This window comes from Scleropages formosus, chromosome 19, assembly GCF_900964775.1.
Source record: "Scleropages formosus chromosome 19, fSclFor1.1, whole genome shotgun sequence".
NCBI lineage: Eukaryota > Metazoa > Chordata > Actinopteri > Osteoglossiformes > Osteoglossidae > Scleropages > Scleropages formosus.
In genome coordinates, this window is record NC_041824.1 from 5,365,970 (window position 1) to 5,508,446 (window position 142,477).

General features: G+C 45.1%; 5 protein-coding genes and 1 pseudogene across 8 annotated transcripts in view; 4 read left to right on the top strand and 2 right to left on the bottom strand.

Moving 5' to 3' along the window:
• The window catches only part of cebp1 (CCAAT/enhancer binding protein (C/EBP) 1), a 2,294-nt gene extending 708 nt beyond the window's left edge, over positions 1–1,586 (top strand). The window contains exons 2-3 of the mRNA XM_018741115.2: positions 1–240; positions 835–1,586. The exon at positions 1–240 is cut by the window's left edge and continues 81 nt beyond it. Coding sequence (XP_018596631.1) covers positions 1–240; positions 835–1,155 — 561 coding nt within the window. The 3' untranslated portion in view covers positions 1,156–1,586. The remainder of the gene's footprint in view (positions 241–834) is intronic.
• Positions 1,587–7,753: 6,167 nt separating this feature from the next.
• Positions 7,754–23,989, top strand: slc22a17 (solute carrier family 22 member 17). Of its 4 annotated transcripts, none has more exons than XM_029246422.1 (10): positions 7,754–7,844; positions 9,504–10,107; positions 15,439–15,542; positions 15,983–16,137; positions 17,113–17,278; positions 18,202–18,317; positions 18,553–18,658; positions 19,247–19,470; positions 20,404–20,515; positions 22,189–23,989. In XM_029246422.1, exons 2-10 carry the CDS (start codon positions 9,652–9,654, stop codon positions 22,463–22,465), a joined length of 1,716 nt encoding a protein of 571 aa, XP_029102255.1. In that variant the 5' UTR covers positions 7,754–7,844; positions 9,504–9,651; the 3' UTR covers positions 22,466–23,989. The 4 variants fall into 4 exon arrangements, with proteins under 4 accessions (XP_029102255.1, XP_029102256.1, XP_018596543.2 ...); XM_029246423.1 differs by lacking the exon at positions 7,754–7,844 and adding an exon at positions 8,151–8,165; XM_018741027.2 differs by lacking the exon at positions 7,754–7,844 and adding an exon at positions 8,489–9,116.
• Positions 23,990–34,039: 10,050 nt separating this feature from the next.
• On the top strand, positions 34,040–48,821 carry LOC108927716 (myosin-7). The gene is made up of 38 exons (XM_018741172.2): positions 34,040–34,061; positions 35,170–35,378; positions 36,427–36,570; positions 36,660–36,816; positions 37,202–37,229; positions 37,339–37,441; positions 37,587–37,679; positions 37,781–37,844; positions 37,948–38,046; positions 38,137–38,240; positions 38,382–38,520; positions 39,080–39,198; positions 39,311–39,460; positions 39,557–39,727; positions 39,918–40,227; positions 40,379–40,458; positions 40,564–40,769; positions 40,850–40,973; positions 41,591–41,727; positions 41,819–42,074; positions 42,292–42,534; positions 42,620–42,796; positions 43,290–43,435; positions 43,525–43,615; positions 43,701–44,090; positions 44,201–44,327; positions 44,412–44,530; positions 44,618–44,814; positions 45,067–45,250; positions 45,335–45,500; positions 45,578–45,702; positions 45,793–46,101; positions 46,258–46,461; positions 46,553–46,849; positions 46,944–47,048; positions 47,150–47,245; positions 47,335–47,469; positions 48,744–48,821. The coding sequence occupies exons 2-38, from the start codon at positions 35,178–35,180 to the stop codon at positions 48,762–48,764; spliced, it is 5,817 nt and encodes a 1,938-aa protein (XP_018596688.2). The 5' UTR covers positions 34,040–34,061; positions 35,170–35,177; the 3' UTR covers positions 48,765–48,821.
• An 18,582-nt stretch (positions 48,822–67,403) lies between these two features.
• On the top strand, positions 67,404–75,575 carry LOC108927620 (myosin-7-like; annotated as a pseudogene).
• A 5,767-nt stretch (positions 75,576–81,342) lies between these two features.
• tecrl2a (trans-2,3-enoyl-CoA reductase-like 2a) lies at positions 81,343–90,260 on the bottom strand. The gene is made up of 11 exons (XM_018741105.2): positions 89,998–90,260; positions 87,538–87,624; positions 85,927–86,025; positions 85,030–85,145; positions 84,842–84,947; positions 84,552–84,624; positions 84,409–84,452; positions 84,243–84,300; positions 83,998–84,086; positions 82,710–82,755; positions 81,343–82,630 (listed from the first exon to the last, which is right to left on the bottom strand). The coding sequence occupies exons 3-11, from the start codon at positions 86,008–86,010 to the stop codon at positions 82,503–82,505; spliced, it is 744 nt and encodes a 247-aa protein (XP_018596621.1). The 5' UTR covers positions 86,011–86,025; positions 87,538–87,624; positions 89,998–90,260; the 3' UTR covers positions 81,343–82,502.
• A 16,186-nt stretch (positions 90,261–106,446) lies between these two features.
• On the bottom strand, positions 106,447–121,654 carry olfm3a (olfactomedin 3a). Its single transcript, XM_029246311.1, has 6 exons — positions 121,586–121,654; positions 112,394–112,537; positions 110,469–110,624; positions 109,716–109,935; positions 108,129–108,235; positions 106,447–107,639 (listed from the first exon to the last, which is right to left on the bottom strand). The coding sequence occupies exons 1-6, from the start codon at positions 121,652–121,654 to the stop codon at positions 106,962–106,964; spliced, it is 1,374 nt and encodes a 457-aa protein (XP_029102144.1). The 3' UTR covers positions 106,447–106,961.
• Between the last annotated feature and the right edge of the window lie 20,823 nt (positions 121,655–142,477).

A 142,477-nucleotide genomic window follows, 5' to 3' on the forward strand; every position in this document is an offset into this window, starting at 1 on the left:
TTCCCTGGGACCACCTTGGCCTTGACCTGTGACCCTTCAGGGCCGCCCCTGAGCTCCTTAACCAATCACATGGCACAGTCTGACGGCTTGGCGTATGGCCAGTCTCCAGGGCTCCAGGGGGTGGTCAGGATGGGATCGGACAGAATGGCGGGGCAGATCATGGGATATTCATACCTGCCCTACTCACCGTGCATAAGTGGCCCCACCAGTGATAGACAAAGAGGTCACGTGCTCCACCAGGTGTGTATACAGTTGTCTACAACAGCTTACTTTCAACCCTTTGGTTGCGTTCCAGACACCTTTCTGTTTTTGGTGTTCCCGTCCCAATCTGGGGGGCCCATCATACCTGTGTATAAAGCAATGATAACAGATAATCACCTTTTATCCGACTTCATTCCTAGCCACGATCACAAGTTCTACACTTCGTTTTGGAGTTTCCGGTCTGTAGACGTCATTTATCCAAAAGGTGCTCGTGAGTGTGTGAGCGTGTGAACGTCTGAATTCTGAATTTAGCACATTTTGCTCTTTACTGTATTCCCACCCATTCATTTCCTATGATACCCAGATCTGAGCACGCACACCACCGATGCGCAAAATGTGAATGAAAGGGGTCATAATTCAGTGAAACTGGTGGTCATTAATTTTACGTGTTCAGATGCTTGCTGTTGGGGATCTCATGAAGCCTTCTTACAGCTACCAGATGAAAGAAACCATATTTATGAAGCTGTAAATGCTGCAAATGTCCCAGTTTGATGGGAACGCGACCCGGGGGTGAAATGCCTGTCCCCCAGAATATCCAATCTATTTCACGTGCCCTTCCTCCCTCTCCAGCAGGAATTCTCGCCCTTCATACCCCCTCCTCCTCCCTCCCTGCTGCGCCCCTCGTCGTTGCAGAAGAAGAGCATGAGCAAGGACAGCACGGAGTACCGGCTGCGGCGCGAGAGGAACAACATCGCCGTGCGGAAGAGCCGCGACAAGGCCAAGCGGCGAGTGCAGCTCACGCAGCAGAGGGCCGTGCAGCTGCAGGAGGAGAACCACAAGCTGCAGCTCCTCATCGGGCAGCTCACACAGGAACTGGACACTCTGAAGCAAATCCTGTCACAGCGCCACCTTCAGCACAGGGATGGTACCGCCACCGAGGAGGACAACTGCTGATGGTGCTGCTGAAGGGCTCCAATGGGACGCGATCAGGTGTGACCTTGTGAAGGTCGTTGGCTTTTGCGGCTAAGAGTCTAAAGGGAGGAGGATTGACTTCATCTGCTTACCTTCACTGTAGTTCCACTTAAAATATCTGGGGTTTTGTGGCTTCCATCATTATTTTCGCTGTGTACAGTATTTGCTATCCAGCATATTGATGGACTGAGCGTTAATGGATTGATTTTGGGAATATAACAATATCAACAACCCCGTGTCTTTCGATTACATTTTCCTTGCATTTTCAAGCCCTTATGTTGATTATTTTTTTTATACAGCTGATGCTTCTCTTCCATTTTTTTTGTACTTCCCCAAAGCCAGCGTATAATCTGCAAAGCAAAAGTCTGCTGTGAATTTTCAAAAAGAGTAATAAATGTACAGTTTTGGAACAAGTTTCAGGTTTAAATCGTTGTCATTGCAAATTTTCCGCCTCTTTGAATGGATTTCTGGTAGATTCGGGGTGATGAACGGGTTCTTAAACTGGACAGATGAAAGTCTGAGTATGAAATGAGATGCGTCCTGCACATTAATCATGAACATAAGCCACTCACTCACCATCATTAACTGCTGACCTTGGCACAGTCACGGTGGTCCAGAGCCTATCCCAGAAGAGCAGGGTTTAAGTCTAAGTGGGACACACCATGGATAAGAGACCTCACCTCCGAAACCCAGAAGGTTCCTGTCCCTCAGGCTAAATCTGGTGTATTTACCACTACATTGCCATGGAAACCATTGAAACCACCTTTGAATTTTACAGGCTAGACTCCTCTCCTTTAACATACACACTCCATGGAGACATATTCATTTAGCTGACACTTTCTTCTAAAGGAACTTACAATTATTTACCCATTTATACAGCTGGATAATGGTACTAGAGCAATTTTAAGGTAAGAGATAAGATTTGAACCTGCAACTTTTAGAACCAAAGGCAGTAGCATGTAATACCACACTACCAGTTGTCCCCAAGCCAACTAATACATTATGAACACACTCACACTTCTTCCATAACAAAACCAAAGTTGTATTTCTGCACCACACTGACAATCAAAAAAATCACACCCACTGATTAAGGAGAATCTAAATCACAGCTAAAATGGTTATTTCAACATTTTAAGGAATAAACTTGAAAACAATAAACATTAAAATGTGCAGCATGCTGGCACAGTGAGTAGTGCTGTGGTCTCACAGTGTGTGGGTGGTGCAAGAGGATATGGGTTTGATGCCTGCTCAGTAGAATCTGCATGTTCTCCCCATGTCTGTCTGGGTTTCCTGTGGGTGCTCTGGTTTCCTCCCACAGTCCAAAGACATGTTGTTCAGGTTCACCTATAGTATGTGTGTTCCACTGATGTATGGATGAGTGACCCAGTGTAAGGAGTGTATCTAGCAGTGTAAGTCACCTTGGGTGTGTGGGCTGATAACATTACACAGAGTTCATTGGAAGTCACTTTGGATAAAAGCATTTGCTAAATAAGTAAATGAAAACAAGTCACTTATTTAACTTGTGCGCATACAGGAGCATAAATAAAACCTTAATTGCTCGATCAGGTGAGGATCTCACGTGACACTGCAGAGCGCCTCCAACAGCACCGCGTCCGTGTGCTTTGCATAGTGAAAGACACAGGCAGTGACCTCAAGAAATCTATTTCTCTATATCATAAATGTCCCTGAACCAGAGTATCTTCTACAAAAATTGAAAGTAAAATGCAACAGGCACCAGGAAAGACTCTCATACATGGTATTTCAATGAATTTAAGTGACATATTGCCCATGCAGGAACCAATTGTTTTCTCCCATGAGAAAGTATAGTTACAGTATGTGGTTCCCCCAGAAGGGGAGTTGACCAAACAAATTAGTTCACAGTAACTAACAATCTGCATTCCCCTCTAACCTCCATTATTTATTTCAGAAAACAAAAAACAACGGTCAGTATTCATGTATTTACACACACACTTGCCCAAAGCAGGGTCACAGCAAACCGGAGCCTAACCCGGCAACACAGGGTGCAGGGCAGAGGGGGGTAAGGGACACACCAACGACCAGACACCAGTCTGCTGCGAGGCACCCTAAGCAGGACTCGAACCCCAGAGCCACCACACAGAAGGCCCGGAACCAACCCCCTGCTCCCCTGCCCCCTCTGCCCCTCTGGTCTATTTGCTTTAAGCGAAAATCAAACGTTAAATGTTAAACCGGCAGGTCTGAGTCCTGCTTGAGATGCCTTGTGACAGACTGGCGTCCCATCCTGGGTGTGTCCCCTCCCCCTCCAGCCTTGCGCCCTGTGTTGCCGGGTTAGGCTTCGGTTCACCGTGACCCCGCTGGGGACAAGTGGTTGTTGATGATGGATGGATGGATGTAAAACCGGATGATTTTTGATGGTAAGTAATACGAAATTTCACTAATATTTAGGATTTTTGTTTTCCGTATGTATGATCGAAAGCGTTATAAGATGGTTACTAGGGGAGCAGCAGTAGCATCAAAATTCTGACGGTTTTCTGCTGTTCCCAACTGCCCCCCCCTCCCCCCCCAAAGACAGTGCTCTGCCTCCTGGGTCGTTACAAACAGACACAATGACACAGGTGTTTTTTTTTTCAGAAGGGCCTGTTGCTGCGGGATGGGCCGCATTTCGACACTCCATGGGACTGAGGGTGTCAGATAGCATCAGAGTCGGGACTGCAAGAACCTTCCTGTGGGCGCGATTGCAGTCGGAGGAGGACCGAGCCCGAGGAGGAAGGGGTCAGACACACCGCCAGACGCGTCCAGTAACGAGCGTCACGCGTGAATATTCAGTGCGTCGCAAACGTACCGTGGCGGTGGACACGTAAATGTGTGTGATCCTCAAAAACACATCTGTATGGTCAGTGTGCTTATGGCACCGTGAGAGAGAGAGAATGTGTGTGCGTGCGTGTGTGTGTGTGCGTATGTGTGTGTGTGTGTGTGTGTGTGTGTGTGTGTGTGTGTGTGTGTGTGCACGCGCCCTAACGAAGCTCCGTCCCTCTGTGGGGCAATCTTCGGTCCCAGGACTGCAACATCCCCGCAGTATTAGGAAAGAGGCCATTTAACCTCACGGCGAGTTACTCAACAGCGAATGAGCGAGGGAAAACACACACAGCCTGCGAAACCTCATCTGAAGGACCATTAAACAACTAAGGCCAAAATATGGCATTTTGAAACAAGAGAAAGAAAAAAAAAAAAAAAAAACGGAGCACACCAAACCATTTCACACTAAATTTTGTGTTATGCGGTCAACTTAGAAGAGCCGGAAAGAATACGGTTAATATGAATGTAATGAAATATTAATCGCCGCTATTGAACTGCAGCCGTAAGACATAAAAGTGTCTTTTTAAGAAGACGTTTCCCAAGGAGACGTCCGCTTCGTGCTCGTCTTTATGAGGGAAGCGTCGTGTTTTGTTTGAATAAAATTAGCATATGATGAGAAAGGTCAGGCTCACACGCTGAGGACCTGTCATTTCTACAAAGCGTCTTCATGCGAGAAGACAGGAAGGACTAGGAATACAGCGTGTCTGAAAGCGTGGTTAAAGCTCTGGACCCCTGCGGCGTGTGTTGCGCGTTGATAACAGAACCGGCCGTGCCCAGCAGGCCCCTGTAATGTATGTTCATTGGGGTATTTCACCCTCCTTCACCGCGGTCAAACCGCATTAACATAACAAAGACAGCGAGCAGCGATGGGCTGTGTTTAATATGACGCCTTTTTCACATTCTGCATATTTCTGCACTGCGCTCAGCTGAAGGGAAGCCCGGAACAGTTCATTTCACACGGCAAAAAGAAAAGCGTCCGAGGAATGTGGCAGGTTCCGCCGCTGAAGGGTGAAAGGTCGACACGCGGGGGGACGAAACGTGGCGGAAATGCGTGTGTCTGCGATAGGGGTTCATTTCAGAAGCATTTAGTGTCATGCCAGGTGAATATTGTCTTACTCCACATAAAAAATACCGCAGGTCGTCTCCCGAGGAAATCATAAATAGCACTGTAAAATGTGTGTTTTTTATAGGCAGCATATTTCGGATAAATGCTTCTCAATTTAGTGGGGGTGCGGTGGCGCAGTGGGTTGGACCACAGTCCTGCTCTCCGGTGGGTCTGGGGTTCGAGTCCCGCTTGGGGTGCCTTGCGACGGACTGGCGTCCTGTCCTGGGTGTGTCCCCTCCCCCTCCGGCCTTACGCCCTGTGTTACCGGGTTGGCTCCGGTTCCCCGTGACCCCGTATGGGACAAGCGGTTCTGAAAATGTGTGTGTGTGTGTGTATTTCGGATAAATGCTTCTCAATTTAGCGGGGGTGCAGTGGCGCAGTGGGTTGGACCAGGTCCTGCTCTTCAGTGGGTCTGCGGTTCGAGTCCTGCTTGGGGTGCCTTGCGATGGACTGGCGTCCCGTCCTGGGTGTATCCCCTCCCCCTCCGGCCTTACGCCCTGTGTTACCGGGTAGGCTCCGGTTCCCCGTGACCCCGTATGGGACAAGCGGTTCTGAAAATGTGTGTGTGTGTGCTTCTCAATTTTAAGTGTTGCGAAACATGCAGATCGCAGCGTGAATTAGTAACTAGAGGGAGGAGGACAAATAACCGAAGGCAACGGATCCCTGTGAACAGTTCACGCACCTTCGGAGTGGGAATTTACACCTGTGAATAAGGTGGTGGCACCTGAGAGAAAGTAGTTGTGCTCTTAGTGCTTTTTGAACTGTTTAAGGAGTGGAACTGATTTGAACATGAGCATTTTTAGGAGTGATTTCAGTGTGAATTAACAAAGAGAAAAAGAAACAGAAAAGATTAAATTGTACAAAGTCAGTGTTGACATAGAGGGGGGCGCGATGGAGCAGCGGGTTTGGCCGGGTCCTGCTTTCTGGTGGGTCTGGGGTTCGAGTGTTGCTTGGGGTGACTTGTGATGGACTGGCGTCCTGTCCTGGGTGTGTTCTTCTCCAGCCTTGCGCCTTGTGTTGTTGGGTTTGGCTCTGGTTCGCTGTGACCCCGCTCGGGACGAGCGGTTTCAGTCAGTGTGTGTGTGTGTGCATTGTCAAAATTAACATAATTAATGCATTCTGCTCTGTGTGTATCTGTGTGTGTTACATTTGAACCTTCTCATGGAAACCTGTGCAATTAATTGCCTGCAGCTCCTTATCAGTGTCCCTAAGAATGATTGTCCATCATGATCAGCGTCCACTAAAATCAGCATCCATAAGCATGAATGTCCACTAAAATAAGACTCCACCAGAAACCGTGTCCATAAGCATGAATGTCCATCAGAATCTCACACACTTCCTGAACTGCTTGTCCCATTCGGGGTCACAGGGGCCTGAGCCTAACCTGGCAATACAGGGCGTAAGGCTGGAGGGGGAGGGGACACACCCAGGACGGGGAGCCAGTCCATCGCAAGACACTCCAATCAAGACTCGAACCCCAGACCCACCACAGAGCAGGACCTGCTCCAACCCACTGTGCCACCGTGCCCCCACCCATCAGAATCAATGTCTCCCAAAATGAGCGTCCATCAGAATTAGTCTCCAGCATTGAGGCAAGGGAATGCAGCCACTGCGGTGTAGAATACCCTACACCCAAGGGTCACCATGATGTTTGCAGGTGGACACACTAATAATAATGTGAGTATCATGTGACACTTATTCTTGTAGTAACTCTGCTGGGGACAGACTGTGGTAAAAACCGAACACGAACGGCAGTAACTCTTCCAGGTAATGGGGTATCAGGTGTAGCTCTGTAAATGGGTAAACCATTATTATAACTCTCTTAGTATGTAAAATGAAAACGATAAATTACTTTGCGCAAAGTGGTCTAAGCTCATTGTACTGTTGCCCCCTAGTGGTTCCAGGTTGTCAAGACACCCTGTAATCCCGCTCGTAACTCGCGACCTACGAAATCTGTCAGTGAAACTGCACTCAGGTTTATTTCCCCGTTCTGAAGAAAAACTCCAAAACTTAATACATTATATGTTTAAAGCGACTAGAAAACCTCGATCGGCCTGCAGCACCAGGCTGAAGGACAGTTTAAAGCATCGCTTAAAAAAACAGCATCCAGAAATGGTATGAAAATGAACCAGATCATCATCACTCTGCTTAAGGCGACCTCCTGCAGCAACGACATCGCAGAAACAATGTTGCAGCTAACAGAGCAGGAAGAAGCAGGTGGCGTGGTGACACTCAACGGTCCCAGGTTCGAGTTTCGGATCAGCGAAACATTGTTTTTTTATTTGCTTTAATTTTAATCGTGTGACGACGGGCAAGGAGGAACTTCAGGTCTTCAGCTCAGGAGTCAGGACGTGAACTCCGTGCTTTAATCAACGTATCATGATGTCCTCATGGAAGTTTGGAGGCGCGACTTCCATCCAAGTTTGCTATTAGTTACTATTTTCACGAAATCCTCACAACCCGAAGCTAAGAGGCGCACAATGCGATCATTATACTGCAGCTGTACCGAGTGACCGGTGGCGGTGGCGGTGGCGGCACCTCCTCTCTCACCTCCCCTCCCCGACCCCGCGGCCATCCCCTTTAAGGACAAGTACACCGCCGGTTATTTATTTATTAACATTTTCTGTCGGAGGACGCAAAACAAGGTCCGACAGTTACAAAACGTTAGAAAGGAGCGACGGCGTCTGGAGTTGAGCATCATCAGCGCTGCGGTCGGCGGAAGGAGACTGAGGTACTGGCGCGGTATTGTGCTTCTGTAGTGCTTCCGTACTGTGGTACTGAGGGTAAACCGAAGGAGGGAGGCAGTCAGGGGACGGGGACGAGGGACGGGCCGCTCGGCTCGCAGTCGCACAAAGAACGCAGAGGCGCCGCGAGGCTCAGTCACGCCACCGGAACCCGCCGCCGCCGGTCTCGCGCTGCGCGCAGCCTCTTTTTTTATATATATGTATATGCCAATGCTGCCTTCCTGCACGTCAGTTGCTGTAACGCGCGCAGGCAGAGAAAGAGCTTTCGAGAAGGAGCCCAGAGCGGAGAATCATCATGTGTGTGCGCTGTGTGTGTCTCTCCCCTCCTCTCCCTCCGCGTTCTGTTGTTGTCGTAATACTACTGTGTGGCGCTCTTTTGTGTTGCACCTGTTTGACAGTGTTACAGCATCGTCGTCGGTGCTGCAGTGGTGTAGCAGTGTTAATAACGTCGTCAGTGCTGCGGTGAACGGTGTCAGTCAGTGCTGTAGTGTTACCTCGTCTCTGTTAGTGTTGTAGTATTTCCGTGTCAGTACTGCAGTGTAACAGTCTGAGTGTGGCGGTGTTATTACGTCAGTGTTACAAACAATCACAATGTCAGTGCTGCAGCGAGTGTGTTACAGTGTCAGTGTTGTTAGTGCCGTAGACTAACTCATTCATCATTGCTGTTAGTATTACCACCATGTCAGTGTTACCATGTTACAGTGTCAGTACTGCAGTGGTACAGTGTGGCAGTGTTGCGATGTGAGACGGTGTTACGATGAGTGTTACACTGTTAATGCCACAGTGTTACATCGTCGCTGATAATGTTATAGTATTAGTGTCAGTGTAACCATGGTGTAGCGTCAGTACTGCGATGGTACAGTGTTACACTTTCAGTGTACCAACAGTCGGTCACTGTATCACTACATGATCTCATTACCTCTCAGTACCTGTTTGTGCTTCATTCCATCTCGTGTTTGCTCACCAGCCTATTGCACGCGCACACACGCACACACACACACACACACACACACACACACACACACACACAAAGACTACATTCCCTGGCATTGTCCTTCTGTCCGCTGTTACTCTGTACTCGTGTGCCCCACACCCTGTCCTCCCGAGGCTCTGGGACATTTAAAGGCACCGTACAGAGATCTTCAAGGGCATAAACTCTTAAAAAAGTTGTAGGTAACAAAGCAGTGAGCGTGACGGATGGCAGCAGCTGGAAAAATGCCGCCTGTTTAAGGGAAACATTCTCCTCTGACGTCTGGAACGTGAGTGTCGAAATACGCTGGAGGGTGAAAACTTGTAGCGTGTGGACAGTTCCGCTGGGTGTAGGTTCAGGCCTCGTTTAGTCGGCGACCGAGTGTGGATATTCTCCTCGTGTTTCCGTGGGCCTCCTCAAGGTGCTCTGGTTTCCTCCCATGGTCCAAATCATGTTTCCGGGAAATCGGCGATGCGTGTCTACGTGTGTTACGTTACTCTGGGGTAAAGATGGATAAATGGCTGTAGGGAGTTTACTGTAAGTCGCTTTGGACAGAGGTGTCACTTGAGTACTAATTAATAATCATCGTAAGTCACTGGAGAAAAGTGTCCGTTAAATGAATAAACGTAAATTAAAGTAAATTTTGTACGGACGTGCCCTGCTTTGTCATCCGCAGGTTTACTGCTTGAGGACGAGAGAGAGGGAGAGACGCAGACAGGTGTCCATCTGCCAACCGCCCCCGCCCCCGCCCCCACCCCCCAGCTCGTCGCCGCCACGAAGACACCGGCGAACTTCGACTGCTTTGCGTTTTCGCTTCGTAAACCATGACTTCCCCCTCCCCCACCCTCACGTCCCCTTCCCCGTGTCCCCCGCCTCCTCCCTCTCTCCCCTCCTCCCCGACGCCTTCGTCCCCTGCGCCCCCCGTCCAGCCGCCTCCTCCCGCGCTGCCCCCCACCGGTGAGGTCATGATCCTGGCCTTGGGGCGAAAGAAGCAGAGGCTCCTGCTGTGTCTCTCTGTTCTGCCAAACCTCTTCCTGGCCTTCCTGCAGTCGTCAGACCCGCTGCTCACCCTGTCACCGCCCCATCGCTGCCGCCTGCCCGCGCCCTCCCGGGCCCCCCAGGTGCTCAACGCATCCCTGCCTCGGGTGCGGGACAACGCCGGCTGGTCCCAGTGCAAGCAGTACCAGTCTGTGAACGGCTCTCAGGTGGCCTCGGAGGGCTGCGAAGGTGGCTGGGACTACAACGTCACCGAAGGACTGAGGAACAACATCGTCACCGAGGTACTTCACCGGCCCTGCTGCTGCTTCCTGTGCTCCCTTCGCGTCGGCTTTACAGCGACCCTAACGCGCTCCTAGAAAAATATCGAAAAACCGGATAAAGAAATTCATCGTCCCATTATTTTTTCTGGGGAAAAATTCACGTTCGTTCCAACTGCATCCCAAGTTCATGTCTGAATCACCCTAAATGAACCCTGATAGCATAAGTAAAAAGCTGCGTGACGCATTGCAGCAGAATGCATAACAATTAATGATTATTAACATTATATGTGAAATAAATGGGGGGGGGAAGAAAACATCAGTTTTATAAGGTCACATTACTGTGATAGTGTGTCGGGACTGCCTTGAACATGAAGGCTATTTGTCACATTTAAATAAATGAATAATTGTTAGATTAAGGCACAATGGTGCGAAACGGAGGATGCAAACACAAACAAATGAGTGCGTGAGCGCGGCCGTACAGCGCCAGTCTACGGCTGGGAGCGTCGGCACATTTCCCACAATGCAGTGCGTTTTGCGCCCTCTTACGAAGCTGCTTGCTGCAGTAATGTGGTCTCAGTTTATAGTGCCACTCTGAATGTTGCAGATGTTATAAATGAAAATCTGGACTGATTAATGATAACTGGTATTAAGAATTTTGAACCGGTTCAATGAAAAATAAAGGGGAGTAACGGGGATGAGCGTATGGGTTGTTCTTGACTTTCAACGGGATTTCTTTCTGATGATCGCAAACCCCATTATCCTTTATTGTATAAACCGTAAGGATATATGAACAATAACATGCATAAACTCTACGTTGTCTAATGGGCTTTCTTGTGTTTTTTCCTCAATTTCACACTATCCACGTGAAAACTGATATAGAACAATAATAGTATAAATTCAACTGGGGTGCGGTGGCGCAGTGGGTTGGACCGCAGTCCTGCTCTCCGGTGGGTCTGGGGTTCAAGTCCCGCTTGGGGTGCCTTGCGGCGGACTGGCGTCCCGTCCTGGGTGTGTCCCCTTCCCCCTCTGGCCTTACGCCCTGTGTTACCGGGTAGGCTCCGGTTCCCCGTGACCCTGTAAGGGACAAGCGGTTCTGAAAATGTGTGTGTGTGTGTAGTGTAAATTCAGCACAGCATTATTATATTTTCATGCCACGCTGTTATTTTCACTTTCATTTCTAACTCTGTTTTCTTTTCTGCACCACTAGAACACACTGTTTTTCTTCTTTAGCCATTGTAAATAAAACAGTGATTTGAATGGAACCACAAACAAAACATTTAGCAAATAAAGCAACGTATAAAACAATGTCCCTGACAGACACACTGACTGGAAATATGGCTGTTTTGTCGGTGTGGCCAGACAGATTGTTTGCTGACCAAAGGACATAAATAAAGTAATAAAATAAATATAATTCATATAAATAAATAATGTTTTTTTTTTTTTTTTGCTATACATTCAAGATACACAGGAAAAGATGTTGTACCCCGTGCGTATTTTTCAACGGCTGTACGCAGCTACCCAGTCCGACCACCAACCCGAAGCCACAGAGAACAACACCCAGCACAGCCAACAAACATCTTCATGAGCTGAGAACTCGAAGCTTAGCTGACTTCTCCAACCCTAACCCACCAAACCAAAACTGATGCCACCAACAAATAACCAAACCACGCCTAACCCACCGACACAAAAAAAATCATCAAACCACCATTAAATCAAAGTGGTGAACCGCCAGATTTTAGGACTTAAAATTTAAGTCATTAAAATAAAATAATAATTATTTTTAAATAATTAAACAAAAGTGATTAATGACCAAATGTCAGGACTGAAAATTAATTTAAATAAAATAATGAATAAACAATAATAAGTTTAAAAAAATAAAATTAATTTAAAATAAAGACTTTAATGAGCAAATGTCAGGCCTTAAATGAAATCGTGGTATCATAAGAATGATGTGACGGCCGTCACGAGCGTGACGTGTCGTAAGCTGAGGACTCCCCGTTTTTGACTCACACACACACACACATTTTCAGAACCGCTTGTCCCATACAGGGTCACGGGGAACCGGAGCCTACCCGGGAACACAGGGCGTAAGGCCAGAGGGGGAAGGGGACACACCCAGGACGGGACGCCAGTCCGCCGCAAGGCACCCCAAGCGGGACTTGAACCCCAGACCCACCGGAGAGCAGGACTGCGGTCCAACCCACTGCGCCACCGCACCCCGGTCCGTTTTTGACTCACCTGGGGATATTGTCCTTACTGTGGAAATTCTAATTCAACAGTCTTTCAAATGTCTAAATAACGGCATTAAATGCTTCTTATTCTATTTTTTCATTTTGTGATTTTTGCAGGCGTTTTTCAATGTTTGAAACTATTCAAATGTGCTGTGGTGGCACATTTTTTTTTTTTCCTTTTATTTATTAAGGTACTTTTTTCCAGAAGTGATGGGTGGTGGTGGTTACTGTGATTTTTACTCACCCGAAGAGTAATTGCCCACGCTGTTTCTCCTTTGCTGAGTCTGTCATTTCTCCCCCAGGGTGTCGAGCCACAGCTGAATGTGTCCCAGCGAGATGTTTGCGGCCAGGCGCCCGTAGACGGGTTCTCCTCGTTTTCGGACACGTCGTCGCGTGAAATATTAACGACCCCCAGCGTTGCGGTCCTCTATGTTGTGTATAGTAGCGTTCCCTGCCTGCGCTTTTGAGAATAACGATAAAATGAAATAACACATTCTGCTCTGCTTCGGCCTGTCGGTGTCGTGGAGACGAGGGGTCCTTTGAAAATTTACAGATGAATTTTCCCTGAATGGTTTGTCAGTTCGATGTAGATGTACTGGCAGAATCTGAATATTTACGTGAGAGGAGCAATAGTTCACCGCAGTATCTGTGCCCCCCCCGCAGTGGGACTGTCCACAGTGTCCAGCATGTGTCTAGGTTGCTCAGTCTATGTGGCTGTGTCTCTGTCCCCCACCCAGCACTGTCAATGTTTCTGCTGCATTGTGCTGTTCTATGTGGTAAAAATGAGAACTTATGCTGCTTTTATGTTCAAAATAATTAACAATTGCCAGTTAATTAGTAATTAATTACTTTTTGTAGGCTGTGTTGTCACCCAGCGCCCCCCCCCCCCCGCGACAGCATAGGGACCAGAAATTGGCCTAATTCTTTATTCTTTAGTTGTCATTTTGTGTCGTAAAAATGAGAATGTTTGCTGTCAGAGTGATTAACAATTACACACACACACATGTCTGAACCGCTCGTCCCATACGGGGTCGCGGGGAGTCGGAGCCTAGCCCGGCAACACAGGGCGTAAGGCCGGAGGGGGAGGAGACACACCCAGGATGGGACGCCAATCCATCACAAGGCACTTCAAGTGGGACTCGAACCCAAGGCCCACCAGAGAGCAGGACCCGGTCCAGCCCACTGCGCCACCGTGCCCCTTTAATTAACAATTACTAATTAATAATTACTTTTCGCAGGCTGTGATGTCACCAAGCCCCCCCGGCAATAGCGTAGGGACCGGAAATGAGGCTCGTGCTTTAGCCCATTGGTGCTGCTTACAGTATCATTGTACCACTTGTATTTTAATCGTGTGAGAGGTGACATCACTGAGCCCCCAGTGCAGCACTTACCTCGACCGGTGTAAACGCCACTCTATCTGCGGAGCTGTATGGTAAACGTGTTCGCACGTTCACCTCACGCGTGGCCCCTCCCACTTGTGCCTGTAATTCCATTCAGCCTGACTTTTAATGTAATAGTGGTGCGCGTGCGTGTGTGTGTGTGTGTGTGTGTGTGTGTGTGTGTGTGTGTGTGTGTGTGTGTGTGTGTTTTCAGGTGTACTTTTTGGACATGCAGAGCTGAAATCTGTGCGCTAGCAGACCCTGTCCTGTAGTCTGGAACCATGCCGAAAGCGCGCAGTCGCTCGCGCCATCCTCGGCTGGCCGCGAAATTCTGCAGCGCCGCGACGGCTCCGTCGAACAGTCGCCACGCTGCGGTGTTGCGTCTCACCTCGTCACCTCTGTGTGCGTGTGTGAAAAATACGCTCTCGAGTCCGACACATTTGCGTAGCGAGCCCGATCGATGGCTCTGTGGCCCCTCAGCTCCTTGGTCTGGGGTTTGTCTGTGAGCTGTGGGATGAACAAACAGTGTCTCCCTTTTTGGGTTTGGGCTCTTTGCGGGTCGTGTCACGGGGACGGGGAGGTGCGCTGTTCCTTTGACTGTAAAGTGCTGCAGTGTGACACAGGGTGTTCGTGCGCGAGCTCTTCGAACCCACCGGTCTAAGCGACGCCCCCTCTCTCGGGGACAGTTTGTTGCCTGGAATGTGCTGCAGTCCTGCTCCTCCATAGGACACCATGCAAATTAGGCGGCCTGCGATGCACACGCGCACTCAGGACTCATTAACGGCGTGTACCGTCGGCTGCGGGGAGAAGTTTCCTCGTAAATAGCGGCACGGCGGCATAGTGGCACAATGGTGGTGTGAGGACATGGGTTCAATCCCTGCTCAGTCTGTGTGGAGTTTGCATGTTCTGTCTGTGTGGCTTTCCTCCGGATGCTCTGGTTTCCTCCCACAGTCCAAAGACATGCTGTTCAGGATCACCCATAGTGTGTGAGTGACAGAGAGAGAGAGTGTGTTCCACTGATGTATGGATGAGTGAGCCAGTGTAAGTAGTGTATCCAGCAGTGTAAGTCACTGCGATGAATAAGGTGGGTGGGCTGATAACACTACATAGAGTTTGTTGGAAGTCGCTTTGGAGAAAAGCATCTGCTAAATAAATAAATGTGAATGGAAAAAGAGGACTGTAGTTTGTCACCAGGGGTGGGGGGATGTCAGGCAGCCATGAGGAATGTGTTGTTTGGTTGGCCGGGATGGTTAAGGTACCTCTCTAGGTATATGTCCTTCTGTTGGAACTTTAAATTCCAATTTTTTTGTATAAGGTTTGTAGAAATTGGTTACCTGTGTCTCATATATTTGTCTATATAAACATAGTTCTTTTTTTTTTTTTTTTTTTTATTTGCAGCACAAGTAACATCTGCATCACAGCAACACCATGCTATTAAAAATACATTTTGTCAAGTACTGTTGTTCAGTGTTACTTTTTCTAATTGTTTCTGGTATTCAAAATGTCATACTAGGGTTTGCACTGATGTTCATAAACTTTGCTTTTCTCCAGGACGAAGGTGCTGCAGAATAATTGATGACAAACTCATCACTGTAATCAGTAGACGCTGTATGTGGTCTGAACTGCAAGGAAAGCTGCAGAAGAGCTCGTTTCCTGTGTACTCCAGTTAAGCAGACGATTTCTCCCCCCCCATCCCATCCCATCCCGTCCCTTTCCCTCCATGTGTCTGTCACACCTTGCAGTGGGACCTCGTGTGTGAGCGCTACTGGCTGGTGCCCGTGGAGGAGGTGTGCTTCATCCTGGGTATCCTGACAGGCTGCCTGGTCCTCGGATACACTGCTGACCGGTGAGGGGATGTAGAGCGCGGGCGGCTCTGCTGTGGGACGGACGGATGGATGGATGGAGGGATAGAGAGAACGGGAGTTGGGAGGGGATATTAAAAACACGGTACCGTCTCTGCTTTGTGTAAATCCAACCCCTGTGTAAATGCTTGGGTCGTACGCTCACGTTTCCCGTTGTGTCGCTGAAGTTTCTGTTTGTGCCGCCAGAGTTCAGCCGAGGAGGACAGGAGTCGTGGGACTAGTCGGAGAGGGAGGCGCCACCGTGATCTCGGTTAGGGTAAAACACGGTAGAGACGTGAAGCCGAGGTGCGCGGCGTCGCCGGGACGCGTCCGCTCCTTTTCCCATCGCCGTCCTCCTCGGTTCGGCTCCGCTTCGCCGCTCTTCGTTGGCTCCTCGTCCCTCCAGAGTAAAATTCGAGAGCTTCTCCTCTGTCTCCCTGGACAGGCTGGGCAGGCTGAGGACTCTCCTCGGCTCCCTTGTCCTCTCCGTGGTTCTCGGAGTGCTGGTGTGCATCTCTCCTTCGCCCTCGGCCTTCATCGTCACGCGCTTCTGCCTCGCCGCTGCCACCGCCGGTGTCTACCTCACACTCTACATCACGCGTGAGTCGCCACGCAGGGCGAATAATGGCGTTTGTTTCTGCCCCGTATCCGGAGTCACTTGGAGGCTCCTCCAGAAATGGAGCCGTTTCTGAATTCATGGACGTTTCCGCAGCTTGTTCACCGCATATGTGTGTGCACGCGCGCGCTTCGGAAACTGCGAAACGCAAAGAGTTCTGAAAGTTCTGAAAGCTTTACGTTTTCCTCAGCTGTTCAACTGGAATGTCCTCTATAAGGTGGAGCTGTGCCACCATGCATTTTTTTCCCACTCTAGAGGACATCAGTGCATCTCCCAAACCGTGTGTGTGACAACAGCGAGTAGTGCCTGGGTGGTGTGCGAGGACGTAGGTTCGATCCCCACTCAGTCTGTGCGGAGTTTGCACGTTCTCCCCGTGTCTGCGTGGGTTTCCTCCGGGTGCTCTGGTTTCCTCCCACACTCCAAAGACATGCTGTTCAGGTTCACCCATAGTGTGTGTGTTCGCCTGATGTATGGATGAGAGACCCAGTGTAAGTAGCGTATCTAGCAATGTAGTCACCTTGGTGAATAAGATGTGTGGGTTAGTAGCACTACATAATATCTGTTGTAAGTCGCTTTGGACAAAAGCGTCTGCTAAGTGAATAAATATAAGTGTAAATGAATGGCTGCGTCTCAGAAGGATGTACTTACATTTATTTATTTTGACTTACAGCTCGAAGGTAACTGAAGAGCTACAGTGTAGTTAACATGATTTGAATATATTTCATACTTGCGCTAAATTGAAAGATTTGAACCAAAATTTAACAATCTGTCAGTGAGATATTAGGCGGATGCTGATATGAATATCAGTATAACTCCGAAATTCGGTGCTCTCTTACAGGGCGCCACACTGTCTGGTTTCATCTGTGTGTTTTCTGTTCTGACATCTCTACTAGCGTGTGCGTGCGCGTGCTCGGCGCCGTCGCCGTCGCAGGCTCTCCGTGATCCCATGTGTCTGACAGGTTTGGAACTCTGCGACCCATCGCTGCGGCTTCTGGTCACCATGGCGGCAGGCTTGACGACCGTTGCCGGGGAGCTGCTGTTGCTGGGGGTGGCTCTGGGCTGCCAGTCGTGGAGGGGACTGCTGGGGGTCGGGACGGCGCCCCTCGCTCTGTTCCTCAGCTATGGGTGAGTGGTGCGAGAGCAGGGACGCGATACTTTGGACGGAACGAGAGAGAAGGACGCGGAAGTGCCTTACCGCGGTGCGACGTGTAGCGAGGCTCTTCTGCACTTAGTTAGCGCTGAGGTTGCTTTACAGGTGGTGCTCAGCTTACGAGGGGGCTCCGTTCCAACAACCTCGTCATCCCCCATTTTAAATGACAAGTAGTTACTTGAACGGAATGACAAAACATTGTAAAAATAAATGTTTTTTTCAAGAAAATCATTTTCCATTCAGTTTTGTTAGATTAATCATACCGCCATTAGTTTGTACTGTATGTCAGTTTTTGGGGAAAAAAAAATTCCACATTTTTAGAAAAATATTCCAGTTAGCAAATTTTGGCAAATTTTCAGAGGGTTTCAAGCACCGAATATTCCAGTACCTTTTAGGATCTGATGCTTTTCAGAATGTTCTGGTACTTTCTAGAATCTTCCAGCAGCTGTGAAGTATCAAACTAAAACTGAGGATATAGAAGAACTAGTGGTATTTCTGTAATCAGTCAACTTTAACTAATCATAGCACAAAAGCTGACATAAGAACTTTGAAAAAATTGTGAGGAACATGCTTATTCCAGGCTGCCCTCGTCCATTTAATTATGATAACATAGTCATTTTGTAAAGCAGCTCTTTCTTTGACACACAGGACCGCGCTATAGCATACGTTTAGTCATTTAGTTGACACTTTTCTCCACAGTGACTTAGAATGTTAAGGTTATAATTATTTACCTATTTATACAGCTGGGTAATTTTCCTAGAGCAATTTAGGGTAAGTACCTTGCTCAAGGGTACTACGGCCAGAAAGGAGGCTCGAACCTGCGACCTTGGGGTCCAAAGGCAGTAGCTCTAACCACCACGCTACTCTGCGGTACGTTTGACGTGCCGTTCTTACGCAGCGTGCCGGGGGTGTTCACCGAGTCGCCCCGCTGGCTGCTGCTTTCCGACAGAGCCACGGACCTGCACTCGTTGAGCGAGCGGCGGGAGCGAGAGCGCGACGACGACGGCTTCACAGGTACCTGCGCACGTGCTCTCCTCCAAATATGCACCGCGCCCCTTTTTATCAAAAATAGTACGCATAACTTTCATTCATGTGAGCTGCTTAGATGCGTGGTTTTATTATGTCACGGTAACGCTTTTTCTCAACGAGGCAGGTTAGCGTGTGCCGTGTTGTGTGAGCATCTCGCGCTCTGTCTCTGTTTCTGGACATTTTCGCTGCGTTCCTGCACCGGGTACCCGTCCATCTGCAGAGCTGGAGGCGGAGGCGCCGAGCTGCGGTCGCCCCCATCTGTCCTTCCCTGAACTTCTGCATAGCAGGAACATCTGGAAGAACCTGTGTGTACTTGGCTTCACGTCGTAAGTTTGCCTCCTGCGCACGTCCTGCTAATGGCACCAAATTTACCGCGGTTCTACACTAACTACCGTCTCTGTTTTGCTGAGGGTCAGACACGTGTTCCCTGGGATCTTTATCGTTATCGTACTTCTTACATCATACTTTATATAAAAATTTGCCTGGGAAATTCTGGTTAAGGAACTTGTTCAAAGATCTTTATCTGTCTTTGGCCTTAATAGCAGTAATAAATAATTTACTGCTATTATGTAATTTGACACTTTTCTCCAAAGGGCCTTATAACGTCAATCTACTTACCGTTATTTACCCATTTATACAGCTGGGTTTTTTTTTTTTTTTCTTTTTCACTGGAGCAATTCAGGGTAAGTATCTTGCACAGGGGTAATACAGCCAGAGGTACGAGTCGAACCTGCGACCTTTGGCTCCGAAGGCAGCGGCTCTAACCACTACATTACCAGCTGTCTCTGTCTAACAAATAATAAGTAAGAGTATTAATAGTAATAGTAGTTTCGAGAACACTTCTGATCTTTTCTCCAGGTGTGCTGTATGGGAAGGGTTGTAATGCCGAGTCGCCTGCTCTCCGTCTCTTTTAGGTTTATTTCTCATGGGATCAACCACTGCTACAGCTCGTTCCGCGGTGACGTGAGGGGCACGGCCCCCGGCTTCTACTGGACGTATCTGCTGTCTGTGTGCTCCGGCGGCGGAGCCTGGCTGCAGCTCTGGATTACCGTGGACCGGTGCGGCCGTCGCGGCATTCTCCTGCTCTGCATGACCATGACGGGCCTGGCCTCCCTTATTCTCCTGGGCCTCATGGAGTGTAAGTGGGGCTGCGGAGGTGCGAGGGTTCGGCTTACGAGATCGAGAGGCTACAAGCGGCTTCATTTAACGTGCCTGCTTCAGTTTACGAAACATTTCGCTACGTTTATAAAGACCCCATTTGGATTTCGTCCCCCCACGCATCTGGGCTGGTGTTGGTTCGAGACCAGAGTCACCATGAGGTCTTCTCAGTTATAGTTCTCACCCTCCGTCAGCCCTTGTTTACTAGTTTCACCTGTTATAATGTCAGTGATCACGTCCCCCTTTGGACTGTCCAAACCATGTCCACTTGTCCGCTGATTGTCACTTCGTTCACATTGTTCTCCTTGATTTCGTTTCTTTTTACCGTTCAATTAATACATAAACACTGAGTATCATGTGAATGTATGTTTTAAGTGTACAGTGTATTATGGGTACGAAAGAGCTGAACAAATAGTCATTAATGAAGGGAAACTGCACCGTTATAATCAGTATTAACTACTGAAGTAAAAACACACACACACATACGCACACCCGCTGCACCACCGCACCCCACCTACCATTGAAGTAGTTAATTTAATATATTTTAATGGGATCTGGTGATATTTTAAGCATGAACGGCTGTCACTTTTGGGACTCTGGAGCAAATTCCTTTTTTTACAGTGGAAACTAATGATTTCACCTTATGAAGGGTTTTTCAGAAACAGATGACTTTGTAAAGCAGGGAAACGCTGTATCTCCACTAAATCAAGAGCAGTAAGGTTTCCCACAAGTTGTGACGCCACCCTGTGGCTGCATGCTGGTACTGCAGGCGTGTAGGTTTGTGCCTCTGCAGTGTGTTCTCCCAGCTCTGGCATACTAGGCTCTGCCTGAGCACTGCCAGGTGGTGTGTGTGTGTGTGTGTGTGTGTGTGTGTGTCTGGAACTAAAGGAGTCTGTTTCTGTCTCCCCCTCAGACCTGAGCGAGTCGGCCATTACCGTGTTTTCCGTGCTCGGGCTGTTCTCCTCCCAAGCCGCAGCCTCCCTGTCCATCCTCTTTACCGCTGAAGTCATACCTACAGTGATTCGGTAAGAAATCCTCCAGGCCCTGCCTTCCTCTCTCTGCCATCAGCGTGTATTTTTGTCTTTCGCCTTTTGTGCCAGTGTCCATGCTATTCCTTCGCTGTGTGTTTAATTTATTATTAGATTAGTGGTGTGACCCGTCTGAAAATACTCTGTTACCGACTCCCGGTGAAAGCAGCCGTTCGTAGGCTAATCCAGTTGTCGGGGTTACGTTTACATTTCTTCATTTATCTGATGTATCTTTTCTCCAAAGCAACTTACAATGTTAAGCTACTTATTTATACAGCAGGGTTATTTTACTGGAGCTATTTAGGGTAAGTACCTTGATCAAGGGCACTACAGCTGGAGGTGGGGTTCGAACCGATGACCTCTGCGTTCTTATATTTTGGGTTATCTTTGCTTTTCAAGCACAATATCATTGACTCTCTGCTTTTTTTAATTTCTTTGTAATTTCTCTTTAAGTTGTCACCGGTGTGCTTTAAAAAAGTAAAACAGTGTATCTGTCTGCCGTGGAATGAGTTCATGGGCCTTTCAAGGGACACATGTTCCACGGACATTTACATTTAATCTCATCGCAGATGTTTTTTTTAAAGATACACCCAAATTGGAGCGAACAAAAGTGCATTTCATAGGAGCCAAAAAAAGAGCGTAAGATGCTGCCGCGCGAAGCAGGGTAAACGTGTCCAACAGCACTGTTTTTGCTGACACGCGGTGTACCGCGTTACTCTCTGGTGAAGTATTTTTAGAGCATAGTGGGTTACAAGTTTATTGCAGCAACATTCATTTAACTACTAAATATGTTTTAGTGCCTCTTGGTTTATGTTGTCTGCTGGTAGTGTAGTGGTTAGTGCTGCACCCTTTGGACCTAAAGGTTGTAGGTTTGAATGTCACCTTCAGCTGTGATACCCTTGAGCAAGGTACTTACCATAAAGTGCTCTAGTAAAATAACCTAGCTGTGTAAATGGGTAAGTAATTGCAAGCATTTTAACATGGTAAGTTGCTTTGGAGAAAAGTGTCAGATAAATGTGCATTTTACATACGTACTGCTATAGTTACAAAGAACAAGAAAGTAAGGCCATCTGTGGCGCGTTGATAAATCTGTTCTGGGAACAAAATAAGAAAGAAACTTCTTCAGCCAATTAAAAAAATCTTACACTGTAGTGGTTAGAGCTGCTGCCTTTGGATCAGTAGGTTGCAGGTTTGAATCCCCCCTCCAGCTGCAGTGACCCTTGAGCAAAGTATTGACCCTGAATTGCTGTGGTAAAAATGCCCTGCTGTATGAATGCTGTGTAACTTAAGATTGTAAGTCACTTTGGGGGGGGGGGGGAAGAGTCAGATGAATGTAGAAATTCTCATTTGTTTCCCTATTCATTCCAGTTAAAGCACAACCCATTTTTTTTGATGATATGGAATGAAAACTCATTACTCTTAAAGTATATTTCTTTGCTAAAATATTTATTGTTAAGGTTGACACTGGAATGTCCCTCTAAATACAGAAAGTTTACCTTTTTTTGTGGCAAAAATGAACATTTCTTGTTAATGACGGTTCAGATAAATTTTCGATCCTCTTGGCCGGTGCCACACTGTGGCAAAAGAATCAGAAATACCATGTTTGAGGAACAGCGCACTGCGTCCTCTCCTTTCCTCACGCGCACTCCTCCGTGGGTCCTTTTCCGCAGGGGCAGCGGCGTCGGCGTCGTTCTGGCCCTCGGCTGCGTCGGCCGTCTCAGCTCGCCCCTCATGGACCTGCGCAACCACTACGGCTACTTCCTGCACCACGTCGTCTACTCCTCCCTGGCCCTGCTGGCCGTGCTCTCCATCCTGCTGCTGCCCGAGAGCAAGCGGAAGCCTCTGCCCCAGACGCTGGCCGACGGCGAGCAATACCGGCGCCCCCCGCTGAGCCGCAGGAGGAGGGACAACGTGCCCTTGCTGGCCACCCCGAACCCAGAGACCTAGCGCGTGGCACACGCGCTGCCCCGCAGCCCAAGCTCTCCTTCCGCACTTCCCACACACGGATGAGGACCGAGGAGGGAGGGGCTGTGCGGCGACACGGTCTCTCCCCGACACTCCGGAAGAAAAGTCACCTTCCCGTTCCTTTCGTAACGCGGTGCATCTGCGGCGTGTGTCACCTCCGCACTTTTTTGCGGTGGTGTCAGCAGCCTCCTCTCTTTGGGGAGGGGGGGCGGTCACAAACTGCTGTCTGGCCTTCCTACTCGCAGGGCACGAATACAATGGGAAAACCGTGTTTCCAGATGAGAACGCTACCGAACGTCGCCGGCGTCAAACTCCCTTCTGTTACAGACCTCGTTTTTTGCGTATGACACGTTAGGCATTAACTGTTCCTCCAAAACACACAGTAATGAGCAGCTGAGGGGCAAAACATGGTCCAGTCGGGGGTATTAAACATACGGGCGATAAAAGGACGCTACTGAACAGGGGCGGAGTGCTGTAGGAGTGCAGGTGGGTACAAACAGTTACTCACAGTAGCCACGAACAGTGCTCCACCCCCCCGGTAGCTGTAGACTCCCTCAACGAACACATTTGCAGGTATCTCGAACCCTTTTCGGCCCGCTGTACGGTACGAATTTGACGCCCCTGCTTTCTCAAACTAGCAGCATTAGAGCCATGTAACTGCTGGTGTAAATCAGTGCCACAGACACACTCTTCTTCAGCACTCGGGGTACCGACCGCCCATGAACTCTGTGTAGACCACACGGTGCCTGCTGGATTTATGAGACTTAATTAGTTTCCCACCATATTTCCGGAAAAGCGTGGTAAGGAGATCTCCTTGCTGAGACATGGCACGGTGCCATATGGCATCTTACGTGTGGAATGCTGGACGCTGGGGATGGGATCGGGAGAGGTCAGGGGGCAATGGTCACTCTCAGTCCCTCCTGCTGGTGTGTGATGAACGAGTGTGTGTTTCCTCAGCGGGACAGCAGTGTCCGCGAAGCTCCGCGTCCTGCACTTTTTAACCGCGCTGCGGACTGCCATCGCGAGCTGGAGATTGCAGTTCCCGGCACCGATGGTGCCCTTCCTTCCATCGTCGCCTTTCCTCCTCTGCCGTTTCCTACACGTTCGCAGATCATTTTGTTCCCTTGGCAAAAAACTAACCTGCATGGCAAACTGCGAAAGAGCTCAGCGCTTCGACGCTTTTCCCACACCGTCTAAAGGGCTTGAGTCGGGTCACCCGAAGGGCGTAACTTGGACGTGACTTTCAATGAAGGACTGAAAGGATCTCGAGGCGAGAGGGGGATGGGGACCAGAGGCTGATGAGTTACCCCCGAACCCCCCACTCCCAGTCCCAGTGGCCTCCTCTCTGTCATATTTATTTGTTTCACTTTGGTGAACGTTGAAAATATCACTAATAATAGGTTATGATGCTAATAACATGTATGACTACAATAATTGTTTTATTAATTTTAACAATGAACTGATGATGGTAATGTGAGTATGTTCATGAACCTCATTTAATTGCAAATAAAAACATGTAGACAGACTTGTGCCCCTTGGATGTCAGTGGACTATAATAACTCAGAAATGTGTACATGTATCTGATGCTTTTCTCCAAAGCAACTTACAATGTTAATTTAACTACAGTTATTTATACAACTGGGTAGTTTTATTGGCACAATTTAGGGTAAGTACCTTGTTCAAGGGTACTATAGGCAGAGGTGGGATTCAAACCTGTAACCGGTGGGTACAAATGTAGAAGCTGTAACCACTATGCTACCGGCTGTCCTGTTTAGTGATCATTTTGGTTTGATCACCAGCTTCCACTACAGTACAAGAAGTAAAAATACTCTATTACTCCATGTACACGTTACCCTGCTCTGGTTTACGGTGCGTGTGTTGGGGGGTCACGTGTGGCTGGTGGACGAGTGCCAACGTTCTGTTCCGGCTGCTGCTGTCCGTCTCCTGGGGCTCTTCACAAACCGTCGTGCCGCCTTGTTGACCTCTATGTCATCGACCGCTCGGCAGCGGTTTGTCCCGGACGTGGCGTCTGCTCATGTCGCCGCTCATCTGCAACTTGTTTCTGGTCCCAGAGGCGGGGCGTCGCTGCCACCATCTCACCGGCCTTTTGCACTTCGTTTTCACATTTGCTTAATGTCACAACCGAAGAACCAAAAATAAATGTGTGAAATAATTAATGGAGAAAAAAAAAGACAAACCTTGCATGTTACCCTTTTGCTGCCATAACTTTTGAGGTTAAACCCCACCCTGCAGCTGGATTTGCTAAACTGACAGAAGTTATAAAAAACCTTTAGCAATAATGTAAGAAGCAGAGCAGAGTGTTGGGCGCATTTCCAGGGCAGTGGAGGTCATTCGTTCTGCTGGAAACTTCCGGAAAGTCAAACAAGGTCACGTCAAGGTCATCATAGAGGGCAGAAGAGGCCGAACCTGGCAGATGGGGCCAGCAGGTGTTTGGAGCCGCTGCTTCTGGACTCTGAGGTCACAGGTTTGAATCTCCCCCTGCAGTTCCCTTGATACTATATTGACACGGAAAAAGTGACCCACCTCTATAAATGGGTAGATCATTCTAAGTCACCTAACGCCGTAAGCTGGTTTGGAGAAAAATGTCAGATAAACAAATATAGATGGAGAGCAGAAGTAGAAGGATAGAGGAGAACGAGATGCGACCAGTAAACCCTCTGCTTGTAGTGTGAGGGGGAACATGCGGGTCCGAGGGATGGTGGCCAGGAGATGCTCGTGTGTGGCTCTCAGCGGAGATATTCGGCGTTCCTGGACGTCGTCCCACACAGACGCAGTCCTATTGGGGAGCGAGAGGGAGGAAAAGGGACGACGGGGCACCGTCCCCCACCTTTCCAGAGATAAGCCCTGATGGTATAAATCTGACCTGTGCCCCACGGGGTCCACCATGTGAAGGTCAGGATCCTGAAATTCGTATTTGTCTGTTTTGTTATTTGTCATTTATTTTTTGTGCTCCTTGTTTTAACGTGTTTTTTGTATGTGTGTGTGTGTGTGTGTGTGTGTGTGTGTGTGTTGTGCTGTTGTTTGTGTGTGAATTTCCCTCTAGGGGATTAATAAAGTATCACCTGTCCTATACCTTCCTACCCTAGTGTACCCTACCCTTCCCTACCCTACCCTACACTCCCCTATCCTGTCTTACTACTCTATACTACCCTTCCATATCTTTTTCTGTCCTTAACTACCCTACCGTGCATTCTATTATACTACCCTAACCCTATCTTATACTGCCCTTCCCTACCCTATCCTATCTTAAATTACCCTACACTACCCTACCTTTTCTTATATACTAAGCTACTCTACCCTACAGTGCCCTGTCCTATTCTATCCTATCCTATCCTATCCTCATGAAACTTTCACATAATTGCTCTTTGTGTGTGTCTAACACATTCTTTTGTCTTTGTTTACCAGGTCTGTCTGTATGTATATAACTGTGTGTGGAGTCATTGTGTCATTATCTGGCCTTCTGTTACTGATCCATCACGAAAACTCCATCTCCCTTAATTATCATTAAAAACTTGTCATGCTGACAAATATTATGATCGAGCGAATGGACACGGTGATGCTCGTTGCATTTAGTTGGTGTCCAGCTGTCTGCCAACATCATTGTTCTATTAGTGCCCTCAGTGATCGATTACCGCGCTGATAACCAGCCCACCCGTTACACTCCTCTTCGGTGGCCCGGACCCTCTGACTGGACCGCGTGCGCGAAGAGAGAAGCGGGAAGAATGAGGAGTGAAGAAGGAAGGAGAGCCCTTGTGGAGGGAGCGGATCGGCCGCGGCGAGGGAGCGTTCGACGGAGGAGGTCAGCAAAGCTGTCACTTGCCGTCTGAAGATACGTGTGTTTTACCTTATAGGCTGCTGCTAGAACAACTCCTGCGACGGAGTACTTTAAATATCTGCCGAGATATATTCACAACGTATTTAGTATCCAGACACAGCATCTTGCGTTTTGTTGCACTCGTTTACCTCAGTGTTCTTCAGATACGAGGTACAAGGCCCTCCAGTAAAATTACAATTATATATTCGCATTAACAAGAACGGACGGCAAAAAAATCCATCTTTGATCCCTTTCTTTTTGTTTATTCTCTCTGGATGCAGCACTGGGGATGTTTGCGGTTTAAAGACTGCCAAGATCTGTGTTTTCAAACATGACTCTTCTGAAAGCTGTCTAACGATAATATATACACATCCGTTATATATTTATAGAATACTCATAACTTAATCGTTTATATACACAGTATATATACTGTACATATATACAGATATACACACAGTGTATATTTCAATATATTTAGACAGGTAAAGAAAATACAAAGAAATCCCATGCTGAACATTTACACCCTCCACATTTATATATAATATTATATTTAATCGTTTCTATAGGTATAATTAATTAATTAATTAATTTCCCCCTATAAATTTAGAAAGGCTAGAAAAATATAAAGAAATCCCACGCTCAACATTTACACCCTCCTGTGGTCCACATTCGTATGTAATATATTTAGTTGTTTGTGTATATATAGATAAATGTTTATCTGACTTTTCTCCAAAGAAGCTTCGGGATGTTAGTCTACCTACAATTATTTACCCATTTATACAGCTGTGTTATTTTACTGGAGCAATTTAGGGTAAGTACCTTGCTCAAGGGTACTACCACCAGAGGTGGGGATCGAAGCTGTACTCTCTGGGTTCACAGGCAGTAGCACTAACAACTACACTACCAGCTGTCCCTCTAGATTTAGAGTATTTATTTTCCCCAATATATTTAGATAGGTAAGAGAAATACAAAGAAATCCCACGCTGAATATTTACACTCTTCCGTGGTACCCGAGCGCAGACGCTGTGACAGCTGATGGCACTGGGTGCGCTGTAGTTATTTCGGGGAGGACTTGCACTTCACCGGTGCGCCCCCTGCTGATTCGTTTTGGACATTTCACCACGAGTCCTGGTGTCGCCAGCTGTGGTCCTAGGTGCCTGCTATGAAAATTCGATGCTGGAAATTACGGTAGAAAATATTAATCGGTGCCAGAGCTGTGCCCAAATAACCAGGTGAAGTGACATTTTACGGAAGCAGTTCCGCAAATTTTGCACCTGACTGCCGAGGTAAATCACAGCTAGTAAACACTGTGCTCAAGGACCTTGTTTATCCTCCTCTGCTGTTTTCACTTCTGGCTGTTTCTCTGCTCTACTTAAAGGTTGAACTGAAGACTTGTACTCCTTGCAACATTACAGCATTGGTAAAATCTGCGGTAAACATAAGGGCGCTTGGGTTTTTGGCGCCTCTGATCAACAATCAGTGTCCACCCCCGAGACTTCTGTTTTTAAAGCAATAAAGGTACACACACATACACGCATACAACAAGTATATATATATATGTGTGTGTGTGTATGTATGTATGTATGTATGTATGTATAAATACATATAAACCTGTATAGTGACATAGATTCAAGATTATTCAAAGATTATTTGTATTTCAGATATGCATAAAGGTAATGAAAAATGGAAAATAAAAAATTCTAAAAAAAATTTAAATTGTAATCAGTAACGAAAACAAGTATATGAACATTTTATATGTACAAAACAAAATGAATGTTAATCGTTTTTGTTTCGTCCAGTGGGGAACTGTGTCAAATGTAATTATGTGCCTTTTGATTTTGTATTTCTCTTATTTATTTTGCACGTCTCACCGCCTGGGTCCAAAATGTGTCTGTGCTTCAGTTTAACATTTATGTCCAACACTGTAATAAACAAATATAGCTGCAGCTGTGAGTGATGGCCTAGTTATACTTTATATGTGCATAACATGAATTCATACATGTGATGACTGAAAACAGACTGAAGCTATATTTATGTTCAAGATTAAAGCTTGTTATGAGAAAAATAAGATATAGACTGTTTATTGCATAGAAAATTTCTTTTGCATTATATCAGCACTATCCTTTGGGACAATGATGTATTACAGGACAGGGCAATGTACAAGGATGTCAGAGGAAATGAAGAATAAATAAGGATCAGAAACAATAAAATACTAAGGAACGAGACTAAATAAGCAGGTGGTGCTGTGGGTTTGGCCAGAAACTGCTTGTTGGCAAGTATGGGGTTTGAGTCCTGCTTGGGGTGCTCTGCGATGGACTGGGGTCTGGCCCTGGGTGTGTACCCTGTACCCTGTACCCCGTGCCCTGTGCTGCTGGGTTAGGCTCTGGTTTGCTGTGACCCTGCTTGGGACGTGCAGTTTCAGAGTGTGTGTGTGTGTGTGTGTGTGTGTGTAAGCTGCTGGAAAAATAAATAATGCCCATTGGTTCCCCAAATGCCACACAGTGTCAACATAAGACATGAAGACAATGTACTTTACAATGTCCAGTATGTGACACACCCAGATTTTCTACCCGCAATATTGTGCAGCTGTTGCACTTTTTGTTCGGATCTGCACAGCTGTCACCGTGGACTAGACTGCACTTGTTGCTGTATAACAGCAATTCAAGAATTTTTACACCTATCAAGTCCATGTCTTGGGACTCCATTCTGTATTCAACGCCTTGCTACTGATCTCTGACAGCCTCAGGCACCAGAAATGAAAACAATGTGGAAGGCAGCAGAATTGAGGTGGCACGCTGGCACAGCGAGTAGCACTGCTGTCTTACAGCACCTAGGTGGTGTGAGAGAATGTGGGTTTGATCCCCTGCTCAGTCTGTGTGGAGTTTGCATGTTCTCCCAGGGTGCTCTGGTTTCCTCCCACAGTCCAAAGACATAATGTTCAGGTTCCCCTATAGTGTGTGAGTGACAGAGAGAGTGTGTGTGTGTTCCACTGATGTATGGATGAGTGACCCAGTGTAAGTAGTGTATCTAGCAGTGTAAGTCACCGCAGTGAATAAGGTGTGGGCTGATAACACTACGTATAGTTCATTGGGAGTTGCTTTGGAGAAAAGTGTCTGCTAAGGGAATAAATGTAAACTAAGGTGGCCCCATGCTCTTACTCTGAGTGTGTTGTACTGCCAACTACTGGCTGGGTGTGAAAATACAACTTGCTTTTGCGCCACAACAAAAGGAAATTTTGGAAAATTGACTGGGAAAGAAAATACAATCAGAAATAGATGAACTGGAACACATGTCTTTGGGGGAAAAAAATCATATCTGAGCTGTTGCTAATATACCAGGAGTCAGGGTTGTGAACTCAGTAGCTGGTAGTGTAGTGGTTAGAGCTAGGTGCCTTTGGCCCCAAAGGTTGCTAGTTTGAGCCCCACCTCTGACTGTAGTACCCTTGAGCAAGGTATTTACCCTAAATTGTTCCTGTAAAATTACCCATCTGTGTAAATAACAATAAGTTGCTTTGGAGAAAAGCATCAGCTAATAAAATATGAAGTCCAGAGCTTGTTTCCATTATAATGTTTTTAAACATTATTCAAACATCTCATTTCTAATCACCGTTGTTCATTTTCTGTGAAAGCAGAGCAAAATCTGACTGCATATACAGTATTTGCGCATAACGGGCCTGTTGTCCGTCGACAAGCACCGCCTCTCCTTGTGTATTCTGTCGCGTTCCAGGTTCCGCAGCAAATGTTTCCGCCTTATGGTGACAGCTGTGTTTCCCAGGTGTGGACGAGTGAAGATTTACCGTGTTCTCAGTGCACGGTTAGCGAGACGTGTTACTCTGAGTAAACGTACCGTATTTTGCCGGGCCCTTACCTGCACGGCGTCCTCGCGGTAGCCGGGTTCCACGACAGCGGCGGTAGCCGAGCAGAGCGGGAGTCGCGCTAAGGAACGAGAGGTTTTGGACGCCGACAGCCCTGCGAGCAGCTGGAGCCACACCGAGGAGGGACAGAGGGAGGGACAGAAACTAAATTAAGACTCCCAATTAAGACAGAATGAAGGCAGTTCAATTTCAAGACTTTGATTTCTTCCATTTTTAAATTTTTTTCATATCAGCACAAGAGGCCCCCGAACTCGCCTTTCTTCGTTTTCCATCTTCCTTTTCGACAATGTCGAAGTGCGTCACCCAAAAGCCCTAATTTCTAACCAAGTCCTAATGAGCGACATCTGTGCATGTTGGATCTTAAAAATAAAATACCAATTTAATAAATGATGATGTCCATATGAAGATTTTGTGTCTCGAACACTCGCAATAATGGTTTCGCGAAAGATTTATGACTCTAGCACTAATAATGGCCCATAAGTGAAATGCGGAGATCAGATTTGTTGACCGACACTCGTTTTGTCAATCAGTAAAAGGAATGGCACTTTAAAAAAAAAAAATAAAACGGCAGCTAACAGTTGACAAGTCTGCATCGTAGCCTCGGTGTCATAGAGACGGGCTTAGTGTTGAGTACATGAGACGTTTGGACAGCTGACGGGGGTCCTTTGCAGGGTTGTGTCAATGAGGAGTCGGACCTTCAAAGGCCACGGCTAAGTAAAGAATGAACCGAAATGTATAGCGCGGTAAAAATACACACCGTGTTCACTGACACACATTTTAACGCTGTTCGGATGAGTGCGGTTTTATTTAGTGACATTAACGCGCGTCTCCTTACCGGTGAGCTTTTGACACGCTAATTCATTACTGTCTTGTCTTGTCCTCACTCTTGTCACGCACCTCAACAGCATTATGGCTCATCGTTTAATGGAGCGCTTTGACACTTAGGCGTCTGGTGTCGTTCATTCGCCGCCCCGAAAACTGTCTGCCCAGGAACAGGTGCTAGAATGACACACCTCTCACACACCTGCAATGTGTTTTAACCCTTGAATTGTGGTTATTTGGTGTGTGTGTGGTGTAGCACCCTCATTTATAGGTAAATTAATGGTGTGATGAATTGCTAACAATTAAAATTTATTTTTTCACTATGAAAGCATTATTTATTTATCGTTATTTCTCATTTAGTGTCCGTTTGCTGGAAATATCCGTACGGTGTCAGTGTATTCCACACGCGACGTGTTTTTCACCTCTGCACGTTCATTAGTATCACGCTGGAATGAAAGGATGTGGTTCAAAATTTGCCTTTTTAAATGTTTATTTTCATTCCATACACATTCACGGTTTTGATTATGAGAAAATAATTTCCAACTTACCTCGTGAGGTGAGCATTTACACAGTTCCATGAAAATCTTAGACAGTTCTGCGTTGATTGCAGTCCTTTGCAAATCAATAAAGTTTTTACATCAACAGAAAAGGTAACTTGCATTTCGGCACCGATGTACCGTCCTTTACCTGTAAAACACGAGACGTCGCAACTTTAGCCTCTGTTCACATTTTTCCTCGACTCTGTACGGTTTTTTTCAGGAAATCAACACCGTGAAGTGTCAGAGGTGACACTGAAGGGCCTTTAAAAGAAAAGCAGAGGGGATCACATGTCCTCTCACATGTATGCTTTAAACCCATGTGTTTTTAAGTTGTCACCAGCCACGCTGATCACTTACTCTTGGTGTCATGTTGCATATACATTATTTTAAAGGCTGCCTAAGCGTCTGTCACTCACTCTTTATTTATACAGAAGGAGACCTTTGCGCTGGGGTCACCTGCCACATTCGATCCTTCGCAAAAGGCAACGCGTGGACGTGCGGCGCAAGCTGCTCTTCTCAATCAGTGCGCGGCACTCGGCAGGAATTTCACAGGGTTATCTTTGTCCTCAAGGACAACGAGAAGGAAACAATGCGGCGTCAACAAGATGGAGTTCAGGGCGAAGATTTCACCGGCTGACGGGCGACTCTTTGGCTGCCAGGGCCTTATTGTCCCACTGCCATACAGGGAAGGCGCCTCCTGCACCAGTGCGCTCCATAGGAAGGGCTCTGCACACGAGGGGTCTGTTGGATTTCGGGCAGATTTCTCACCATTGTGTTGCGTTCCTTCTTTCTGCTCACGACGTGTGTATGAAAATATCTATTTCTCTACATTTTCACTGTGGCAGAAGCTACGATCTCATTTCTGACTAGCTTTTTTCATTTGTGCTGTACTTCTTGCAGAAATGATTTGGACTATACATCTTGCAGACCATCCAGAAAACAACTGGAAATTGTTTGGAGAACTATGTGCGATGAATTATAGACCACAAACTGGTTAGTGAGCTAAGAGAACAGTTAAGGACACGTGTGCAGTGTCATTTGTGACTGAGGATAATGACTCCTAACGCGCTTGGTAAATACACAGTACTTCGCTCACCTCAGAAGCGGGAAAGGTCCATTGGACATCCCTGATGTGGTCTTGTACCGTAGTCCAAACAACTTAAAACAACAAGGTGTATTTTGGTTCTCGTGGTGCTTCTGTGGCCGACGGCAAGGAGGTGCGGTTCTAGAAAACATGTATATAGTATTATACTGTATACTTAATACAGTACTATATTCGTATAGTATTTATGGTATTGTAGTGTACTACACTTTATAATATCATAGTATAGTAGTATTACAGTGTACTACAATTCACACTATTATAGTATAATGGTGTAGTACACTTTATAGCATTTATTATAGCATTATAATTAACTACAATTCATAGTATTATAGTATAATAATACACTACCCTTTATAGTATTGTAGTATTATAGTTTACTACAATTCATAGTATTATCATATTATAGTGTACTACACTTTATAATGTTATATCATTGTAGTGTACCATAATTTATAGTACTATAGCATCATTGTGTACTACAATTTATAGTATTGTAGTATTACTGTATTGTACCATTATAGTGTGGTACAGTTTATAGTATTATAGCATTATAGTGTAGCACGATTTCTAGCACTATACATTGTGGATGATACTGACAGGACAAGAACAAAGTAATGGAAAGTTTTCAGGATGCAGATGTTGTTTGCAGTTCTGGCCTGCAGCGTGTGGTGGGGGAAAGGGCGACACTCTGAGGATTCCTCGCATACGGCATTTAAGGTTCTCCCGCTGCTCGGTGGGGTCCGGCAGCAGGTGGCCACTGAACAAATGCAAGATGCTCTATTGGATGCTTTCTATTTCTGTTTCAGTGGACAATGGTCAGTCTGACGCCACCTCGGCGTAAGGCACGCCTAATATGGACCACACACGTGGTTTGGCGAGCGCAGGGCGCATCTCCCCGATGTCTGTGGCTGTCTCCTTCTCCCCACCTCCGTGATGGGTCTACTGCAGGGCAGTCGCCCGCTGCCCCCTCCCTGTGGCCTTGCCAGCCAAACTGAGACATGACAATGCTCCCGCTTTTAGAGGGGCCACCATATTTGGGAAGTGGGCTTCCTTTATAATGAGGAGGAAGGGTGCGGATGCCGCCAGCTCTCTGTTCAGTCTGAAGGTAAGGTGCCATGAGGTGGTTCTGCCCACACATTCACAGCCAGCCAGTATGTTCTCCTCACATAGCTGAGCCCCCATCTCCCACATCCAGAAAACTACATGCAGACTCTTTAGCGTCGACCATTTGGACACATTTTTCTCCATGCATGAGTCAAAGAGCAAGATGAGGTTCTTCTGAGGTTCAGAGCCACTTCTGGGAAGTGTTGGGAAGATCTCAGCTTGTTTCTTCTTTGTGTTTCTCCGCAGGTCCAGCTTATTAGTGAACTGTTCTTCACGTGGCTACAGCAAGGTACAGCAAGGTAAGATTACGCAGCTCACTGGGAGCAGGTGATAATGTAGTGGTTAGAGTCTCTGCCTTTAGATCTGAAGGTTATTAGTTTGAATCTCTACTACTGCTGTAGTACCCTGGAGCAAAGTACTTACCCTAAAATTGCTACAGTAAAGGTTACCCAGCTGTATAAATGAGTAAATAATTGTAAGTTGCTCTGGGGAAAAATAAGGAAAACTAAAATAATAATAATAATATCAAATAAATGTGTATATAATTTTAAAACTGTTTTACTGCCATCAGCAGCATAATGAAAAAAAATCTAAAAATCCAAAAGGAAAAGTGTATGTATGTAAAAGGGACATGCAAACAGAACTGTAGTGGCTTAGTACAGGTGGTCCCCGATTTACGATAAGTTTACGTTCCGCAAAACACATCATCAGTTGAAAATATTGTAAGTCAAAAATGTTTTTAATACACCTAATACACACCTCTGCATGACAGACTGGGAGATGTGTATCGCGAGAGAATATTGCACCGCATATCGCTTGCCCTGGAAAAAAATCAAAATTCAAAAGCTGAAGTACAGTTTCTACTGAGTGGGGGGTGCGGTGGCACAGTGGGTTTGACCAGGTCCTGGTCTGCAGTGGGTCTGGGGTTCAAGTCCTGCTTGGGGTGCCTTGTGATAGACTGGTGTCCCCCTGCTTGGGATAAGCGGTTTCAGTGTGTGTGTGTGTGTGTGTGTGTGTGTGTGTGTGTGTGTGTGTGGGTGGGTGGGTTTCTACTGAATGTCTCTCGCCAGCTCACCATCATAAAGTCAAGAAATCATTAATTAAACCATTCTAAGTCGGGGATCACCTGTATACTATAGTACGAGTGATTAATCTTGTAGGATTAAGCAGTCTGACAATATACTGTGGAACAGTGTCTAAAACATCAAATACAATGTGCTAAATTAATAATGTCTGTTGATGTATATTGATAATACATTGATATATATTTGCATGCATATTGACTTAACGGTAATGTGTATCAGAAAGGAGGCTCATTCAGCAGTTTTATTCATTTTCAAGTTTGGGTGCCACTCTCCTAAAAAGAATGAAGGCAAAATTAAAATTTCCTCCTTGGATCCTTTATAGCATAAAGGATGGGAGACAGGGCGATGGAAGAGTTTGGGCCGGCTGCTCCGTACCTGAGGAAGTCGGACAAGGAGCGTTTGGAGGCCCAGACGCGCCCCTTCGATATGAAGAAGGAGTGCTTTGTGCCCGACCCGGACGAGGAGTACGTCAAGGGCTCCGTCATCAGCCGCGAGGGAGACAAAGTCACCTGTCAGACGGAGAAGGGGAAGGTGAGGAGGCGTTTGTGTCCTTCTGTGACAGAGAGACAGCAAGTTAACTGTAAATAGTATCTGGAAATCTTCAATAAATTACATTTGTAAGGAGACACTTATAACTAGGATATGGTGTAAAACATTTTGATACTTATTTTTGAACACACACACACACACACACACACACACACACACACTGTCTGAAACCTCTTGCCCAGAGTGGGGTTGCAGCAAACCGGAGCCTAACCCGGCAACACAGGGCGTAAGGCTGGAGGAGGGGACACATCAAGGATGGGACATCAGTCTGTCACAAGGCACCTCAAGCAGGACTCAAACCCCAGACCCACCAGAGAGTAGGACCTGTCCAAACCCGCTGCACCACCGCACCCCCCATATTTGAATAATTTATGTATAATAATAATTTATGCTTGTCACATGGTTTTGTTTACCCCTGGCTGGTGTGTCAGTGACACTCTTTTCCAGAGCAGCTTATAGTGTTCAGAGACTTACACTGATTTATACATTCATACAGCTGGGTAATTTTTACCCTACCCCTTCAGTAGAAGTAGCTTGATCAAAGGTACTACAGTACGAGATGGGATTTCAACCTGTGATCTCCAAGTCCGGATGCAGCAGCTCTAACCACTACACCACCTGGTGCCCCATTTATCTCCAGTATCACAGTTTCAAGACCCTCACAAAAGAAATGCTACATATGAAATATTTAGTCTTATAATTACTTTATCATACAGTAGTAAATGGCAGATTCTGGACACTGATGTTTGATTTTATTAAGACTAGTGGAGTGTGAACTTCACTCATTTGTGACACAGCTGTTTGACCAGTCTGATCTGTGTCCTGCTCACAGCTTTTTACCCTGTTTAACTGTTTTTAACGGTTTACCTGTTTTATTTATAACTGAATGCTGGGAACAGAAACGGACTTTTCAACAGCAACATAAAAACAGAGATTATGACAGTAAATACTGCAGAGGATGAGAATGTAATATATTATTAATTATATGACATTGTTGGGGGCTGTAAATAACACCTTCTCCTATTTACAGACTATCACAGCGAAGGAAGCGGACATCCACCCCCAGAACCCGCCAAAGTTCGATAAAATCGAGGACATGGCCATGTTCACCTTCTTGCACGAGCCTGCGGTGCTGTTTAACCTCAAAGAGCGTTACGCAGCCTGGATGATCTATGTGAGTGGAAACGGCTCCAGTTCTAAAGTGTTAGAATCACAAATGTGGCCACTGTAGCTGATGCCATTCGTCCCCCCCAACCCCCGCAGACCTACTCTGGGCTCTTCTGCGTCACTGTGAACCCCTACAAGTGGCTGCCTGTGTACAACCAGGAGGTGGTCATTGCCTACAGGGGCAAGAAGAGGAGTGAAGCTCCTCCTCATATCTTCTCCATCTCTGACAACGCCTACCAGTACATGCTCACAGGTGATGAACATGGCAGTCATCACAAGCAAAGTGTCTAAAAGCTCCTTCCATCTACACAATAGCAGTTCGCCTTCATATTTTCATGCGTCTCAAACTCAGCAGATGAATTTTACACACCGAGCAGCATGCGGGTTTTGTAATTTTTAATTCTTATGTTATTCCAAAGGATAAGGATATAAGAAGGATCCAATATTGCTATATTCTTAAATAATGTATTATATACTTCTCATTTTTTAAGTATCCTCTTTGTACCAAAATCTTAAATAAAATACCTCCCATTGAGAAGAGCACAAAAGTATTTCCATATGCGAAAAAACTGTAAATCTGGTGTGCTGTCAATCGTCATGTGATGGATGTTTCATATATCTTCCCTTCCTGGTTGCAGACAGAGAAAATCAGTCTATCCTCATCACGTAAGTAAATCATATGTACGATCAATTTTCTCTTTAAAGTTTATACTAACACGTTTAATGCTAGAGTATCACACAGGAATAAAGTGATAGATGTTTTTTTGTCCCCCAGTGGAGAATCTGGTGCTGGGAAGACTGTGAACACCAAGAGGGTCATCCAGTACTTTGCAAGCATTGCAGCTGGTGGAGGCAAGAAGGAGACCAGCGAGAAGAAGGTGAGACCAACTCTGCTCACTGTTTATGTTCTTATCGTAAAACAGAGGCTACGCTCCAAGCTTTTGAAGACTTTTGAAGGGATGTGAGTGTCCGATGGAATTGTCCTTCTGCACATCTCACATGACCTTCTTGCTTCATTCCCAGGGAACCCTGGAAGATCAAATCATTCAGGCCAACCCTGCTTTGGAGGCCTTTGGTAATGCCAAGACCATCAGAAACGACAACTCCTCAAGATTCGTAAGCATCTTCTCAACTGTATTTGCAAACCAGTTAATTGCAGAAAGCATATTGAAATATTAATTTAAAACTAACACATTTTCTACAACTACCTTTATTAGGGCAAGTTCATCCGAATTCACTTTGCCGCCAGTGGAAAATTGGCTTCTGCTGACATCGAGACATGTAAGGAAAGATATTTCACTTCTCTGTATATTTATTCTTTTGGGTAAATCAGTTCCAGGTTGTAATTTTATGCAACAAATGCTTATTATTTAATATTTTCAAGATCTTCTGGAGAAGTCGCGTGTGACTTTCCAGCTGAAAGCTGAGAGAGACTACCACATCTTCTACCAGATTTTGTCCCAGAGGAAACCAGAGCTGCTGGGTCAGTGTTTCTTACTGTTCGATGCTGACAGTGTCTTTCTCGAACCAGCGACATCGTGGATAATGACCTGCTTTGTTCTCCACTCTATAGAAATGCTGCTCATCACCAACAACCCATACGACTACGCGTTCATCTCCCAAGGAGAGACCACTGTAGCCTCCATCAATGATGCCGAGGAGCTGATGGCCACTGATGTGAGTAAACATTTATGGTTTACACTGAGAAGTTAATGTCAATTACACTGAAACTCAGTTTAATATGTAGTCTTTCCCAGCTGCTCCAATCAATGTTAAAAATTTAATTCAAGAAGAAAATATTTTGTTTCCTGTCTGCAGGAGGCCTTCGATGTGCTGGGCTTCACTCAGGAGGAGAAGAACAGTATCTACAAGCTGACTGGGGCCATCATGCACTACGGCAACATGAGGTTCAAGCAGAAGCAGCGTGAGGAGCAGGCAGAAGCCGATGGCACTGAGGGTGAGTTCAAATGTTTATATTTACTAATTTGGCAAATACTATTCTCCAAAATGGCACAGAAAAATCAACAATTAACAATTTTTTAAATTCTTTACTCCATGTAAAAATATTCCAATAAAGCAGCAGTTCAGAAAAGTCAAAGCAAAAAAATGGGTTTGTTTCCATCTCAGTGTTTGCACAATTTGGGTGTTCTGTGCTACTGGGGGAATCCTCTAGGTGCTCTGGTTTCCTCACATATTCTAAAGACTTGTTTCAGATGAATTAAGGAATCTAAATTGTACATTAGGAATATGGCTGCGCTGAGATGGACTGACCTCCTGTCCAGGGTGTTCCTTACCTCACCCTTTTTGTTTCCAGGATAGGGTCTGGACAATGTGACCCTGCACTGGACCAGGGGCTACTGAAAATGAAAAAATGAGAAAAAAACCTAGTTAAAATAATACAGTTTAATTTTCCATGCATTTTTAAATAGATTAAGCAGCATAATATAAAATGTACGATACTTAAATAATCACCTGATAAACCTTAATTAATCTGATTAAATCTTTTCCTAATTCAGATGCAGACAAGTCTGCCTATCTGATGGGCCTGAACTCTGCTGACCTCATCAAGGGCCTGTGTCATCCAAGAGTCAAAGTAGGAAATGAGTGGGTCACCAAAGGGCAGAATGTCCAACAGGTGAAGGAAAAATCAGCAACTTGAAAAAGAAGAGTGTATATAAACCATTCAAATGCTTTGCAATGATACTTCCAGGGGAATAAATCTGAAACAACTGCCTTGTACTTTCCAGGTGTATTATGCTGTTGGTGCTCTGGCCAAGGCAGTGTATGAGAAGATGTTTCTCTGGATGGTGATGAGGATTAATCAGTCACTGGACACTAAACAGCCCCGCCAGTACTTCATTGGTGTTCTTGACATCGCTGGCTTTGAGATCTTTGACGTGAGTTTTAGATCTCAGCGAGTTCTTGGTATCATCAACATTGTCTATGCTTGTGAATATATGATGAAGAAATTATACTGTTCTTTTCTCTTTCAGTTCAACACCTTTGAGCAGCTCTGCATCAACTTCACCAATGAGAAGCTGCAGCAGTTCTTCAACCACCACATGTTTGTGCTGGAGCAGGAAGAGTACAAGAAGGAGGGCATTGAGTGGGAGTTCATTGACTTTGGCATGGACTTGCAGGCCTGCATTGACCTCATTGAGAAGGTAATATGGGCAAATCATTCTGAAGGCACCATGAGCTGCTTTTAGTAGGAGCGATTTACTGGACAGTTGTGCATTATACTCAAATTTTACATAATTAACGCAGTTTTACCATACTGATTACCTTTTGCAGCAGTATTAAAGAACACCCAGCATGCTCATGCAACCCTTTTCTATGGATTCCTGTTTGCAGCCCATGGGCATCATGTCCATCCTCGAAGAGGAGTGCATGTTCCCCAAGGCCAGTGATGCTACCTTCAAAGCCAAGCTATATGACAACCATCTGGGGAAATCCAGCAACTTCCAGAAACCCAGACTTATCAAGGGGAAACCAGAATCCCATTTTTCCCTCATTCACTATGCTGGTACTGTGGACTACAACATCAACAACTGGCTGGTGAAAAACAAGGACCCGCTGAATGAGACTGTCGTTGCACTGTACCAGAAGTCTACTATGAAGCTGCTGGCCTTTCTTTTTGCCAACTATGCTGGATCTGACTCTGGTAAAATCATAAAATGCTCCAAAATTTACCAAAACTAATTTGCAAAAGATGATGAGATACGGAAGATATTTCTGTGATGTTCTTGTTATTAGAGTACTTCAGTGTGCTTCTATTCAAGAATTTGACCATGATTCATCATGACACTTTGCAGGAATGGAACCGGGCAAAGGCAAAGGAGGCGGTGGAAAGAAGAAAGGCTCATCCTTCCAGACTGTGTCAGCGCTCCACAGGGTGAGGAAACAAGACAGTGACTAGTCCAGAAATAGATTAAATGAAACAAAGAGAAAATACATCCTGAAGAAGATGTGTTTTGTTTAATTTTTTGCCCAACTGCAGGAGAACCTGAACAAACTGATGACCAACCTGAGATCAACTCACCCCCACTTTGTGCGCTGCATCATCCCCAATGAGACCAAGACTCCTGGGGCCATGGAGAACCCTCTGGTCATGCACCAGCTGCGCTGTAATGGTGTGCTGGAGGGCATCAGGATCTGCAGAAAGGGCTTCCCCAACAGGATCCTCTATGGGGACTTCAAACAGAGGTAAAAATGATTAACTCACGTATGTTCATGGCATTACTCTCATGGTTTTCTATCACTTTTCATCGAGTTTGCCTCCACAGATATCGCATCCTGAACCCTGCAGCCATCCCAGAAGGGCAATTTATCGACAGCAGGAAGGGAGCTGAAAAACTGCTGGGCTCGCTGGATATTGACCACAACCAGTACAAATTTGGACATACTAAGGTAGCACACCAAGCAAATGAATAACACGAAAGTCTGAACATTTTCTGCACTACGGTATGAATGAGATACATCAGACTCAGGACACATTGCGTTTCTCAAGGATACTCTTTCCAAATCACATGACCTCTCAACTCCAAACGTGTACTTCACTCATTATCTCCCACACCCCCATCACGGTTAATTATAAGTCTATAATCACAGGCAACAGTGAATATACTGCCAACATTTCCGCTTGTTATAGAGTTGACTGTGTTTTGCATATTGTTTTAACAAAATCAGTCATGTTGTTGGTTTAGAGTGGCCTGGGAAGAATGTGTGTCATATATATATAAATATATGATATATGAAGGGGGTGCGGTGGCGCAGTGGGTTGGACCACAGTCCTGCTCTCCCGTGGGTCTGGGGTTCGAGTCCCGCTTGGGGTGCCTTGCGACGGACTGGCGTCCCGTCCTGGGTGTGTCCCCTCCCCCTCCGGCCTTACGCCCTGTGTTGCCGGGTGGGCTCCGGTTCCCTACGGGACAAGCGGTTCTGAAAATGTGTGTGTGATATATGATAAATATATGTAATGATTTCTTCAATGACCTACTGCCTCTCCATTCTCTTATACCTTTTTACAGGTGTTCTTTAAGGCTGGGTTACTAGGTACGCTGGAGGAGATGAGGGACGATCGTCTGGCTCTCATCATCACTAGAATCCAGGCTAGATCCCGTGGTCTCCTCTCAAGGATTGAGTTCCAGAAGATCGTTGAGCGCAGGTTAACATTTGATTTGAAAATATGATTTAAATTTTCATTAATGTTTCATATGATAATATCTCATCCAAGCTGCTTCTCTGTTGTTTCCCAGAGATGCCTTGCTGGTTATCCAGTGGAATGTCCGTGCCTTCATGGTTGTGAAGAATTGGCCTTGGATGAAATTGTATTTCAAAATCAAACCTCTTCTGAGATCTGCTGAGGCTGAAAAGGAGATGGCCAATATGAAGGAGGAATTTTTGAAACTCAAAGAAGCATATGCCAAATCGGAGGCGCGCAGGAAAGAGCTTGAAGAGAAGATGGTCTGCCTTCTCCAAGAGAAAAATGACCTGCAGTTACAAGTTCAGGCTGTGAGTTCATTAATGAGTTTGTAAATCTAAAAATCTTTGGGTAAAAAAATTGAATTAGCATGTTCTCCCCGTGTTTGGGTGGCACACTGTTTTGGTGTATACATATGTGGCCAATTGTAGGAATTTTACTGTAGTACATCTGTCTGTGTAAGTCGCCTTATCAGCTAAATGCTAGTTAATAATTATTGAATAAATATAAATGAAAACATTTCCATAGGAGCAAGATAATCTATGTGATGCTGAAGAACGTTGTGAAGGGCTTATCAAGAACAAGATTCAACTGGAAGCCAAAATCAAGGAGCTGACAGAGAGGCTGGAGGATGAGGAGGAGATGAATGCAGAACTGACTGCCAAGAAGAGGAAGCTGGAGGATGAGTGCTCTGAGCTGAAGAAGGACATCGATGATCTGGAGCTCACTCTGGCCAAAGTGGAGAAGGAGAAGCACGCTACTGAGAACAAGGTGGGATCCCTTCTGCCTTAGTCTGTCCACCTCACAGGGACTCATTCATTTTACAAGCTGCTGAGACTCTCCTCTATGTCTGCAGGTGAAGAACCTGACTGAGGAAATGGCAGGCCTGGACGAAATTATTGCCAAGCTGACCAAGGAGAAGAAGGCTCTCCAAGAGGCTCACCAGCAAACTCTGGATGATCTCCAGAGTGAAGAGGACAAAGTGAACACTCTTACCAAGGCCAAAGCTAAACTGGAACAGCAAGTTGATGATGTGAGTACAGACTCTTGTCAAATACTTTTACCTACAGTTGGGAATAGGGAAAAAATGTTTGAAAAACTGTTTTATACAGTGGAGTAAGAACCTACATAGGTTATGGGGAACCAGCATAATGTGGAAAGACAAAATCATGTATGATTTGTTCAACATACACTACCTTTAGCTCATTGTACATAAAGGAATAATTATACATATGTACAGTATGTATAATAGCAAACCTTTGTGAAAATAGATTGTAATTAGTCATAAAAATAATTGTATACAAAATATACAAACATTACAAACTTAACATGCATATCATGAGTCAAGTGAGCGACCAGTGATGTGGGCACACTTAGTGCAGCTTGTGTACGGGAAGTTCAGAAGTATTATTGTCATGTGGAAATTTCTTTTTGCATATTTTTCAACAAAACTGAAATTCCTCCCAAGTAAGGCAGAGAAAACATAAATTAACTATGACTCCACAATTATGTCATTCTTCTTCCAGCTGGAGGGGTCCCTGGAACAAGAAAAGAAGGTTCGTATGGACCTGGAAAGAGCCAAGAGGAAGCTAGAGGGAGACCTGAAGTTAACACAGGAGAATGTAATGGACCTGGAGAATGATAAGCAGCAGCTGGAGGAGAGGCTGAAGAAGTAAATAAATACTGTTTGAAATTTTCATTGTTTCAGAAAAAATATGTTTGATATTGCATTGATGAGACTGTCTTGTCATTTTATCTCAGAAAAGACTTTGAGATGAACCAGCTCAACAGCAAAATTGAGGATGAGCAGGCCATGGGTGCTCAACTCCAGAAGAAGCTGAAGGAGCTACAGGTATGTTTGTCTGGGAAGCAAATTACACTGCATTGTTGATATATATAATAGAGTTAATGGAAAACCATAAAACTGTCTGCACCAGGCTCGCATTGAGGAGCTGGAGGAAGAGCTGGAGGCTGAAAGGGCTGCCCGCGCAAAGGTGGAGAAACAGAGAGCAGACTTGTCCAGGGAGCTGGAGGAGATCAGTGAGAGGTTGGAGGAAGCTGGTGGGGCCACCTCAGCCCAGATCGAGATGAACAAGAAGAGGGAGGCCGAGTTCCAGAAGCTGCGCAGAGACCTCGAGGAGGCGACCCTGCAGCACGAGGCCACGGCTGCCACGCTGAGGAAGAAACATGCTGACAGTGTGGCCGATCTGGGCGAGCAGATTGACAACCTGCAGAGAGTAAAGCAAAAGCTGGAGAAGGAGAAGAGTGAGCTCAGGCTTGAGCTGGACGATGTCGTCTCCAACATGGAGCAAATCGTCAAAACCAAGGTGAGAATTTTCTGAATCCAGTACAGGAAACAAATGTAATTGTTTACAACTTGGAAACAAGCTTGATGCTTTGGAGAAAGTGTAATTTCTAAATGGTCATATTTCTACAGACGAACCTCGAAAAAATGTGCAGGACATTAGAAGATCAGATGACTGAATTTCGAACCAAATTTGAGGAAGCCCAGCGCAGCTTGAATGATTTCAGTATGCAAAGAGCAAAGCTGCAGACTGAAAATGGTATGTTTAACAATCATTAGATGTTGCTTTACAGATATCATACTTTGGACAATAATATATTCACTGGAATTTTAAACTCTCTAGGGGAGCTTGCCAGGCAGCTGGAAGAGAAAGACTCTTTGGTTTCTCAACTGACCAGAGGAAAGCAGTCCTACACACAGCAAACTGAGGATCTTAAAAGACAACTTGAAGAGGAAGTTAAGGTAATTAAATCAATTGTTTTTATAGAATATATTTTCAGCGTCAATGGTCATTGCTAACATTATGAGCCATGGTCCTTGTTCTTCCAGGCCAAGAATGCGCTGGCCCATGCGGTGCAGTCTGCTCGTCATGACTCGGACCTGCTTAGAGAGCAGTACGAGGAGGAGCAGGAGGCCAAGGGTGAGCTGCAGCGCAGTCTCTCCAAAGCCAACTCTGAGGTGGCTCAGTGGAGAACCAAGTATGAGACTGATGCCATCCAGAGGACCGAGGAGCTGGAGGATGCAAAGTAAGGGATGAAAAAAGCAGGACTTCTCAGCAATGGTCATTATTGTACATATCGTGTGATTTCTGAAACACACTGTAAGAAGCACACCTCCAATAGATACCACACTTTCTAGTTTCATGTAATCTGTTTTTATATGAAGACAAACAAAAATGTTTTGAATGCACAGCTTTGTTTTCCCCATAAGGGTCAATGGTTTCTCTCAAAATGCATTAGATTAAGTGTACATTAATATCTCCACTACTTTTCTCACAGGAAGAAGTTGGCCCAGCGCCTGCAGGATGCAGAAGAAGCTGTGGAAGCTGTGAATGCCAAGTGCTCCTCTCTGGAGAAGACCAAACACAGGCTGCAGAATGAGATTGAAGATCTCATGGTGGATGTGGAGAGATCCAATGCGGCTGCTGCTGCTCTGGACAAGAAGCAGAGGAACTTTGACAAGGTGGTGAAAACGAGGAGAGCTACTTATCTGTTCTCTTTTTCCTTAGTGAGATTAGAGTTTTAATGGCCAGTGTGATACCACCAGATCTTGGCTGAGTGGAAGCAGAAGTATGAAGAGTCACAGAGTGAGCTGGAGAGTTCCCAGAAGGAGGCCAGGTCTCTGAGCACTGAGCTCTTCAAACTGAAGAACTCTTATGAGGAGTCGCTGGATCATCTGGAGACAATGAAAAGGGAGAACAAGAACCTGCAAGGCAAGTGTAGATTTGCATTATTACTTTATAAGTGTGTCACATATGCATGGTGCTCAACAGTTTTTTTTTATAACCAGAGGAAATTTCGGATCTGACTGAACAACTTGGTGAGGGAGGAAAGAGCATTCATGAGCTTGAGAAAATAAGGAAGCAGCTGGAGCAGGAGAAAAGTGAAATCCAGTCTGCTCTGGAAGAAGCTGAGGTAAGGTGTAATTTTCTGGATTTTGTAGTGGGACTCTGTGTTAAGTACTGCTAACTTTAATATATGACATTTCAATACTTCTTTTGATAGGCTACTCTGGAACACGAAGAGGGCAAAATCTTAAGAGCCCAGCTGGAGTTTAACCAGGTGAAGGCTGACATTGAACGCAAACTTGCCGAAAAGGATGAGGAGATGGAGCAGGCTAAGAGGAACCATCAGAGAGTGGTGGATACCCTGCAGAGTTCTTTGGAGGCAGAGACTCGCAGCAGGAATGAAGCCCTCAGACTGAAGAAGAAAATGGAGGGAGATCTTAATGAGATGGAGATCCAGCTCAGCCAGGCCAACAGACAGGCTTCAGAAGCCCAGAAGCAGCTGAAGGCCCTTCATTCACACCTTAAGGTATAAAAAAACCATGCTTATCTTGTGTCTGTAGTAATCTATATATTTCAAAGTACAAAAATGTTATTTAATTACATATTATATATCTGACATCGGCACAACCAAGAAGAAAAAACATTTTAGGTCAAAATCCTGTTATGAACTGCCATCATTCAGGATGCCCAGATGCAGCTGGACGACTCCCTTCGTGCCAATGACGACCTGAAGGAGAACATTGCCATTGTAGAGAGACGTAACAACCTGCTGCAGGCAGAACTGGATGAGCTGAGGTCAGTGGTGGAGCAGACGGAAAGAGGCCGTAAGCTGGCGGAGCAGGAACTGCTGGATGTCAGCGAGAGGGTGCAACTGCTGCACTCACAAGTACGTTTAGAAATGATCTGTTACTATATGAGATAGAGCTGCTGATACCTTGAGTCTTATCCAACGACAAGATCTCATCTCCTTTGTTCAGAACACCAGTCTACTGAATCAGAAGAAGAAGCTGGAGAGTGATACAGCCCAGCTTCAAACTGAAGTAGAAGAAGCTGTCCAGGAGTGCAGGAATGCTGAAGAGAAAGCCAAGAAGGCCATCACCGATGCTGCCATGATGGCTGAGGAGCTGAAGAAGGAGCAGGACACCAGTGCTCACCTGGAGCGCATGAAGAAGAACATGGAGCAGACTATCAAGGACCTGCAGCACCGTTTGGATGAAGCTGAGCAGATCGCCATGAAAGGGGGCAAGAAGCAGGTCCAGAAACTTGAAGCTCGGGTAAGATTTTTACAGCTGACCTGTTTGAGGAAATAGGAGCATCGGCTTTGATTTTGTTTCTGTGTACAAGATATGCATTTATTCATATTCACAGGTGAGAGAGCTGGAAAATGAGGTAGAAATAGAGCAGAAAAAGAGCAGCGATGCTGTGAAGGGAATCCGTAAATATGAGCGACGCATCAAGGAGCTGACCTACCAGGTACCTCATAATTATCCTTTAACAGTATTTTGTGAAATTACACGAAAAAACTAATTGTTTACCTGCATGTTCTGAGTGTCCATGATTCTGTGTTCCGCCAGACCGAGGAGGACCGCAAGAATCTGGCCCGCCTGCAAGACCTGGTGGACAAGCTGCAGCTGAAGGTCAAGTCCTACAAGAGATCTGCGGAGGAGGCTGTGAGTATTTGCACGGGTCGAAGCTGCTGCAGGAAGCTGTGCCGCCAGACTTCGGCTTCACGCTCTCTTTGTGTCTGTGTTTGGCTCAGGAGGAACAGGCCAATGTGAACCTGGGCAAATTCCGCAAGCTGCAGCACGAGCTGGATGAGGCGCAGGAGAGGGCTGACATCGCCGAGTCTCAGGTCAACAAGCTGCGGGCCAAGAGCCGTGATATTGGTGCAAAGGTGGGTTCTGCGCCGTTGCCTGAGGACTAATTGCAAAGTTCACAATGTTCTTGGAAGCGATTTGAGCATTTACGTTTGAAATCATATGTAATTATACACTGCTATACCACATATTACAGAAGGATACCATATTACACAAAAAGATTGAAGATATTTTAGACCTACAGTTTTTCTGTTTTCAGCTCATACGGTATTAGTAAATTCCTTGTCCTTCCAGAGCATTAACTAACCACCAGTTTCAATTCAAAAGTGGTGTGGTAGCCCTTTGAAGCTGACCCCACAAGAAATGATAAAAAGTAGTTGACCTGAGTGAATTTTTCATCCCACATAGAGTTCCAGATGCAAGATACACTGCTAATATCATGATAGTCAACATTTACCTGAGACTTGTCTCCGAAGCAACTTATGGTGTTAAGGTTACAATTATTTACCCCTTTATACAGCTGGGTAATTTTACTGGAGAAATTTAGAGTAAATATTTTACTCAAGGGGGCTACCATCACAGGTAGAGATTGAACCTGCAACCTTTGGATTTAAAAGCAGTCACACTACCCACTACACTACCACCTGCCCCACACAACTTTTGTGTCTAGTGTTCACTTCGGATATCCATTTCAAATTATTCTTTTGTCTTCGCTCACACGTTTGCATTTATTAATGTATCAAACGGTTTTCTCCAAAGCGACTCGCGAATGAGGCACACATTTACGTAACGTTTAGTTGCCACCTTCACTCGAAAGTGACTTAGAAAAGGAGCTGTTAAAAGCAGGAGTCAAACCCACGCCTCCAGGGGAGACTGCAACCTGAACGCAGCACCCCAGACCACTCAGCCATCCTGCCATTTACTGCTGCTACCGTAGTGGAAAGTCTTCTTTCCATCTTTCAGACAAAAACAACACAAAATGGCTGACAGGAAGTGTGTGTCACATGACCAAATGTCAAAAATGCAGGAACACAAATAAATGCACCAACTGACAAAGTGTCTTGGCACAAATACCTGAAAGCATGTGGTTCAGTTAAAAAAGCTTTGCAGGAAGTGGCAGGGGGTACAAAATACCCCTCAATTAGCCCTCAAGTGTTAAATAAATTAACTGTATTCCAAAAAAAAGTTGTACATTGTAATACCCAAGAGAATAAACCAATAAGTTAAAACTCTGGTTGATTTCCTACTGCTTAAATGCATCATAATGAGAGTAACCCCTCACAGTATAAACAACACATGGAAAATTTGTATTAAATATATTTACATTTGTCTGTGCTCTCTACCATTTCAGAAAGGACACGATGAAGAGTGAACTTCACAAGTGGAGCTTTCTGGAAACATCTTGTCTGCTGTGCTTTAGCCTCCCATCCTCCCCTCCACTAATATTGTAGAATAAAGTTTATTTTGCATTTGAGAAAATAAGTGCTGTCAGTCCTGTTGTGGTCATTTAATTTCACTGCCTCCCTCCGCTCGCACAGAAATGATTGCTTCGGCTTAAATATACTTTCTTCAGTCTTTTACATACATACATTTTATATTCTTCCGTAAATTCAGAACAACTCTTTCCCTTCAGCCTTCCGATTAATTTCTTCATTTCTTCAACTCAGATGACATGACAAAACAATTCCAACTCAGTATGCATCTAATTTGCCTAAAATAACAATGTGTTCAACTTGCTAATTAACATGCGCAAGATACTAAAATAAGAACAAACAGACAGCCCTCCTTGACACTCTTATCACTGTTCCGGCACTTATTTAAAAAGGGCGACATAATTTGATGCACGACACTAAATTAAGTCGTGTCTAAACTTTAGCTAAAAAACAACAGCAAGGAATTAAGGCAGCATTTTTGAGTCGATGTCAGTAACTGTAAATGTTCATGCACTATAACTATAAGATGATGCCGGGATAAACCTTGACACAGCTACTCCTGTAATGTAACGTAAATGTTTATATGCATCTTTAAAAAAAAAAAAATGACTAGGAAGGTGATCAGGAGTCGTGGATATTCAGATAAAGTTTTATGCAGCTACTTGTGTGGCTTAGGTGGTTAAGGTTTCTTTTAATATGGTGAAAAGAAACAAACTAACTGCGTTTAAGAGTCGCAATCTGAAACCACTTGTCCCGAGCGGAGTTGTGGCAAACTGGAGCCTGGCTGGAGGGGGAGGGGACACCCCATTATAATTTTTACAGTATATAATTACAATAAGGGGGGGTGTGGTGGCACAGCGGGTTTGGCCGGGTCCTGCTCTGCGGTGGGTCTGGGGTTCGAGTCCTGCTTGGGGTGCCTTGTGACTGACTGGCGTCCCATCCTAGGTGCCCCCCCCCCCCCCCCCCCAAGCCCTGCGCCCTGTTTTGCCAGGTTAGGCTCCGGTTCACCGCAACCCCACTTGGAACAAGCAGTTGTAGACTTTGACATTGTAATAATAATAATTTTATGGTAGGTACAGTGTATAATAATAATTTTACCAGTGTTCTTCTGGGCTTCACTCTAGGTCACACGTTGAACACCCTGATCTCCAGTCCTCAGTATCCTGAGGACTCCACACTAATAACAGAATATGAAGCCGAAGACAAAACCCTAAGAAAAGAGTCAAAGCTGAGAGTAAAGAAAGGATGATGACTAAATTAGATCCAAACTAAAGACACGACAAACGGCACAACAGCAAAGTTTAAAGCTGCAGGGGAGACATAGAAGTGGTTCAGATACACTTTAGAGATATGCTGAAGAGCTGCATTATTCAGCAGAGCTCTGATGAAAGATCTGGAACTTTAGCACAAACATGACCACGTGTCCTTAAGTGCAAAGATTAGAGTCCTTCAAGCAATAGTGTTTCTTAATGGTGTTGTATAGATATGAAGGTCGGACACTGAAGATGCAGAACGTGAAGAACGTTCTTTGAACTATGGTGCTGCCGAAGACCAAGAACACCATGGACGGGCAGTAAGAGAAACAGATGGATGTTGGATCAAATGAAGCCAGAACTCTCACTCTAGGCGTAACGGATGGGACTGAGCTTGTCAAATTTTGGACACATCATGAGAAGACTGGGTTCTCTTGATAAGTCTGTAATTTTGGGAAAATTGATGGAGAAAAGAGAAAAATGTGATCCACATGTATGGAGGTGGTAGGTTTCCATTCCCCTCTCAGCAAAGGAGAGAACATTCTGAAGGCACTTGATCTATGACATTCACTCAATGATTCTTAACACCAACAATAAGTAGCCCGTTCATCATTTTGCTAGGTAGTAGTGTAGTTTTTAGAGCTACTCCCTTTGGACCTAAAGGCTGTAGGTTTAAATCCCACCTCCAGCTGTAGTACCCTTGAGCAAGGTACTTACGCTGATGTGCTCCAGTAAAATGACCCAGCTGTATAAATGGACAAATAATTATAATTAGCTTCACATTGTAAGTCAAATTTACAGCTTTCTCTAAGATGTTGCCCCTAGGGTGTGAATTCAAAGTTCCACCGGCAAATAAATCCTGTTTTAGAAATAATTTATTCCCATAGCAATCAAAAAAAAGAAAAAAAGAACAAGAAAAAGAAACAGAAAAACTAATTGAAATGTACTTTTATTTTTGCAACAGTCATTATAAAGCTTTGACAACCTATATGTTGCCATGATGTGTCTACTTTACCGGATTTTTATGTTTTGAGTGTTACTACACTGAGGTAGTTTGGTACATTTCCTTTTCTGTTTAAAATGTCTCTCTTTACTATCGTACGTTAATTTTTTTGAGTCAGGCTATTGAGAAGGAGGCTCCACAAAAATAAACTGGATTTAGCTCGAAATTTTCATGAGAAATTGTCACCTGACCAGTTTCCAGCTCAAGGGCAGTGTTGAAATTTGTTGTGAATAATCTGTAATATTTTCAATTTATCATATTGTCAATAAACATTTATACTTGGTTAGAAAAAGCAGTTTCTAGTTATCTGTTAATCACAGTAAATAAAGCAATAAATTAATAGTAAAACAGTAGTAAATAGTAAAACAGTAAATTAATAAAGCATGCACAGCAGGTTCGCACGGAACAGGTACCTCGATTCTCCTCCAGCGATGAGCCAAGGCTAAGTTCTGCCTCTTAGAACTAGTCACCTTCCGGTCTCCAGCTCCTTTGAGTTGCACTGAGAGGGGGAGCGGTGTCACGCTCTAGTTCAGTGCCCTCAGACTTGACGTGGCCGCATGGTGTCTCATGTTACCCTGGTCTTACCAGAGTCTCCTGAGAGATGTACTCGCATTCCATCACCAGCCAGCGTTCGCTCACTGCCCGTTATCTCAGGACCCCTTGTGTGAAGCAAAAAACATACTAAACTACATGGAACAATCACATGCGGCTTGGAAGGTATACACAAATGTGATTTACGTATACACACACACATTTTCTGAACCGCTCGTTCCATACGGGGTTACAGGGAACCGGAGCCTACCCGGTGACACAGGGCGTAAGGCCGGAGGGGGAGGGGACACACCCAGGACGGGATGCCAGTCCGTCGCAAGGCACCCCAAGCGGGACTCGAACCCCAAACCCACCGGAGAGCAGGACCTGGTCCAAGCCACCGCGCCACTGCGCCCCCCATGATTTACATATATTCATTCAAATTATCCCTTTATTCAAAGCAGCTTGTTAAGATACTGAACATGAACTTAAACAGCAGGGTAAGTTTTACTGCTTCAGTTCAGAGTTAGTATCCCGATCAAGGGCATCGCAGCAGGAGGTGGGATTCAGATCCGGGTCGTTCAGGTTCGAAGACGGCAGCTCTAACCGCCGCGCCCCCCTGCTGTCCGACATAATGCAGCATGTTGCTCCAATATCTGTACATTATCAAAAACTGCTTAATAAATAGAGCAACCTGGGAAATATGTAAATTTGTGGTGCTTTAGCCTAGAGAACATGTTGAGAATTTATACTGATTTCCACGGCGCTGGCATATGTGATCACCGTTTAGGAGGTCAAGGTTGCTTGAAGGGACTCCGTATACGAACTGCGAAGCACGGAGGCAAGAAAAGAGCAATCACATGTGCGATTTTCACCTCGAAAGACGCACAAGGACTCTAATAATAGACCCTCGAGGAGAAGAGCGCGAGTTGGGTTTCGGCTGCCATTATACCAGCCGGGTCACACAACTGTGCATCGGGGCCCCTGGAGGAACTGTGATGATTGGGGGCGGAGTCATCGCGAAACAGCTGAGAATGGATGTGTTTAAAATGCACTTGTGGCACCGGGAATGTGCTTCTCAAATGACGCGTCGAACACGTCTCAGCAGCGCACGGGCAAATAAAGGGTCTTCAGGGTCCGCAGCAGCGTTGCTCCATCCAGGTTCCGGCAACTTCAAATCATGCTGAACCGTTACCTTCTTTATGTGATCAATATCAGATCAGCGTTAAAATTGTACTGGCTCATCAAAATTATTCAACTGACTGGAGGCAAGCTCAGCGACAGCACCTGTCGCTGATTAGCACGGCCAGGTATGAAGGCAGTGCCGTCAACGCAACGGGTGCGGAATCTACAACGCCCCCCTACTGGCTTGTAAATTCATCATTCCCCGTTCCTGATTCTCCTGGCTTTTTTGGCCTCGGCTTCTTCGCCCTCTTACCGAGTATTGCTTCGCCCCGAAACAAAGTTCGCACCTCGGAAGACCCTCCTCGCCTGTCCCCGACCTCAGTCTCCGATTGCTCCTGCGCTTCGGCACGGAAATAAAAGCACCCGCACTTGGGTCCAAAGCCTACCTCCTGTCTCCCGTCCTCAACGCTGACAGATAAAAATGTCGGTGTACATTTAAGAAAAATGTCTTGCTTTTATTCTTGGCTTTGTTTAATAACGTTGTGTTTAAAACATTTATATTGTTGTTTATTTTACTGGAAAACTTTAGGGTTTCTGTCTCGTGTCAGCACGAGAGACGGGAGACGGGAGGTAAGGGATTGGACCCGAGTGGGGGTACGTTTATTTCAGTGCGTTCACAGGGTCAGACAAAAGAACGAAGGTCGTGGGCAGGCGTGGGACTTCGGAGGTGCAGACGTCGCTTCCAGGGCGAAGCAAAACTCGGTAATTGGGAGAGCAAGCAAGGGTCAGAAACCAGGAGAGTCAGAAATACGAAACAGTGAATAAGGTACAAGGAGTAGAATGTTGAATTCACGAACCACATAGGGAGGCGTTGTAAGATTCTGCAGCCCTGTGCGGTTACGGTGCTCCCTTTATACCTGGTTGTGCTGATTAGCAGCAGGTGCGGTCCCTTGGCTTGCTGCTGGGGATGTGACATCTTGGACACAGTAATAGCAAAGAGTATAGAATTTCATATTATTTATAAATATACTCTCATCAATTAAAATGTTTGAGTTCAACTTGGCATCTGTATCTAAAAATAGCTTGTCTGACAAACACGTATTGTCTGAAACTGCTTCTCCCGTGCGGGGTCGCGGAGAGCCGGAGCCTAGCCCGGCAACACGGGGCGTGGGGCTGGAGGGGGAGGGGCCACACCCAGGACAGGCCGCCGGTCCTTCGCAAGGCACCCCAAGCGAGACTCGAGCCCCAGACCTACCAGAGAGCAGGCACAGGCCAAACCTGCTGCACCACTGCACCACCGCGCCCCCCCCCCCGAATAATAACTTAATCTCTATTATTGCAGATCATTACAGATACCTTTTCATTGAGTTATTGTTTTAATGATAAAAAATCAATACAGTCAATACAATCACTTCCAAATACAACAAAAAAATATCAAAGCAGGAGAAATCGTGTTACAGCTTTAATGTACCAGGATAAAATAGTGGTGGTTTGAAGTGTCAAAGCAGAGCTTAAGGCCACTGTGAAGCCTACTCACTCAGCAGCCTACAGGCTAGAGTCAACATTCAACTGTCTACAGTCAACATTCAACACACACACTTTCTGAACCGCTTGTCCCATACGGGGTCACGGGGAACCGGAGCCTAACCCGGCAACTCAGGGCATAAGGCCGGAGGGGGAGGGGACACACCCAGGACGGGACGCCAGTCTGTCACAAGGCACCGCAAACAGAACTCAAACCCCAGACCCCCTGGAGAGCAGGACCTGCTCCAACCCACTGCGCCACTGCACCCCCATCAACATTCAACAGTCATCGGTCTATAGTGAACACTCAGTAAACAACAGCCTACAGTCTAGAGTCAACATTTTACAGTCTACAGTCTAGTGTATAGAGTCAACATTCAACAGTCCACATTCTACAGTCTGCAGTTAACATTCAACATTCAACAGCCTACAGTCTATAGTCTGCAGTCAACAATGAACGGTCAATAGTCAACACTCAGTAGTCAAAAGCCTACAGTCCACAGTCGCATGAATAAGATAGCTGACGACAGAGGATCTGTCTCCAAGCCGTAATGACCAGTGTCACAGACTGTGTAACAGACTGTAATCACTGTCAAATGAGATGACTTACTGGAAACTTCAAGAATTCACAATTCTGCACACAATGAAACCTTTCCTTTGGTTATTGACAGTACAGTCACAAGCTCAGGTTTGACTGCTGTTTGAGCAAAAATTGAGCAAGGAGGCTATTAATATAATGACAACTGCACTGTTTCCAGCAATAGCCTATGTAACATAAGTCATACATACTTCTCAAAGAGAAAAAAATAAAAAAAAGAACCTTGAGGTGCTGAAATGCATATCAGGCCCAAAAGCCATAATTTATACGCTTGTGAGCTGTTCATGTGGGTGCAGCTGAACCTATAGAAGAGCGATGAGTGGAGTGGAGTGGAGTGGAGTGGAGCTTGGTGCCCATCACGGGTTGTGCTCCTCAGTCAGATGGAGGCACCCGGGAGGAATTTCACAGGGTTATCTTTATGCTCAAGGACGACGAGAAGGAAACAATGCAGCATCAACAAGATGGAGCTCAGGGTGAGGTTTTCACACACTGCCAAGTGACCTTGGCTTCGTCTTGGCCCACTTGGGGAGACGACCGCCTCCCCTCCGCCGCTGAGCTACAAGTTCATCCGTAAAGGTCTCAGATGGGGACGGCTGCGCGGTGCCGCCATACTATCTGAATGTCACGGACAGGAATAGGACGACGACTGTTCAACAAATAAGGCGGAGGCTCATACGACAGGACGTTTTTTGAGGACCAGAGCTTCCGGGGCTCCTCCAGCAAAGAAGTCACACAGCAGGCGCTGCTGTATGATCTACTGTTTTTCTGGCTAATCTACCTACAGTGAAAATTCCATGAATCACTTTCAGACTGTTTGGCTTGAAAAAATAATAGGGCTAATAATAATAATAATAATAATAATAATAATAATAAATGTATACGTGTTCTTCTCTGTTCAACAAAGGGACACAGTACATATACATAAACAAAGTGAGAAGTAAAAGTTACCCAGGTGTATAAATGGTAAACCAGTGTAAGCAGCTTCTGGAAATCATTTTGGAGAAAAGCATCAGGTACATAAATGCATGCATGCAAATGTAATGTATGATGACATGTGTGGCACAGCAGGTGAAGGGTCAATTCCACCGGTTCAGGCTGAAGGTAGAAAGGATACGTGAAGCAGAATCAGCGATTTCTGATTTTTACCAAAATTATGCCTACATGCATGAGTACATGCCGAAAACACACACACGTATGTGAAAATATATATGATATATAATAATTTCATATAATACACACACACACACATTTTCAGAACCACTAGTCCCAGACGGGGTCGCGGGGAACCGGAGCCTAACCCGGCAACTCAGGGCGTAGGGCCGGAGGGGGAGGGGACACACCCAGGACGGGACGCCAGTCTGTCGCAAGGCACCCCAAACGGGACCCGGTCCAACCCACTGCGCCACCGCACCCCCCCTTCATATAATATATAATATGATAATTTCTATGTTAGAAATAGAATTAACTAGTGTAGACATTCTAACTCTATTATAATATCAATTAAGATATGATTGTTTCTCTATTTTTTGATATTCCCTAGTCTTAGTGAAAGCTGAAGAAGTGCTCCTCAAAAACAGAAAGTAGCACATGTAGCAAGTCCCCAGAACCCGGGTTCAGGAGCTCTGGGCTACTTTTTGACATGCACATTATTCGTGTATGTTGAGCATGTCTGTCCTGGAAGTTAGTGTAATAGATTAGATTGTGTCATTTTTAATGCACTGAAAATTGGCCTGTGTAATATTTGGGTGACTAACCATAATGTCTGAAATATAATACTACATTAATATTTCATAAATCCCCTGTATGTAACATTCATCTCAGTCATTACATTTTGGTGAAATACTAAATAAATGTCAAGCCAGGAGCAGCATACATTATCGGATGTCTCCTTATTTGAGAAATCATGCATAATTTAAAGTATTTTTTGTTATCATTATCCATCCAGCCAATTTCAATAACCCCATAGTCCTGATCCAGAGGCTATTCTAGATGCAGTGGGAGGAGGTACACTCTGGATGGGGCACACACACACACACACACACACACACACACGCGCACACGCACACACCCATTCACACACTAAGGGCAATTTAGCATCACCAGTTCACCTGAACTACATGCTTTTGGACTATGGGAGGAAACCAGAGCACCCAGAGGAAACCCACACAAGTACAGTGAAAATGTGCAAATGTATCTTACTTTTCCAAAGCAATACCCTGACCTCTGAACTGAACTGGTGAGTTATTATTCTGTCAGGGTATTGCTTTGGAGAAGTAAGATACTCATCTATCAATAAGCTGTTGGATGTAAAATGTGTTACACTGCTGATTTATGATAATTTACTAGTAAAATGGTACAATGTAAAAATAAATATTTTTATTTTAGCTTTATATTATTTAACAGGGCAGCGTTTAAAATGATAGAAGGTTGAATAACAATGAATAAATGAAATAACATCAAAGACATGTCGCCTTTGAGGCCGCTTTGGAAAAAATGAGGACGGTAAATAATGGTGAATGAGTAGGAAATCACTCAGCTGTAACTTTTCTACTCACCACTAGATGTCGCTAAAGCTACAGGTCACAAAATGAATTGAGTCACGATCACAATAGATGGAAAGACACTTCACTGATTCCAAACAAAATTACACAAGCACCAAAAATATATTTACAACATATTACCAAAATACGTGAATGTATTATATATAACATATATGCTATATATACAGCATATATGTTATATATAACTGTGCATGCTGTTGCTGATGCTCACTAGTTCATTCACAAGTGGTGTAAGGGAATAATTCAGTTTTAAATTAATTAGGGAACATTATTTTTATAAAGACTAAATTTTGACAGTGTACATATCATCTTTTTTCTGTTCCAGGTGACGCATCCACTCAGGTGCAGATTCCACCCTAAATTCCTGTCTGCTGGTCTTGCCGACATAGTTTTATTTTATTGCTGCATTACAGCTATAACCAGGGGCTCCATCCCCAGTTTGCTGTAACTGCTATTGGAATACAACAGCAGTCCACATTTAGTCAAAATAAAATTCTGGAATGTGGAGTCACACACATTTATTGTAATAAAATTTCAAAACATTACATTTATTCACCCAGCAGATACTTTTCTCCAAAACAACTTCCAATGAACTCTACGTAGTTATCAGCCCACACACCTTATTCACCGCGGTGACTTACACTGCTAGATACACCACTTACAATGGGTCACTCATCCACACATCAGTGGAACACACTCTCTCTCTCCGAGACTCACACACTATGGGGGAACCTGAACAGCATGTCTTTGGAGTGTGGGAGGAAACCAGAGCACCCAGAGGATACCACACAGACATGGGGAGAACATGCAAACTCCACACACACACTGAGTGGAGATCGAACCCACATCCTCTCGCATCACCCACTCACTGTGAGACAGCAGCACTACTTGCAGTGCCACCATACCACCCAGCACACGCAACCATACAACCCATATGTATGGAAGATTTATCGCAACACTGGGAAGGGAACAGATGAAGCCACATCAAAAATATCACGATAACACTGTTCCATATGTGCCGCTCACATGAACAGAGCTCTGCCAGAAAGTTCTGTGCTCGCCTTGTGTCCGTGGTGTTAAAGGGGTGCGTCCATTGTCGCTGCAGCTGAGTCCATCCAACTGGTTGCTGCTCATCCTCTTCTTCTTCTCCCAACGTTTTGAGAGAATGCAACCTTCCCACGATGTGTCCAAAGTACGAGCGCATCGGCATCGCCATTTATGCTTCTAATGAAAGTTCGGCTCTGATTTGATGCAAAATCCATACATTTTCCTGGCTGCCCATGAAGTCCTGACAGCTCTCCTCCAACACCGCAGTCCAAAGGAGTTCACATGTCTCCTGTCCTGTCTTTTCAATGTCCAACTGTCACAACCGGACAGCGCAATGGAAAATACCTCCGACTGAACAAATTTAATCTTAGTTCTAGAGGAAACAGCTCCACATTTGTCGACTTTTTCAGACCTTTCCCTGCTGATCTGCCATATGCTGCTCTTCATTGTGTCTTTTCTATATATATACAAGATATGTATATATTCTATATCTATATATTTATAGCTTTATGTATAATATAGGGGTGCGGTGGCGCAGTAGGTTGGACCGCAGTCCTGCTCTCTGGTGGGTCTGGGGTTCGAGTCCCGCTTGGGGTGTCTTGCGACGGACTGGCGTCCCGTCCTGGGTGTGTCCCCTCCCCCTCCGGCCTTACGCCCTGTGTTGCCGGGTAGGCTCCGGTTCCCCGTGACCCCGTAGGGGACAAACGGTTCTGAAAATGTGTGTGTGTATAATATATCTACATATTCTCTATATCTATTATAATATATACATATCTTTTTCTATATCTTCTGTATGTCATAAAGACACACATTTTCAGAACCGCTTGTCCCATACGGGGTCGCGGAGCCTAACCAGCAACAGAGGGCGTAAGGCCAGAAGGGGAGGGGACACACCCAGGACGGGACGCCAGTCCGTCGCAGGGCACCCCAAGCGGGACTTGAACCCCAGACCCACTGGAGAGCAGGACCCGGTCCAACCCACTGCGCCACTGTGCCACCACACCCTCCTTATGTCATAAATATTATTATATATTTAGTAATTTTGCAATTCTAATATATAAGAACATGCTTTTGGGATTGAGGTCCATTGTCCCACTGCTGTTTGCTTAAAGAAGGATGGGGACACAGATATCGAATTGCAGCTGGGGTTGTATTTCAAGGTCTCTCAGCGGAGACCCAAGAGCAGCGAGAAATGACGCGGAGCTGCTGCTTGTGTCACCTTAATCAAATATGACGTCAAGGTATTCCAGTTGACCCCCCCTCCACCCTGTGTCAAGAAACAGAAGTAGAGTTCTGCTGCTTTTGTTAATGGGGAGAAAGGAGTGGGGATCAGAAGGCAGACAGCTGGGAATGGAGTGCGGACGCCAAGGAGGGCGAGGGAATGTCCATTGGCTCTTTAAAGGGCCCCGAGGACATGGTGGGCGACACACGGTGGACTCTCGAACGATAGGAGCCCTCAGTGTGAAAATTGCTTTATCACCTTGTAAATGGCTTCACTCTCTCCTCCCTCAGCATGACAGCTTTCTTGGCCTATTGCTCAGACGCTCAAAGGTGCCAAGAGCCGAGAACCGAGAGCCTTGGATGGAGAGTCTTCTTCTCCTCCTCAACAGCTACTCGTTTATTCCAGCTTCTTTTGTTGCACGGTGTCAATTTCCCAATAGGTCATCCATCCATCCATCCATCCATCCATCCATTTTCTTAACCATTTGTCCTTTAAGGTCGCGGTGGCAATAGGGAGAGCAGAGCAGCCCAGACATCCCTGTCCCCAACAACTTCCTCCAGCTCAGCCCGGGGGATCCCAGCTGCTCCCAGGCCAACTGGGAGACATAATCACCTCTCCAGCGGCTCCTGGGCCGACCTCAGGGTCTTCTCCCAGTCGGTCGTGCCTGATATTCCTCCAGAGGGAGGTGCCCAGGGGGCATCCTTACCAGAGGCCTGACAACAAAACATTTTTATATTCCTTGCTTTATGCATTTTCATAAACTGTTTATATGAAGAGGTCTGTGGTGATCCAGAATCAATGTTGGGAAGCCCAAGATGCAAAACAATGTACCCAACAGAGGAATCCAACACAAGCACATCCAAAATACAGAAGAGCATGAAAATAATATTTACATTTGCATGTTTTCATTTAGTGGGGTGCGGTGGCGCAGTGGGTTGGACTGCGGTCCTGCTCTCTGGTGGGTGTGGGGTTCGAGTCCCGCTTGGGGTGCCTTGCGACGGAGTGGTGTCCCGTCCTGGGTGTGTCCCCTCCCCCTCCGGCCTTATGCCCTGTGTTGCTGGGTTAGGCTCCGATTCCCTGTGATCCTGTGTGGGACAAGCGGTTCTGAAAGTGTGTGTGTTTAGCAGACACTTTTCTCCAAAGCGATGTACATTTCATAGAAAAAACAATGTGTTTATTACATTAGAGGGAAGAGACACTTAGATGCAGACGTGTGATTCTTAAGTGCAGTTAGTTTGTTTCGTTTCACCATATGAACCAATGTTCATCACACAAGTAGCTGCATAAAACTTGATCAGAATATCAACAATTCCTGATCAGTAATACACACACAGTATCTGAACTGCTTGTCCCATATGGGGTCGCAGGGAACTGGAGCTTAACCCAGCAACACAGGGAATGGGGCTGGAGAGGGAGGGGACACACCCAGGACAGGACACCAGTCTGTCATAAGGCACCCCAAGTGGGATTCGAACCCCAGACCCACTGGAGAGCAGGATCCGGTCCACGCCACCACACCACCCCGCCTCACCCTCCGATCAGTAATGGTAATCTTTATTCATTTATTTAATTTTATTTTATTTTGGGGAGATACATATAAACATTTCCATTACTTTACAGGTGTAGCTGTGTAAGGGTTTATTCAGTTATCATCTTAAAGTTATGGTGCATGAACATTTACACCTTACATGATCTTATGAGATCATGGGCAAAGTGAGTCTGGAAGAGGTGAGTTTTCAGATCCTTTTCATATGTGGACAGAGATTCAGCAGTTCTGAGTGAGAGGGGGAGGTCGTTCCACCACAACGGAGCCAGAACTGAGAACCTCTGTGTTTTAAATAACACCCAAAAGGCACATAAATAACATTTTATGGCAGGCAGGAACCCCAACCTCACCCAAACCTTCTACACCGGGAGCCTTACCTGTGAAGACAAGTACCAGGTGCAGTAGGCAAAACTCAATGAGAGACTTCATTTACAGACGCTAAGGTAGAGAGATTGAGAGTGTTTGGTTGGACTAAGGGTGGCTATGGTGTTCTTGAGGGTCAAAGGACACTATGAAACAAGGCAATATGTAGTGTTATAAGGGGATTATTCACTGAAGGATTACGCACACTGTCTAAAACCACTTGTCCCAAGCAGTGTCTCAGCAAACTGGAGCCTAACCCAGCAACACAGGGCACAAGGCTGGAGGGGGAGGGGACACACCCAGGACAGGATGCCAGTCCATCACAAGGCACCCCAAGCGGGACTCAAACCCCAGACCCACCAGAAAGCAGGATCCAGCCAAACCCACTGCACCACCACACCTCCGGTGAAGGTTTATTGTAACAATAATTAAAGTAAAAGAGCTGCAGATAATACAACATCCGTATGTGCTGAGTAATATTTCAGTGCACTCAAGTGCAGCACTCATGCGTGAAGCAGACCAGCGAAGAGCCTGTTGTAAAGCAGAGCTCTTATCTCAATGTGATACAGCTGGAGCTCCAATATTACCAGCTGTAAAGGAGCTCAAATGAAGCAGTACCATGGTAGCCACTGAGAAAAGCCACTTTGCGCAACAAAGTCTCATATTTGAGTAAATTTGTTTCTCATTTTGTCCACGTAAAAATGGAAATAATTTGCGAAATAATTAAAACGTGTGAAAATATATGAATACACACAGCCGATCAAAATGACATTTAGGAATGTTCAGGGTCTAGGAGGGTCACAGGACAGGACAATGTTATGCCTGATTTTCTGTTGTTCTTTAGTCGTGCCATTCATACATCGTGAGCTTCTGGAATGCTTTGATGCTCTGAACTTGTTGCTATGAACTAGAGCCCTTAAACCGAGGTCCTTTGTACAGTGTGAACACTAAGCTCTAAATCCTACAGAGAGGAAGTTGCAGGGCACACAGATGGATGGACGCACTCAGAGACGAGGGAGGAATGTGTTCCCACGTGCTTGAGTGAGTAGACAGAACTGAAGAAAGAGGAAGTTCCCAGCCCCCTAACCCCCACAAATCTCAGTAGTATCAATCAAACCTTACATTTATTTATTTAACAGACACTTTTCTCCAAAGCGACTTCCAATGAACTCTATGTAGGGTTATCAGCCCACCCACCTCATTCACCACGGTGACTTACACTGCTAGATACACTACTTAGACTGGGTCACCCATCCATACATCAGTGGAACACACACACTCTCTCTGAGACTCACACACTATGGGGGAACCTGAATAGCATGTCTTTGGAGTGTGGGAGGAAACCAGAGCACCCAGAGGAAACCCACACAGACATGGGGAGAACATGCAAACTCCACACACACTGAGTGGAGATCAAACCCACATCCTCCCTCATCACTCACTCGCTGTGAGACAGCAGCGCTACTCGCTGCCCCACCCAGTGCTGAAAAAAGATTTTCCAGTTTCCCCCACTTTTTCAGCTGTTTTAAATTAAATTTGATTAAAAATAGTGGAGGAATAGAGCCTGAGAGAGAAAAAAAATCACACAAAGTATTATTTTATGTCATTTCATTGGTGTGGAAGTTAATGTGCAGTGACAGGTATGAAAAAGTAACTGACCCTTCACAGTCAGTAACTGAGTGCGACACCTTTAGCTGTAATGACTGCAACTAAATGCTTCCTGTAGCTGCTGACAGCAAGGATCCCAGGTCCTTTGTCAGCGAACTGTGGTAACATACTGCGGTAGCATTCTGTTTCACATCACTCTAGCTAACCTCTGTCCTCTGCCACTGAATATTTGACAACATAAGGAATTATAACTGTGCAGGACTGTGTCTGAAATTCAAAGGTGGCAGAGAAAAAAAAAAGAGAATAAAATCCTGCTGATTTTAAAGGTTGGTGTGAAAAAAGGACAGGAAGGACATGGACTCCTGTGGACTGTCCTGCTAGAGGAGATTCGAACAGACAGGAAAACAGCTGGATTTTGATTTTGAGTTTTAGAGCAAAAGTCTCTCTGGAAGCACAAATGATGAGGCTCAGGTTATCACACCTTTTGACACATCATGAGGGGGCTGGATTCTCTCGAAAAGACAGCGATACTTGGGGAAGTTGTAGGAGAAATAAGAAGAGCATCGGAGGCAAACGGATGGAAGGATGTAACCACAAAGACAGTGGACGCAGCCCTTTAACACTAAGGACACAAGTGGAGGTCTCCAGAACTTTCCGGAAACACTTTATTTAAGCGGTTGATGAGAGTCGACATGGATTTGACAGCACTTAACAACAACCGGAGCATCAGCTCATGGTTCGTGAGGCTACATGCCGGCACATTTGTGCACTAATCCATACCTCTGAGTCTGACCTTCAGGACTCCTGCTGTCCTACTGCATTGGGACTGCGCTCGTCCTGGGTGTCTCAGCGGGACGGTCGGAAAGCGCTCGAGAAGAGACACTGGACACTAATTAGACAAAGTCCCCACTTGCGCTGCGAGTCGCCACGCAGCTGATTGGCATCTCATGTTACACAGACCGTCGCTCTTCGACCCGGACTCTAAGAACCCTGATCAGGCCCTGGAACATTCCGCACGCCAGCATTACCTTTGTTCAACGGGAGAGAGATCTCAGCTTTACCACGTTTCTGCCTTGGCAAATTGAAATGGCATAATCTCAATCTTCACTGTTACTTCGAGCCACGATGGACACTAATTATAAAACAAGTAATAAGAGAGTCATAATATCGATCCTGAGAAAAACTCAGAAGCAGAGTTCTTGTTGCAATAATAATAATAATAATAATAATAATAATAATAATAAGAAGAAGAAGAAGAAGAAGAAGAAGAATAATAGTTCACTTACCGTGGTAACAGCTTGTGTGAGTCAGGGTAGTGGAGGTCTAGAGTCTATTCTGGAAGCACAGGTGCAGTGCTTACCCTGGACCTGACACCAGTTTATGTCAGATGACAATAATAATAATAATAATAATAATAATAACTCAATCATTCAGGTTTAAGTCATGGTCGTGCTGGTCTGGAGCTGAACCCAGAAGCACAGAGTAGTCAGCAGGCCCCTTGAAGATGATAATTAGAACTGAGTTATTTTTATACATTAAATCTAAGTCTGTTTTTCAACAGTCTGTATTAAAAAAATATAAAGGCACTGAGCTGCACAAGCTGTCCTCCTCAATCAGAGAGGTGCCCAGCAGGAATTTCACAGGTTTATCTTTGTGCTCAAGGATAAAACTGAGGAAACAATGCAAGAAGGGCAAGATGGAGCCGAGGGGTGAGGTTTCACCGTGCGGCGGGCGATAATGCAGAACGGGCCGCGGAACCTAACCTCCGTGTCGCCTTGCTGCACATGTGAGGCAGCTGCTTGTGTGGATTCCTTCGCCGTGGCAGCCAGTCACCCCTCCCGCGCAGCCCTCCGTCGCTATACATCGTTTGCTTGGCACCTGCCCTTCTACTTGCATCTGCAGTCTTATGTTGGCCTTGCATACTGGCACAGGCTGTCGACTGCAATTAGGATGTTATTATTGTCTGCAAAGTTATACCCTGAAATAAATTTATAAAAGAGTGTATAGCGCGGGGGTGTGGTGGTGCAATGAGTTTGGCCGGGTCCTGCTCTCCGGTGGGTCGGGGGTTCCGGTCCCGCTTGGGGTGCCTTGCGATGGACTGGCGTCCCGTCCTGGGTGTGTCCCCTCCCCCTCCAGCCTTGCTCCCTGTGTTGCTGGGTTAAGCTCTGGCTTATCTCAGGACAAGTGACTTCAGCCAGTGTGCGTGAGTGTGTAGCGTAGAGCAGTTGCTAATAATCAGTGCAGAATGGCCACGGCATATTTTCGAATGTATTCATTATTGCCTTATGTATTAGTTCTCCTCATTTACCAACAATATACCTGTCATCTTGTGTTCTGCACCAATATCTCACATACATTATATTAGATATTAGATCTAATTTTTATTCCGTTATGGTTATGGGGATATCTGGTTGCGTGGTGGTTAGAGCTGCTGTCTTTGGCTCTTAAAGTTGTGGGTTTGATCTCCAGCTGTAGTACCCTGGAGCAAGGTACTTACCCTAAAATTGGCTCAGTAAAAATTATCCCACTTTATAAATGGCTAAGTAGTTGTATCCTTACAACTTTAAGTTGATCTGGGGGAAAGTGTCAGCTAAATAAATAAATAGAACTTTCCCTGCTCTCAAAGCATATAACAATACCCATCAGCTGCAATAATGTTCTGAATAATATTAGTAATGATTTTTTTAGCTGTATGAGGGCTGGCTAAACGAAGCGTCTCCCTTTGTCTTGTCCGATGGCCTTGCGCCGGCGTCGTTGACCGTTACATATGTTCATTTCTCACCTTTGACCTTGAGGCAGCAGAGCGTTTGTTTTCTCTTACAGAGAATGATGACACCGTGTGTCAATGTGTCACTTCTACCGTAAGCGCTGTTCAGATTTGATCTTAGTGGCACAACCTTCATGCAAAAACCTTGTCATCGTTTCCTTTTAGCTCTTCCAGAGAACGAGTGTCCTTTTCTCCTCTCCTTTTCTGATTTTTTTTTTCTCTCTTTGCTTTTCCCCACCTGTTCAATTCTCATGCACTGAAAACAGATGAACAAGGACACACTCCACTACCTTGATGCTTCAGATATGGAGAGCCCACGTCAGTTCCTGACTCCTGATGCCATTTCCAAATCCGGACACTTTGATTCTTTTTAAAGAGAGACAGCGCGCTCTCGAGGGATACACTCCATCGCAGCGCTTCCAGGTAAGATGTAGAGAATGCAACTTCATGAAAAGTAGGGATGTATATAAATGGGTGTCAGAAAACTCAGCCATGTACAGCAGCATTTCCTGAAACACACTTTCTCATTTCTCCTCACAGGGCATCTGCGTTCTCACGGTATCACATATCAGGTAAGAATATCAGCAGTATTTCTTTCATGCTGCTCTCCAGCAAAATGCAATTCTCAGAGTTCTTACAAAGACAGTTAGCCTGGAGGTCTAAAAGCAAGGTCGATAACCTTTGATGCTGAGGTGTGAAACAATCGCCTGTATTCAGTCTATGTACATTTATTTATTATCAGACACTTTTCTCTAGAGCGATTTCCAATGAACTCTTTGTAGTGTTATGAGCCCACACACCTTATTCACCATGGTGATTTACACTGCTAGATACACTACTTACACTGGGTCACTCATCCATACATCAGTGGAACACACACACACTCTCTCTGTCACTCACACACTATGGGGAACCTGAACAGCATGTCTTTGGACTGTGGGAAGAAACCAGAGCACCTGAAGGAAACCCACACAGACACGGGGAGAACATGCAAACTCACACAGACTGACTGGGAATCGAACCCACGTCCTCTCACACTACCAAGATGCTGTGTGACGAGACCTTGGACCTTGAAACGGTACCAAGGCAACTCTTAGTGGGGCCTTTGAGTTTCAGTAACCTAGTAAACACAAGGCTTAATGATCAGGTGGCAATTTACAGAGTAATTTCATAAAAGCAGAAAAAACTTAGATGACACAGTTGATAATTTAACAAACTTATATATTCTGCATCCTACATCATCAGTGTCATCACCGACTAAAAAATTGCTGTGGAATTATGGACAAATGACCCAAATGACTGGAACTGAATAATTTAACTGAAGTACAGGCAGTTTTCACAGACCCAACAAAACGTCACGTTTCTACTGCCACGTATTATAAGCACATTTTTTCCTTTGGTTGACTGAATAAAGGCTGGGGAATGCGATTATGCAAGAGTTTGGGCCGAATGCGCCATACCTGAGGAAGTCGGAGAAGGAACGTCTAGAGGCCCAGACACGACCCTTCGACATTAAGAAGGAGTGCTTTGTGCCCGACCCGGAGGTGTAGTATGTCAAGGGCTCCATCATCAGCCGCAATGGAGACAAAGTGACCGTTGAGACTAAGTTTGGCAAGGTAAAAACTGAACTAACTGGGCACCATCATTCAACGTAGCTCATTCTTTCATGGAATAATTGGTGTATTTTTCTCCATTGTCTCACGCTGAACCGACTGTCACAGTGAAGGAAGCTGACATCCACCCCCAGAACCCGGCAAACTTCGATAAAATCGAGGACATGGCCATGTTCACCTTCCTGCATGAGCCTGCAGTGCTGTTTAACCTCAAAGAGCGTTACGCAGCCTGGATGATCTATGTGAGTGTGGCACATGCTGATCCCGAAGGCTGAGAACACACAGTCCACATGGACTGTGTGTTCTCAGCCTTTGGGATCACCGTTAGTCACCACTAAGTGACTGCTCAGAAATGACTGCACCACGGACTAGACGATGCACAATGAACCCCAAGTCTTTGACTGTTCTCCTTGCAGACCTAGTCTGGGCTCTTCTGCGTCACTGTGAACTCCTACAAGTGGCTGCCCTTGTATGATCAGGCTGTCGTCAAAGCCTACAGGGGGAAGAAGAGGAGCGAAGCTCCTCCTCACATCTTCTCCATTTCTGACAATGCCTACCAGAACATTCTTTCAGGTGAACACAAATCTTAGCAATGTTTATAAGGTCTCAGCTCGAGTCAAAAGCAAAGTCAAAAGCAAAATATCGACCCATATACGTAACCATTAATGACTGCTGAATATGTTTCATTTCACACAGAGAGAGAAAATCATTCAATCCTGATCACGTAAGTCCTTCACACCTTTTTGCTGTCAGATTTACCTTCTTTCACTGCTGCATGTGATATAAGGTTTGAATTATGCATTATATGTGTCTCTAGCGGAGAATCTGGGGCTGGGAAGACTGTGAACACCAAGAGAGTCATCCAGTACATTGCACACATTGCAGCTGTGTCAGGGAAGAAGGACACAGCGCAGGAGAAGAAGGTAACGTGACGAACCTGAAACGCATAAAAAGACTCATAGCACTTCCATGTATACACATTTGTTGCAAATGGAATCGTGCTTCCACACATCTCACGTGGTCTTCTCGTTGGATTCCCAGGGAACCCTGGAAGACCAAATCATCCAGGCCAACCCGGCTTTGGAGGCCTTTGGTAAAGCCAAGACCATCAGAAACAACAACTCCTCACAATTTTTAAGTGCCAGTGGAGTCTGTGGTTGACTTGTTTGAGGATATAGAAGGCTCCTTTGTATCTTACTCTACTTTATTTTCCTTCCCAGGGCAAATTCATTAGAATCCACTTTGGGGTCAGTGGAAAGTTGGCTTCTGCTGATATTGAGACCTGTGAGAACATCTCTGTTTTGTGTTTGTTTAAAAACACCAATAATAGCAAATGCATCTCCCTTCAGATATTTTCAAAATTCCCCATATTTTTCTGTTTTCCAGACCTTCTGGAGAAGTCTCGTGTGACTTATCAGCTAAAAGCTGAGAGAGACTATTACATCTTCTACCAGATTCTCTCTCAGAGGAAACCTGAGCTACTAGGTGAGAAGTACAGTCCGGTCCATACTGAATGGTGGTCAGAGAGGAGAAATGAGAGAAATTTAAACAAATGTGGAAAATGTGTTTTAAGCTCAGCTGATATATTAGTCTTGGTGTTTGCCTTCCCAGCTTGAAGGGTCTCTGGAGCAAGAGAATAAGGTGAGAATGGACCTTGAAAGAGTCAAGTGGAAGCTTGAAGGAGACCTGAAGCTGAATCAGGAGACTGTCATGGACCTGGAGAATGACAAGCAGCAGCTGGAGGAGAAGCTCAAAAAGTATGATGAAAACGCACTGCACCAGAGTTGTGGAGTAAAATACAACATGTGAAATGTCCTCAGTGAAAGCAAAATGCTCACAGTTAGAGAATGCAAAGTGTTTTTGAAAATTTGTTGAAGATAGCGCTACGGACTTATCATCATCACTGACATCTTCGTAACAATAAGGAATTAAAATAAAAAAGTTGAACACAATCTTACACTTTTTATTTCTAGTCACTCTTCTAGGTGATAGTTACATTTCTGTAAAAGAGGATGAGAATAATGATGAAGTTTTAGCATCTCCATCACCATCATGAAATTCAGAAATAAAAATGTTGAAATATGAAATTATCTAATCACTAAACAAGTCACTTACTTTTTGAAGAAGGTATAGTAGAATGTCATGCACATGTTATATTCAACTACAGGAGTCATTTTCTTTTTTGGAAATTAACAAAAAACCTTGAGAAGTCCTCTATAATTAATTTCCATGATAAATTTACATTATTGAGTGTGTCTATTATAAATGCATCTCCTGCTCCTCAGGAAAGACTTTGAGATTACCCAGTTGAACAGAAAGATTGAAGATGAGCAGGCTTTGGGTGCTCAACTCCAGAAGAAACTGAAGGAGTTGCAGATACACTTTGTTTGAAAAAGTAGCACTAATTAGCAATTATGTATTAACATGCAATGGAAAACTGTAATTTCCTTCTCTGTCTCAGGCCTGTATTGAGGAGCTGGAAGAAGAGCTGGAGGCTGAAAGGGCTGCCCACACCAAGGTGGAGAAACAGAGAGCAGACTTGTGCAGGGAGCTGGAGGAGATCAGCGAGAGGTTGGAGGAAGCTGGTGGGGCCACCTCAGCCCAGATCGAGATGAACAAGAAGAGGGAGGCCGAGTTCCAGAAGCTGCGCAGAGACCTCGAGGAGGCGACCCTGCAGCACGAGGCCACGGCTGCCACGCTGAGGAAGAAACATGCTGACAGTGTGGCCGATCTGGGCGAGCAGATTGACAACCTGCAGAGAGTGAAGCAAAAGCTGGAGAAGGAGAAGAGTGAGCTCAGGCTTGAGCTGGACGATGTCGTCTCCAACATGGAGCAGATCGTCAAAACCAAGGTGAGAAACGCTTCTGAGAATCACTTGCCACAATAAGCATCACTGCACTGAGACCTTTGAGAACATTTCACTGCAATTTTAGATTTTGTTAAGCCCACACTGTTTCCCCTGCATGAATTTGTCATATGTGTAACATTTTCCTATCAGACAAATCTGGAGAAGATGTGCAGGGCTCTGGAAGATCAGATGAGCGAATACAGAAGAAGCAAGACTGAAGAAAGCCAGCGCACCATCAATGACTTCACAGAAATCGAAGCTTCAGATTGAAAATGCTATAACCACCTGGTCAAACTTATTCTGGTTAAGGGGCAGGTGTAGGAAGTTGGTAAATGGGTTTATAACTGTAAATAGTGTCAAAAGTAGAAAGATTGTGTAAGATGAGGCTAAAATAAAAAGAATTAAATCCCCAAAGGTTTGGGTGTTTTTAAGAATCTTAGATGTTTTTCGTTATTCTCTTATTTAGAGGATTTTTGATGCTGATTTCAGTGCTGTTATGAATTTTCATAACACTCTAGGAGAACTTGCCAGGCAGCTGGAAGAGAAAGACTCTTTGGTTTCTCAACTGACCAGAGGAAAGCAGTCCTACACACAGCAAACTGAGGATCTTAAAAGACAACTTGAAGAGGAAGTTAAGGTAATTAAATCAATTGTTTTTATACAGGGGGGCGCGGTGGCGCAGTGGGTTGGACCGCAGTCCTACTGTCCGGTGGGTCTGGGGTTCGAGTCCCGCTTGGGGTGCCTTGCGGCGGACTGGCGTCCCGTCCTGGGTGTGTCCCCTCCCCCTCTGGCCTTACGCCCTGTGTTGCCGGGTAGGCTCCGGTCCCCCGTGACCCCCTATGGGACAAGCGGTTCTGGAAATGTGTGTGTGTGTGTGTGTGTGTTTTTATACAATATATTTTCAGCGTCAATGGTCATTGCTAACATTATGAGCCATGGTCCTTGTTCTTCCAGGCCAAGAATGCGCTGGCCCATGCGGTGCAGTCTGCTCGTCACGACTCGGACCTGCTTAGAGAGCAGTACGAGGAGGAGCAGGAGGCCAAGGGTGAGCTGCAGCGCAGTCTCTCCAAAGCCAACTCTGAGGTGGCTCAGTGGAGAACCAAGTATGAGACTGATGCCATCCAGAGGACCGAGGAGCTGGAGGATGCAAAGTAAGGGATGAAAAAAGCAGGACTTCTCAGCAATGGTCATTATTGTACATATCGTGTGATTTCTGAAACACACTGTAAGAAGCACACCTCCAATAGATACCACACTTTCTAGTTTCATGTAATCTGTTTTTATATGAAGACAAACAAAAATGTTTTGAATGCACAGCTTTGTTTTCCCCATAAGGGTCAATGGTTTCTCTCAAAATGCATTAGATTAAGTGTACATTAATATCTCCACTACTTTTCTCACAGGAAGAAGTTGGCCCAGCGCCTGCAGGATGCAGAAGAAGCTGTGGAAGCTGTGAATGCCAAGTGCTCCTCTCTGGAGAAGACCAAACACAGGCTGCAGAATGAGATTGAAGATCTCATGGTGGATGTGGAGAGATCCAATGCGGCTGCTGCTGCTCTGGACAAGAAGCAGAGGAACTTTGACAAGGTGGTGAAAACGAGGAGAGCTACTTATCTGTTCTCTTTTTCCTTAGTGAGATTAGAGTTTTAATGGCCAGTGTGATACCACCAGATCTTGGCTGAGTGGAAGCAGAAGTATGAAGAGTCACAGAGTGAGCTGGAGAGTTCCCAGAAGGAGGCCAGGTCTCTGAGCACTGAGCTCTTCAAACTGAAGAACTCTTATGAGGAGTCACTGGATCATCTGGAAACAATGAAAAGGGAAAACAAGAACCTACAAGGTATGAGGTCAACTGTTTACAAACTTTCTCCTACGTCCAACATTTCCTAACAGGATATTAAAATCCTACTGAATATGCCAACAAATTATTTAGAATTATTGTATATTTTACGGGGGGCGCGGTGGCGCAGTGGGTTGGACCACGGTCCTGCTCTCTGGTGGGTCTGGCGTTCGAGTCCCGCTTGGGGTGCCTTGCGATAGACTGGTGTCCCGTCCTGGGTGTGTCCCCTCCCCCTCCGGCCTTACGCCCTGAGTTGTCGGGTTAGGCTCCGGTTCCCCGCGACCCCGTATGGGACAAGCGGTTCTGAAAATGTGTGTGTATATTTTACATAGCAAATAAGTAATATTTTCTCTAGATGAATCCTAATGACGTGAACCACATGACTACCCTATCTGTTTACATTAATGCAAGTCACATTATTTCATAGTTTTCATATTTCATAATTTTTCATCTTGGTGAGGTGTGATTTAGGGAGACTTCTATTCAGCAATTTTTTCATTGCATACAATGGTTTCAAAAAAGGCAAAAACAAGGAATTAAAAAGGTTCTGCAAAACTTAGAGTTTAGATTTTACATTTCCCTTCTCTAAATTAGATTAGTAATGTCTTTTCTTGTCCACCCAGAGGAAATTTCTGACCTTACTGAACAGCTTGGTGAGGGATCAAAGAGCATTCATGAGCTTGAGAAAATAAGGAAGCAGCTGGAGCAGGAGAAAAGTGAAATCCAGTCTGCTCTGGAAGAAGCTGAGGTAAGGTGTAATTTTCTGGATTTTGTAGTGGGACTCTGTGTTAAGTACTGCTAACTTTAATATATGACATTTCAATACTTCTTTTGATAGGCTACTCTGGAACACGAAGAGGGCAAAATCTTAAGAGCCCAGCTGGAGTTTAACCAGGTGAAGGCTGACATTGAACGCAAACTTGCCGAAAAGGATGAGGAGATGGAGCAGGCTAAGAGGAACCATCAGAGAGTGGTGGATACCCTGCAGAGTTCTTTGGAGGCAGAGACTCGCAGCAGGAATGAAGCCCTCAGACTGAAGAAGAAAATGGAGGGAGATCTTAATGAGATGGAGATCCAGCTCAGCCAGGCCAACAGACAGGTTTCAGAAGCCCAGAAGCAGCTGAAGGCCCTCCATGCGCATGTCAAGGTGTGAAACACTTAAGTTTTTTGTGTATGTCAACGTGTAAAATATACAGTGTAAATTATACAGTGTCGATTATACAAAGACACAATTACCATTAGTTTAAATGAGGCCCAAAACTGACACCCATTTATACTAAAATATCATTAGATCCCATCAAAATGGACACAGTGTTTCCAATACACATTAATTATTATAACATAACAAGGTGGATTCCCTTCATGAATTACTTTGTAATACTGTTTTATTTTTCTAACTGCACTCCATCCATCCATTGTCAAAAACTGCTTGTACCGAGTAGGGTTGCGGCGAGCCGGAGCCTTACCCGGCAACACAGGGCGCAAGGCAGGAGGGGAAAGGGTCACACCCAGGACAGGCCGCCAGTCCATTGGAAGGCACTCCAAGCAAGGCTCGAGCCCCAGACCCACCACACAGTGGGCACCAGCTGAACCCACCGTACCGCTGCGCCACCACACCCCCTCCTAACTGCACTCATTCATCTCTTTTTTTAGTTGTTATCTCCATGAAACAAATACATATGATAATCAACACTTATGTATTATGAGGCTCCGGCTTGGTGCAACCCCGTTTGGGATGAGTGGTTGTTGACAATAGATGGGTGCATGGATGTATCAATTTTACATTTAATGCAAAATATACCAAACAGAACAGGAGAGAAAAAAGAAATCAATGAAAACAATGTGAATGAAGTGACACTCAGTGGACAAGTGGACATGGTTTGGACAGTCAAAATGGGGACATGATCACTGACATTATAACAGGTGAAACTAGTAAACAAGGGCTGATGGAGGGTGAGAACTTAACGCAGCACGAGACAAACTATAACTGAGAAGAAGTGCTCATGGTGATTCGGGTCTCTGCTCAGTTGTGGGAAGGAAATCTAGAAATTTAGTCTTGGTCCTCAAAAATGTGACAAAGTCCTTCAGAAGCTGATGAAGGGACATTAAATGAAACACCTTGCAAAGTCAAATCTTCGTAACCTGAATGAGCCGTATGTTGGGGGATAACTAGAAGCTCGGGTAAGATTTTTACAGCTGACCTGTTTGAGGAAATAGGAGCATCGGCTTTGATTTTGTTTCTGTGTACAAGATATGCATTTATTCATATTCGCAGGTGAGAGAGCTGGAAAATGAGGTAGAAATAGAGCAGAAAAAGAGCAGCGATGCTGTGAAGGGAATCCGTAAATATGAGCGACGCATCAAGGAGCTGACCTACCAGGTACCTCATAATTATCCTTTAACAGTATTTTGTGAAATTACACGAAAAAACTAATTGTTTACCTGCATGTTCTGAGTGTCCATGATTCTGTGTTCCGTCAGACCGAGGAGGACCGCAAGAATCTGGCCCGCCTGCAAGACCTGGTGGACAAGCTGCAGCTGAAGGTCAAGTCCTACAAGAGATCTGCGGAGGAGGCTGTGAGTATTTGCACGGGTCGAAGCTGCTGCAGGAAGCTGTGCCGCCAGACTTCGGCTTCACGCTCTCTTTGTGTCTGTGTTTGGCTCAGGAGGAACAGGCCAATGTGAACCTGGGCAAATTCCGCAAGCTGCAGCACGAGCTGGATGAGGCGCAGGAGAGGGCTGACATCGCCGAGTCTCAGGTCAACAAGCTGCGGGCCAAGAGCGGCGACAATGGCTCCAAGGTGAGAGACAGGATTCTAAATTTGGAGGAGTCACAGGGCATTCTTTCTATTCTCAAGGATGATACTGCGTGAAATAGGCTGCATAAATATATACCACAACGAGGACATTATTCACATTCATTCGTTTTATGTATAATATGATTTTTTTTTTCTCTCAAGGATCTTATTTCCATGCATATAGAAATATTTTAGGGTCATTATATTAAGGGTCATACATTAGTTTGGAATACAATTAAGTATCATGCATTTTCTTAGTGCTTTTGTCTTATGTTTTGTATTTGTTTGACTTCGGTTCACGGCATTAAGACAAATTTCAGTGTAAACTCTATCAGCAATGAAGAGTTCTGCTGTAACTTGCATCTCCAACTGTCATGTTCTCACATTTTTTTCCTCCTTCTCTCTCTCTATGGTTCCATATGATAAATCAAAGAAAGGACACGATGAAGAGTGAAGCTTTCAGATCATCATGTGTGAATATGTCCTCATGTGTGCTGTAGTCTCCCTTCCCTCCATAATGTAATTCAGTAGAATTAAAAGAATGTGCAATTAAAGACTCTTGCATTGTGTTCTCTTTGCTGTCACAATACATTTTGCTATCAAAACGTTTTGGAATACATAAAATTTGAAAATGTGTCTGTTTTTGTGATATACTTCCAAAAATATCAGGACCCACATAGAAAAATAACCAAAGATATTACAATTTATTTACAATATCAAATATGAAAAAGAGTTCTGCTCACTGTTTACAGCAACTGATGTAACCTAACAAAACAAAATCGGTGTTACTAGAAGTGTCTGAAATGATATTGAAGTCAGAACTTTTCCAATTACCTAACTAAAACGCCATCCAAAAATTGTAAAAACGGCTACTTGTCATTCTTCAAATGACAGGTGTCTACAATATCCTGCAAAACAAGGCCTGATCAAAGAGAATGCAATTATTCTTCCAAAGCCTGCAGAACTTCCCCGAAAGCCACTGCAGAGATTATGAATCGTGTCATTAACAGTACAAGTAACACCTTCTGCTGGTAAATCCTCTGTCTGCGGCTATTAAACTGATCAGTAGAGCAGTAACTGGCTTTCTTCTCCTCTGCAAAAAAAACCTTTACAGTAAAAAAAGATAGAGTAAAAATTGCCCAGCTATGTAAACGGGTAAATCACTGTAAGGACCTTGGTATTGTAAGTTGATTTTGAGAAAAGTATCACCCCTAAATGGTACATATATTATCTCTGCCTTCTGAAGGATCATTAAGATGTAAAAACTACTTTACAAAACCTACATCTAGGCTGTGACCAGTAAATAAGGAACAGGCACTGTATATCGGCAGCATGTGGTGTTTAGAGCTGCTGCCTTTGTTGGTTCAAATCCTATCTCTTTCAGTAGAATCCCTGAGCAAGGTACTTGTCCTGATTTAATACAGTAAAAATTTCCCAGCTGTATAAAATAATAAATAGCTGCAGGAGGCTTAATACTGTAAGTCACTTGGGAGAATGTCAGATGAATTAATGTAAATTTAGTGTTTAATGATGTGGTCGAAAACATGTGTGCACATTGCTGCACTGGTGTTTCCATTTGCTTTTTGGGTTTGGATCTCAAGGAAGTGCTGCGTCTGACCCACGGCTCTTAGTGAGATGGCTCATAAAATCCTGGCGATAAGGAGCCCAACTCTTAAGAGACCTTCATTCCTGTCTACAGGGACACATCTGAAGATTTCCTCCTGTGGTTGTCATAGACAGGAAAAAATAGAAGTGATTTATAGTTACACTGAGGGGGGTGCGGTGGCGAAGCGGTTTGGACAGGTCCTGTTCTCTCGTGGGTCTGGGGTTTGAGTCCTGCTTAGGGTGCTCCAGCTTGCCGCGACCCTGCTCTGGACGAGCGGTTTCAGCCAGTGTGCGTACATTTACAGTTATTTATTTAGCAGATGCTGTTCAAAGTGACTTCAGATGAACTCTATATAGTGTTATCAGCCCACACACCTTATTAAATAGGTTTAAATAGATTTAAACTTATATAATTATAAATAATAAATACACACACACACACACATTTTCAGAACCGCTTGTCCCATACGGGGTCACGGGGAACCGGAGCCTACCCGGCAACACAGGGCGTAAGGCTGGAGGGGGAGGGGACACACCCAGGACAGGACGCCAGTCCGTCGCAAGGCACCCCAAGGGGGACTTGAACCCCAGACCCACTGGAGAGCAGGACTGTGGTCCAACCCACTGCGCCACCGCACCCCCTAAATAATAAATAGATAAACAGATTTAAATAGATATAATCTGAAGGGCATCATAAAATGGTCCATCAAGATTTTTTGACATCAAAACAAGAGATAAACTCTTATGTTACGTTATGTTGGTCTCAACTGGTTGATCCAATGATTATAATGGTTCCCTTCCTATGTAACACTCCCATTAACTGCGAGCGACCTGTTACCTGGGGGATCCCCAGCCGTTCCCAGGCCAACTGTGAGATATAATCCCTCCAGCGGGTCCTGGGCCGACCTAGGGGCCTCATCCCAGTTGGCCGTGTCTGATATACCTCCAAAGGGAGGCGCCCAGCGGGCATCCTCATCAGATGCCCGAACCACCTCAACTGGGTCCTCTCAATGTGGAGGAGTAGCGGCTCTACTCCGAGTTCCTCCCGGATGTCCGAACTCCTCACCCTGTCACGGAGAGTGAGTCCCAACACCCTGAGGAGAAAACTCATTTCGGCCGCTTGTATCCGCGATCTTATTCTTGGGTCATTACCCAAAGTTCATGAGCGTTGGTAAGGGTAGGGACGTAGATCGACCGGTAAATGGAGAGCTTTGCCTTATGGCTCAGCTCCCCCTTCACCACTACAGTCCGGTACAGCGACCGCATTACTGCTGCTGCTGCTCCCAGTCTGCGGCCGATCTCACGCTCCCTTCTCTCCCTCAAGACCCTAAGATACCTAAACTCCTCCACTTGGGGCAAATTCTCTCCCCTTACCTGGAGAGGGTATGCCATCCTTTTCTGTGAGAGAAACATGGACTTAGACTTGGAGGTGCTGATCTTCAGCCCAACCGCTTCACACTCGGCTGCAAACTGTTCCAGCGCTTGTTGGAGGCAACCATGTGACAGTGCCAAAAGGACAACATCATCTGCAAAAAGCAGAGACATCACCTTGCGACTCCCACATAGAATGTCCTCCTGACCTCGGCTGCGCCTTGATATCCTGTCCATGAAAACCACAAGCAGGAGTGGAGACAAGCTACAACCCACATCAAATGGGTTTGACTTAATGCCGAGTATGCGGACACAGCTCTCGCTCCATGTGTAGAGACCAAACGGCCCGCAGTAGTGGCCCTGGCACCTCATACTCTCTAAGCACCTCCCACAGAATTTCTCGGGGAACACGGTAATAGGCCTTCTTCAAGTCCACAAAACACATGTAGACTGGATTAGTGAACTCCCATGCCCCCTCAATTATCTGCGAGAGGGTAAAAAGCTGGTCCACTGTTCCACAGCCAGGATGGAATTCGCATTGTTCCTCTTCAATCCAAGGTTCAGCTATCGGCCGGAGCCTCCTTACCAGCACCCTGGCATAGACTTTCCCAGTGAGGCTGAGAAGTGTGATACTCCGATAGTTGGCACATGCTCCCCGGTCCCCTTTCTTAAAGATAGGGACCACCACCCCAGTTTGCCAATCCAAAGGCACTCTCCCTAAGGTCCATGCAACATTGCGGAGGCATGTCAGCCATGACAGCCCTACAACATCCAGGGTCTTAAGCATTTCTGGGCGAATCTCATCCACCCCTGGTGCTTTGCCACTGTGGAGCTTTCCAACTACCTCAGTGACTTCCACCAGGGAAATGGACTCTGATAGCCTGAAAGCCTCTGGCCCTGACTCCTGTAAGGGAGGCATATCTCTTGGGTTTTAGAGTTCCTCAAAGTGCTCCTTCCACGTCCCGACAGTGTCCTCATTAGATGTCAGAGTTTCTCCACTCTTGCTGAGCAAAGCTTAAGCAAAGCTCCTCCGACCCCCCCTGAGCCGCAGGATGGTTCTCCAGAACCTCTTTGAGGCCGACTGATACTCGAATACTCTGAACTGCTATTTGGTGCATCAGCACACACAACAGTCAAAGTTTTCCTCTCTGAGACCTTAAGTCGCATTGAGGTGACCCTCTCGTTCGCCGGGATAAACTCCAACTGTATGGCAGCCAGCTGGGGGCTTGTGAGTATCCCCACACCCGCCCGGCGCCTCTCACCTTGTGCAACTCCTGAGTAGGAGAGGGACCACCCCCTATCGAGGAGTTTGGTTCCAGAGCCAACACTGTGAGTGGAGGTGAGCCCAACTATATGCACTGTAGGTAGTATCTCTCAACCTCCTGCACCAGTTCCGGCTCCCTCCTTCACAGTAAGGTTACATTCCACGTGTCAAGAGCCAGTTTCTGTTGCAAGGGGCCGCGATGCCACGCGTCAGCCTGCCCGCTCTTGCTGCCTGAAAAGCATTGCACCAGATCCCCATGTTGGACCTTGCGGCTGGTGGGCCCACATGGCCCTCCCATGTTGCCTTTTCGGGCTGAGCCCGGCTGGGTTACATGGGCTGCCCGGTCACCAGGCACTCACCTAGGAACACTACCCCCAGGCCTGGCTCCAGGGGTAGGTCCCGGTGACCCTATTCCGGGCAGGGTAAACGTTCTCCCATTTACTTTTTCATGGGGGTTTTTGGATTGTGTTAGTCTGGATCTTCACTCCAGGCCTGTGCACCTTGGGAGACACTACCAGGAGCATACTGCTCCCAACGATATAGCTCTGGAGACCCTTAGGTCACGCAAGCCCTTCCGCCACGCCAAGACCCTGATCCAGGAAGGCTTCCCGTAATGCAGACTATTAAATCTGCTATGATTCTCACCATTCCAGCATCGCCGTAGCGACGGCAAAGTGATGCTGCTTTCACTATTGCTGGCAAAATTTACAGATGAGAAATCCTTTTTTATGGCAACTTTATCTTTTATCTTTTTTTTTTGGAAAGTGACTGCGGAGCTTTGCTTTGAAAGCCCTATATATATCACTTTTCCTGGAGCAATTCAAGGTCCGTATTTTGCATCCTCCAGTAACAGTTCCATTGACTGCTATCAAAAACTCATATTGATAACAAAAATAAATGATAAAAATGACACAGAATTTCCAACATAAACTGAACAACAGAGAGTAAAAAAATAATCCTGCCAACATCTACACTGCACCTAGACATGTAGATACTGCTAGTGTGGGTTTGGTAAGTGGAAATGAGTACCAAGTGCGGCCAGTCTGGAAGAATTAAGACTTCAATAGAAAGACTCACATTTTTAGTCTTTCGGGGGGAAAGACTTATTTGTAAGGTTTTAATTTTGGGGTCTTCTGAATTGCTATAGTTATTGAGTGTCTGAGAAGTTCGCTGGAGTTTTGTTGAATAATATTCTTTGTATTCTTAAAATCTTACTTGATGTGTTCTTCTTACTTGGTGCTGAAAAGCCATTTGTTTTTTCTCTTGGTGAAATAATTATTATAAAGTTATAATAAAAAAGTATAATTTTATGATTGCAAAAAAAAATTTAAAAGCTGTAAAATCCACCCACCACTTCCGACCACCTGGTCACATCCTGAACGTGGCATGAACTGGAGAGGCGAACAAGATGAGTGAAAAATTAACAGCTTGGGCTAAAAGAGGATGTGTTCAGGGTATGTGAATCTCTTTATTGATTTCAAGAAGACAGTGGGACAATGAAAGACTTCCAGGTGTTAAGGAACACACAAGACCACTAGCTTGAGAGACATGGGATGTCATGTGGAAAATATGACAGCTCTGTTGCGTAAATGATGAACATTAGTTTGGGAATCCATAATTTTCCAGCATGAGTTTAAAATGAAATCTAGAGCTACAGTTAGATGTATTTACTCTTCTGCATGAGGTAAATGAAATACTCCATTTTAGTGCAAGATCTAAAAACGTTCTTTCACTCATGTCTATGCGTACCTGCTCTGCTATATGCCTGATAATACATAAAATAATCACATCCTCTTCTACTGTTGCTATTGTACCAATACTATTTATGTAATATGTACTACTGTATGTAATATAGATATTTACATTTACTCATTTAGCTGACACTTTTGTCCAAAGCAACTTACAGCATGAAGCTGTTTATAATTATTTAGGCAGGTGTACAGCTCGGTAATTTGGTTGGAGCAAGTGAGGGTAAATACCTTGCTCGAGGGTAAATACCTTGCTCAAGGGTATTACAGCTGGAGGGTGGGAATTGAATCTATGACCTTTGGGTTCAAAGGTAGCAGCGCTAACCACTACACTAGCAGCTGTTCTACCTGATATGATATATGTAATAGTATTTGTTCTATTTGAAGCTTACATTAATAATACGTAAGTGCAGCGATAGATTTTACCAGTTTAGACAATATATTTCTAAAAATACATGTATAAAAACCCTTCCTTCAAATGGGAGAACAACAGTGCGGCAGCAACAATTTTTAACTCCTTGCAGGTCCATTTATGCAGTGTGATTTAAGTTAATTAAAGATGCGTGTTTTGCAAAATTTTCAATAATTGCCATTATGTTATGGCTATTAAACTGCACTGGTGTCGCTCCTGAGAAAAGCTCAGGCATAGCTCTTATTTTATAGATCTATTTTTGAATACTTCTGAAGTTAAAGGAAACTGGTGGTTCCAAAAGAAAACACAAACATTTTAGAGCGAAATGATTTGAAGCTTTTAATATAGCTTTATATTGCTTTTCATCTACCTTCACCCAATATATAGGCTGACATTGCAATAAGTATTCTTCTCCCTGTGCTCCATGAAATTTCAACCTCAACTTCAAAATCCCTTCACAAATGTATTGCTATGTGACATTATTTCTGAATTATGAGGATATAGAGACTACTTTTCACTTTCAGCTCCGACTCCTACACATTAGAAAAAGAGGAAGAAAGCATTCGCTTGCTAATAGTGTCTTCAGATCATTGTTCAGGGACCTGTAACCAAAAGGTTGTCAGTTCAAGTTCTTGAAGACGTTCTGTTGTTCTATCCCTGCACAAGAACTTATAATGAATTGACTAAATCTGTCGTACTCTGCACCCTGTGTCAATTGCACTGTCACTATGAACTATAATAAATTATTCCTAACAACGTCATCTGAAGTCAAGTGGCTGCCACCGCCATTCATCAAAGGATGGTGAGAGTCATGAATTCTGTTTTTCTCTAAGATCATTTATCGCAACTCACCCATTTTTAAAATGACAGGTTCAGTTCCACATCAAATTGCAGATGGGTTATTGACTTAAATAAGCCTAAAAATTATGGAGGAATGGTACCATGTAGACCCCAATGATCAGAAGAGGCCTTTCGCTATAATAAAAGTGCTGAAATCCCAGTTCCGAACGGCCAGCTAAGTGACCTTCATTTCTTAGAAGATGAAAGGGATGATGGACATCCTGAGTTTTGGGTAGTTCTTGAACTCCCTGTTGTACGTCTTGTGCTTCTCTTTTGCCCAGACGGCCATCTGAACGAAACCCATGACTGTAAAGACGGCCACTGCAGGGCGAAAAACACAGCATCATGAGATGAGCTGTTATTGCAACAATACTTGACAAAAGTAAAACTGAGGTCTCACCTGGAAGGGTCTGGGTCATGATCGTTAAGCTTATCCAAGCCCCAACCTGAAACGGAATTAACACAACGGTAGATCGGTGTATATCAAAAGAATGTATACTGTATATAAACACAGTACTGGGTATATCAAAAGTATTATACATTTACTGAAACTGATGCAAAGCCACATAAAGACGAATTGAATCAGACATTATTTCAGCATTAATAAGATATTATAACCAACAGTATGTAAGTGAAAATAAAATGGATAATTTTTAGCAACAAAAAAAATTTTGGGGGAAAAAAAATCAGCGCCTTTGTTTCACAGCCTTTGACCAACAGTTCATGGAGGCACCTTTTGCTTTGATTACAGCAGTAAGTCTGTTTGTTTAAGTATCTGACAACATCAAAGAGGGAGATTGTATAATTTTATTCCATTCTTCTTCGCAGAAGCGCTGGAGCTCAGTCACACTTGTGGGAGGTCTTCTGGGGGGTGTTTGGGGGAGGTCTCCTGTACAGCGTTCTTTAGGTCAGTCCACCGGTTTTTTATAGGGTTATACTGACAGGTGGGGTGCCAGAACATTCTGGAAGCACTTTATGGGAGAGTTGCCATGACCTTGAGGGCAGTGTATCTAAGGGATAATGTCATGCTCTTGGCTTTCCTGATAGCATTGAGGAAGGGGAACTGTGCAGGACACTGGGTGGCATGGTGGTACAGCAAGTAGTGCTGCTGTCTCACAGCACCTGGGTGGTGCAACAGGACATGGGTTCGATCCCTCCTCAGCTTGTGTGGAGTTTGCGTGTTTTCCCTGTGTCCGTGCAGGTTTCCTCCCACACTCCAAAGACATGCTGCTCAGGTTCACCCACAGTGTGTGAGTGACAGAGAGAGTGTTCCACCAATGCATGGATGAGTGACCCAGTGTAAGTAGTGTATCTAGCAGTGTAAATCACCATGGTGAATAAGGTGTGTGGGCTGATAACATTCCATAGAGTTCATTGGGAGCTGCTTTGGAGAAGAAATGTCTGCTAAAAAAATAAATGTACGATCCCTACCCTTTGGGTGAAGGCCATGAGATCCTTGATGACCACTGCATGTGTGGACCTCACTATTGTCTTCAGAGCTTTACAACAGCACAGAGGTGGTAGGTGGTAATAAAATATTTCCTAAACAGGGTTATCGTAACATTGGTAGTAATGACAGTAAGAGCAGGTGTGGAAATTGGATGTGAAAGTTGCTCTGGGACATATTCCAATTACTGAAATTATTACGCTCTTCAAAACGGTCCCACTTAAGCGTCATAAGGCCTTACCTCGTAAGTGTAATTAGGGCAAGAGACGAAAAAGAACAGCCATGTGAAAGGGTTCTTGGAAGGGTGTGGAATTTTCCTTGATTTTGACCCTGTTGGGGGGTTAAAAATACAGCATAAAAATACTGCTTCAGAACAGACACACATGACGAACACAGGTGACCGACCAGTTAGCGTTCCGATGGGAATTACGAGGAGAAAGTGCATTGAGTGTGTTGACAGATGTCATATGAAAACTCTGCACTCACCGCCATTCTGCAAGTTTTTGAGAGCGAGATGGATGGAGAAGTTGCCCACTTCACAGAACTGGAAATGAAACCCACATAGATATTTTTGGGATGAAACAAGACGACTCGCAGCACAGCCGATGTTTCGAGGAAACTCGTACGACACGCCGGTAAAACGAATACGTACCACGAACATGACCAGGGCAAAGTTTACTTGTGTGTTTCCATAGGCTGCATGGAAAAGATGCAAAAGATGCACGACTTTGATTGTGGTACTTTGTCTGCGCAAGTGAGACCTGAGGAGATGTTTCCTGAAGCTGAGATACCTACATGGAGGAGTGTATAGCGGATGGTTGATGTAGTAGGCGAGCCAGGCAGCACATCCCCAGTAGTAAATGCAGTTCTAGGGCACAGGAGAGAAAGTGTCCTTTCGAACGTGTGTTTCCTCTCATCATTGTCTGGATGGTCCAAAGGTGACATTTCCGCACGGTCAGTTGTGGCTTCAGCCATACCGATAACATCCTGATGTAGTGGTGGGTGGAGGGTCACCATTGTCTGGTTGATGAGTAAAATTACAGCGCGATGCTGCGCTACCAGCCCCGAGGACTCGGGGGACTCACCCTCACGGCGCTCTGCAGTGGCATCGTACCGTGGGAAAACCGGTGCACAAATATGGTCTCGATGAGCCTCTTGAAATAATGAAGTGAGTAGCAGATGCAGGCCAGGCTGGGGGAGGAAGAGAATTTAGATTGTGGCAGGGGGGAGCGGAGCTTCTGCTGCACACAAAATTGTTCCACACGCAACTTACGTGACCACCGGGTGCGGGCTGGAGGTCAGTGTGTACTTGCGCCTGTAGATGTATGGGATGCGGAAATAGAAGAGAGGGTAGATAAGAAGGGGGCCGATGTACTCTGCCAGAAATACCTGTGAGGCCAAAAGGGCAAATTCAAAAAGCCGCACATACAGTTACTTCATTTACCAAATGCTTTTCCCCAAAGTGGCTTCCAATGAACTCTATGTAGTGTTATCATTCCACAAACCTCATTCACCGCGGTGACTTACACTGCTAGATACACTACTTACACTGGGTCACTCATCCATACGTCAGTGGAACACACTCTTTCTGTCACTCACACACACACACACACACACACACACACACACACACACACACTATGGGTGACCTGAAAAGCATGTCTTTGGAGTGTGGGAGGAAACCAGAGCACCTGGAGGAAAATCATGCAGATACAGGAGAACATGCAAACTCCACACAGACTGAGCTGGGATCGGACCCACATCCCCTTGCATCACCCAAGCGCTGTGAGACAGCAACTGTTCTGTGCCGCCATGCCATTTAGAGCCAATATGAATGAATGAATGAATGAATGAATGAATGAATCTTTATTAATTCCTGAAATTCCACCTGACTGCAGCAGCATGTAATGTACAGAATACATGCATGAAACATACATGCATGCATCCATCAACAAAAATGGAAAAACAAATGATAAGAACTAGTAAATATATTAACAACAATAAAAATGCAACATGCCAGTGAACTTTGCTCTCTGCTCATGTCTGTGTGGCATCATTTCTACGTATGTATATATATATGTATGCATGTGTGTGTGTGTGTGTGTGTGTGTGTGTGTGTCTCCAGGACATTCCTGTTCTCTTCAGAGGAAATTGCACACGAATTTCTTACCTCTGTCCATCCTAATTGAGGACCCATGTGTCCAAAGCCAATTTTTTCACATTTCCCAGCAAGAAGCTTTTGCAAAGTTATCATCTTGTGCTTTTCCTCCTGTGAGGAAATACATTGAAAAAAACAGCAGGACAACGAGTGACAAAGCGCATGTTAATAGAAAATACAAATAAATACTATAATATGCAGTGCCTGTGGTTCTGAAATCTACAGATCCTGTAAATCTATTAATACTCAGTCCTAATAAAACAGACGCACTGATTTTTTTAGTTAAAACCACATAAACCAAAAAGATGAAATGATGGGCAAATTTTTCTACATTCTGTTTGATTAGATTTTTCACCTCAGTTTAAAAAGAAAAATCTCAATATTCCTTCCTGCATTAATGTGTTAATGACTTTTTTCATCAGCTAACCCAGTTACTTTACATGCTTTCATTAAGCAGGTGCTTCTCTCCAGAGCGACATACATGGATTATTAATGAGTATTTCTCTGACACCTTTGTTCATAACTTACAGTGTTGGATGCACTATAATAAACTAACTACATTCATTTGCATAGGAGAGCAATGTAACACACACACAAACACAAAAGGCAATTTAGAGTCACCAGTCCACCTGAAATATGTATTTAGGATGTGGGAGGAAACCAGAGCACCCAAAGGAAACCCACACAAACACGAAGAGAACGTGCAAACCCCACAGAAACTGAGCTGGATTCAAACCCCTGTCCAAACGCACCATTCAGGTGCTGTGTGGCACCAGTGCTACCTGCTGTGCCACATGACTGGAAACCGTAACATTACCGTCTTTAGATCTAAACTGAATGAAACCCTTAATGAGCACCTCATAGAAGTGAGATTTTGTTCTGAATAAATTAATTTTGGATGAGCCCTTCCTCCAAGAAAATAAAGGTGACCTATATTCCCCCAAATTATAGTGCCAGAATAATTAAAGGCTAATTTTAGCAGCAGGTTCAGGACAAAACTGAACCTGCATTGACTTGTTCATAATAGCAATGCTGAACCCCTGTGCTTGTTGACACATAGTTTCAATAACGAAATGTCAAGAAGTTCAACTGTTTTCATAACAACTATGTTACTTTTATTGAATGGAATTTTTTAGGTGACTAGAGGCTGAGGCTTGAATTTTCCCAAAAGCCATATTCAGCATTTCTACAAAATAAGATGTTCTTTCCCAGTTTTGTACCTAAAGTTAAAAGATACCCCCTTTTACACTGTTCGTTGTGTATTCCTGTATATATAAACCCCCTGCAGTGCCTGTTAATGTTAATTATCAGCCCTTGAATGTGGGAATAATGGGGAAAGAGTTCAGTGAATAGCAGCTACAAATGTGGCGAAGAGGTCAAAGACAAAACAAAACGGCCTTTTTGAAGCCGCCGTGCTGTTCGCCGACACAGGACCCCCTATGCTAGGCTTTGCTTTAGAGAAAGACATAGCTATATGAATAAAGATTAAATAGTTACAAAAACAACGTGCTTGACATTGTGAAAAGTGAATTAACTCTCAGGATCAGAACTCCCCCATTTTCCCTCAAGGAAAGAAAATACCATCGATAACTTTTAGGAAAGATTGAGAGAACCTTCACTCACCTGCGTTAACTGCTTGTCCTTGTCAGGGTGGCACTCGTCTGGATCCTATCCCAGAATCCCTTGGTGCTGGGCAGGGATGGGGTGGAACTCCAGTCCATTGCAGAGGTGCCAGTTAGTATCTTATAATTTCCGTTGCACTTTAACAGTCCTGATCTACAACACGCATGCACGCACACACGCGCACACACGCGCACACACACGCACACACACACAAACAGAGCTCACAGGTTGCAGTTCACTCAAAAATGCTACACCTGGCCACACACTTAATTGCTCCTTTACTCGGGAGTGTGATGACCCTCTAATGATGTAGTAGTGTAATGTGGTGTGTAAAGATAACTGGTGAGAATAAAGTAGTAGCAGTTAGGGTAGTTAGTGGTTGTGGTCAGTGTAATGATGTAGGAGTGCGATGTGGTGTATAATGATGCCTGGTGAGAGTAAATTAGTAGTAGTTAGTGGTAGGAATTAGGGTAGTTAGTTAGTGTAATGATGTAGGAGTGTGATGACCCTCTAATGAATCATTCCTCCCACAAGGCTGCTCTCATCTTAACCAACAAATCTGAGAAACCCGACGTGTGTCAAACCGACATGCCCGGGTGCGTGTGACAGCCACCTTGCGTTTCCACTGTGACACGGGGGACACTGTAGCATGTCTCTGCTGATCCTGACACATCTAGTCCTTTAAAACCGAGTTGTGTGCGACAATGTCTGTACAATGCCGCCAAGGTATGCAAATTGCGGATGAGCCCCGATGACTTTCACGTGCACAATTTTTGCTCCTTTGGGCTTTTTACTCATCACCTTTGTAACTGTGTGAAGTATCTTTTCTATCGAAACCACATTTTGTCACTTCTTCCATTCATCTGTTATGCAGGTTTCTTTCACACCTTGTTGCAGATGCTGTACCATGTTCTGTATACATTTTTTGGGTCGGTCAATGAACGATGTTCCAGTTAGCTCATGTCCTATAATACATGCATTTTTGCAGTAGGTCTAGCAGAAGTGGTAAAATTTCCCCCATAGAAACATCAATTCTTCCAAAGACTGCAGCAGGCAGAGACCCTCTCTGACCTTCTTCATTAGCACTGAAGAGCTGGCATCTAGAAGGTGATCAAAGTCCGGGTTGACAAAAATCCCCAGATGCCGAAAACCAGCTTTCCACTTTGACAGAATGATTAATAGAATGAGGAGGATTATTCAACCACACAGCCAAAGATGTATAGAAATAATTTAATCGCCAGGAAGTTTATTAGAATACCATTGCCTTTCAGGGTTCGGTTTGATCATCAGTTTGAGCTCATTGTCGGCATGTCGAGAAATAACATGGTCCTCTTCTACTCTAATACTGGATATGTCCTTATTACCCATAATAGCGGGTAGGTTATTGGAGGTTTATTTTACCTTGTCATGTGGCTTTTTAGGGAAACAATCGAGGCAGGCTGCTGCTCTTTAACAATAAAAGGTAACATATTTAAAATATGATGCACATTATTAAAGGTAACTTTAAAAAACCCATGAAGTAAAGATGGTATTTTTAATAGAGCACTTAATACATGATGCATCATAAATGAATAAGTAGGAGCTTAAACACATTTGAATTGCGCAAAAGGGAGACACTGGAAAACAAGCAGGGAGTGACTTTTAGACGTGACGCTCACGGTTCAACGGCAGCGCAATGAACTCTGATCAATGAGACAAGTAATCAATATAGGCGCTCAGCTGATTTCCAGCTGTGTCATATTGACAAAATAGCCCAGATCCTGCTGTAACCCTCACTCGGTGCTTTGAATACAGTAAAAGTGAGATGTCCCAGGTTTTACTGTCAGAAAGGGCTGCACACTGAGCCAAGGTAATGCTAAACCCAAGTTACCAGTGTAAACATTACCCTTTTTAACTTAATTTAAAACAGGTGTCCTACCACATTTCAACACTCAGTAACATTTCATGAAAACACAGATGAAGAACAGAAAAGCTAGACTTTATTCCTTTGGTTTGTGAAAGAGACATATGATGTTAAGCGGCTTATAATTATTTACAATTTCAATGCAATGTATTTATACAGAGAGCTCTTCTCACATGGTGACACAGCGCGGGATGAAGGACCACAAGGAATAATACAAATAAAAGGCTGCCTGTGCGTTAAATTACTGCAATGACTATATTAGGTATGAAAACCAACTGGCCACAGAGGAAAGGAAAACAAAAAACTCCCAACTGAAAGGCAAGGGAGGAAAAAATACTTCTGGGGATCCAAGTGCCAGTTGGTTTATCGATTTACACTGCCTGGTATTTTTACTGTATCAGTTCAAGGTAAGTACCTTGATCAAGGGTACTACAGCAGGAGGTGGGACCTTCAACCTCTGAGCGAAAAAGCGAGAGCGCTAATGACTGCGCCACCTGCTGCCCTAGTGCCGCTAGTACATCTCAACTGGTGTACATTCATCGGCTTTTCAGTCTCACCTGAGGGAAGGAAGCTGATCATCTTCCGGCTCCTCTCATTTACCCTCGACTCTGCATCTTGCTGTCGGGCTGAGGAGGTGTTGCGAGAGCTGGTGATTCTGGAAGTCCCGTTACCGTGGGAACCCAGCTCAGTGTCCCATCGCAGCTTTGCCGCGGCCTGTTGCTGCCCGCGGCTCAAAGGTGACACCCCGGATGAGCAAATCATCAGTACGGATAGTTGATGCGGCTTAGAGTGATGGGTGGAGCCGCTGGGAAGAGCTCATCTCCCTGCTGTGGTGACGGGCTCCTATGTAGGACTCGTATGGTGGGACCACGGTCTTCTCCGTCTCTGCCAGGCTGCTTTAAAGCGTTAACCCTTTATTGCCCGCTTTCACAGAACACCTAGCAGTCTCTTCCTTCCACAGCATGAATGTGCTTACGACAACTGCCCTGGGACAAGAGGACACAGACTGAGGACTTCGGGATTCAGTGGACTCTGCTCTGCCTCTGTGAGCCTGATAGAGAGGGGTGCTGGGGAGACGGGAGAGAGGGCAGTCTTTGTCCCTCTGTGTCTCTCACTCCAGCTCATTCAGGGGCTTAAATAGGGGAGTCATGGCGACTAGATCCTTGTTAGCAGTAACTAGGTGTATGTGCTAAGGTGGCATGGTTTCCAGCATGAAAGGTAGGTGTAGGGTTTGGTGTGTGTGCGCGCGCTGATGTTTCATATGGTCCGTTTTGCATATGTGTGTGTGTGTACATATGTGTAGTTGTGTACACTGTAAATATGTGTATGTGCATGTGTACCGCATGTAATGGCGTATAGGGCACGTGTTGGGACAGCTGGTAACGGAGTTGTTAGAGCTGCCGGCTTTGGACATGTCCGAACGGACATGACTAGGGTTGCAGGTTTGGACCCCCCCCCCCCCCCCCCCCTTTTAGCAAGGTACTTACCCTGGGTTACTCCAGTAACATTATCCAGCTGCATAAACGAGTCAGTAACTGTAGGTGTCTTAACATTGTACATCGCTTCGGAGAAAGGGGTTGGATAAATGTTTTGTTTACTGTAAATATGTGTATGTGTCGGGCAGGCAGTGCTCTGCAATTTGAAAATGTGTGTATGTGTATACGTAGGTATGCTGTGTTCATACATGCCGCACGACACGTTTAATACCCGTCTGAAAATAGTTGCAGTGGGAATGAAGGACAAGGGCGAAGGAATGAGGCCAAGGAGACTCAGCTCCTCGCTCTTCACTCGGTGACGCACCATCCGTCTTCTTCCGGCAACGAAATACATAAACGGCGACTCATTGTGGGCATTTTACATAAAATCAAAGTACAACACCATGATTACAGCGGACCTGTGCCCTTCCGTGTTTGCTGTGCTGCAGGACACTACACTTCATTCATTGCAGGGTGGAACACTGCGTAGGCATTTTAATTAAAACCAGATTATTATTGGCAAAGACACAAACAGCTGTTGGACAAGTGAGGATGTGTTATCATGTTCAGCTTTGGGAGCCACAGCCAAATACTCACCAGAGACACACTTATTTATTAATTGAACTGGCACTTTTCTTCAAAGCAATTTGCAACCATTACTAATTATTCTTATCCAGCTTATTTTTTATACTGGAGTAATTCAGCGTAAGAACCTCGTTCGAGGGAAATGCAGGAGTAGTCGGAGGTGGATTTGAAGCGGAGCCCTCTGAGAGCTCGGTAGCATCTCTAGACACTACGCCACCTGTTGCCATGGTTACACAATAACAGGGCTGAGGTGTGAAGCAATTTTGCTTGAACTGCTGTTGTTGTACAGTTAGTTACTAACAATTAACGAGCCACACGAACAACATTCAGCTGCAGCGTGAGCCGTAATGTTCACCTGCAGCAGGAGCTCACAAACTGCCCAAATGTTTTTTATTAAAAGACACACCTTACAGTTAGAGCAATCAGCCGACATGTGCCATAGTGATGATCTCCTCCTCTTTTGGAAACCTGCTTTAACAAGAACCTCTGCGTTCTGTCTTCCACATTTTATTTTACATTTACATTTATTTATTCAGCAGATGGGGGCGCAGTGGCGCAGTGGGTTGGACCGGGTCCTGCTCTCCAGTGGGTCTGGGGTTCGAGCCCTGCTTGGGGTGCCTTGTGACAGACTGGCATCCAGTCCTGGGTGTGTCCCCTCCCCCTCCGGCCTTACGCCCTGTGTTGCCGGGTAGGCTCTGGTTCCCTGCGACCCCGTATGGGACAAGCGGTTCAGAAAATATGTGTGTGTGTGTGTGTGTGTATTCAGCAGATGCTTTCCTCCAAAGGGACTTCCAATGAACTCTATGTAGTGCTATGAGCCCACACACCTTACTCACCACGGTGACTTACACTGCTAGATACACTACTTACACTGGGTCACTCGTCCATACATCAGTGGAACACACACAATCTCTCTGTCACTCACACACTACGGGGGACCCTGAACAGCATGTCTTTGGAGTGTGGGAGGAAACCAGAGCACCCAGAGGAACCCCACACAAACACGGGGAGAACATGCAAACTCCACACAGACTGAGCGGGGATTAAACCCACGTCCTCTGGCACCACCCAGGCGCCGTGAGACAGCAGTGCTACTTTCTGTGCCACCAAAACAATATTTAATTTTATTTTTAAACATTTTAAATCCCTGCAAGTTATATAGCTTGGTTTAGTTAAGCACTTAGATGGTTGCCACCCAAATTGTGCTTCACTACACGAAACACAATCCACCTGTATAATCCAGACAGACTTGACTTTACACTCTTAAGAATATTTAAGAAGATTTCATAAAGCCACCGATTCTCTCAAATTATAGCAGCCATAATTGGTAATAAACTCAGTCTGCAGCAGCTTGGTGGATCAGTAATATTTAACACTTAACACTATTTTACTCTTTTTGACAAGTGTCATAATGAAGTCAGATATATAAAGTATAACAATAGAAGAGACCCGGGATGTAGACTTCCGAGAGAATCATGCGTCTTTCAGAAGGGATAAAACCAGATATTAATAATAATCCCAGGATGATCAAGAGTAGAGCAAATATGAGTTATGAAGGGTGTTCTGAAGGAGTTAAAGCAGCTATGAGGGGAGCTCCTTGGGAACATGCAGACCCCACATATTCTGCATACTGTCTCAGGGCTGACTGAGTGCTGCCAGTTGTACCGGGGGACGGTCGTAAAAGAAAAAGCAGCTTCCTAAAAAGGGGGAAAAAGAAACTCGAGAGAATTACAAAAGGAAACGTGAAAAGAGAACTGAAATATAGAAAAGAGAGCAATCAAAGAGAAAGAAAGAGGAGAAAGTCAAAGAGGGAAAAGAGAGCGAATTCCCCATGGCTGGAGGAAAGAATACCAAGAACAATTTATTTAAATTTATGGCAGAGCCTGAACAACAACACTCAAAGCACTAGACACGGAAACCGCATCCAGTTCAGGCAGATACCGTGAATTTCGTGGTGGGATCTTCAAGCACGCAAACGTTCTGTTTGCATCGGTTCGTTTGCAAGACTCTTTCCTCCAATACATCCCACAGTCGTTATTAACCAGCATTTAGGTGAATTATCATCCAGGAGATTCAGAAACATTTATCGCGCAGCTGGAACAGTTGGGCCACTTCTCTGCGCACACGTGTGTGTGTGTGTGTGTGTGTGTGTGTGTGTGTGTGTGTGTGTGTGTGTGTGTGTGTGCGCCCAGTCATATGAGAGGGTTAGATCTGGAAAATCTGCTGATGTGTCCTTCGCCTTCATAGACCTGTTTCCTATATGGAGCATGACTGTTATTATTAATATTACTAGTTCACTGATTAGCTGAAGCTCGTTCAAAATGAAATTCAACTCAAATTTCTCAATTTTTCCATTTATACTACCCGTCTACAGTCAGAGTGACTCCCTCTGTGACATGTTCAACTGAAACATATCAGAAAACATGATTTCAGAGAGAAATTCAGTCCACGTTGTTCATGGAAGAAGCAACCCACAGTCATTATTGTACTATCATGACATTCGTATTTTTTCTAAATTTGTATGATATTCGATTTATACATGATTTATATATAATTTATATTATATTTCATTTTTCTTTACTTATTATACCATTGTTAAATTTTGTCACATAGTGATGTCTAAACCATATTAAGAACATATTCATACCCATAATAATTTATTATACGAATATGAAATATTGACCACTAGAGGGCGACACCTTAAGCTACGGGGAAGTGTGTTTTTAGACTGCAGTACAGTATCACATAAAGCATCTAATTTGTTCCGGCAAACATTAAATGTTCAGTCAGTAACGTACAGTAAATCTATATTTAATCTTCACGACCTTTATTTAGGTTTGGAATTATCGACTGAAACACCCAGGTGTAATAATTCAGGCCTAATGTGGCAGGCAGCAGTTCTGACACCATCAAGGGCAGCTCGGTTTCGGCCGGGAAATCCATCCAGGAGAGAGATTCCGATGACTTTACGCACCGCTTGGAACGCGAGTCCCTTAACGGTCATCGAAAACGGCGAAGCTAATAATTTTCTGAACTCCCGTAGTTTTACCTCCAGGAACGCAATGACATGAGCAGTTGTTCTTTCATCTCTTCTTCGGGTCTCTTCTCAGACAACTTTGGATAAAATGAGATGCAGTATCTCTTAGTGGAAATATGCGCAGCAATACATTCGGGGACATGGGGGGACTGCGGTTCGGCCGCCCCATTGGGAAGCGTGCCGGCGGTACGCCGTAATATTCTCGGTGCACGCAGGGCCCCGGATTCCTCGTTTCCCACTCGAACCGAAATGTTTCCAAGTGAAGCCCTAGAGAAAAATCCCGTTTATGTGTTTCCGTCCACCCTCCGTGTCCAAACATGCACACGCTCAGTTTACTGTACCCAGTATCCGTAATGCAAAATTATTGATCGTCCGGCCAAAACCGACTGTCCCTGCCCCGAAACACCCCATGTGGAGTGGAAAACATCTCCCGATTTTCAATTTCTTTACTCCTCTTGAAAACGCTGGAGCCGCATCCAGAGAACGACATCAGAGCTGCGGGAAAAAAATATTTCATTCCATGTTTTTCTTTTTTTGTTATTTTGTGAACTGGAGCAGCGGAGGTTCGGCACAAGTTAATAGATTGAAAGCAGAGCTGCAAGGAGAGCATTAAGCAGAAGGGCTGACGCTGAGAGGCCAGCGGTGCTACTTAACTGTGCACTTTCCCAAACCGGCGTGCAATTAACTAATTAACTTGATGTATTAATCAATGTTAATGGACTGGAAACAGAGATTGTACAGTAGCCGCAAAATCACCAGGGCTGCTGCTACTGCTACAGGACAACTCATGGGCCATGTTTGTAACTCAGCTGGGAGAACATTACATCCCTCGGGGGGGGGCTTGATGGGCCCAGATGTGCTGAGGAAGCACCGCCGCCCAAAGGGAACAGAGTGATGGGACATTTGTTTCGTTCCCCTTCCATCTCTGGGTACACGCCGGGTTTTAGGGTGTTAAGTGCAAGACGTGGGCCCAGCAAGGCTAAACATATTTTAATATTTCTGCTGCAATAATGAGCCAATGCGCCGCCTACAGTACCAGTCCCTCTGCATAAAACATAAAATAACTTTTTTTCCCAAAAGGCTTTTAATGATAGGGGGTGCGGTGACGCAGTGGGTTTGGCCTGTGCCTGCTCTCTGGCGGGTCTGGGGGTCGAGTCCTGCTCGGGGTGCCTTGCGACGGACTGGCGTCCCCTCCTGGGTGTGCCCCCTCCCACTCCAGCCTTGTGCCCTGTGTTGCCGGGTTAGGCTCCGGTTCACCGTGACCCCATATGGGACAAGCAATGCGTGCGTGTGTGCTTTTAATGATTTACAGCCTCCACCCCCACGAAGGTAATATGTTGCTGTCCGGTGACATCCATTAATTCTAAAATTTCCTCAAATCCCATAAAAACAGCTGCCTTTACTTCAATAGTTAACATTTACATTAGTTATGGTAACACAACATAGTGCAGTTTCCCTTCATTTACTACTCTATAACACTGTAAGACTGTCTGCCTGCACTCGTTCACCTCTTTCGTTCCTGTTATGTCCTGGACACTTAAACACTAACAAACAAAACATACACACATATGATACTCGGTCGTCATGTAATAATTCAACAGTAAAGAGAAAAGAAATCAATGAGAACAATGTGAATGACGTGACGCTCAGTGGACAAGCGGATGTGGTTTGGACAGTCCAAACGGGGACGTGATCACTGACATTATAACAGGTGAAACTAGTAAACAAGGGCTGATGGAGGGTGAGAACTTAACGCAGCACGAGACAAACTATAACTGAGGAGGAGAGCTCATGATGCCTTTGGTTTCGCGCCACTCAGCTGCCAGGAGGAGCAGCATCCAAATTCACACACACTTTCTGAACCGCTCGTCCCATACAGGGTCACGGGGAACCGGAGCCTACCCGGCAACACAGGGCGTAAGGCCAGAGGGGGAGGGGACACACCCAGGACGGGACGCCAGTCCATCGCAAGGCACCCCAAGCGGGCATCCAAATTCAGTAAATGCAAAAAAAATGCCCCATAAATTGAAGTCGGGGCATTAAATGAAACTCGTTAAGCTGAATTGTCCGAAGCTGAACTGGCGCGTCGGGATGTCGCTGTTAAACGTTATGTACTCGCTGAACAGAATCCGTAGTACCAGAAAAACACTGCACTGAAGTGACACAAAGTCAATACAGATGTGAACACAAAAATGATATGATACAGCACTTTGTAGTAATAGTCATCAGCTGTATTACTCATATCGCTCATTTACAGCAGTGTTCGTGACCATCGCAGTCATTTCCGCTCTTGCCCAGATGAGTTGACCACAGCACTCAATGCTGTTTTGTTCAGTAATGAAAGCACCTCTAGTGTCTCTTTATGTTCATGTTTCACATGTGGTGTCTACAGGGACAGTTGCCAGTGTACTAGTTGGAGCTGCTCTTTTGGACCCAAAGATCACCGGTTCCCCTCTGGCTGTAGCACCCTCGAGCAAAGTACTTACCCTAAATTTACATTTACATTTATATTTGCATTTATTCATTTAGCAGATGCTTTTCGCGAAAGCGACGTACATCTCGTAGAAAATACAATGTGTTCATTACATTAGCAGAAAGAGAGAACAGTTTCAGATGTGATTCTTAAGTAAACCTAGTTTGTTTCTTTCCACTTTATGCACCAATGTTCATCGCATGAGTAGGTGCACAAAACTCGGGATAGATTCCTGATACCCTTCCTATAGTTTTTTTTTTTTAAGGTGCACAAACATTTACATACAATACAGGACTAGCAGTTGTGTAAAGGCTTATCTGGGGATGATCATAAAGTTACGGTGCATGAACATTTACACCGTACATGAGCTGGAGAGATCTTGGGCAAAGTGAGTTTTCAGGCCCTTCTTGAATGTAGACAGAGTTTCAGCAGTTCTGAGTGACGGGGGAAGGTCATTCCACCACAAGGGAGCCAGAACCGAGAACCTCCGAGCTTTACCTTTCGTGCGCGGGACCACCAAGGGAGCAGAGGTCGACGAGCGAATGGGTCTGGCTGCGGTGTAGCGGTTGATCGAGTCCTGTAAGTAGCTGGGGGCAGTTCTACTGATGCATTTATAGACAATAACCTGGGTCTTGAATTTGATCTGGGCAGCTATAGCAAGCCAGTGCAGAGAAATGAGTAGAGGAGATGCATGGGAACACTTTGGCAAGTCAAACACAACTCGTACAGCAGCGTCTTGTAGAAGCTGCAGAGGTTTGATGGCCGTAGTGGGAAGGCCACACAGGGGAGAGTTGCAGCGTCCAGACGGGATGCCACCGTGGCCTGGAGAGTAGTTGGGCAGAGTCAGTCGTGAGGTAAATTGCTCCAGGAAAATTACCCAGCTATAGATATAGGTAAATATCTGTAAGTGGCTTAACGCGGTAAGTTGCTTTCGAGAAAAGCATCAGACAAATGAATAAATATCTGCAGGAGCCCGGAGGTGTTTCGCGCGCTGGTTTGCTTCGTCGTCGAGCCGCGCGGCTCTCGGCAGCGCGACACGGAGAACTTCCTCATACGCCCCCAGCTGAAGGTATGAATTTCTAATGGAAGATAAACATCTTACAGCGGTGGAACCTCGGCGGTGCGCGTTCACTGTGCGCACCCACAATAGCAGGAGATGCGATTATTCCCTAGCAATGAACTTTTTTACTTTTTTAAAATTGTCTCTTGCCGAAAATACCACCGTGCCAGTATCCAAACTGAAAATAGCTTTGTGTGGAGACGGGTCCACTTTGACCCCTGGTCTGTTGTGAGCTGATCTTCTCTTCGTGATGTTCAGGTGATCAGCTCAACAGCTTAGGTTTATTCATATTTCCACTTTACCTTTGTGTGGGACATACAGTATTCGGATTAAGATGAGCATTAACATTTTCATAAGGCGTAGCTGCAATAAAATATTCCACTCACAAAGGCAGCAACACTGGTGCCTTTACGGTGTCTGATGCTTTTCTCCAAACTTACAGTGTTAAGGTTACAATTACTTACCCCTTTACACAGGAGGGTAATAGTTAGAGCAACAGCTAGAGGTGGGGAGTGAACCCGTGACCTTTGGAGGCGAAGGAAGTAGCGCTAACCACCGCGGTACCAGCTGTCCTACGCATGAGACACATCAGAAAGGTCCTCGTAGGACAAAGAGCATTTGACAGTGCTGTAGTTTCAGTCACCGTTTCAGTAAAGCAGGGGTGTCCAACCTTTTTTGCCAAAGGGCCACAATCATAATGGTGAACAGGTTCGAGGGCCTCATATAAAAATCGATGTAAATCGCAGACTGAACTTCAAATGTCCATCCATGTCCACAGCCCCTCGTCCCGAGCCGGGACCTCGCCCGGCGGAACGAGGCACCGGGACACCCAGGACGGGACGCCAGTCCATTGCAAGGCACCCCAGGCAGGACTCAAACCCCAAAGCCACCACGGAGCAGGCCCGACCTAACCCGCCGCACAGCGAGTACCAGCTGGACCCACCACGCACACCCCACCTTATATTTCTAAAGTGAGAAATTATTTTTATTTTATTGCATTTTATTTAGGCGTGTTAAACTTTATAATCATGTAACTTAATACAATTCGTAGTGTTTATGGTAGGTACTGCGTATTTTAATAATTTTACAAATGTTCTTGTGGGCCACAATACGTGAAACGGCAGGGAGCACACAGCCCTCGGGTCACGTGTTGGACATCCCTCCAATAAAAACAAGTTTCAGTCCCCCAGTTTGTGTCATTTCACAAAAAACACCAGAACAGCATTTAAACACCTACACTGTACTTCGCACTCAGCTAGTTTTACGTCCGTCTACATTAAAAGTGACACTTCCAGTCTGCAATCACTATTAAACTGCTCTGGCCTGTCTTACGAATGGACTTACCTCTGTTTTACCTTTCTCATACTTCACCGATGCTAAATGGCACAGATGTGAAGTGGTTAATGGAAACCACCAAGTCTTTTTTTCCCCCGGGTGCAGGGAAATGTCCATCCGTCCATTGTCAACAACCACTCGTCCCGAGCGGGGATGTGGCGAACCGGAGCCTTCCCTGGCAACACGGGGCGCAAGGCCGAAGGGGGAGGGGAAACACCCAGGACGGGACGCCAGTCCGTCGCAAGGCACCCCGAACAGGGCTCGAACCCCAGACTCGCCATACAACGGGCACTGGCTGAACCCACCGTGCCTCCCAGAGGTAGATGTTTTCCCGGTAAATATTTTTTTTCCTGCTGAATAGGATACGGCATAATGACCGTACAATGAAATATTCCTTTTTTTCACAACCATCTTTACTAATTAAAAGCAAATAATCTGGGAAAACCCATCCTGGGTGTGTCCCCTCCCCATCCAGCCTTGCGCCCTGCGATGCCGGGTTAGGCTCCAGCCGCTCGCTGCAGCCCCGCTCGGGACACGTGGTTCGAAACAATGTGCGTGTGTGCGTAATCTGGGAGAAAATATCAACTTCGGTATATTCCAGTTGTAGAATTTTAATTTCCCTCCATTTCTGCAGCGAGATTTCTTAGATTTTTCTCCACAGCCTGAATGATGTATTGAACGCTGTTAGGTGGCATATACAGAGGTAATAAATGCATATGAGGAGCAGTGAAAGGAAAAGGAAATTCCCAGCTAAGCATTTTCTCGCTGCTCCTGTTGCACGTTGCTGGAGAGACCTAATCAGAGAGAGTGAGAGAAACGTGGTCTGGGTCAGAGGAGGAATGAAATGGAAATCCTCGTAATCGCACATCCCATAAATCATCATTCAGCACTGAGGCTGTAAAGAGAAAAATAATAACGATATGGGGAAGGCAGCTGCGACGGCAACGACGGCGTTCCAAAGGTACGGGCCCCTTTGTCACGTCACCTCCGACACGAGCCGCTCGGCTGCTTTTACCGCGCACCTATAACTGGCGCGGTAAATTATACCGCTGTGAAACGGCTGCTTCCCAAAGTCATCCGGTGAGCTGGCATCACTGCACGATGCGGCCTAACGCTGTGAAAATGTATGTATGACATAAGTGTGACTGTAATGTCAACCAGCACGTGTTTATATACTGGAAGTGAAGATTTGGGAAGGTAAAGTGACACCTGTACAAGTACGGAAATCCATGGCATCACTGTCATTTTAACATGTCATCAGAGCACTAAACTCCCTAATTCACTCTCATTTAGTCTTCTTTTTTTTTTTATATATGTACCTGCCAGGTGGGTCTGGGGTTCGAATCCCCCTTTGGGTGCCCTGCGGCGGACTGTGTCCCCTCTCCTTCCGGCCGGGTTAAGCTTGGGACAAGCGGTTGTGGACCTTTAGTGTGTGAGTGTGTGTGTGTGTGTCTACCTGCCAATTCAATATTTTCATCGCTGCTGAGCTGTGACTTTGTCCCCCGAACAGCTCTTATAATAACAATTAAAAGCCAATACTGATGAAGCACTGTGTTCCAACATGGTTTTGGTACTTGCTTTGCATTTTAAGTTTAATTCCGAGTTTATTCCAAAGCAAAGGCGTTAGTTTGCATCTTGCAAAAGCTGAGATATCCAGCTTTTAATTGGCATGTTCCGGAATGTTCCCTCAGTCAGTGCGGCAGTAATTCCAGCCCACGCTGCGGCGGCTGAGTTCTGCTTGCGTTGTGAAATATACGGCACATCTGCAAATCCACAGGGCCCTCCAGGACCAGCCAGGACCCGCCAGGACCCGCCAGCTCTGAGTCGGCATCATCGTAGAGTCTGCGTGCTCAAGGTTAAAGCCGCGGTCGATACTTCGCCGACCCCGTTCTGCGCCTCGCACATCCATACGGGCGTCTCCTGCTGTCAGACGTGCATTTTGTGGCAGCCAGTAAGAAAAAAAACCTCCCCAAAGTTATCGATCCCCGCTGCGATCAGTGTCTTGAGCACGTCTCGGCAGATCAAAACCGCTGCTGGATCAGCGTCGCAGCACACGCTTGAAGGGACCTCCTTAAGGACAAGAAGAAAGAACCAATTGTGAAATTACTCGCAGAGAAATAATAGTGAACCCGCATAACAATATTTGTCTCCATTTGCATTTATAGTGCTTCTTGGGGAGGTAATTTGGCCATGTTTGGTTTTTTATCAATAAAAACATGGAAAGGAGAGATTGTAATGTCAACTTCTGCTTGTTTGGTCTTACATATGAATTTTGCGAAGGTGGGGAAAGCCGGGCTCCGCAGTGGAGAATAATTAAATTTGCAAAAATGAGCCGATTAAATATTAAAGTCCTAGATTTATTGGAGCAATTTATTCGTGTAGATCTTATACGTGCAATGCAAATCGGAGCTGGAAGGATTAATTTATCCCGAACAGAGAAGGATGCTCTTTATTTTTGGAAATTTTATCAGTACTTACCATCATATTTGATTCATTAATTTAAGCATTTGCTCTAAGATTGTTATGTGCACTCCAGGTGATCAGTGTATGGCACAGAAACAATTTTCAGGCAAAACTTAGTAAAAATGTCTTACATCACAAGCATGCACTGATTTCTCTTTTACAGCCACATTACTGGTGCACAGAAACATTTCAACAGAGGGTTTTTTTTCTTAGTGTGGTTTTCATTCAGCTGTTAAATTTAATACACTGCTAAGCTTTACATTGATTTACCCATTTGTACAGCTGAGTAATTTTTACTGTATTAAATCAGGGTAAGTACTTTGATCTGGGCACTACAGCAGGAGGGGCACTTGAACCTGGTTCCGGAAGGCCAACCCCTGGGCTACGTGCCGTTGGCCGTGCGGCAGGGGTCCTCTTCTCGATCCTCTTCTCAGACTCTTCTCGTGTTTTGACAAGGGTGGAGAGCACATCGGGTGTGGACTTGGACCGTTCCTGCATGTAGAACATTTCCAGACCCTCGGTTTTATGGAGATGGACCCCCTCTTCAGTTCAGACCGCATGGCTTCTATGGGGCCGTCGCAAAGCGCTGATTTTGTTCTCCTGTTTTCCGTTTTCAGTTCATACTGCTTAGATAACAACCAACATTTTGTTTGCATAAAGATTACTATTTTATAACCGGTACAAGAGTTCTCTATTCACGTGGTGTACGATCTGACTTCATTCCACTAAGAAAGTTAACACGTGACCCTGCGTCATAATTCTACTGAATTCTGGTTAATTTTGGTCACCTTTCTGGAACTTGTGAAAATTCAATACTGGTTCTTTATTAAGTGGACTTATGATGACATTTCCATCTTTTATATATTTGTCACAATGTGTTGCTGGGGTACAATTTCCTTAGTTTTCTTAGAGACTCTGCAGAAAGTCATTCACCTCGCTGAATTGGGGCCCAAATTAATTCCCATTCCGGAAGCAGCAGACGGGCCTCAGGGGAGAGACACATGCTCACAATCAAGAGATGACTTGATAATAACAATGTGGAGTCTTTCCATTTATTTAAGTACATTTGCACAGCCATTGTCACAAGTGTCCTTTGCAACAGGAGCGCCGGACAGGAGACTCAGAGGAGACTCCACAAAGACGGACAGAGACTCGTCTGTTCTCCTGCTCGAAACGGACAAAACTTGTGGGTCTGTCTCAGTGTAGGTGCAAAAAAAAAAATAAAATGTGAATTACCGTACAGCTCCGGGGATGAAAATGGCTTTGAAACACAATTAAACGCTATCAGGAGAACCCAGGGGCCTTTTCTTCTATTGATTCACTCTGCAAGTCTCTCAAACATTTGCTTTATATGATTATACCAAAGAAAACCATCTAGGACAGAATAACATATTTCAGTTCAGAGTTGCTATGCAATTTCAACAATTTCCCCAGTATCCTTTCTTGTGATACATTCATATAGATTCACCTGGAATGACAACTGGTGTAGCAGACAACACTTTAATACATTATATATATATAATTTTATTTTTTTCCATTTTATTATTATAATTATTATTATTATTATTACTAATAACAATAATAAGAATAATCTTGTTGTAGCACCAAGGTGTGGAGCACATTCATTTAACCTCCTTTAGTGAACAAGGAGCTGAGAAGGTGAATGATGATGAATTATGCCTCATTATCGATGAGTGTCACCCTCATCATTGCTTTAATTGAGTAGGAGTGTCGCAGGAAGGTGAGCACAGTGCCGGAAAGAAGAGACTGATAGGTCTAGTATATAACATGGAATACGCTAACATGCTGCTAAAATCGTCATTGCTGGAATTACACGAAAAAAAAAAACAAAGTAAAGGTACATTAAATACATAAACTAGATAGAAATTCCTCAAATCCAAAGAAAGCAAAATTTCCTGGCTACGGAATGTTTGCCTGGTTTAAACCCTCGCTTTATATCATTACACATATATATTTATTGATGCATATAACTCTCGATTCCTCTGACTTTCTGAATTTTGAGGAGCTTCAGTAAAGACGGGACCGTTAGACTTTTTGAACACCCACCTTATTAACCTTGTTAAATCCATAAATTTGCAGAACGTCAACTGTTCCTTTTTAAGCGCATACTCTACTTCCTAAAGTGCTTTTTAGGATATTATGTTTAACAGCAGCTGCACATTTGTCTCTACAGCAAAAGAATATTCAGTTGTGATCACATGGTGTAATAGGAAAAGGACTAAAGGGACCAGATTGGAAATGCGTGAATTATCGATCTGCTCCTGCTAAATCCAGAGTATAAATTCAGGGGAAAGTGGGACACGTATATCAGTCTGGTGAGACTGTTTCATATAGCTCAGTGTCAACGCTTTACATGAAAGATAAAGCAGTTGGAACGCTGAATCTGATGTTCTCTGACACACAGGTGACACAGAGGCCTGACGGTACCCGACACTGAGCTTCATTTCCAGGGAAACACGTACCGCCGCCCAAACTCAGATGTGAAGGACACATTGGGAAAGGAAATTAAAATGAATGATAATCCACCTCTGTAGATGAGTGCTTTCAAAACACACACACACACACACACACACACACACACAGTGGCTACAACTGCTTGTCCGGGGGGGGGGTCAAGGCAAGCCGGAGCCTAACCCAGCACCGCAGGGTGCAAGGCTAGAGGAGGAGGGGACACACCCCAGATGGGGCGCCAGTCCACCGCAAGGCACCCCAAGCAGGACTCGATCCCCAGACCTGCCAGAGAGCAGGACCTGGCCAAACCTGCTGCGCCACCACGTCCCCTTTAAACATATAACTTACATTGATTTATTTAGCAGACAGTTTTCTCCAAAGCGACTTCCCATGAACTCTATGTAGTGTTATGAGCCCACACACCTTATTCACCAGGGTAACTTACACTGCTAGATACACTACTTACACTGGGTCACTCATATGTACATCAGCGGAACACACTCTCTCTGTCACTCACACACTATGGGGGAACCTGAACAGCATAGCTTTGGAGTGTGAGAGGCAACCAGAGCACCCGGAGGAAACTCACACAGACAGAGGAGAACATGCAAACTCTACACAGACTGAGTGGGGATGGAACCCATGTTCTCTCGCACCACCCAGGGGCTGTGACAGAGCAGTGCTACTCACTATGCCATCATGTCGCCCCTTATGATGTGTAACAGAAACTTTTTGGTTGTACAAGTGCCCAAGATTGGAAATCAGTAACAGCTTATTGATTTTAGAGACAGTTTATGGCTAAAAGAAATTCTGTTGCTTCCGGCGGGATATTGAAGCAGCGCTATAAATAAGAACTGCCGCGCGGGGAGAGCGTGGGGCGTTAATGTTCGCCCCTCAAGCGGGAAAACTTTCGGACGCATACAAAGCGGTTAACAGCCAGGGAACTGGTGAGCTTTTCTCTGAGCGCTGAGCTCAGAACGACCGAGGTGAACCGTGCTTGTGAGGATTACCGCGCAGCGTTGGGTTTTACCCGTCCAACAGCCGGTGACAGCATGCAGCAATGCTCCCCTCCTCTCAAGTGTTACTTTGTCTGATTTTTTTTGTTCACGGTGCCATCTGTTCCTCTTAATGTGTGTCATACTTCTCAAATACTCTTCGGGCACAATATTTGCAGAATATTATTGAGCACCTCTGCACACGTTGATGCTTTTGTCGCTACATCTGGGACGCCACGGGAGTCTCGGAGCATCTCACAGTACCGATGGGAAACGACTGTACAGCGGACTTACACACCTACCAAAGGAACAGAACGTAATTTCTCCGGAAAACTCACGAGTGGTCGCTCTCAGTTCCTTAAACAGATAAGCTCACTCCATTTTTATAAAAATAATTTACTCTTACAGACAGATTGCTACAAGGCTTTACATGATTTTTTTTTTTTTTTTTTAAAGTTTACAGTTATCTTCAGTAAAATTCAAAGCTTTTCACAGCACTATGCTCAGGCAGTTTTGGAAAACAACTTAAAGCATTTCAATAATACAACCAAGACTTGATGTGTCTGAAGCCAAAATATATACACAGAATAAATAACTGCTGACAAAGCATTCTGACATTCATGCAGTAAAGCTCTAAAAAAAGCCTCTGGCTTATTGAATGAAACACAAGTAATGGGTGTCCAGTTGCACTATTACGGGCGGAAAGAGATTAGAGGTAATGAAACATGGTACAGACACCTTTAATACTGTCCAAGCTGGTATGAAGGTGAGCCATGGAGCATGCAGTGCGGCCGGTGCGCCAACAACCGCGAGCCATAATTCGGACTTCATACAGAAGAAACGTCTCCCAAGGACATCACGGTGTATGAGCAATATGGAAATTATCTCGCCAATAATATTTAAGAAATCCACAGCTCGGGTTACGTGATTAATTTTAATTTGATGCTATTTACAGTTTAAAAGAAGTGGCAATTATGCAGAAACAAGGACCTCTTACGGGGAAACCGTGGTATGACGTGTATTTCTCAGCGTAGAAAGTCTGTCACCGATATTAATGAGATAAATTACTTTTGATATGTGGTTAGGGAGGCTGATGAATTTTAATAAAGTTTTGGACACGGTTGATTAATTTAAAAAAAAAAAAAAAAAAAAATCAACATTTCATAAAAATGCGAAAAAAATGGGAAGGGAGGCCTTTCGTTCGCGAAAGCCAGACGCCGTTGAGAAGTGTGAAAATTCTGTTGCACAAAACGTAATTGTTCATAGGCAGAAAAAGTGTACCGCAGTAACACAGACCGCTGCCAAACTCCCATTACCTTGGATATAGTCAATTTTGAGCTTCCGCACGGCTCCACTTATGGAGCTCATGAGTAAAAATTAATTATGTTTTCATACTGGGTTTGAAGGCCTTCGTGTTGACAGTGTGGCAGAGAATGAAGCCATCTGTTTTTTGATACGTTTACAGTGTTTCACAACGGTTAAGTGTCTTATGATGAAAACAGAGGCAAAGCAACCTTTTGGAGAAATAACAACGTGCTGTCAAGCTGGGAAAAAATGAAACAGAAAATTAAGAAAAAAAAAAAAAAGTCCATCAGGAGCGATGATGCGTTTTTTTTAAGCTCAACTTTAAGAGGAGTCGTCGGTTTTGATGATGTGGTAGAGCGTGACGTTGAACAGGACCTGGTGGCCGTTGTTCCAGGCGTAGAGGACCCTCTCCCTGGCGTTGTAGTCGAGCATGGAGATGTGGAAGTACTGGTTGTGGAACGGGATGTCCGTGTACTCGTAGGCGGACGTCTGGGTGGAGTACGAGTAGTACACTTTGGCTCCGGTCAGGTGCGAGTTGGTGATGTACAACGTTCCGCAGATCATGAAGGACTCGCCCGCGTTCCTCTTGGAGTACTCCGTGTTCCACGTCTTCAGGACCTCCAGGGTGTCCGGGTCGAGCCGACCGATGACGATGTTGCCCGCGTTCTGGTTCGTGGCGTACACGGCCCACAGGCCCAGCTCGTCGGCCATGAGGTCGATGTCCGAGAAGCCCCCCCAGGTGTACGGGTAGACGTTGTGGAAGCCGGCGTACTCGAGCGCCCGCTGCGCCAGGACGCGGCCCGTCTCAAAGCTGTACTTGACTACGATGTTGCTCTGGTACTTGTTGTAGTACAGGGAGCCGTTGTAGACCAGGTGATTGGTCCCGGCCCATTTGAAGGGCAGGCTGTAGGTACGAGACTCCACCCCCGACACAAAGTCTGCCATAGACTTGTACTCGCGGACGATCTTGTTGTTGGTGTAACTGTCCATGTACCAGACCTGTGTTTGGGGAAAGAAAAACCAAGATGTCTTTACTTCATAAGGTGCCTGAGAAGACAATATGAAATCGTTACCAAAAAACTAACAGCACACATATGGCAGTGGTGGAGAAGATTGGTGGTGTTCGTAGCTCAGGTTGTTGATTCGGATGTTCGGGGGTTCTCCAGGCTTGGCATTTGGACAGCAAAGGTTTCATCACCAGTTGGTGACATCATCGCCAGTCAATGTGACATCACTGATGATGTCACCAACTGGTGATGAAACCTTTGCAGTCCAAATGCCAAGCTCGGCGAACACCTAAACATCTGACACAACACATATGGAGTGAAATAAAACTCTATACAAATATGAACGTCACTGAATTTTTTTCTGTCTGCCCTTCCTAGCAGTTGGGTAAACAGCCCCCCCCCACCCCTACGACACCCCCCCAAAAAAAATTGCTTATTTGCATAATTTAGCCAATGAAACATGAAGCCATAAAGCACTCACCCTGTTGTTTCTTTGAGAAGCCTGTGGGTCAGTCATCCATGCGCCAAATCTGGTTCCAGATGTCTTTATTGTGATCGGTCCAGTGATTTTCATTAATTTTCCACACGCTGTTCATAATGAAACACAGCGATAAGATATTTTTTTTTTCCAGCGAGGCCCCTAAAGCTAATTTCATGCTTATGCCACCAAACACTTCAACAACAGTGTGCATATTAAAGCAGCAGTGAATCAGAAACACAAAGTTTAGGAGTCTCCTTTCAGACTCTGCCAACAATAACATATTTACTGGATCCTGAGCATCGTATGCGGCTTATTGTTTGAACGTGTTACGTGTTGTTCCGTAATGAATTAATTAAACAGGCAGAAAACTCATTAAAGCTTAATAAGAGATAAACAAACTGCTCCCTCTGTCTGCAACTGAGAACTGGCTACAGCACTGAGACGAAAAACATGCATCATACTTACATAAAGACATGCATCGTATGTTTATGATGCTTTTCTCTAAAGTGACTTACAATTACTTACCCACTTATACAGCTGCGTAATTTTACTGGGGAAGTACAGGATAAGGACCTTGCTCAGTTGTACTACAGCTGGAGGGGGGACTTGAACATGCAACCTTGGGGTCCATAGGCAGTAGTTCTAACTATTATGCTGCTAGCTGCCCTTACAGAGCATGTTTAGCATTTCCATTCATTAATAAAAAATAAGAACGATATTCTTTAAAATATTCTAAACATGCTGCTTCAAAGGTACTGTGACAATATACTTCCAAGTTTACATTTGTTTTTTTTTTAGCAGATGCTTTTCTCCAATGCAACTTCCAATGAACTCCATGCAGTGTTCAGTCCACACACCTTATTCACCGTGGTGACTTACACTGGGTCACTCATCCATACATCAGTAGAAGACACACACTTGCTCTGTCACTCACACACTATGGAGGAACCTGAACAGCCTGTCTTGAGACTGTGGCAGAAAACCCATGCAGAGAACATGTAAACTTCACACCGACTGAGTGGGAGTCAAACCCATGCCCTCTCACACCAGCCAGGCACTATCAGAAAGGAGCACTACTCACTGTGCCACTGTGTCACCCAATTTCCCCCCCTGCACCCTTTTACCGACTGATTGCCCACTCAGTTTCATTAACTGATGGTCCAGTGCCGGGGCACAGGGGTCTGGAGAACATTCCGGAAGCACAGGGTGCAAGGGTAGGAGAGGCACGCCCCAGATGGGATGCCAGTCCATCACAAGGCTATCGCGCGCGCGCGCACACACACACACACACACACACACGCTAAGTGCTATGCAGATTCATCCAAAACACATCTTTGACTGTGGTGGGAAACCAGAGCACCTGTAGAAAACCCACACGAACAACTCGCAAACTCCACATACTTCAACCGGATTCGAAGAACCCTGGCGCTCCAAGACAGCAGCACTACCCGCTGCGCCACCTTCGGCCAACGAGGACCCCACAACATCGAACGCATTGAGCCCCTGCGACCCCCTAACCCCCCACCCCCCTAAGAGCCACTGTGCTCGTCTAACAGAACGAAGTGCGGCAGCGTCGGGGGGCCTCACTCAGTTTACTCATGCAGCTCCTCAGTCTTCCCTCGAGACCGACGACCCGGCGGTGCAGCTCCTCGTAGTCGTAGGCGCCGATCTCCTCCTGTATGGCCGTGAGCACCGCCGACAGGTTCCGGATCTCCTCCTTGAACTGCGAGATGAGCCTTGCGTCCATCTTGTACTGCTCCAAAACCGGGATCAGCGGCTTCAGATCGTCCATCTTTTCTCTGAGCTCCTGCGAGGGGTTTGCATGAAGCATAACGGAGAGGCGCACGGCATGCCGCCCAGCAGCGGGGGGTCTAAAGATGCTGATAATAACCATGAATTATTATGCACACTGAAAATACAGTGCTGCATTCTAAAAAAGTCATTATGCAGATGGATTTTGTAACATTGTTATATCTCCACACAGTCAAAGTACCCTCGTATAATGACTCAACATTATTTTTAATATCTGTAACATATGGGTTCAGGCTGCACAGCACTTGCAGATTTCCTGAAAAGAAGGGTTATAATTTGCAATATGCTCTCAGCTTAAATGTCAGGATGATTCAGATTCATAGGATGTGATTTGGTTAATCAGATTTCTTTGTTATAAGTTCCTTGTCTGAGATACTCGCATCGAAGTGGAGAAGCATGTCGTGGAAATCTGAAAATGCCCGGAAAAAGGGCATCTCGAAGAGGAAACAAAACACACGTCGGCACATACCGGGGACAAGAGCAGAGCGTAGAAGAGGAATCGGGAAACGGCCGAAATGAAGCTCTTACCTGAAAATGTCTGGTCATTAAAGACTTCCTGTCTTCCTCGATTTGGCGGAATTTGGTCCTCAGTCCTTTCATTTGATTTTCCATTTTCATGACGTACTGAAAATCTCTTTGGGTTCTCAGGTTTAAAACTTCAATTGACTGGGACATATTCTGTACCTGTTGAAGAGAAAGAAAAATTAAAATACCATTAGGAAAGTGGTGCCGGTGACTCCAGGAAAGTGCATCTGTTCCACACATTTTAAATGAGGAGACCCACCCATGTGTGAGAGGACAGGGGTTCGATCCCCGCTCACTCTGTGTGGAGTTTGCATGTTCTCCCCGTGTCTGTGTGGGTTTCCTCCGGGTGCTCTGGTTTCCTCCCACAGTCCAAAGACATGCTGTTCAGGTTCCCCCATAGTGTGTGAGTGACAGAGTGTGTGTGTGTGTTCCACTGATGTATGGATGAGTGACCCAGTGTAAGTAGTGTATCTAGCAGTGTAAGTCACCACGGTAAATAAGGTGTGTGGGCTGATAGCACTACATAGAGTTCATTGGAAGTCTCTTTGGAGAAAAGCATCCGCTAAATAAATGAATGTAAATAAAGCTGCTGAAACTGTTGTAGCTGAAAGGCTTAGTACAAATATTTCACCATAATAAGCATAATAATATTTGTATGGTTTTGTCTTCCCATTTGTGCAACAGAAAAAAGAAAATCAATGCGAAATTCTGCTTTTGATTTATGGCCCAGGATTTTAAACTAACCTGGTGGTAATTTTTACAGTTACTTTTCTCAAAAACATTTCTAATCCTACAAGAAAGCAATGCTTGTTTGTACAGTTTGCATAATAAAGCAGAAATTCTGAATGTGCTGTCAGATTGAAGGATATCTCAATATAGACCACATTATAAATCATGAGGACTTGATTTCAGAGCCTTTTATTAAATTCACTTGTATGGGAAAATGGACTCGAGAAGTGTGTGCTCTCACCAGGATACAGACCCATGCGGAATAAACACACAAAGAACAAATTCTAATACTGTATAAAACAATTTGATTCAAAACGGCCACTTTACCAACAGCAAAGCATCTTTGAAGGTTACGGTTCAGAATGTGTTAATAATGAACTTTGCCTGCAGTCACTGACTGTTTTCTTCATTCAGACACACTCATTATTATTTTATTATACTGCATTGATATAGTGTACAGTCATGAAAAAACTGAACTTACGAACTGCGTGCTGTTTAACTACAACGAGTAAGTACTGAGAAGAAACGCTTGCGGCATACATATATGTGAGAAGACCTATGCGAGGTTTTCCACTTTTTCACTGTTAATATTTTGTTTACATTGTGCAGCAGCACAGGAATGAATATGACTGTTTAATGCCCGCTTTGAGATACTATAATCAGAGGATCAAAGGACCTGTGGATCAGCATTTGGGCATAAGGTCCAGAATGATGGAACCTGGAAATGAAGCCCAGTCACTGGACCGACACCACGATCCCACAATGGCCACTGCAGCTGGTGGTCACCTCTCTTTTTTTCTGTCTCGACATCTGAGTATCTAGAGGACCCGATCGCTCGCTACACCCCAGTCAGACTGCTACGCTCCTCCACCTCTGGCTGCTTGGTGGTGCCACGCATAGGACCAAAAGCACAAGGGTTCTCATTTCTAGCCTCAGTGTTATGGAATGATCACCCTCTGCCCTCAGAGCTGCTGAATCCCTTGCAAACCCATCTGTTTCATAGCCATTTCTCTACTGATCTCATTTGTGCTCCATAAAATATCACTACACTGCCTGTTAAAAAAAAAAAAACCGCTTACCAATTTTATTTCTGACTAATTCTATATACAGGAACTGGAGTGATGTGTCCTTTTCTTGGAGGAAAAGCTTCAGATGAATTAATAAATGTACATGTAAACTGATTAATTTTTCTTGTGCACCTTCTCCAGTAGCTGCCGCAGCTGGCGGCTCTTTGCGTCCCTGGAGCAGAGGTTCTGTTCGGGCGCCACTACTGTGCAGATGCAGCGGCCGTCCGCGTCCTGCGCTGAGCTGTACACCTGCCAGCCTTCCTTCGGCGCGACCGTCTGCGAAGACACAAAGAGAGGCGATGTACACACACACCCCCCACGTGGCCACTTCCCTCCTTTCACCGAATCGCAAATGGCAAACGGCATATTTCGGTTTTTCATTTTTCTTAAGAATACACTCCCATGTACCAGGGCTCCATAAAACAAAACACCTAATGAAAATGCGTACAGTTTTAACACAAGTCAGACTTTATTCAGCACAGCAGTACTTCAGCCTGTTACATGGACCTTTTACTTCCGCAGCAGGTATTTTATTTGGTACGACACGTCTCAGACATTTTGGAACACGGATACGCACCTGGTGTCTGCAACCCAGAAGGTTCCTGTCCTTCTGTGGTGTCAGTCTGGCTGCATCTGGTATATTAACCTCTACATCACCATGGAAACCATGACCATGAGTGTACCAGCAGGGTTCGAATGATGCTGGTCGGACTCCTCTCCTTTAATATAAACACTCCAAGAAGGCAAACTTTCCTTTGACAATTTACCTCCTCTGCATCACACTGACAGTCTCATTCAATGAAGACACTCAAACGAAGGAGTGGTTCATCTATCCACCCATCCATCCATCACTGAGTAATTTTTACCGTATCAGTTCATCAAGTGCACTATAGTGGAACCAGGGTTCTTTCAGTCCTCATAGAAATAAACTATAAACATATAAGTATCAACACATTTATGTACATCATTCAAACAGCTTCTAGAACATGAATACCCTTACAACAGAGTAAATAAAGCCTTAATCTTGTGATCAAACAGATGCTGCAGCGTTAATCATTTGTCAGTAATGCTACAGAGCTCCTCGAACAGCATGGTATCCATGTGCTGTACAGAGTGAAAGACACAGGCAGTGACCTTGTGAATTTTATTTCTTTACACCATAAAGATCAGTGAGAAAAATGATCATCATGTCTCTGTCCTGTGTTCTCTCTCTCACAACCTGTGACTCCTGGGTGGACTCTGCATCACCAGGTCCCTGCACTGGACAAGCAGTTATTCACCAATGAATGAATGAATGAATGAATGAAATATGACTATAACTTTTATATTAATGTTTTTCAAAATATATTTCTGTAACTGATCATTTACTACTATGATACTGCAGCAATGTCTTGCGTTTGAAATGCATTTACTATTTGCACTGAAATTTTTTTAATTCTAACATTGAGAGAGAGAGAGAGAGTCATGAACATGACTGGATTTGAGATGAAGCAGACAGCATGTCTAAGAAATAAACATTCTAAGGAAACCACAAAAGGATGCAGAATGTCTTCTTATTGAACACGTCGAGCCCTGGGATTCACAAAAGGTCATTATTAATTCACTGATTTTAATTCTGGGACACTGGGAGTTATTTTCCAGTCAGCTTTTCTGCATCGCCATTATCCTGCGACGTCTTTCTCTTGATTCCTGATTGTTAACAAGAACCTCAGCGGTAATATTTCTCATGAAGTTGAGACACAGGGAGACTTACTGAGCACCAATTCCATATATATTACTTACACCATAAGGGGCCCAACCGGGGGGGGGGGGGGAGTCACTAGTTGAAATGCAATTAAATTATTAGATGGCTCTATTTTACGAGTTTATAGTGTAGGTCAATGATTAATGGGAATAAAAACAAGGCACACTTCAATAAGTTACATTTTATTATTCTGGAAGAAATGTAAATAATTTAGTGCATGTCAATTTAGCTACCAAAGTACTCTTAGAAAGTAACTGTGATCTTGCATTAATGATCTCAGCACCATGTCTGGGTTCTTTAGGCCCAAATATAAAAGTACCGCATCAAGTCTTGCTGCATGAAAAAGATGTATAAAATAGCTACGCCCCCACAATTCCAGTAAAACCTCTTCTACATTATCTTCTATGTGCTATATTACTGTAATAATATTGTTAAAGAGAGCTCTACTAAAATCTTCTCAACTCCCATCTTCTTGGGACAAGATAAATAAGAACTTTTAGATACAGCTCATTTAAACAATGGTCACTGGCCTTGTCAATTCTTAGTTAAAAAAAACACAATAGCGAACATTAGAAAAACCATTTTAATCTAGCATTTCTAAGGGATGTGAAGACATTCGATGACTTAAGGGTTTTTTGCATGACTTAGCAGCCACCTTATACCGAACGTGCAAGTAGACAATTTGTAAGAACGATATGTGATTATTTAAAAGCGGCTCATTCACGCAAGTTGGAATTTGAACACTTGAGTCGATTTTGCGCTGAGAATTTATATTTGTGGTACAGTTACAACTATGTGATGTCACTGTTTGAAATTTACAATGAAAAAAACCTTTGCCATCATTGTCATCTCCAGGATGGTGCCCTATCACTCCTGCGTGAGCACACACACACATTGACTGAGGCTGCTTGTCCCAAGCGGAGGTGCAGTGAGCCAAAGCCTAAGCCTGGCAGCGCGGGGTGTGAGGCTGGGAGAGGGGACACACCCAGGACGGGACGCCAGTCCACCACAAGCAGGACTCGAACCCCAGACCCGCCAGAGAGCAGGACCTGACCAAGCCTACTGTACCACCGGACCCCCCCCATTGCTCCGACTGCAGTCAAAATCAGAAGTGGGCATCGAACTAAGTTGTGTGTTGAGCACAAGGGCAGGAGGAAATTTCTCACTAAGTGATGCCATTCAATTAGATGGATTCACATTAGACAGATTATACCAGAAAACAAACTAACAGAAATTATCCAGTGGACAATGAAAGTGATGATTCATCTTTCAGATATTGATCCTCCTCATTTTTGCTCAGAGCCACAAATGCTATTGATACACATAACCTGCATACAGCACAATATTGTGTCCTGATCTCACTCGCCAAGTCCGGGGAGCTTCCATTGTCAAAGGGAATCATTTATGCATTTATTTTTAATAACCACTAAATCAAACTCATTTGGGTGTGGCCTCGCCATTTACACACACACACACACACACACACACACACACACACACACACACACACACACACACACACACACACACACACTCTCTCTCTGAACCGCTTGGCTCCTACGGGGGTCGCAGGGAGCCGGAGTCTAACCCGGCAACACTGGGCATAAAGCTGGAGGGGCGGGGGACACACCTAGGACGGGACGCCAGCCCATCACAAGGCACCCCAAATGGGACTCAAACCCCAGACCCACTGGAGAGCAGGACCCACTCCAACTCACTGCGCCACCACACCCCCCTCTCCTTGCCGTGTAGTTTTTGATAAAATTTTTTTCATGAATTCAAAAAATAGTGACCGTACGAAGGCTTCCCTCCCCCATATGGGGCTCCCATACAACAGAAAAGTGCTACAAAGGATTTTTGAAAATATTAAACACCTTTTCATACAACAGGCTTGTTATTCAGAACAATGGCATTTTTACCAGGTTATGCAGTCTGTTTACTTACACAATAGGTATTTTATTCACTGCCTACGCACTACTGATTATGGTAAATCTAACTCAGAGCTATGGTAGCAGATTCAAAACAAACTTTCAGAAATCAACTAGATAAACATGTGAGCAGCTTTTATATATAAATCTTTAAACTCACTTAGCTGATACTTTGTTCTAAAGCAAATTACTTACCCATTTATACAGGTGGGTAATTTAATGGTAAGTACTTTGCTCAAGGGTATAACAGCCAGAGTTGAGACTTGAACCAATAACCTTTGGGGCTAAAGAGAACAGTTCTAAACACTCTGCTAGCAGGGTCCCCACTTGTTTACATCCAAACCTGAGTTCAAATGAGGATCATTGTGTGTTGAACATCTCAGCCCTTCTCTCCATGCAGTGAAAGACAGCCTATGATGTCAATGCTTCATTACTATGCAAGAAATGTCACGAATGATAAAAATATCTCCTTAAAAGGTAGCAAATGGACAGAAGAATAAGTGGGGCTGGGGGAAAAAAAAAAAAAAAAAAAAAAAAATCAGAACAACATTATTGCAAGTAAGGGGATGGCTTGTTCTACTGTTTACACAATTTTTCAAAATAACGGAGAACTAAAGTGCAGAAACTTTAACTGGTGTTGACAAATTGTGGAAGGAGTCTCATTCTCAGCATGTAGAGGAGTATAAATAAGGAAAGAAAGAGGTGGAATAAAAGCACAAAACGAGTGAATCTAGTGCACATTCTGCTCTCGCCCCTGAGCTTCCACTTCAGGGCTCCAATAAAATAATAAAGTTTACGAGTCACAGTGCAAAGGTGACACATAATTCAGAAATTTATTCACTCTCCTGCATTATTCAAGGTAGCGGTTTTAATAATTTGATTAGTAATTGATGTATAAAATGATTAAATAAAAAAACCCTTTACTTTGGCATTTTAATTAAATTTAAGGTGATATACTTTCCATCCTGGAGCCCATTATTTTTGCCCTCTTAAGAAATAACAGTAGTTGAACCTCCTCACAACAGGAATTTGTCTAAGGGGTGATTTCATGGAATAAATTAACCCCATTGTTTGAGGAATAGGTATCACGCACGGGGGTGTGGTGGTGCAGTGGGTTGGACTGGGTCCTGCCCTCTGGTGGGTCTGGGGTTCGAGTCCTGCTTGGGGTGCCTTGTGATGGACGGGCGTCCCGTCCTGGGTGTGTCCCCTCCAGCCTTATGCCCTGTGTTGCCGGGTTAGGCTCTGGTTTGCTGTGATCCTACTTGGGACAAGCGGTTCAGAAAGTGTGTGTCACACATGACAAGTACACAGTAGTCTCACTTTTTCTTTTTTTTTTTTTTTAAAAAAAATGACATTATGGAAGATTTATTGTCCAAAAAAGGGTTTTAACAAAACAAGCACAACCTTCGGAATATCCGATGGCTGTACACATACACCGCAATGAAAAAATTATGATCGTCTGCCCTCCAAACCAATAATTTTGTACAAGTGCATGACCAGCATCACTGACACTAATTTCCATATCATCAACAAGCAGTCAGGAGGGTTCATGTCCCAGTTCATGCGCCAGGCGCTGAGACACAGCACAGCTGCCTCGTTTCCCTCTGCAAAGTATTCCGGGCTACGGAGCACTTCCACACTTTGTATTCCACGCTTGCTATCCTGAAGGAGTTTCATTTCCTGCACATTTTCAGCCTTTGAAATAAAATAATCATTAGCAAAATAACCGCGAAAGACCCTACTTTGCGCTCTCGGCAACAGCAAGTTGAGCTTTAGCGTTGATCCTAACAAAGTCATCCTTCTGCTCTTTGCTCACTGTGCTGTATCACTCATGTCTGGAAGCAATCGGCATCTCCTGTTAGATCTTTGTAGACCTTATAGCCTTTCTCATTTCGAGGGGGGGGGTCTAACACTGGGGTCAGCAGAACAAACCAAAAACCCTGATGAACCCATTCCTATATATGGCAGATCACCACCACCATGACTTCCTGCAGCAATGAAACCTCCTGCTTTAACATGTACTTTTAAACCCCTGTATCTCATCTCCTCATCCTTCTCCACTGGCTTCCTGTAGCCGCCAAGTTCAACGCTCTGATTGTGGTCTATAACATGGTAAAGGAGCTGAGCCCAGATACCTAAAGGACCAGACCACTCCCAACAGCCCAGCAAGAGGAGTGTGCTCCTCCACCTCTGTCTACTTGGTGGTCCCACCCACAGGGGTCCACAAGCTAAAGTTTGTATTTGCTTAATATTGACCCTGGTGGGGTGGAAACGGCTCCCTCCGCCCCTCGGAGCTGCTGAATCCCTTTGTACAGTTAAGAAATGTCTCAGAAATCATCACTTTAACCCATTTCTCTCCTGCTTTTCTGCCCGTTACATAAATGATCCAACATCTAACATTTGTCTACATGCTCACTATTTCTAGAAGACATCTATAGGCAGCTACTTGAAAGAAGTGAAAAATGGTGGCATCAAACAAACAAGATTTGTTTTCATAATTGTGTTTTTCATCCTCTTTGTGGTAGAATACACTGTTGCATACTCTCAGTTGTGTGTCACTTTGGAGACAAGCGTGTGCCAAATGCATAAATAAAAATGTAAATGTAGGCAGTACATATTCACACTGAGCTCTCAGGTGGACGTTATAATAGCGTTATAATAACCATTCCGGCCTGAGAGACGATTCCAGTTTGGCTTGATCTGAACTATGAAGAATGCGTTTCCCTTAAAATAAACCGTATGTCACTGAATAATGGTATTTCACAAATACATTGCAAAATATTGGAAGTCCGCATCTTTGAAAAGATGTAGCTAAATAACATTATGGTTTGAAATACGCTTGTCAGTTGTTATTCTCAAGTTTTGCTCTTATTGTTTATATTTCTTCATTGAGCTGAAGACTTTCTGCAAAGTGACTTGTAACTCAAGGTATTGATCAGTTTATACAGCTGGGTAATTTTTTTTTATTATTGTGTCAGGACCCGGGGGACGTGGTGGCGGCACAGTGGGTTGGACCAGGTCCTGCTCTCCAGTGGGTCTGGGGTTCGAGTCCCACTTGGGGTGCCTTGCGGCGGACTGGCGTCCCGTCCTGGGTGTCCCCCCTCCCCCTCCGGCCTTAGGCCCTGTGGTGCCGGGTAGGGTCAGGTTCCCCGCAACCCCCTATGGGACAAGCGGTTCTGAAACTGTGTGTGTGTGTGTGTGTGTGTGTGTGTGTGTGTCAGGACCTTGATCAAGGGTACCACAGCAGGGGGTGGGATTCAACACTGACCTGAATCAACAAGTGGTGGCTTTAACCACTACACCACCTGGTGCCCCCAATGGTTTGTTCGGGGAAAACCTTCAATATGGCCACATGCCGGGCATAATTAATTTTATTTGAATACAATCATTTCCTGTGGCTACTAATAACTGACAAGGAGCACCAGATACACGAATTTTCACTAACTTTCAAAGAAGGTCTAATACACTGTACATGGTTCATTCCCAAGTAAAGTACATTGTAGCACTGACATTATCTGTAAAACATTTCTGCTTGTGCACTTACGTATGTACGGTCACCCCGAGGGTCTGTTTTGGGGAGGAGTGGTTGGGAAATTTCTGTGTTTCACTGAGAAAAATCTCTGATCTTTTTTCTACTTGCCTTTTGGGAACATAGGACTTTTTTGCTCTCCAGCTATATCTTTACCAAGTTAGAAGTTATGCAGGGTAACTAAATGATAAAAAAATTAAGTGAAAACATTAGCATACCTATAACACGGTATAGATACAGTAAAGTACAGCAATGTAGTACAGTACAACAATCACTGCATGTGCTTTGTATTTTACCTGCTTGCTATTCCCTTTTGAGAATAAGATTCATTATGTATTTATTCTTGATTTACACAAGTGTGGTACACAGTAAGGTAACAATACTGAATGAATTTACTTGTAATAGTTACTGGTAGTTTTATTGCATAGATTAATTAGGAGCGGCTACAGTCAGCAAGCTATTGGTTTATACCATCAAAAACAGAGTGGTAAAATGCCGGTACATGGCGGTAACATGACTGAGAACAAACCACCATGTTGAGCACAAGTGCCAGATCAGAGCAGAGTAAGAAAGGCACAGCCCTGTGCAGTTAGAACCTCAACCACATCACGTCCCTTTGCTTTTTACCACGGTGAAGGAGAAGAAAAGGAAAGCAAGCAGTTATTGCTCTGCTGTTTCACACCACACCCGAGACCAAGGGAACGAATGATTTAAAAAAAAAAAAAAAAAAAAAAAAAAAAAAAAAAAAAAAAAAAAAATCAACTTTGTAGGCCAAGGTTGCAGTCTTAAAATATTAAAATCAAACCGTTCAACAATTAAGCATCAGCAAAATTGCACACAGCTGCAACAGATTTTGTATTATAAAAAAGTGCTGTGTAAAATACATAAGACAGGCTACCCAGAGGACTGTAAAGGCACAGATCAAACACTACTGCGCTAACTGTTGGGTGGGGAAAAAAAAAAAAAAAAAAAAAAAAAAAAAAAAAAAAAAAAAAAAAAAAATCAGTTTAATTCACAAGTTTATGCTCCATTGTACACTTTTTTCAGCAAAACCAGCTTCACATGTGGGGTTAAAGCAGCAGCATCAACACAGAAACAAATGCAAAAGGAGATAATATATAATAAAGTAAGGATGATATGCACACATATGGAGATCTATAAAAGTAGGTGTTATGAATGCAAATCCCAATATAAGTTTGTGCCCCCCTCCCCCAAGGAAACGCAGCTATTCTAAAACGAGCCCAATAAACCATATTGAACAATGCAGACATGCTGTATTGTATGTTATTAAAATTATGGGCAAAGTAGCGTACTACTCCTTAAATGAAAATAAATAAGCTCCAACGCAAAGAGCGCCGGTTTGAACGAGAGGAATGAAAGCAACAGCTGCTTTATGATCTTCATCCTAACATGTTTGAGCCATGATGATGTGCGCATGTGGGAAAAGGAGAAAATCTCCGCACACTTACAGTCTTCTCGCACATCACGCCCATTATTCCAAGTGTCACAGGTTCTACTCCTGCCTCCATCCCCGTGATAATTTCATTTGCAGGCAAAACGGGGGACCATATTTCACTGCGTCACAGAGACAATGTAAAAGCGCCCAAAGAAGCGACGCGAAGGTTGCAGCGCAGCCGGAATAAATGACTCATAATAATAAATCATTACTTTTACACGCACGTGTTTGCGCTTCAAGTTGAACAAGTAAATGAACACGTTTCTCCCACATAAAGCATTCGGTCGCTTCGCAGCGCGCGGTTCCTGCCATTTGCACATGTTGTCGTTATTGTGGGAAAAAGAAAAAAAAAACCAATATCATGTCATAACAGCAACTGGAGGCGCAGCATCAGCTCGGTTCCAATAACCCGCAAGTGGACAGAGCTGAAAATGCCCCTTATAACTGCACATGTGATGATGGAAAAGCCCGCAGACATCCGGCAACAACATCATTTTTTCGCGGAGCACCAAACCCGCCAAGCCCCGGAGACGGGAGCGCGCTTCCGCGTGAGCGGGAGAAGCAGTTCCACTCACGCGCCCGAATTACCCCACTCGTACAACTGCGGCGGGGGCTCGAACCCCGACGACGGAGGCTGGTGGGGGCGCGCAGGGCGCGCCGCACTCACCGCGCACGGGTACAGCCCGAAGACCGCGAGCACGAGCGCGGGATTCAGCACCCCGGACAGCGCACGCATTCTGCCCGTCCACGCTCCGGCACGCGCAACCTTCACACTGGGACCCGCGGCAGTCCGGGCGCGGCGATCGCAGCCCCGCGGCGGAAGAGGGCGAGCGCACGCGCCTTCATCACCGCGCGCGTCCGAGCGGCTCCTGCGCGCCGCCGATACAGAACCGGCGCTCCGCACCCGCAGCCAGAAAACTTTCCTGCGCGCAGCGGGGAGACGCGCCCCCGCGAAGGGGCTTTTAAGCACCACACGGCGGATGTGACGTCATCGCAGCGGCTCGTCCCGTGGGCGCTGATCAGTCACGAGGCACCGCCCCCCCCCAGCGCTGTTCGGATCCCGAGCGGAACATACTTGACATGTACGCTGTTCCTCCGAAAGACCGTCAGCCGAGAGTTCAGAGTTGACTTTCCTCTTCATGTCTCAGAAATTAAGATATTTTATTTTGGAAATAACTGCGGTAACTAAAATGATCAAGTTCAGCATTTGGGGTGTCTGGCCGGACGTGGTGGTCTTCTCACGCAGTGACACAGAGCGCTTGAGTACAGGCATCAGGCAAGGAAACAAAGAAGACAGTTGGCTACAGATGTACACACATTTTCAGAACCGCTTGTCCCATACAGGGTCACGGGGAACCGGAGCCTACCCGGCAACACAGGGCGTAAGGCCGGAGGGGGAAGGGGACACACCCAGGACGGGACGCCAGTCCACCGCAAGGCACCCCAAGCGGGACTCGAACCCCAGACCCACCAAAGAGTAGGACTGCGGTTCAACCCACTGCGCCACCGCACCCTCACTACAGATGTAGTACAATGTAATACATTATCAATGCTTTTATCAAACTAGAAGTATCCCTACTGGCCACGGAGGAAAGGAACAAAAAAACTCCCAACTGAAAGGCCAAGGGAGAAAAAAACTTCCTGGGGTCCAAGTGTCAGTGGCTGCTCCACTCTCCAGGTGCGAGAGGACGTTGGTTCGAGCCCCGGTCAGTCTGTGTGGAGCTGCAGTCTGGGTGGGTTTCCTTATTTAAAATGTATGGAACGGATGCGCTTTCCTGGGGTCACCGGCACCACTTTCCTAATGGTATTTTAGTTTTTCTTTGTGTTCAACAGGTACAGAATATGTCCTTGTGAATCCCAAACTTGCTGTGCAGAGTTTGCATGTCCTCCCCGTGTCTGTGTGGGTTTCCTCCGGGTGCTCTGGTTTCCTCCCACAGTTCAAAGACGTGCTGTTCAGGTTCCTCCATAATGTGTGAGTGACAGAGAGAGAGTGTGTGTGTGTGTTCCACTGATGTCTGGAAGAGTGACCCAGTGTAAGTAGTGTATCTAGCAGTGTAAGTCACCGCGGTGAATAAGGTGTGTGGGCTGGTAACACTACATAGAGTCAGTTGGAAGTCACTTTGGGGGAAAGTGTCTGCTAAATAAATAAATGCAGATGAATGATTTTCATGGAACAACATACAGTGGTTTGAGTGAGATTCAAACCAACAACCTTCAGCTCCAAATGCAGCAGCTCTAAACACCACACTAGTAGCTGAACGGTGAACTCCTGAAATTCTTGGAAGATTTTGTGCGTTTGAGACCTGTTGAATTCCTATTTTTCAGCGTATTGGCACTGAAAAAATTTGGAGGTATCACTTGAGTGATTTATTTTGAAAAAGAGATAATGTGTTATGAGTAAAACTTGGATATTCATTCAATGTAGTCTGTGAGAGTAATTTGCTGAATGCTTTTCAAAATCATTTTTGCGATATCTGATTATGCAAATTATGTATCCTAGAAGCAAAATTATGGCTGCCCAGAAAAAAGAATTCAAGCAGAAAATTCCATGCGTTACTTCAAACAAGTAACACGTTTTCTAAATGAGAACAGCGAGCTTCAGTAGCAAGCATCTCCCCTGTACCACGGTAAACGTTTTCAAAGATACGCTTACATAAAATACTTTGCAGTCTTGCAAGAATATTTCATACCTGGGGGAACTTTTTCAGAAGTTTTGTCCAGTCATTTTCACAGCTAATCAAGTGGTGTAAATTGTAACCAACAATAAACTGGTAAATTGTGACCATCTGTCCACCAACTAGAAGAAATGCAGTGTTTTCCCTGAATGAAATAAAGTGTTTTTAGTGTTTAGATTTTCACAATAATTCAGTTTATTCATAAATCCTAATCTGCATGATGCTAACAAAATTTGTTACTTTAATATTGCTTTAATTGATATAATCGATCACGATGAAGACCCTTTATTTCCACATTCATATGAATATAAAAACCGTGCATGATGGTTATTATTGGTCGGATATCGACGGCAGAGCACCATAGTACCTGCAATATTTCCGTCTAAACATGCAGTCAAATCTAACTTCCTCGTTCATAATAATCCTCCCACTCCAACCCAATAATTGAACGTGTGAATAAGATAATCAGTGCAAAGAAACCAAAACTCAAGCTATATGAAACATCGCTGCACCTTGCAACAGCACCTCTCTCCCCGTTAAAGACTGGAAAAGACTTATCGGTAGCCACAGATGCCGCCTTCTGGAATCAGATTTGTAGCAACACATGTTCCATCGCTTAGAATTCCAAAGTACTATTTATACAATATAATATTTTTTATGGAGCTCATACAACACAGCAGAATATGGGATTCACCGAATCAGATATTTGAAGAGAGTATTTACTCAATTCTCTTGACTCATACATCCATTCCATGGTGTACTGCGCACCACCAGTCTGCAGAGTGCTGGTAAATAAAATATAAAGGATTAGAATTTGCAGCTTTCCATTATTTCCACTATTAACCATAAGCTGCCGTTTTGAATCTGACTCCTGCTAGTCGTAGAATGCTTCGGATGAAGGCATCAGCTAAACGGTAAATGAGCGATAGAGCTGTTGGGGGGGTTGTGCAGTGGTTCGAGCTCTTGCCATGCAGTTCATATTTGTGCATTATGCAAAGGTTCCAATTAAAAAACGACAGATTTCTAAACATAAATATTTTGGAAGCAGTGAAGCGGTGTGTGTGTAAATAAGTGAGAGAATATTTAGAATAAGGATTCGGAGCTTTCGGCATTTGCTCGGGTGACGCAGGTGTAGGATGCGGTCAGGCCAACGAGGAGGGGTTGCCAGCAGCAATCGCATCAAGAGCAGATGTATCCGTTATATTTACGGGTCATTATTGTGAGCTCAGTAGCTTTCGTGGACACACTAAGAAGAATTTATTGGCTGTTTTTTTTTCTTCTTTTTTTTGTGATTTTATTGCCCTTTTTCTAATAAAGCCAAATATTTAGTAGTCAGTGCTCATGTTTCTGCCAAAAGCGATGGGAATTTGCAAGCTTATATCTCTCCAGAGTAATTATTAATCGGTGTCTCGGTGCCAGCCTTGGGTAATGGGAACATTTATTTCACATGTCTTGCGATGCACCTGGACTCATCGTCAGCGATGTAACGGATCACTGGATGTTGCGGGTCCCTCAGCATCCCACACTCTTGCCCAGAGCGTCCAACTAGGGTTCATCAGAGCCCAGCTTGCATCCAGGCAGCACCTTCCTTGAACCTGCAGCTCACCCCTCTTGGTCCAGAGTCATCTAGATGTCCTCTCTGCTCCCTCCGTAACAACTTCCACGGCCTTCTGTCTCCGACTGGATGTATTACTCAACATCCTATAGGCCCTGTGGAGTGACTTTGAAGCGGAACCCCTGCAGTCTACCTCTGTGGACACACACCTTGCTCTCCAGCCTTCTGAGCAGCACATCCCCTCCAGTTGCTCTACCCAGAAAAGTCCCACAAAGCTCATCATTTAAATAAGAGGGCTAGTGAGGGAAACCACAGAGACACCAAGAAAAGTTGGGAAATAGCTGCAGAGTTCAGAGGCAAAGAGCGAGGTAAAGGCGCAGTACATCAGGCGACTACCCCGGGAGCTCTGCAATTACAGCCATATTCCACGTAATGTCACTAATTTGCTCAAAAATGTACGACATTAACCGATTCATGTGTTAGCTGAGGAACATTTTGCCCTATAAATAGCCTAATCCATGCAGCATTTTCAAGATGCAGCTCCTGGCTGAAGTTCTGAAATCCCCCCTAATGTTTCAAATAGTTTCCCATCATTTAAAAGACTGAAAGTACAAGCTGTTTATATATAATTCATTTTTAGGAAATTTGTAAGCCTAATTCATTCTTACACCTAAGATCGCAGTGTGTGTATCACACGTAGTCCTGTACGTATATGTATATATTACATATGATACACACACACACACACACACATTTTCAGAACCGCTTGTCCCATACGGGGTCACGGGGAACCGGAGCCTAACCCGGTAACACGATATACAGTATAAATTTAAAACTGGCTGATGACAAGGGCTGCTTTGCGCTGATGGGCTGGAGGGGGTCTAGGCGTCCTGGAGTGAGGTTTGCCGCTCCATCTGAGCCCTGAGGGTACAGCTGGGATGGCAGGACAATGAAAGGACAGAAGGGGGTGAATGAAATGTTAGCCAAATCGTTCGATTACTACGGAGGGCGAGATTTTAGCCGAAAGGACGTTAGCCAGTGAGGTCATTAGCGGGGGGAGGGGGGTCCACTGTATTGGGAAATTTGGCAGGAAAATTGTTTCAGTTCGAAAAACGTGATGGACAGAAGTGAGTTCTTTGACAAAATTTGCCTGCAAGACACTGATCCCAAACACAAAGCCAACGCCGCAGCAGAGAGGCTTCGAAACAGAGAGATGAATGTGCGGGGGTGCCGTAACCTTAACCGCTCTGAGTATCTGTAGGCCGCAAGTGCTCTACAAGGATCTTTCAAAGGCTGGAGCACAATCAAGGTGTCCAGAGGAGTGGGCAAACATCCCTCCTGTCCATTGGGCTACGCTGGAAGACACCTAACCTAACAGAACGGTTATGATGGCAAAAGGAGGCTTTACCCAGTATTACCCAGTATTAAGATGTAGGAGTTGAATATTCGTGCAAGTAGGATGTTTCCTTTTCGGATTTGTTTTCATAAAATCTATAGAGAAATGCATAATTTTGGCTTTAAAACTTGTTGGTTTCATTATGTGGCTTCGCAAGAAAAATACTAAGTGGCGGAGATGGCGGCTGCGTCATTTGCACATGAAATTCGCTGTGGCGTGAAGCTGAATAAGTGATTATTGCTTTGCATTTGCAGTCGGAATATTATCTGAAAACAGGTTTTGCAGAAAAAAGTGATCGTTTGATGATGAGCATTTCGGTCAAGGTAAAGGCATTTTGGATGAGTTCCCAGCTTCTCAGACTGGTCAAGAACCTCATTGGAAATGTGTCCCTCCAACTACACTTCATAGTTTACCTAGATAAAGAGTGCGTGTCTCCCAAGGTTTATTCGGAAAGCAAAGCCATTCATTTCAAAGAAATTAAAATTGAGTTGTAGAACCTGCTTTTTGGCATTGAGCTCAGTTTGCTTTCATGTTTACTTGCTAAATCCTTATTGTGCCCTATGAATTCCAGAGACAGTAATTTATTCTATAAGCAACCAACGACAATCACTGCTCGTTCCGAGTGGGAGCCCATCCAGGAAACACAGGGCGCAAGGCTGAAAAGGGAGGGGGGGACACCCCGGACGCAACGCCACTCCATCGCAAAGCACCCCAAGCAGGACTCAAACCCCAACCTCACCACACAACAGGATGAGGCCAAACCCTCTGCACCACCACACTTCATTACATACTGAGCCACATAATGCATCTCTGAGCTCTCACCGCAGTCCTTGTCTAGCACAATGTCCAAGCGAATTCTTGTCCATTGCATTTGGTTGCAGTAAAATGCACACACACACATTTTCTGAACCGCTTGTCCTAGACAGGGTCGCGGGGAACCGGAGCCTACCCGGCAACACAGGGCGTAAGGCCGGAGGGGGAGGGGACACACCCAGGACGGGACGCCAATCCACCCCAAGCAGGACTCAAACCCCAAACCCCCTGGAGAGCAGGACTGTGGTCCAACCCACTGCGCCACTGCACCTCTCTAATAAAACCCTTCACTTTTAATCTTTTCAAATCTTTTACCCCTGAGGTACAAAGCCGGTGTACTTCAGGGGTGGCAGGCAGTGTTGGACTGCACAATAGAAACCGTGATGTACAACAACGAAAGGAAACTTAGGGAAACAAATATTACGAAAAATCAATGCTTTGGGTATCAGCACAGAGATCCTGTTCTTCGTTTGTGTCTTTACACCTTTTCCTCCGCTTTTCACTATAGCTACACCGCGGCGAGGCTGCAAGCCACCAACTCCTAGCAGCTCTGTGGTCTACATGGCGACTTCACGGGCGCATTTGGGTTGGGACTCTGATTCTCTAGGAAGATCAACCTTTTTCCGTGTTTGTCCGACGCTTTAAACGTAGTAATATCGAAAAGCATTTTTGCAGCTCCTCTAAGAGGAGTCACCGAAACGTCCGAGCCGGTCCTGCGGAGGTGTTGTGTCAGACGCGCAGCGCTCTTCTTTTTCATAATTACACCTTTATTACAGCGTCGTGTCATGTCTCAAAAAACTTTGAGCTCTCCCCGCGAATAGATCGGTCCCTCTCATCCCTACTTTACAGCTCCGCTGGCACAGGAGTGGGCTGCGGTGACCGTGAAGTTAATATAAAGAACCCAGGGGAGCTGAAGATTTGGTTATAATGAGGGTCTCAGCGGAGAAACCTTTTAGATGTGATCCGTACAACCGTACATCTGCCCCCGAAAAGATTAAAAAAAGAAAAGATTAGAAAGATTTGAACCTCACTGGACCCTCTTTCTCATTAGTACCTTGATTTACCGCCTATAGCCTAACTGTTTAATAACACATTTCTGCTTGTAATGTGAATGTAACTCCCTCGTACAATTATTTTGTCACGCTGCAGTTTTCCAGTTCTAGTGTCTGTTTACCTCGCTGCTAAAACTACAATAACTTTGCTAGCAAACAGGAATAACGTCCATGTCTCATAAACTATGATTTAACAGGACCAGAAATTTTACATCTTCTTTGTTTTAATTATATGGAGATTTGTATTAATTATCACACTAACCGTCTAGGTCTGTAGGGCAAAAAAAAAAAAAAAAAAAAAACACTACTAGATAATTATACAGCTAATTACACAAGGGGAGGTTCAGATGAAGCTTGCTTAGGGCAGTGGATATAAAGCTTTAAAAAGATTTGTTTGTATGATGTGCTTGTCTAAATAGAAATGGGGAGGAAATTAAAAAGCCTCTTAGTGATTAAAATCACACACACACACATTTTCAGAACCGCTTGTCCCATACGGGGTCACGGGGAACCGGAGCCTACCTGGGAACACAGGGGCGTAAGGCCAGAGGGGGAGGGGACACACCCAGGACGGGACGCCAGTCCGTCGCAAGGCACCCCAAGCGAGATTCGAACCTCAGACCCACTGGACAGCAGGACTGTGGTCCAACCCACTGCGCCACCGCACCCCCCATATGATTAAAATCATGTATTTTTATTTTAACACCATCGAGCGGCATTGGGGGGTGTGGTGGCACAGTGGGTTGGACCGGGCCCTGCTCTCCGGTGGGTCTGGAGTTCGAGTCCCACTTAGGGTGCCTTGCGATGGATTGGCATCCAGTCCTGGGTGTGTCCCCTCCCCCTCTGGCCTTACACCCTGAGTTGCCAGGTTAGGCTCCGGTTCCCTCTGACCCTGTATGGGACAAGCGGTTCAGAAAATGTGTGTGAGTGATGTTGGGATTTACCATATAATACCCTCACACAGAGTATTCTCAGTTGCAGGTTTTGTCCAGCTGTCCTCAGAGGTCTGTTACAGGCTCCTTTACACCATTTGGTTTTAATAATGAAGGGTCTTCTGCTCCTGTGCTGGCCAATCGGCTTCCTCCCCGTTATCGTAATGTCAGCAGCATAATTTAAATGAGCCACGCATGTCGTTTGATGGAATGACCCCCCCCGGACCCTCATGAGATGACGGTTGCCATCGTGTCTAGAGGGCGTCGGTAACGGTCGCTGTCACTGCATTCGTTTCCGATGAGGATTTTCCCGCCTCTCAGAAATTCGCTGCTGTTTGGACTGTGATCACTTTGCGACGATAGCTGTAGCACATTCATGAATAAATATCAAAGTGACACATATTTGAAGGTTCACGCTGCTGCGATGGCAGCAATTCCATATAACAGATGTGATTTCGCTTTCGCCGAAATGAAGGGTTTCGTTTCGCTTTCAGAGCTGCCGACTCTTTACCTCTTTTTTACCGGGTGCAAAGGAGGGCCGGGGAGTACGGCTTTGAACTTTGACTCGCGCCATTAGAAAGAGGCTGAAAGGTGAGCTCGGGTGATGACGGGCGGCCGCACGGCACACACGGGAGCTCCTCCAGCTGGTCTTCTCTGCTCATGCTGGATGCGGGGTCACCTTGGGCTGCAGTAGGGGGTTTGGGGGGGGGGGGGGCGTCGCTCTCCTCATCGGGAAGGGTCCGGGCGCTCGTCGCGGCGCCGTGCGGCACTCCGAGGACCCCTCCGTCGAAGGTACCGCGCAGCCGGAATGCAGAGCAGGACTCATCTGCAAAGCCGGACCTCTCGCTCTCCACGGCTGCAGATCGCAGGAAGAGCAGAGCATTTACGCCGAGAAAAGGCACGACTCCGCTTGCCCCGCGCTGCGAGCGAGCCTCGAAAGCGCATGAGATCCACCCACTTGGAGAAGTTCTCTCTGCCTGACTGCACTGGACATGAGTTGTGGGCAGTGGAGATTATACTTATATATATATATATATATATAATTTATACAAAAGGAACCAAAAGTGAGTTGAGTGCTCACAATGACCACAAGTAAAAAAAAAAAAAAAAAAACCTTGTAATTGTGATTTGGCCTGAACCTACTGTGGTTATAGGTGGAATTTAATTTATTGTAAAGATCACTGAGATAATAATAATAATAATAATAATAAGAAGAAGAATCACAACACACTTTTCAGGATATTGTTACTGCTGTATTTACTGTTTGGCTGTATATACAGATATATGTTTATAAAAAAATATATATACCTGTACAAAGCATAAATGGAAATAACTGATGACATCATAAAATAAATGGTTTTGTGTATCCTTGCTATTTTCTTAAAAAATAAACACAATTTCCAGCACCCGAAAAGCCAAACTTTTACCCACCCTTGCATGCTACCGTTTTGTGAAATGAAGATGACCTGCAACAATTAATGATTGATTAATCAATATAAAATTGTGAACAGATGAGCAGTCTTTAACGCTTTCGCATTTGTGTGCTTACGTGTTCCTCGGCAACAGTTTCACACGGCTTTTAAACAGCAAAAAAAAAACGTCCTCGATTGCACACGTGTGACCTGGCCTGTTCGACCCGGCTCTTAAGTGATGACCTGGTCAGATGGACATCGGTTTGAGTCCTCTGTTACAGGGAACCGGCCGAGCTGAGAGTCGCCATAGAGCGGCAGGAAGTTGTCGACCGCAACCAGACCAGTTGGACCCATCTCTCTCTCACCTGTGCACTGCTCTCATTACCTTTCCTCTCGATTACGTATGATGGTCTGTAAGAGAGACGGGTGACACCCCTGACTAGCAGATGTGAACTCATCCTTATGTTTTTTCTCCCATCGCCACAGTTCCCTGGGATCAGTGAATGCAACACTCTTGCCGCTCAGAGACACACACACACACACACACACACACATCCACACTCTGGCTGTCTGTCTGTCAAAGTGCGCTGCTGTTTGGCTCCTGGCTGGATCTGTCAGTCACCCCCGCCCCCCCCCCCCACCCGGGTCTCACGTCTTGTGCGACGGGCTGGTAAGACGAAACGTACATAAAGAAACCGGGTTTATGAAGCCGGCGCTGGGCGGGTGTTTCGCAAAAGTGAACCGGTGATTTAGATGACAAAACGTACTGTGTCGGGGGGTTGTCGGGGGGTTGGCGGGGGGGGGGGTCCTTTCTCTCTCCACAGGTGATGTTTGCAGTCGCTTGCGTGTTTCTCAGGATATCTGACAACTTTAATTTCCATGGGTGGCCAATATGTCAGCCATTGCTCATGTAGTACTAAAGTTTTACCGAAGAGCCGAGTGAGGGGTGTGTGTGTGTGTGTGTGTGTGTGAGAGAAAGAACTGCGTGCATCATCACGTCTGTCTCTCCAAAGCAACTTACACTCATTTACCCTTTTACACAGCTGGGCAATTTTTACAGAAGTGATTCACGGTAAGTACCTGGCTCAAAGGCACAGCAGGAGCTTGGGTTCAACCCCGAGTCCTTCGAGTACAGAGATAATGCCACCTGCTGCTTATATGACTGTTCCATGTCCATCTATTCATGTGATCCCTTGTGTGTGTGTATATACACACACACACACACACACACACACGCAATGTCTACAACCACATAATGTCCCGACAATATAACACTATATACTATAATAATATGTGTTAATAATCTAACACATAATTGCTGTAAATATAAAATATATATATATATATATATATATATATATATATATATATATATATATATATATATATATGGAGGGGGTGCGGTGGTGCAGTGGGTTGGACCGCAGTCCTGCTCTCCGGTGGGTCTGGGGTTCAAGTCCCGCTCGGGGTGCCTTGCGGCGGACTGGCGTCCCGTCCTGGGTGTGTCCCCTTCCCCCTCCGGCCTTACGCCCTGTGTTACCGGGTAGGCTCCGGTTCCCCGTGACCCCATAAGGGACAAGCGGTTCTGAAAATGTGTGTGTGTGTATATATATATATATATATATATATGTATACAGCAATTATAAAACAAAAGACAGACACCTAATGTTGTCTTAGAGATTTTAACCAAATTAATTTTTAGTCAATTTCACCTGTTCCGCACTTTTTTTTCTTTGGAGTTTATGGTATGTAGAACTCATTTACCTGAAATCTGTGTGTGTCAACTTCTGAATCTGACAGCCTTTCCTCTTTATTATATTCTCACCCGTTCATTTCCTGCATTGAGCGTTCCCTTCGAGCGGACAGGAGAAATACACCCCGTGTGGGCCAAACCCCCATGCGTGCAACATCATGTGTATGAAGCGGCACCCTGTTCCAGTGCGATATCCAGCTCCGTGAACTGGTTAGCACTGGTCAGCTGCTTTGCCTTGTGTGGGCCAAACCACCAAGTGCTCATTCCCAGCTCCATGTGATGCCTGGCACATCACCCCCCCCGTCACCGGTGGTGTTCTGCACTGCTCATTGTGCCTTTGCCGAGCAGCACACCAGCCATCTGCTGCCCGACACGGGACCGGTTTGGCAACCAACATGTAATGGGACGATAAGTCGCAACCCAGCGTGCGTGTAGCCGTCGGTCCTTGCTGTACCCACCCCAGGCCTCTTGTGGGCTCCCGTGTGTGTCGAGCCTTGCCGTGCTGCCAGTGTCTGTCCCACAGGGGCGTCAGAGGCTGCCTCTTGCCAGCCGTCCTGGGCAACGTGTGATTTTATTTCTCTTGGACAAATATGAGTACATACTCTTAGATTATTCCAGGAACCTATTTTGGAAGTAATGTGTGAAGTTTGCATGTTCTCCTCGTGTCCCTGTGGGTTTCCTCCGGGTGCTCTGGTTTCCTCCCACGGTCCAAAGACATGCTCATGTTCAGGTTCACCCATAGTGCGTGAGTGACAGAGAGAGAGTGTTCCACTGGTGTATGGATGAGTGACCCAGTATAAGTAGTGTATCTAGCAGTGTAAGTCACCTTGGTAAGTCACCTTTCCAGTTCACTGCTGGCATTGCAGGGTTATTATTATGGTGTTATTATATGTATTACATTACGCCTATATATTGTAGAGTGAAAAGGATATGGCTGTACATTTGTTACAGTTTGGTCTGCATTAATCATTAAATAATATTTTATAGTTTTTTTCGTTGATTGCGGTATGAATTTTGCCCTCTGTCCTCACCTCACCCCAGCGGTACATTGTAGGGGCTGAGCCAATGAGAAAATTAATTTTTTCAGACCTACGGTGATAGCCCCTCTCTGAGCAGCAGATTATAATAAAAATTCTTAAAATAACTGAGAACACGGTGGTTGGAATAAACTTCACCGCGATGACAGAGTGACAGCTGCAGTGATGTTAAAATCATTGCTTTCCAGGGACTAATTTGGAGTGAAAAATGGGATAAGGCTTTTAATATTTAATACACGTGATGGTAATTGCTCAGAACATGGCCTGTTAAACATGACATTTCCAGGCTATTAATAATTCATACAATCAATTCTAAAGTCATTCACAGGACTGCAGTGTTTGTCATGTGGTGATTGTGCTCGCAGGACGAGCTTCGGCCTTGACGAAACACAAGTCGGGCCTGTGCAATGTGTATACACACGCTGCATTTCATTACTTTTCATTAAATATTTAAAATACTGGTAATTCCGAACTCAATCAAGGAATTCCGCTTCCTGCGCCGTGCCTTTGTAAGATGCTGGTGGGGTCATCTGAGCTGTGCTTTAAAAGTGAAGCTGGTCCTGGCACAGTGATGCTCTTTCTGGGTTCGGACCGGGATGAGATGCAAGCTCGATGGAACATGGTTCACTGAACCTGTCAGAGGACCTTGAACAAAGATTTTCTTTTTTCTTTCTGAAGATCTGTTGAAACACAAAGCAGATTTTGTTCTTCCTGAACATAACGTTTATTCTCATTTCATTTACAAATTCAGCAGACGCTTTTCTCCAAAGCGACTCCCAACTGACTCTATGTAGTGTTATCAGCCCACACACCTTATTCACCGTGGTGACTTACACTGCTAGATACATTACTTACACTGGGTCACTCATCCATACATCAGTGCAACACACATTGTCTCTCTCTGTCACTCACACACTGTGGGTGAACCTGAACAGCATGTCTTTGGTCTGTGGGAGGAAACCAGAGCACCCAGAGGAAACCCACACAGAGAGGGGGAGAACATGCAAACTACAGATGCTGAGCAGGGATCGAACCCATGCCCTCTTTCACTACCCATGGGCTGTGAGGCAGCAGCGATACTTGTTGTGCCAACCCTCTTTCTTGCAAGACCATCTTTTCTACTGCTGCGGTCCACACCAGAAGCTGCCTGGACACACATGTCGTTGACTCAGGTGTCTTACTTTTGTTAGAAGTTGACATTTGACCTGCATCGCATTTCCTATCAATTTTGGGACATTTTGTCAGCTTTCTGGAACTCGGATAGCGCCACAGTACCGTCCACGCTAAATACCATAACCTTTAGCCATTGCCTTGCGGCATTCATGTCTGCATGTATTTGCATTTTCTCGGTACACCAACGCTGTGTCTGTGTTGTTATGACTCAGCTCTGTTCTGCTGTCACTGAAAAATAAAACAACATAGTACAAATAACCAGCTAATGATATCAGCGGAGCAATGAAAATCCTAATCATAGGCTTGTGTTCAGAAACTAATGAAGGAATAAAGCAGGAAATCTCATGAGAGAAAGTATTGCTGTGGTCGCTGTGTCAGTCACCGGGGGGGTGCGGTGGTGCAACGGGGTTGGCGGGGTCCTGGTCTCCGGCGGGTCTGGGGTTCGAGTCCTGCTTGGGGTGCCTTGTGATGGACCGGCGTCCCGTCCTGGGTGTGTCCCCTCCCCCTCCGGCCTTGTGCCCTGTGTAGGTCATCCTAGGTTTACATTTCGTGCGCGGGACCACCAAGCAGGCAGATGTGGAGGAGCGCAGAGGTCTGGTTGTGGTGTAGCGTATGATCAAGTCTTGTAGATAGCTGGGAGCAGTTCTATTGATGCATTTGTAGGCCATAACCAGAGTCTTAAATGACACAATGTTCCAGCCTGTCAGTTTGAATGAACAGTGACACGTTCCTCCGTCACACCGTGACCTCCCGCTCTTCCGCTGAGGGCGCGTCGCCCGTGGGAACTTTCTAGAACGTGAACGTGCCAATATCTCGCAGCCGTGGCTGCGCGTACGGCTCCTCGTCGGAAACCAGACGTGCGTGAGAAGACCCAGCGTATGCCGTGCGTGTCATTGACGCGGGGGTACGTGTGGGTTGGGCGCGCTCTCGTTCGCCCCGATGGGGTCCCTGCTAATGCAGCTCCGCTGCGTCCTTGCTTCAGGCTTGCAATCACTAGACTTGTCCTTCAGACAAAAGCTGATTCAAATGGGCCAGTATGGCCTTTCTTTTCCTTTCTTTCCTTCTTTTTTTTAAAGGATGTGCTCAGAGTAATTAGCGGAGGGCCTGAAAAGCCGATGTGAGCGTGATTCTCGCCGACACCTCGCTACCTATTGTAATGGGGGAACCAACAGCCTGATTGAACTTATTCAAATGAGTGTCTTTCTTTGAGCGGCGGTGGAGCGATGGGCCGGTGGGGTGGGGTGGGGTGGGGTGGGGGGGTGCTTTGTTACGAGTCCCCGCGGAGCCGTGTTGACAGTCTCACAGGTTGCTGATGAGGGGACCACTGAGTGCGCCTCGGGGCTCTTTCGGCTCCCTTCCGCTGCTCTGATCAAACTTTTTAAAGTTACCCTTGAAGTCCACTGTAATAGTTTGAAAGACAAATGTGTGATGGTGTCTTTCAGTCAGTGGGATGAAATGGTGCACAATGACTACTGAATGCCTAATATCTCCCCCTGGATGTGTTTGGTATTCAGGCGGTGGCTCATCATGTCATGATACCAGTCATGTGCAGTGATAGTGAACTGAAGAGCTACCAAAAGTAGAAACTGAAACATTCCCCTTGTAATTTATACAATACATAAATTTAGTTCTGATTTAATACATTTAAAAATGTATGAATATATAATGTATTCTTTCGGCATTCTCACGTATAAATATGTATTACGGACAGTCCCCAACTTACGATGGGTTACGTTCCGATAAACCCATCCCAAGTATCGTAAGTCGAAGATGCATTTAATACACCTAACGTACCAAACATCATCGTTTCTTAATGTCACGTGGAACCAAGGACGCCGGGATGGCTGGACCCAAGTGCAGGATCGTTTGTCAGGAACCAAAGAGTCGGGCGAGTTCTTGAAGAGTCGGTTGATTGGTGGTCAGAGTGAGGGCAAGAATCCAGGGATGTGGTCAGAGGACGATGCGAAGGGTTGAAAGCCAGAGAACGGATATAGGAAGCAAGGGATGAGGAAGAGCAGGACATAACGCAGGAGGACGGTTGTCTCAATGAGATTCCATGAGTGTACGGGAGCTGAGGAGAGTCTTTTAACGGCGAGCGCTCAGTCAGGTGCTTGACTGGTGTCAGGTGCTGTCAACTGTGGTGCGGGCGTAGACATGACACTTATCCTTTAAGGTGGTCGAGATTTTCGGTTGCCAAAGTCCAAGTTCGCGTGCGATGGCCGTTACGGGTTTGCCGCCTTCACACTGGGCAGTTATCTTGAGTTTCTCCTCAAGAGCAATCGCCTTCCTCTTCTTCTTCTCACCAGTAGCAGGAGACACAGGTGGGCGTTGCGTAGACATGGTGGATGCACAAAGCATAACGCAGATATTGGGAGGTATCCAGAAAAACTCCGGAAACACAGAACACTGCAGAGTATTGGTTGTATACACTAGCGACCTCGTATCAGACTGGGAGATGCGGATCTCTGCCGCTGTCCAGCATCACGAGAAAGTATCGTACCGCATATTTCTTGCCAGGGAAAAAAATCAAAATTTCAAATTCGAAGTACGGTTTGTACTGCATGCGTATCGCTATCGCACCATCGTAAAGTCGAAAAATCTTAAGTCGGACCGTTGTAACTCGGCGACCGTCTGTACTTCATTTCTTCGGGGAAGTCCTGCAAAACCGCTTAATTCAATATGTATTTCATTTAATGAAGACGCTTTTGTTCTTTACTGTTTTCCGAAGGGATGTTGCACTACAGTACACCACTGTATGAAGCAGATTTAATTGATTCTGTACCCATCCTGGAGGCAGCACAGACAGAGATGCTTCGATACGGCGAACATGATCCTCCAGCAGTGTGTGGACATTAGCTGCCACAGTCAATAGCCTGATAAGACAACAGCCAATGAAAGTTTTTGATTTTTTTTTGCTGTATAGTCTTCCCTTGCCTTTCAAAGGTAATTCATCCTTGAAAATCCTTTGCAAGGAGAATTCCTATAAATCAAAGGCATGGTTTACCATTAGTTTCAGTGGTAAAAATATGCATGTCTTCCTGAGTCCAAACACTGACACTATTTTATGCCTAAAAAAATCACCGAATCGGAAATGGATACAGTTACTTTAGTAGTTTATATTAGTTATCATAACACAACATAACAGTGCAGTTTCCTTCATTAATTACTATATAATACTGTAACACTATAGCGTGTGAGTGACAAAGAGTGTGTTCCACTGATGTATGGATGAGTGACCCAGTGTGAGTAGTGTATCTAGCAGTGTAAGTCAACGCGGTGAATAAGGTGTGTCGGCTAGTAACACTACATAGAGTTCATTGGGGGGTGCTTTAGAGAGAAGTGTCTGATAAATAAATGTAAATATAAATGTAAATGTAAGCCTGTCTACCTGCAACTGTTCAGCTCTTTTGTGCTTATTATGTACTGCACAATTAACAAACACAAACAAACCAGATCTGTATATGAGACAGTGTTTATGTATTCAACCTTTAATGCAGCAAAACAACAAAACAAAGAGAAAAGAAATCAATGAGAACAATGTGAATGAAGTGACACTCGGTGGACAAGTGGACATGGTTTGGACAGTCCAAACGGGGACACGATCACTGACAAGGGCTGATGGAGGGTGAGAACTTAACGCAGCACGAGACAAACTATAACTGAGAGGAAGAGCTCATGGCGAGTCGGGTCTCGAACCAACACCAGCCCAGCTGTCAGGAGCAGCAAAATCCAAATTTAGTGAATGTGAAGAAAGGTCTCGTAAGCCAAAGTAAAATTATTAAATGAAACTTCTTGTTAATTCAAATTCTTAGCATATGACTGAATAATTATATAAGGACTGAGGAGGTTTTTTTCTTGGGTAGACTTGGGCCATCTAAGTGCTTTCAAGGACTTTGTTAGTTCTTACAGTCCCTTGACCTTGACTTTTGATTTCATGAGCACTGAACTGTGATCATTCTCTGAAAATGTACTGCTTCTCATGCCTCCTTTGACAGTGGCAGTTGATGAGAAATGTTTTGCCTCCATAATTGACGTTATCAACATACCCTACTGACCCCTTCTCAGGTTAGCAATGTACATAATATCTTGAAACTTGTGCTGTTATGATGGGACCTTCAGAAGAGACTTGTTTGTTATAGGAATATAGTGTTTCATTATAGGAAATACAGTATAAGAATATACACTATTATATGAACGCTGTTACAGGAATATAGTGTTCCTCATCTGAACCCATGAAGAATTGATGAACTTCATATTCCATCTTCCAGTGTCTCTTGAGAAAAGATTTCTGGTGATAGTGATGTCACAAAATCATTTGCTGAAAGCATCTCCGGTAGCTAGTCTCTTGAGATTTTCCGTTACATATCGACATTTAGGAGGCATTTCCAATCTGCAGCACACATCTTGTTATAGACAATGTCAAATTATGCCAAATATCAAATTATGAGAAAAAGAAAGACGTGTATAATAATGGGTTCTGTGAATAGGGAGAAAAAAAAAATCCATCTACACAACAGGGCTGACATTCTGAATTAGTCATTCAAATTTTTTTTTAAAAAGTGTCAAAAACAACAATATTGCACAAGCAAATGAAGAGGGTGATTTTTATGCAAGTACTGTTGTGTATTATTTATGCAGGGAAATGTTCTGGTGCTCTGCAAGGTCAATGAAAGCATTGTGATTCACAGCAAAGGGCGTTTTCTGTGTTCAGCAGGTACAAAGTTCCCTGGACAAACCAAATGTCTCAAAGTCCATGATGATCGTAACATATGATGAGTTTTGTCAAAGTCTTAACAGACTGACATTAATGCGGAATAAGGAACATCTTTTGGACTTGTGGTGGCATAAAGTGGACGTCACCGGCTGTGATGTTCTCTTGACTTCTAAATCCCACTTGTTATTTTTATTTAACAATATTCAGTGTAACGGGGGGTGTGGTGGTGCAGCAGGTTTGGCCGGGTCCTGCTCTCTGGTGGGTCTGGAGTTCGAGTCCTGCTTGGGGTGCATTGTGATGGACTGGCGTCCTGTCCTGTGCGTGTGTGTGTGTGTGTGTGTGTGTGTGTGTGTGTGTGTGTGTGTGTCTGTGTCCCCTTCGGCCTTACGCGCCGAGTTGCCGGGTAGGCTCCGGTTCCCCGCGACCCCGTATGGGACAAGCGGTTCAGAAAATGTGTGTGTGTGTGTGTGTGTGCATTGAAATTTCCCAGACAACTTAAAGGCACCAATTGCATATAAAAATAGAATACGATCGAATTCTCAGTGCTCGCTCACTTATGAATCTCTGTATAATTTCTCTAGATAGTTTGAAGGTTTTCTCCCGTCCGAGAAATGAGCACCGCTATCGTAATGTTCCACTTTCGTAAGTGAAATGGCTTCCTCCGGCAAACAATCGAAAACACATCGATTTTGCTCCAGTATGATTACTGCAGGTCTCCAACGTGTCTCCTTCACTGCTCCCTCTAGAAATGGTAAATAAATACACTCCCTGCTAGTTTCCTCTTAACTGCGTTTTGCCAATGCAACAGCTGTAAAGGTGCGCCTTGGTTAACAAATTGCATTTACGTGTGCCAGATGTGAATCCTCTGGGCGGAAAAAGTTTGCAAATATATTCTGAGATACAGATTTGAATCATAACAGAAGTGTATTTGGAAACATTTTTGCCCAGAGCATTCATACAACGTGACTGTATTCTTTCATGACAACAATATCTGTGTGTTATCTGATATCCAGACTCCAGAACTCACACACGTTATTGGAACCGCTTGTCCCATACGGGGTCTCGGGGAACCGGAGCCTACCCAGCAACACAGGGCGTAAGGCCAGAAGGGGAGGGGACGCACCCAGGACGGGACGTCAGTCCGTCGCAAGGCACCCCAAGCAGGACTCAAACCCTAGACCCACTGGAGAGCAGAACCTGGTCCAACCCACTGCGCCACCACGCCCCCGACTCCAGAACTCTTCAGTGCAATTGTGATTTATTCTGTCTTAATTCTTATTTATTCATTCATTCATTCATTCATTCATTCATTTGGTTTTTTGTATCAAGAGTTTTTTCTGCTGCTGTTCCTCTGAGAGTTGCCATATGGAATTTCATTGTATTGTATACAGTGACAATAAAATATCTTATCTGATCTGATCTTAACAAAAAATTTCTATATATTCGGAGAAAATCAATTCACTATGTGTGCCCGCAAGAGGGGGCATGGTGATGCAGTGGGCTTGGCGGGGTCCTGCTCTCTGGTCGGCGTGGGGTTCGAGTCCCGCTTGGGGTGCCTAGTGATGGACTGGCGTCCCGTCCTGGGTGTGTCCCCTCCCCCTCCACACTTGCACTCTGCGTAACCAGGTTAGGCTTCAGTTCACCGCAACCCAGCTTGGGACAAGTGGTTTCAGCCAGTGTTTGTGTGTGTTAGAAGATGACTGCTGGTATGAAATATTATGCAGTTAAAAACAAAAACAGTAGTTTTAAATGAGAAAACAAGAGTCCTGGGGTCAGACACTAATGTTTTGCTGAAGGCTGCATGCTGCAGATGATGGCAACTGGGAGTCCTGACAGAGCCATTAATTTATTCTTTAACTCACCAGTGTCTCTACTGAACTACTGGAAGCCTTGAGTAATTATCTGTAATGTGTGTTATTGCATTAATCGTAGATTTACCATTGTCTCATTGAAAAATAACAAAATTGCTCCTGCACCTCCTGACATCTGGGGAGAAATAATATATTTCAATATATAAAACATCATTAACAGGAGCAAGTATACTACTTGTTCATATCTGTAGATTTCATAGATTTTAGATGGGTGGCGCGATGCCACAGCAAGTGACGCTGCTGTCTCTCACCGCCTGGGTGGTGCGAGAGTGCATGGGTTCGCTCCCCGCTCAGTCTGTGTGGAGTTTGTATGTTCTTCCCGTGTCTGCATGGGTTTCCTCCAGGTGCTCTGGTTTCCTCCCACAGTCCAAAGACATGCTCATGTTCTGGTTCCCCCATAGTGTGTGTGTTCCACTGATGTATGGATGAGTGACCCATTGTAAGAAGTGTATCTAGCAGTGTAAGTCACCTTGGTGAATAAGGTGTGGGGGCTGATTACACTACATAGAGTTCATTGGAAGTCGCTTTGGAGAAAAGCGTCTGCTAAATGCACACACACGCACGCACGCGCACATCTTCAGAACCGCTTGTCCCATACGGGGTCACGGGGAACCAGAGCCTAACCTGGTAACACAGGGCGTAAGGCCGGAGGGGGAGGAGACACACCCAGGACGGGACGCCAGTCCGTCGCAAGGCACCCCAAGTGGGACTCGAACCCCAGACCCACCGGAGAGCAGGACTGTGGTCCAACCCACTGCGCTACCACACCCCCTGTCTGCTAAATAAATAAATGTAAATATATATATTTTATATGTGTGTGTGTGTGTACACTTGGCTCAATGTGAAGGCTGGGCTATAATCTATAAACAGTTGAGCATCCTTCAGAATGGAAGAGATAAAAACAAGTGGTGATGTTGTTTACTTTCAATAATGGTCCAGGAGGCTGAAGAGGAAACAGAATGTGAAGGACAGTTCAGGAGCTGAGGGATAGAGCAATGGCTCATCATCAACACACACACACACACAGACAATTACAAGTATCGATCAAAAAGGCATTTGATATGCATGCCTTATAGCTGCAAGCCTTTGTGCAATAAAATGGTATTACATTTCACGGGGAAAAAAATGCACATCATCAAAATTAACAAATAACAGAAAATCTCAGGAGACCAAGGA

What these genes read in the sequence shown, in the direction of transcription:
- tecrl2a (XM_018741105.2), bottom strand. Translation starts at nt 86,010, where the DNA reads ATGATAACTTTGCAAAAGCTTCTTGCTGGGAAATGTGAAAAAATTGGC. An exon ending in AGCCCGCACCCGGTGGTCAC is followed by an intron (nt 84,948 to 85,029) that starts GTAAGTTGCGTG and finishes TTCCTCCCCCAG; the next exon opens with CCTGGCCTGCATCTGCTACT. An exon ending in CACTGCAGAGCGCCGTGAGG is followed by an intron (nt 84,625 to 84,841) that starts GTGAGTCCCCCG and finishes CCTGTGCCCTAG; the next exon opens with AACTGCATTTACTACTGGGG.
- slc22a17 (XM_029246422.1), top strand. Translation starts at nt 9,652, where the DNA reads ATGACTTCCCCCTCCCCCACCCTCACGTCCCCTTCCCCGTGTCCCCCG. An exon ending in GGAACAACATCGTCACCGAG is followed by an intron (nt 10,108 to 15,438) that starts GTACTTCACCGG and finishes CACACCTTGCAG; the next exon opens with TGGGACCTCGTGTGTGAGCG. An exon ending in TGTGTACTTGGCTTCACGTC is followed by an intron (nt 18,659 to 19,246) that starts GTAAGTTTGCCT and finishes CGTCTCTTTTAG; the next exon opens with GTTTATTTCTCATGGGATCA.
- LOC108927716 (XM_018741172.2), top strand. Translation starts at nt 35,178, where the DNA reads ATGGGAGACAGGGCGATGGAAGAGTTTGGGCCGGCTGCTCCGTACCTG. An exon ending in CTATGCTGGATCTGACTCTG is followed by an intron (nt 40,228 to 40,378) that starts GTAAAATCATAA and finishes GACACTTTGCAG; the next exon opens with GAATGGAACCGGGCAAAGGC. An exon ending in TGCAGTTACAAGTTCAGGCT is followed by an intron (nt 42,075 to 42,291) that starts GTGAGTTCATTA and finishes ACATTTCCATAG; the next exon opens with GAGCAAGATAATCTATGTGA.
- olfm3a (XM_029246311.1), bottom strand. Translation starts at nt 121,654, where the DNA reads ATGCGTGCGCTGTCCGGGGTGCTGAATCCCGCGCTCGTGCTCGCGGTC. An exon ending in TCGGGCTGTACCCGTGCGCG is followed by an intron (nt 112,538 to 121,585) that starts GTGAGTGCGGCG and finishes GTGTCTTCGCAG; the next exon opens with ACGGTCGCGCCGAAGGAAGG. An exon ending in CTTCTCAAAGAAACAACAGG is followed by an intron (nt 107,640 to 108,128) that starts GTGAGTGCTTTA and finishes CCCCAAACACAG; the next exon opens with GTCTGGTACATGGACAGTTA.